Source organism: Labrus bergylta, chromosome 5 (assembly GCF_963930695.1).
Source record: "Labrus bergylta chromosome 5, fLabBer1.1, whole genome shotgun sequence".
In the NCBI taxonomy this organism is placed as follows: domain Eukaryota; kingdom Metazoa; phylum Chordata; class Actinopteri; order Labriformes; family Labridae; genus Labrus; species Labrus bergylta.
This window is the reverse complement of record NC_089199.1, coordinates 15136994-15258889: the sequence shown is the minus strand read 5'-3', so window position 1 is coordinate 15258889 and position 121896 is coordinate 15136994. Positions and strand designations below refer to the sequence as shown.

General features: G+C 39.7%; 12 protein-coding genes across 15 annotated transcripts in view; 2 read left to right on the top strand and 10 right to left on the bottom strand.

Moving 5' to 3' along the window:
* Positions 1 to 9061: 9061 nt before the first annotated feature.
* eefsec (eukaryotic elongation factor, selenocysteine-tRNA-specific) lies at positions 9062 to 18775 on the bottom strand. Its single transcript, XM_020646849.3, has 7 exons — positions 17969 to 18775; positions 16254 to 16461; positions 15923 to 16019; positions 14734 to 14898; positions 13134 to 13766; positions 11496 to 11652; positions 9062 to 9614 (listed from the first exon to the last, which is right to left on the bottom strand). Exons 1-7 carry the CDS (start codon positions 18270 to 18272, stop codon positions 9433 to 9435), a joined length of 1746 nt encoding a protein of 581 aa, XP_020502505.2. The 5' UTR covers positions 18273 to 18775; the 3' UTR covers positions 9062 to 9432.
* Positions 18776 to 18930: 155 nt separating this feature from the next.
* Positions 18931 to 24466, top strand: ruvbl1 (RuvB-like AAA ATPase 1). The gene is made up of 11 exons (XM_020646855.3): positions 18931 to 19230; positions 19847 to 19933; positions 20060 to 20192; positions 20996 to 21147; positions 21426 to 21515; positions 22273 to 22422; positions 22538 to 22601; positions 23298 to 23496; positions 23616 to 23718; positions 23806 to 23897; positions 24106 to 24466. The coding sequence occupies exons 1-11, from the start codon at positions 19090 to 19092 to the stop codon at positions 24263 to 24265; spliced, it is 1371 nt and encodes a 456-aa protein (XP_020502511.1). The 5' UTR covers positions 18931 to 19089; the 3' UTR covers positions 24266 to 24466.
* Positions 24467 to 24790: 324 nt separating this feature from the next.
* mustn1a (musculoskeletal, embryonic nuclear protein 1a) lies at positions 24791 to 25926 on the bottom strand. The gene is made up of 3 exons (XM_020646856.3): positions 25650 to 25926; positions 25429 to 25555; positions 24791 to 25130 (listed from the first exon to the last, which is right to left on the bottom strand). The coding sequence occupies exons 1-3, from the start codon at positions 25656 to 25658 to the stop codon at positions 25033 to 25035; spliced, it is 234 nt and encodes a 77-aa protein (XP_020502512.1). The 5' UTR covers positions 25659 to 25926; the 3' UTR covers positions 24791 to 25032.
* Positions 25927 to 27182: 1256 nt separating this feature from the next.
* Positions 27183 to 30651, bottom strand: rft1 (RFT1 homolog). The gene is made up of 10 exons (XM_020646846.3): positions 30358 to 30651; positions 30181 to 30266; positions 29933 to 30055; positions 29553 to 29844; positions 29328 to 29462; positions 28563 to 28823; positions 28333 to 28477; positions 28127 to 28232; positions 27798 to 28047; positions 27183 to 27647 (listed from the first exon to the last, which is right to left on the bottom strand). The coding sequence occupies exons 1-10, from the start codon at positions 30418 to 30420 to the stop codon at positions 27483 to 27485; spliced, it is 1626 nt and encodes a 541-aa protein (XP_020502502.2). The 5' UTR covers positions 30421 to 30651; the 3' UTR covers positions 27183 to 27482.
* A 776-nt stretch (positions 30652 to 31427) lies between these two features.
* Positions 31428 to 45180, bottom strand: prkcda (protein kinase C, delta a). The gene is made up of 18 exons (XM_020646828.3): positions 44950 to 45180; positions 41559 to 41688; positions 41213 to 41412; positions 41050 to 41116; positions 39748 to 39904; positions 39232 to 39263; positions 39015 to 39100; positions 38342 to 38471; positions 38132 to 38232; positions 36410 to 36506; positions 36136 to 36266; positions 35696 to 35869; positions 35501 to 35592; positions 33897 to 33959; positions 33131 to 33269; positions 32801 to 32989; positions 32435 to 32563; positions 31428 to 32314 (listed from the first exon to the last, which is right to left on the bottom strand). The coding sequence occupies exons 2-18, from the start codon at positions 41665 to 41667 to the stop codon at positions 32156 to 32158; spliced, it is 2055 nt and encodes a 684-aa protein (XP_020502484.1). The 5' UTR covers positions 41668 to 41688; positions 44950 to 45180; the 3' UTR covers positions 31428 to 32155.
* Positions 45181 to 50250: 5070 nt separating this feature from the next.
* LOC109993748 (FYVE, RhoGEF and PH domain-containing protein 5-like) lies at positions 50251 to 70378 on the bottom strand. Of its 3 annotated transcripts, none has more exons than XM_029279882.2 (21): positions 70109 to 70378; positions 66803 to 69329; positions 61267 to 61420; positions 60853 to 60911; positions 60732 to 60762; positions 60047 to 60198; positions 59765 to 59921; positions 58136 to 58226; positions 57998 to 58048; positions 57473 to 57531; positions 56644 to 56715; positions 56325 to 56393; positions 54512 to 54595; positions 54181 to 54260; positions 53917 to 54013; positions 53632 to 53769; positions 53373 to 53475; positions 52803 to 52939; positions 52185 to 52283; positions 51820 to 51974; positions 50251 to 51290 (listed from the first exon to the last, which is right to left on the bottom strand). In XM_029279882.2, exons 1-21 carry the CDS (start codon positions 70116 to 70118, stop codon positions 51254 to 51256), a joined length of 4362 nt encoding a protein of 1453 aa, XP_029135715.1. In that variant the 5' UTR covers positions 70119 to 70378; the 3' UTR covers positions 50251 to 51253. The 3 variants fall into 3 exon arrangements, with proteins under 3 accessions (XP_029135715.1, XP_029135714.1, XP_020502468.1); XM_029279881.2 differs by having other exon boundaries at positions 52158 to 52283; positions 70109 to 70377; XM_020646812.3 differs by having other exon boundaries at positions 52158 to 52283; positions 58136 to 58223; positions 70109 to 70377.
* Positions 70379 to 82322: 11944 nt separating this feature from the next.
* On the bottom strand, positions 82323 to 86058 carry ccdc174 (coiled-coil domain containing 174). The gene is given in 12 exon segments (XM_020646844.3): positions 82323 to 82898; positions 82900 to 82991; positions 83367 to 83519; positions 83633 to 83765; positions 84085 to 84179; positions 84292 to 84428; positions 84528 to 84623; positions 85036 to 85186; positions 85275 to 85333; positions 85424 to 85524; positions 85620 to 85727; positions 85914 to 86058. Coding segments are annotated over 12 exon segments (1656 nt in total). The 5' UTR covers positions 85956 to 86058; the 3' UTR covers positions 82323 to 82409.
* A 3171-nt stretch (positions 86059 to 89229) lies between these two features.
* Positions 89230 to 94908, bottom strand: tatdn2 (TatD DNase domain containing 2). Of its 2 annotated transcripts, XM_065954964.1 has the most exons (7): positions 94768 to 94908; positions 94494 to 94599; positions 94231 to 94385; positions 93411 to 94046; positions 92430 to 92557; positions 90941 to 91124; positions 89230 to 89809 (listed from the first exon to the last, which is right to left on the bottom strand). In XM_065954964.1, exons 1-7 carry the CDS (start codon positions 94777 to 94779, stop codon positions 89669 to 89671), a joined length of 1362 nt encoding a protein of 453 aa, XP_065811036.1. In that variant the 5' UTR covers positions 94780 to 94908; the 3' UTR covers positions 89230 to 89668. The 2 variants fall into 2 exon arrangements, with proteins under 2 accessions (XP_065811036.1, XP_029135705.2); XM_029279872.2 differs by having other exon boundaries at positions 94231 to 94599.
* A 4990-nt stretch (positions 94909 to 99898) lies between these two features.
* On the bottom strand, positions 99899 to 102288 carry vhl (von Hippel-Lindau tumor suppressor). The gene is made up of 3 exons (XM_020646806.3): positions 101827 to 102288; positions 101645 to 101758; positions 99899 to 100875 (listed from the first exon to the last, which is right to left on the bottom strand). The coding sequence occupies exons 1-3, from the start codon at positions 102011 to 102013 to the stop codon at positions 100682 to 100684; spliced, it is 495 nt and encodes a 164-aa protein (XP_020502462.1). The 5' UTR covers positions 102014 to 102288; the 3' UTR covers positions 99899 to 100681.
* A 433-nt stretch (positions 102289 to 102721) lies between these two features.
* LOC109993742 (vasopressin V2 receptor) lies at positions 102722 to 105182 on the top strand. The gene is made up of 2 exons (XM_020646805.3): positions 102722 to 103872; positions 104107 to 105182. Exons 1-2 carry the CDS (start codon positions 102936 to 102938, stop codon positions 104313 to 104315), a joined length of 1146 nt encoding a protein of 381 aa, XP_020502461.1. The 5' UTR covers positions 102722 to 102935; the 3' UTR covers positions 104316 to 105182.
* Positions 105183 to 108556: 3374 nt separating this feature from the next.
* crbn (cereblon) lies at positions 108557 to 118905 on the bottom strand. Its single transcript, XM_020646804.3, has 11 exons — positions 118762 to 118905; positions 118364 to 118476; positions 118009 to 118211; positions 117257 to 117406; positions 116120 to 116282; positions 115302 to 115364; positions 115111 to 115195; positions 114856 to 114971; positions 113868 to 113932; positions 111748 to 111879; positions 108557 to 110333 (listed from the first exon to the last, which is right to left on the bottom strand). The coding sequence occupies exons 1-11, from the start codon at positions 118832 to 118834 to the stop codon at positions 110150 to 110152; spliced, it is 1347 nt and encodes a 448-aa protein (XP_020502460.1). The 5' UTR covers positions 118835 to 118905; the 3' UTR covers positions 108557 to 110149.
* Positions 118906 to 120238: 1333 nt separating this feature from the next.
* LOC109993755 (proliferation-associated protein 2G4) overlaps positions 120239 to 121896 on the bottom strand; it is a 9963-nt gene continuing 8305 nt past the window's right edge. The window contains exons 13-15 of the mRNA XM_020646825.3: positions 121747 to 121896; positions 121411 to 121433; positions 120239 to 120547 (exon numbers count right to left, since the gene is read on the bottom strand). The exon at positions 121747 to 121896 is cut by the window's right edge and continues 2203 nt beyond it. The gene's annotated coding sequence lies outside the window, so the exon portion shown is untranslated. The remainder of the gene's footprint in view (positions 120548 to 121410; positions 121434 to 121746) is intronic.

Genomic DNA, 121896 nt, shown 5'->3' with positions numbered 1-121896 from the left:
CACAGGAGTTGTTCCTGTCCCAGTCTTGGGGTTCGTATCTGATGGGCAGCGGGCCACTGTTTTCATAAACACAGTTTTCGGAGAGTTAGCATACAAACATAAACAGCAGCACCACAGGCTGCAGTGTCAGATCTCCTTTAGACCTCAGTCACTCACTCTGCTCCTCTAAAAGCCCCGTCAGGCAGTGTTTGGGTCAGCCTGGCGGTTTTTGGCTTTCAGACGGGTCCCAAACTGAACACGAGCCATGTTGGGGTCCCCATAAAGAAATCTCCTGGCCCGTCAGAACCCTACTGTCCCTGCCTGTCAGGCCAGGATTAACTCTGTATACACACAGGGCCATTACAGTACACACAGCGTAGACCTCAGTGTACAATAAATGTACTTGAATCTGATAATCTGCTGTTTGGAGGTTTTTGGAGGTTTAAAATATGTTAGCATTTTTTTTTATGAGAGCCTCAAACTCTGTAAACAGTTTTTCTCTGTTCATTAAAGAACCATTTGGCGTTTCCTAAAGTCGAGATCCTGAGGTTCTTAAGTATGCCTCTTTTTTCTGTGGCATAAGGATATGTAACTGCTCTTAACCCACATCAGGGGTTTCTCCTCAAAAAAACATGATCATGTTAATTAATTAATTACTTTAGATTAATAAAAACACATTTAACTGAAAATGGCACTTGTAATAATAAACCACATTTAATTATCACTTGACTGTACAGTTCCTAAGCAGCAAATAAAGCCAATGCAGAAGGGAAGAAAAAAATCTGCAGGTCCTCAAGTGTCCACATAAGCAGCAGTGTTACGTTTTACATCACCTTTGCGCTACTGCCAAGAGACGAAAAGGAGATCAGTGCAGGTTTGAACTGTATTTAAAACTTCTAAGTTAAAGAAATGTCTTAAACAAAGGATGAGGGACACATGCTACCAATAGTTTGAGCACTTTACTTTAAATTAAATGAAACTACTGTGGTAGAAAATAACTAAGCATATTTTTATGTATGAACTATCCTACATGGAATTTCTTGTATTTTAAGCTTCTATGTGTTAAAACAATTAAACATTAACTTTGATTCTGTTTATTACCATTTTCTCCGAGAGAATTCTCAATTTTGACACTTTTTTATAATAATCATGACTCTTCAAATAGTATTCTTATAGTTCAGGCTCAGTGGATTGAGAATGTTAACCACACAGAGTGCTCGACTCATAAGGAAAGACTTAGGAAACGTTTCTTTGTTTATGACTGTCATGTTTGGAGACTAATCTAAACATAACATCTACCTCTGGGTCGCAGGGAGCCAAATGGACTCTCCAAGGCTCCCTGAAGACATTTCATTAAATTGTATAACAAGCATGAAAATCCAAGAATAGTTGACATCCCTTTGACATCTTTTACAAGGTTATCCAGAGTGGAAGTGACTTTTCACATGACCCTACGCATCACATGACCCCACCACCAGCAATTTGAGTTGAACTGGACCTCCAGTTTGAAACGCTGCACCCTGCTGCCTGACGTCCCTCAGCAGTAACACAATGCTGGAAAGGGAACAGCTTCAGGCCTTTCCTTCACAATCATTACTTTGTTAGTTTAACAGAATTAGTGGGAATATTTCGGACCTCAAGTCAAGTCAAGACCTCAAATCAATATCGAGAAGTTTAATAAAATGTAAGCCTCTACACACACATAAAAGCTAGAAAGAAAAACAGTCCCAGAGAAAAGTAAGGACAAAACATATTTGTGATTTGCTTAATGACATTTGTGTTAAATATTTGTGTGCCTTCTAATTTGTTGTAATGGATGTTATTTTGGATATTTTAAGGAGGTCAGGAGTGGTAAATAAAATCTTACAATTAACTGCCAACATAATTACATGACATGAAGATGTTTGTACTGAGTAGGACATTTTATATTGTAGTTAAAGAAACGAGTGACACTGTGTCAAAAATGCCAAATCGTTTTTCTGCACTGGAATGTCTTTTAACTTATCAGCCAATGGTAGTAAATCTTTATCAGTCTTTTATGTTCAGCCCTTATAATTAACTATCTTTAACACAAAGGGACCAAAAAAAAAGATTGTCAATTCTAAGTATATATATACATATATATAAAAAAAACTACAGAGAGAATAACTGTGATTTTTAATGTGAAAAGATGGTGAATTACGAAGAGAAACTTGTTTTTCTGTGGCCTCCTTCTTAATGACCTTTTCCTCTGAGTCATGTCTGCTTCTTCGCTGCTTTCCCTTTTCACTTTAAATCACAACTGCAAGAATTTGTGTTTAAACAGTATCTCTGCGTCTCTCTCCCCCCCCCGTCCTCTGTGTGTGAAGGCAAAGAAGAGGATAGGACATCAGCAAAGACCGTCAGAGCTGTCTGACATTTTTCAAGGTGATGCTGCAGGTGACCTCTGACCTGAACAACTGGACTCTGCTGAGCTCAGCTGATCGACTATTTGGTCTATTCTTTGTCCATCAGCTCTCAGCTGCCTTTTCGCTGTCTGTCCCCTCATCCTGAGAGGGTGAGGAGGGAGATGAGGCGGTGACAGTGGCAGTAAAACATTGTGTGTGCGTGTGTGTAGGTGTGTCAGGGTTTGGATGCAGTTCATCAATAGATTGCTTTATTTAGGTGCCAGCACTTATTTGCATGTTTTGTTTTGTTTTGTCTACGTAAATGGGACAGGAATACATATGCAAACAACTCTGAGGTGATGGAGGAACAATGCAGTGGTTCTCAACTGGTGGGTTGGGACCCAAAAATGGGTCGCGGAGCCTTTTTTTAGAGGGTCCAGAAGGTGGGCCTGGAATAAAAATGTGTTAAAAAGTCAAAAAATTGCTTGTTTAATTTTTTTTTAAATGTTTTGTAGTGTCTGAGTGTTAGTCCAAACCACACAATTTTTCATCAAATTAATATTATTGGTTGTAACATCTGAAATGTTTGACAATTTTTCATGGAGTTGGTGGTGGGTCCTAAGGCTAGAGCAGTTGAGAACCACTGGTCTTTAGGAGCCCTCATCCAGGTTGTACTGTTACTCTATGCAACTAGTTTGTGGACACATCCGCTGAGAGAGTCTTTAATATGCAAAGGATGTAGCAGATTTGGTTTTAGGGCATTCTAGCAGAATCTTCAGTCTCTTATAAAAGAAAATGATTGAAAACTTAAACACTCCAAAGTGTCAGCAGTCAGGTTTAAGTGTTTTTCAACAGGTCCTCCATAGCTCAGCCAAGTGATCTTTGACCAGAATCATGAAGATGGATTAACAAACGATATCTAAATGTTTGGAAAATGAAAGAAAGAGGGTGAGACTAAATCATAAGGCACATTCCAGTATGAGGGACATACTGTAAAGACGTAAAGACGCTTAACCACTTACAATCTTTGTTGTTGGAGAACAAAATAAATATGTTCCCTCGATTTTAAATAAGAGTATCGTCTTTGAGATCTTGAAATGCTGCCCTTCTACAAGAATAAGCCTCACTTTTAAACATGGATTCAAATCGCTAAGATCATTTAAACAAAGTTGTAATGCAACAGATAAATCTCATCAACTTTCTAGAGGAGTTGGATTAAGTAGCATCTGGGATGGACCAGGTTCGCTGCACATAACTGTTATATTGAACGCTCTGAGCTATAAAATACAACATACTTATTTATTGTGTGTCCATGTTATTTACAAGCACTAGAAAGATTTAAGTTGGAATGACAACTTTAAAACTCGGGAAAAGGAACCAGGAGAGGGGTAAGTAAGTGCTAAACTAACTCTTCTTGCACTGCCTTGATTTGCAAATAAAACAAGACGTCGAGTCTATATTCAAACCAATCAGTTCACGTTAAAGACATCTGAAAACTATTGATGACAGAGGCTACTTCAACGTTTATATCTTCACCCAAGATTCACAGGAAAGTTAAAGAACAAAAACAACAACCACATAGACTTTCACAGGCTGAAGGGGGGAGCGGAAGATAAGCAGCACCGGAAATGGAGGAGTCATCTGAAAGAGGCTGCGGCGGTATTAATTAAATGATGCCCATTTTCATCCCAGTTAATTATATTGGCAGGCGAGGGTTGAGCGGAGTGAGGGGGCTGAGGGTGATTTTATCTGGGAGTCTGCTCATTAGTGCGGTGAAGCTGTCTCATGCAGCTCCTGACATCCAATAATCAGTAATAAACATCAAAGGAAATCAAAGGAGGTTAATAATGTTTTAAAAAATGATTATATATGTATAAGTCACGTGTAAACACCCACACCGATATCTGAGGGGAGATGTTTGGATCAAAAACAGAGCAAGTGAAAAAAAAAAGAAAAGAAAAGGAAACTGCTTTTGAGCAAAGAAACGCAGTCAGACAAAAGAAACGGGAAATAATAGTAGTGTTAGCCAGGAATATATTTAAGTGCCTCCCCACTGGTTAGAGTGTTAATTAATGATTCAACCATTTATCAGTTAAATGACTGCAAATTAGTTGTTTAAATCTCCTCTGCCTTGAACCACATTTTAAACTATTCTCCTGCCCTCCTCTCCCTCGCCAATAATCCAAAGGGTTCACACACCTCCCTCTGTTTTGTTTTTTCTCTCTGCGTGTTGTCTCTGCTCATCACAGACTGTTTCCCATCTCTAAACATTCAGGAGCTCAGACATTGACCCTGCGACCCCTGGCTGACCTAGGGGTCTTCAGGAAAAAAGGACGAGGGTATTGTGGGGAAATCATCACGGCTGTGTTTATCTCTACGGAGCAAGAGGAGAGATATTGAAAAACAAAAAAAGGAAGGCTGAGGGGGGAATTGTTTAAAAAGAAATTATTAGAAATGGACCAAAATAAAATAAACGCTAGGCTGTGATTACTTGTCAATGTCAGGTGTCTCTCTGTGTGTTATGGCTCAGTAATAGTGTGTGTGTGTGTGTGTGTGTGTGTGTGTGTGTGTGTGTGTGTGTGTGTGTGTGTGTGTGTGTGTGTGTGTGTGTGTGTGTGTGTGTGTGTGTGTGTGTGTGTGTGTGTGTGTGTGTGTGTGCTGAGCTGAGCTGAGGCGTGAACACACTCACAGCTGCAGTCCCATAGCCTGTCTGTCTGTTTCCTCCTGCAACAATCAGCTCTTAAAGCAGATTATTCAGTCCACCCAAAACCTCCTCACCTAAGCTTTGAAAGGGACAGTGTTTTTGTACACACATTAACACACACACACGCACACGCACACACACACAAACAGGATTAGCATGCATGTTAAAACACAGAGGGGAGAAACATGTTGCACCCACACTCCCATGTCTGTATTAATTAAGGAAGATCTATATCAAGACAAGGAGGATGAAAGTAATGATATAAACATTACATGCTTGCATAACAATTCAGTGTTAATAATATTCCAGCATAATTCAGTTGATGTTTTAGATTATAGGACATAATGAGAGAAAATAAATGCTTTCAGCTAATCTGTATATTAGTTGAATTTCTTTTAATCTTTACAAAGGATTAAATAAAAGATAAATGGTACAGAAAAGATGTTAGATATGGATCCAACAGAGTTTCACCTCCAACCCAAACTGACTGTACTGCATCAGTGACTAGAATATGTGCTTTGTCATGGTATCAAATTAGAGGAAATATTAAGGAAGCTAAAAGATGCTTTCCATGACTGATTACTGAGGAGACATCTGAGCAGTAATGAACAGAGAAAAAGATTCTTAATAAAACTCCAATGAGTTCAGTATGAAAGTGTGTGTGTGTGTGTGTGTGTGTGGGGGGGGGGGCAAACAGGAGAAATGGGAGAGACACAGTAGAACAAAGCGACAGATTTGATTTTTTTTTCTTTCCCTGTGTGGTTTTCTGTAAGAGGAACGAGGGGAGATAAGACTAAAAGGACTGTCACTCAGAGGAACAATCCATCCAGTGTGCCCTCCTGCTCCTGCTGCTCCTCCCTCCCTCTCTCATTTCCACAGATTCCTTCTGAGATAGAGTCCCCCGTTCACAGGGACAGTCAGTTTGCTGACATCATCTGCTTCATAGTGAGCGCACTGCACTCTTAGTGCAGCGCTCCACAACACGACTGTGACAGGACAGACACAGACACAGACACACACGCACGCACGCACGCACGCACGCACGCACACAGTCACACACACACACACACACACACACACACACACACACACACACACACACACACACACACACACACACACACAGTCACACACACAGTCACACACACAGTCACACAAAGAGACATGTGCACGTTAATCCTCTGAGGTCATATGAAATAATTAATACACAATCTGTTTAATATTTTCCTTCTTTTCTTTGTGATTTCTTTGTGATTCTTTGTGTCATTTTTCACCCTTTACTCATGTAAACATATCAATGTCAAATTGTGTGGGTTTACAGTTTCATCAAAAAATGATGAACTATTGCTTCTTTAGAAAACAAGATGATATTAGAATATATTTCAAAGTCTGCCTTACTAAGAAATTTGATTCAGTTGTATTTAGTGGCCTCTGATCAGTGTGGCACGGTATCACAGACTTATTAATATAGTGTGGGGTGCATCCTCCCAGGAGTGATCTGTGCAATGTTTCCAACAGACTTTACTATCATTTAAAAAAGAAAAGTGTGTTAATTTACAGTATTTGATCAGGACAATGTCCACTTATTCCATGTCTCTCTCTCTCTCGCTCCCTCTACAGCTTAAGTGCACATGCAGGCAGCTGTCTGTCATATAAACTTTGTCCCTAACCCCTCTATTAATCAAAAACAAGAACCCAGTCAAACGAAATCAAGAAAAACTTCCAAACTGCATCAACATGTGCCACAAAAATAACCACATTCTTCAACGTTGAAATGGTGATCAGAACTCTTAAAAGAAAAGTCCACACAGACGTTCATGTTTGAATAAAAACTCAAAAGATATTTGAAAGAAGGCCTCCATCATAATCATGAAATGGAGCAGAAAAGACAAATTCAGGGGAAAAGTTAATAAAGACTCATTGAAGTAAATAACTGTTTGAGGCTAAGAATATCTGGGGGAGACCCCAGAGCCCATACCTCATTGCTCCAACTATTAAACAGCAACATAATTATGTAATGGCATTAACCAAGGCACCAAGCTGAACTTTCCTTTTTAGTCACTATTTTGTATTTTGGATGTTTAGTCACTTCTTTTGGATGTGGTTTTTGAATGTACATGTTTATTATATTCATTTAATTGTATTATTCTTGTGCATTATTTATTTTGTTTGATCCTTTTTATGTTACATTTCATGTTTGCAATAATGTACGCTTTGTTTTGTCATTTAAAAATAAAAACTAAATGAAGCTCTGGAGAAGAGAAAATAGCTTTCTAGACATCGAATGAAATAAAAATATTTCCTTTATAATATTGAGCAAAATAAAAATTCAGTCACTCTGGTTACTCAGCATCCGTAAGATGATGAGATATGGATATTTTTCATCTTGTATTGATGATACGTTTTGTATCTAGGTCAGATTTAGTTGAATTACAGACGCTCGTAGTTATGTTCAGAGCAAGAAGCAGAGGATTACCAAAGAATGTGCAAAAGAGGTTTCTAGTTCACAAGATGAAGAACATTGGAGAGATTTGAATCATCAGTTTGTAGGACAACTTTAATACAGATGTTTATTTCTATTGTTGGAATCAAACTGCGGACTTCTTTAAGTAATGATGTAAAGAGCTGTGTGTATATAGGTCAGTGTAAGAAAAAGAACAAGGAGAGAATTTAGACTTTATAAAACTGGAAGCTATTGTGTTTATGTGGAAGTGAAGTCAAAGACTGAATTTTTGAAAGACAGATTTTTGTTGATGTTGCTGCGGTATTGGTTGCCGAGGGATTACAATTGGACAGACCATCTAGATGTCTCGTTTTCTCTTTGAGTGAGGGGCAGTGAGGGCCTGCTCCTTCCCGAACATACATTGGGATAAAATGGCGAATCGTTTTCTGTGAACGTTATGTGTTTTGATTATTTACAGTCCATGGTTTTGACATGTGTGGAACGAATCAAAATGAAATGAAATCTATATATTATGACAACACTGATCTGTCACTAGACCTCTAACTGAAAGAGAATAAATCAAACATGTGTGTTAAAATCTGGACTTGTGTTTACAGAAATATCATATGCAGATTGTTTTGTGGTTACACATAGTAGATCATTTCCAACTCTAGATACTACACAAAAAGTTCCAAATACATTAGAGATTTTTTTTTTTTTTTTCCAGAGTCACACTCCAAGTTTTGATTGTGCTTCTACTGACTTTTGTGATATGATTCAGTGGGCGGTTTCAAACTGTAGCCACAGCAGTAGGTACACCAGTGACGGATGTTAGTTACAGCTGTGATTGTGAATGTATCAAATTGGTTCAGGAGAGAGTGTGACATCACGAAACATAAGGAGGAAACTCTCAGGCTAAATGTGCCCAGTGTGCGCTGTAGAAGTGGAAGCAGGGGGGAAAAAAACACCACAGACAAACACAGATTGGTCACACCTACACGCTTAGGATGCAGTGAATATTCAGTGTGAAGAAAATGTAATTAGATATGTGGACACAGTTTCCCTTTTACTATTTCATACCAAGCAGTTTGACCTCCACATACAAACTGCAGCGAGCCATTAGATTGTTCATATTGATGAAGACAGCTTGTTTGGGACAAAACTGTTGCTTCCATCACTATTACATGAATGTGTGCATCAACTTTATTGACAAAGATCCCACAAATCCCAAGAAAAGACACCGGTCAGAAAAAGAGTTTCAGCAGAGGTTTTTTTTTATTTCACTTTGTGAAAAATTAAAAATTAACTTCACTCAAGCACCCTTGGGTGTAACTGCTGTCCTAGATAACACCGAGCTCTGCTAACTGTCATTAAAGTAAATACAAGTGCAATGACAGAAGATGGAATGAAAGAACTCTAAAATCACACAGTCGATGAGTCTACACCAAAAAATGACTCGACCTTATTACCAGCTCAAGAGAACGATGCAGAAAGCAAGAACAAAAAAATCAGAGCTCAGTATGATGGCTAATATGTCATGCTGAATTAAAAACAAAGAGAAATCAAAACTGCCAAGCATGTCAAAGGAATTTATTCAGATTGAAGGGGGAGAACAAAATTACTGATTTTTTAAAGACAACTCCAATGAGGAAGAGAAAAGCAGCTTGTGACGGAACAAACTGGATTTAGTTTATCTCCATAAAAGAAGACAAAACAATCATTGTTACATATGCGTTCAGCATTCCTCAATCAGCGCATTTCAGCAGACTGTCTCCATCCCCAGAAGAAGAGGCTGATGGAAAAAAAAGCAATCACCGCCGTGATACAGAGGCCTGCTTTCCCCCTTTTTTTTTTTTTTTTTGTTACCTCCACAGGACCTCTGACTCTGCCTGTCTCAAACACTGCTACACAGCTTCAGGCTGAAGTGTGAGCAACAAAGGTCAGGACTGAACCATCTTTTTGTGGGGATCGTAGACGTACCGCTTAAAATGCAAGTGAATGCTAACAGGCTGAAAATCCATTTTGGGCTCCTCTTCGTTTTCGTTTTCGCCTTTGCCTCCACCCTTCCCTTTCTTCTTAGAGGTGGAGGACAACAACTGCTTGGTGTCTGGTAAAAGACCCTCTAAGGAAGAGATAAACAGTCAGGTCAAATACAAGGGCTTATGTAAAAATAACATGTAAGAAATGGGTCCCCTTATGTCACCAATCTAGATCATACTGTTCTGCTCTATCCTGTGCTCAGTGCTGAGGTCAACCTTATCGTGTCACTGTAGGTATATCTGATGCCTGATACAGATCTTTACTTCCCTGTTATGTTTGAACTAGGTGCTGGGCAGAGGTCTGTTCAGTGTGCTAACCTTAAGATCAACTGCTGCCTGCATCCTCCTGATGTAACGAAAATGTGCAGAGAACCAGATGTCAGTGGCTCCTCACACTTCTGCATCGTGTCTCCTACATCTTCTGAGATGCACACTTGTCACTCTCCCTTCCCTTGGGCCTGGTTTGCAGCCCTCAGTGAGAAGTCATTGAGCTACTACATGCTCTAAAAAAGTTCTTCTATGCCTTCAAATCCAGCCTCTGGTCTTACTGCATGCAAAATATGTTTTGCTGATAGCACATGTTTGCTGCTTGCAAGGTAAGAAAATGTTCTGGGTTCACTGCTTTTCACGCAGGCCGTCTGACCACGTGTGCAAAGCGGCGCCAGCATTCTTCTTGTTATCGTTATGCCAATGTGAGGGTTATTATGGTTGCAGCGCAGCCAGAAATCTCAACTTGTTATCTATGATCGGCTGAGAATGTCTGTTTACTGGCACAAAACTCATCCAAACCTAAAGGATATAAGTTCACATTCAACTGACAATTTGTTAGTGCAGTTTTACATGTTTGCCCTCAAATACATTTCAAAGTATTAATTTGTAGAAAATATAAAATATTTACTGGAGAAGATGGACGGCTGTAAAGGACAGGAAACCAAAAAGAAAGCCTACTGTAAGTATTAGACCTGTGTCATTACACAGAGTTGATCAGACAGGTGCCAAAATGATCACTCAATAAACACCAAAGTTAGGTTTAAATTGGCTTTGATTAGTATAAAAGATATATAGGTAAAGTAGATGTTGATTAATATGTTCAGTAGCTAAGTTGGCAGCATATTTCATCCCCCATTACATGTATGAATTTCCCATCAAACCTTTACAAAGAGGAAACAATGCTGCAGTCACTGCATTGTGAAGTCATTTCAGTTGTTTTTCTTGCACATGATTAGCTCAAAGCACCTTCAGTGTTTTGCACAGAGCAGCAACATCATGCAAATGTAAAGCTTTTTAAAGACTGAGCGGTCCCAAGTTTAAGGAAAATTAACGTTTAAATGTCAGCGCTGAAGAATAGATTCACCTAAACTCCCCATGACATTTACACAAGTGTATGATTAGAGTTGAAAAAAGGGCCTGTTTGTATGTATATCGTGGTATCCGTTATTTGACCTGCACCTTATCAGCAGAATAGCACAATCTTCACTCCTGTGCCTGCAGGGAGTCTCACATGACCACCGCAGTATGTCTGCTTCATGCTCATGCATGAAAATGTATATGTTAGCGTGTCTGAGACATTTTTGGGGTATGCGCGTGTGCGGCAGTGAAGAGGATGTAGGTGAGGTTCTCTTTCTAAATGTTTTCTGTTTTTTCCTCCCTCCCGGTGTGCAGCAGTGGGTTCGGAGCAACAGAAGGTAAAATAAACACGGAGCAGACTTCCCCCGGAACACAGGCGATCCCCCAGAGGAATTATGGGAATGTGGATCAGGATGTCGAGTCCACCGCTCTTACTGCATCCTAAGAAGTGTTATAGGAGCCCCGAACCCCCCCCCCCCAAAGACATATGAAGCGCTCTGGTTGTGTGCGTTGATGAAGAAGACTTGGATGTTACTCAGCCTCAATGAAGCAGTCTGTGGTTTTAGTGTTTGTGTGACTGGTGTGATAGAGACATCCTCACCTCAGGTTATCCTTACCTCGTATCCGAATCTTGAACTTCCCACTCTGTCCAAACCCACCCTCGATAACGCCGGTCTCGCCAGTCGACAGTGTGACCTTTAACCCCACAAAGAGCTGGAGGTTGGTCTCCTTTTTGAAGAGGTTGCGCCCGATCACGGTGTAATCGTCGGTCACCTGAGCACAAGTATGGAAAAGAGCCTCATGAGCACAGCATAGATGTGACAACGTGACACATTTGTGCTTTTGCAAGTCATGTGGTGGAGACAAAATAACCGGGCCGTCATGATTTCAGTTGGTCTTTGTAGCAGGGCGAGGAGGAAGAAGAGACGATAGTTTGCTCTGAGCCCTCAGCTACACCACAAAACTCTTTAAAGCTTCCTCGCTTTCATCCCCCTGCACATTTTATGTTATATTTGTTTGTATTTCTTTCTTATCATCCATCGCTAAGTTGAGCTAATCTGATCATAGGAGGGCACCGCTCTGTCTCCAACCCCCCCCCCCCCCCCCCCCCCCCGCCCCCCCCTCCACCGTCGGCTCTTCGTCTCTTGTTCCGCCTCACCCTCATTCATTCTTGAACATTTGACCTCAACGTCACTCAAGCATGACTGATGCATTGATTAAAGAAAAAAAAAAGTTGCTGTACACGTCCAGCAGACCGTAAGAACTGTGACTCGACGAGGCCGTCATATCTCAAAAATTTCAGTTATGTGTTCTGTTGCAGAAAAATAATTTTTGAAGCCTTCAAACATGACAGTTTTTTCTCTGTGAGACATATGAGCGACAAACGTTAACGTCACATGACCACTGTCTGACCCTGTCGCACACACGCTGGTCTACTCCTGAGTCAGTCACTGAGCTGTCAACAGGCTGAGGTGTTAACAGCAGGAAACTTAGTTCACACACACTTGACCCCTGACCTGAGTCTGACCCTGCAGGAAGGGTGCAGAAAGACAAACGTAACTTTACGACGCAGAATGACAAGAGGAATAAAAAAAACATCTTCAGACTGATGGTGTTGACTGTTTGTAAAAATTGTCAAATGACATGTTGAGGACTGAAAACTCAATAAGATGAGATTCAGATCAGTAAGATTTGTATCTGAGGATTAAGGACAGAATGTAAGAGCAATCACACCAGAACTACAATCTAAACAACGTGTTTTAGAGAGAGAGGGAGAGAGAGAGAGAGAGAGAGAGAGAGAGATATGAGCCGGAGAGGAGCGATGTAAGAGTCAGGTGAACTCCTGCAGTCATGTGGGTATTCCTTTGCCACTCATGTGTGTCCAAACAGTGCCAGCGTCTAACAGCTAGACAGGGTAAGTGGCGTCAGACGGCCACCCACGCACACCTCCGTGTCACAGCACATGCTAAGGCATGCATACCCAGCTATGCCTCACTCATGCCTCCCCAGGGCCGCACATGCATGCTTGTTTGTGCGTACGTGTCTGTTTACGAATTTACAATAGGGGCTCTGTCTGAAGGCCATGCTCCAGTGCCAGCAGCAATGAGAAACATCCAAAGATGAAGCAGAGCCAGGAGGAGCACACGGTCATAGTGAGGGCAGAGGAGCAAAGAGAACACTCAAGGTAAAACACAAAGCACAGCAGACGGGACACAAAGACAACTTTAAGTTAACACTGTTAGGTGTCCACTCACCCTTTCCACCTGTCCCTCCTTGTGTTTGGTTTTGTAGATGCGCAGGGAAGGCAGGACCGTCTCAGCATAGCCTTTATCTTCAAACCCCTGTAGCAGACAGCCCTGGAAAGCTAACCGGCATGCATTGGCGTGAATGTCTGTGTCCAGCTTGGAACCAATCACCAGGCAGAGTGAGGGGCATGTGACTGGCCGCTCAAACTCCAACAAGGCCCACTGCTCAGGGTCCGGTCCTGAACTCCCCTCTCCCTGGCTGCTTACATACTCCTCCTGGTAGAAGTAGTCCCTGTCGAGGGTGAACGCTGTTTCCAGTGAGCAGGGCTCAGATGGGGTTGGTTTAGTGTCTGAGGCACCCAGAGGTGGCAGGCCGAAGAAAGTAACCCTCGCCATGACTGTCTCGTGACCCACTGTGATGTGGAACTTGGCACGGGTGGCAAGAGAGCCCTTGAAGTAGCCTATTTTCCTCACAGAGATGACAGCAGCATAGAGGGTGCGCAGGGACCCTGGGGTGCAAACCACACCACGCTCTAACAGTTTAGGGTCGAACTGTGTCACACACACACCCACGCGGTCCCCCTGCATGGCCCCCGACACCGGCTTCCGAAACATCTGTACCGACTTTATCTTCTTGGTGACCTGCGAAGAAATACAAGAAATAACAGATTTCCAACAATGGAATTATGTGTTTGCAATTTTTCTTTCAAAGGAAAAGATTTTGGAACACAACAAATAAAGTAATATGCATGTGTTTAAAATCACATTGCTTCTGTGAGCACGTTCAAATAAATGTTAAAACTTTTGGTTTTGTTCATTGAGCAATTTTACAAACATTAGAGCCAACTTAGAATCTACTTACAACACAAAGAAATAAAGAAATAAAAACTGTGGCTCTTACATCAACAGTAGAGGTAGAAATCATAACAAATGGCTTTGTTGTCAATATAATGTGCACATACATCTGTAAACAGATCAACAAATTAACACGTGTTTTCTGAAGGGCCTTCTGGATTTAAAAGATAAGAGATCTTAATCAAAGTTTTCATTTTGCACATTGGATCGTCTTTAAATTCATGATAATGACCCTACTGATGACCATGGGATTTAATCACAAGTAGACAAATGATATGTGTTTTTGAGAACCTGTCTGCATCGACTCATTAATGATTGCGAGATCTTTCATACAACTGTGTGTCTACGTATTCCTGTCTTTGCACATTAACCAAATCAACCGTTTAGGTACAGATCACGCTTCTGTAAAAATGACTGTTAATTTAGCCATTTGCTGCCACCAAGAGGTGAACAGGGTAACTGCAGACAAAATCTGCTGAGTCTGGCTGGAATCATGCATCTGGTCTAAATTAAACAATTCCTGTGCTGCCAGCCTCCCTCCCCCCCCCCCCCCCCTTCATCCGTCCCTCACATTTAAAACCGACACATCCTCTGAACCCGTTCGGCCATCACTCCCTCTGTCTGCCCACTTCCAGTCAACTTCTGAACCTCCTCCACTCTGCGGTTTCTCCGAAAGAATTTCCTGCACTCTGAGATGTTTCTGGCTTGTAAATATCAAAGATTCATAACTCATGCCTGTTCTTTTGGAACATACCTTCAGCGCTGGGATTTCTACGGTGTCATTGATGGCCAACGAGCCCTGCAAAATGGTTCCAGTCATGACTGTCCCCTGACCACGTATGGAGAAGCAATGGTCCACTGCCATCAGAAGGTCACCAGCAGGGTCTCTCTTAGGGAGGTACGTCTGTTTCTTCAGTAGCTGAGACAGACGACCAGAAGCATGAGAAGAATGACACATTTATTTACAAATGAAAGATAATTGGGGTGATATTTGTGCAAGGTCACAGTTGACAAATATAAAACCAGATAAAAGGGGAGACAGGCAGTTTGTAGAATTTGAGTACGGCATGAACAATTCATCAGCCAGGCTCATGTTGGATAATTGCAGATACATTGTTATCAGCCTTTATGATAATAGAAAAGAAAGAATTAGAAGTGCAGAAATGTTTGAAGTAATTTATCAGGCGAATAGTTTGTCTGCTCATCGTAAGTCCATCAGAGAAGCCTCTCAGTATATATCTAGATTAAAATTAACCAAAAGAAAATGTAAGATATATTATTATCCATTTATGTCGTCGTCAAATTATAGTCCAAGACGAACTAAGTATATACTTTATCAACTGAGAAAAGAAAGTATCAGATCCTTCGTTTCAAATGTGCATTAAAGTCATTGAAGAATCAACTAATCTCCAAATCTAGTCTAAAACTTTGCATAAACTTCCACCCTTTCTCCCAAGAATTTTAAGGAACCACTCATGTTAGCATCAATGTGTAAACTCGACAACGTGTGTGTGTGTGTGTGTGTGTGTGTGTGTGTGTGTGTGTGTGTGTGTGTGTGTGTGTGTGTGTGTGTGTGTGTGTGTGTGTGTGTGTGTGTGTGTGTGTGTGTGTGTGTGTGTGTGTGTGTGTGTGTGTGTGTGTGTGTGTGTATGCATGACTGGTTGATTTGTGTTTTACTGTTGCCATCATCTGCCCAAGGACAACAGATGGAAATGAGCTAGTTAGCCAAATCTGGTACAAAGCATAATTTCCCTTCAGAGACTAATTTATTTTTTATAGACTGTCCCTGATTTAAATAACCTCATAAACTAAAAATAAAAAACAGTTGAGAAACAACTCAACAGTTCCATCTGACTTGCAGTACTTGGTCAAAAGTGAGACATGTGTTCTTTTGAGTTGAATTAGTACTAATAGAAGGACACTAATGTGTTTCTGGACTTTACCTCTATTAACTCAGGCACTCCTTGTGGCTCCTCGGCGTCAGAGGCCTCAGGGCCCCCAGGCTTCGCTGCCACAGAAATCACAGGACAATTCTTGAACCTGGTTGAGGAAAAAAAACAACATAAAATTAAAATGACCTCATTTTTTTGCTGAAATAGAAATCAAGAGGGTCATAAAGATGGACCTCTAGGTAGCAAAGAGAGAGGCAGAGAGAGTATTAACAAAGGAAGCTTGACTGTACATCCAATCCTGGAAGTACACATGTGATGCCCTGACCCACTATGCTGCGAGGGCCTTCGCTTAACAGCCAATCCTTCTCTATACAATGCAGACCTGGTGCTCTCCAGTGTTTTGTGCAGTCTCTTGGTCATCTTCTCAATAGCACTCTGTCTCTTGTTGGGTGGCAGCAAGTCAGTTTTGTTCAGGACGACCACCATGCGAGGGCAGGTCAGCTCCCCTATCAGCAGACACTCCGCAGTCTGGGTCTGCAGCCCCTTCACCACATCCACCACCAGCATCATCAGGTCGATGATTTGGGCACCTAGAGAATGAAGAAAATACAAAGAATATCAAGAAGATGCCAGATCTGACTGATACAGAGGAAAAGCAGCAACCTTACGCAGATCACACAGCAATTAGCTGGTAAAGAAACTAAAGATTTCCAGCTAGGCATCAAAAGAAGGATGTTAATACTGTGAGTGGAGGCTATGAAGCTGACAACAGCAATACAAACAGGAACGGACCCAGACACCCAAAAATAACATTGGAACAAGAAAAGAAATTAGGGGAGGGGTGCACAAAAGCATAGAGCGAAAAAAGGCTTGAGGCTTGAAACTAAATCTGCAGCTCACTTGGTTGTCTTTCCTTTACCTCTTCTCTTTTTCTAACTTTGGTAGTCTCTCTTTCCTGTGTTCCCCTCTTTTCTCTCCTTATATTTGGCTTCCTCTCTTTCCTGTGCTCACCCCACTTGGGACAAGAGGGGAAGTTTAATACATATCCCCGATCCCACTACTTTCCTCCCTCCCTAATCTACAGCATATGCCACCCCTGCTTCACGGGTTTCATTTAGTATGTTGTTACATGACAACAGCGTTCAGTGTTTGAGTGCCTCTCGTCTTACTAACAATACGTTTACCAAATTCTTCTCCTGACACACTTGGTTTAAAAAACGTGGATCTTGCTTGTTAATAGTGTGACGAACGTGCAAAGAGAAAGTCGTTACATCCCTGGACAGCCACACATCTGTATTTATTTCTCCTCACACTCTCAACTAGCCAAGTAACTCTAACAAGATCTATTCGGCTGCTTGTGGAGATTGGGCGCCATCTGCAGGGTAGTTCTAATTTGTGCACAAAAACAGAGGATGAGGTGAAGGCAGCATCCTATTTGGCCATGGCTGCAGCAGTCAGACCGACAGTGTTTTGTCAAAAACACAGGTCGGGTTCGATCTTTATATCCTTACTGAGGTCTTTTGATAATTATAGCAAGGTAGTAGTAGTAGTTCTACCCCTGACATGTCACAACTTCAGTACTTGTTAAGAACAGGCTTTACCTTTAATAAATCAAACATGACATTTCCGCCTATGCTGCCTGTTGTGGGACATTTAACACAAACTAAGCAAGCTGAAACACTTTGTGTGCACGCTTCTACAGAAGTCGACATTCATCAGGACAATCTGCAGGTTAGGTAGTAGGTCCATTTGAAGTCCTGCAAAAAAAGCTCAATGTCCACTTTATAATATAGACATGGATAATAGCATCATATGCATTTAAAGTATGAGCAGTAGATACATTAATAGAATGAGTAAATGGTGGATGAATACCTAAGTTTATATATATTGTGACATTTAGGCTCCAACAAACAGCATATGAGATGATCAATGTTTGATTAGTCTGGTCTGCCCTTTACAATACTGATCGGATGATTGCAAATGTATTGTGCGGTTGCTGGAGGCCCGGTGCAGTTTCATCCTGTGTGTTTCCCGTGCACTGTCATATCACAGAGAGATAGGTGGACTCAAACCTGCGAAGAATTCAAAGAAGCTCACCTCCAATGATAGTCCGAATAAGAGAGGCGTGGCCCGGACAATCCACCAAAGTGAACTGCAGGCTGTCGTAGGGCTGCTTGCCTCCAGCGTCCCGCAGGTGGTCGGGAAGACCCACCGTGAAGGAGGAGAAGCCGAGGTCCAGCGTGATGCCTCTCTCACGGGACTGCGGGTTCTTGTCGAAGGCGGCCGTGGAGGCGGTGCTGCTCAGCGCCCGGGCCAGAGAAGTCTTCCCGCTGTCCACATGTCCAAGCACGCCGACGTTGAAGTTTAAAGTTCGGACGCGACTGTCGGCAGACTCTGCCATTATGACAAAAAACCAGTCTGAGTTGTTTACGTTAACGGGAGTTTTGATTACTTTTACTCTGGCACGGACCTTGAACTCAGCTTTGACGTAAAGATGAAACGCTCTTACGTCCGTCCATAATCTTTTTGTCCGCCGACACCCACTAATTCAAGTTGATACACATTCGTTAACAAGTTATTATACTTTGGCCTCAAAAAAAAAAAAAAAAGAAGCTGTAAATAAGACTTGAGCGTTACTTCGGCGTGCAAACAGTGGAGTCTTCCCTGGTGTCAGGAAACTTAATCCTCAGGACAACATGCCAAAGCGGAAGCGTTCCCAGTTGCAAAAAAAATAAATAAAACTACATTTAAATGACCCACAAGAATAGTTACTTGATTAACTCAACTTTTAAAACGTCGATTTGGGGTATTTCAAATCCTGTGTCCGTTCAGCTTTGGATATTTTTGCGACTCTCATTTACACTTTGACAAGTTTCTTGCAGTTTCTACAACGACAGGACAAAGTGAAACACAAAACGGAAGTGAACACTCATGGGCGGGGTTTGGTGGTAATGACTGACAAGACCGTTTGGCAAATCAAAGATGTTGTGTCAGTCAGAAAGGTCCAATAGATTTCAACGTTGACCAAGTGGGCGTGACCACAGGTATCACTTCCGTTGATTTTCCCTAGTAACCCACATGGAAACCGATCCGACTTGTGTTTTGAGTTTCGGCGCCGATTGAGGCGGTGAAAGAAATCCTAGAAAATATAGGGCATATTGTTACACATAGATCTGCTTTACAATTTTACACTCATACATTTGTAAGTAAGATCAACCATGAAGATCGAGGAGGTAAAGAGTACCACGAAAACTCAGCGAATCGCATCACACAGTCATGTGAAAGGACTCGGGCTGGACGAGGCCGGGAATGCTAAACAGTCAGCATGTGGGCTCGTCGGCCAGGAGGCTGCCAGAGAGGTAGTGTTGCTGTTTCACCACCAACAACTTATTTATATATATATATGCTTTGATGCAATGGCTTTGGTAGGCTTGGTATTTGTTTGGTAGAAACATTTAGGTTCCAGGTGCTAAGGTGCATCGTAGAGCTAAATGATATCCGCTATGTGGTGTCGCTGTTTCACACTCGGGTCATGGAGAAAGTCCAATCACTTTCATTCATATTACTTATTACGTTAAATGATGGATTTGCTTCTTATACAGTAATAGTATAGTAATAGAACAAATAAATTTGATGAGTATAGAAAAATGGAATCAAAACAACAATACACATTGTCATATACAAGAGGGAAAGGCGCCACAGATTGACAGTAAAGTAAGACATGTAGGTTTGTCTGCATGTTGTTAGGGAAACTTCATGTGTAACATTCATAGGACATGCCATTGAAAGTGTGCCATCTAACAAATGTGAAGTGTTTTAAACAAGGCAGACTAGATTAAGGTTTCTTTAGTATAATATGGACAGATTGAGAAAGGCGCATTATTATTATTCTCATTCAACTCATTATGCTTTACCTGTGTATCACTTTCTTGACATCTTACTACTGTATGTTCATACATCTTCTTCACTCTGCAGGCCTGTGGCATCATTGTTGAACTGATCCGTTCAAAGAAGATGGCAGGAAGGGCAGTGTTACTGGCAGGGCCGCCTGGTACAGGAAAAGTAAGTGTGTAGCGCTCATGCACTTGAAAATCAGTTGTGCAACTTAAAACTATATATATATATATATATAGCTCATGCTGTTGCAGAATATATTTTAACATATGATTTTCCATCTCCTCTCTTTAGACTGCCCTTGCCTTGGCCTTAGCACAGGAGTTGGGAAACAAGGTGCCTTTCTGCCCCATGGTTGGCAGCGAAGTCTACTCATCAGAGATTAAAAAAACAGAAGTACTTATGGAGAATTTCAGGAGAGCCATCGGTGAGTGTCATCTACATCTTATTGCGTTTGATTTGGCCGATTAAAAGAAATACTTGAGTCATTACACACAAGCTACAGGTGACAATGTGACAATTACAGTTAGAGCAAAAGAAAGAAAATGCTAGAATGAAGGAAACATGCAGGTTTCAAACAATTAAGCAAGAACAATTTTTATGACTACATACCCCTAGGTCTAGATAAGATTTGTAGCTTAACTTCTTCATCTCTTGGTGTAAAAGCACCTGATATGTTCAGTTTAGTCCCGGGGGTGGGGGGGGATCATTAGGCAGGTAGAATAAGGAGGACTGTGAGCTCCATTGTCATGAGCTGAAAGGCTACACTCCACAGTGGATTTATGAGAATGTTTGTTGAGAAGGACGGAAGACTGGGTACCTACTGCTGACGGTACCTGTCGCAGGGCAGGAAATGGAGCACACACAGAGAGGAGAGGTGGTCTTCAGCACCTTTGCTCCTCCCCTAAAGAAAATCCACTGCATTTTGAATTGTCAACACTATCTTGATAAGAATGCTGTGACAGACAGTCCCCTGCCTTAAGCTTTGCTTTTTGACCCTCACCGCAGCGGATCAGCCACCTGTGGGCTGGACGCTGCATGAAAGGGGAACAAGAGTGAGATCAAGTTACACAAGATGCTGCCAACACATTTCATGTGCACACGCATGCTCGCTTTGTAATAAAAACAAAAAATAGATTGTTCAATAGACTGAAGGAGACAAGGGAAATAGTTGATACAGCAATATAAAGGCGTGATTGAGCTCTCAGTACTCTCTCTGCCCACATACAGGACTGCGTATCAAAGAAACAAAGGAGGTGTATGAAGGAGAGGTGACGGAGCTGACCCCCTGTGAGACGGAGAATCCCATGGGTGGCTACGGAAAAACTATCAGCCATGTCATCATCGGTCTGAAGACGGGCAAAGGCACAAAGCAGCTGAAGGTCAGACTCAGAGCTTTGTTTCCCCCATCCTCTGTCATTTGTCCTACATGTAACACACTGAGCTGTAATTGTAATGATGATGGAAACTGTATCAAGAAAAAGCTAATAAGTGCACCTCGTTTTTTTTTATAATGCATTTCATTTTATTTCCATCTGCATCCTGATTGTGTCAAGATGCAAACCTGCAAAAAAATATATATTTTAAGTTGAATGTGCTCCAACAAAACTGATAGAAAAGGACCAATGTCCTTCTTATACATGTCTTCTCTTTTTCTCAGCTGGACCCCAGTATTTATGAGAGTCTTCAGAAAGAGCGTGTGGAAGTGGGAGATGTCATCTACATTGAGGCCAACAGTGGAGCGGTCAAGGTGAAGCTAATTAGTTTCATGGACTATAAAAAATGTTTCAGATTCTTTTCACCCAAACAGAGTTTGATAAGACATATTAAGAAGACATTAACTGAGCTTATTTCCTACACAAGCTCAAAAAGAAATGTTTATAAAAGGGTAAATTATTAGGTCACTCCAAAGTTGAGTGTTTTGTGGCTTGCTGCATGCCCTCCTTAGTCCTTCATGGTGGCGTTCTTTCATCGTCTTTAGTTCTGCATGAAAGCTCTTCTGCATTTCTACTGTACTCTGGAATGAGCCTCTGTCATTACCACAGCTCTTTATGCTCCCTCTATCTCTCCATCTCCCACAATGCTTCTTTTCCAGCAGCAGGTCTTGTGGTCTGTGTTGATAGGCAAAGATGACAGTTCCTTTAATCAGTGCAGGTGGGCCAGAGGCTGAGGGTAGGCCAGAGTCAGAGGGCTGGACGACACATTTGTTACTGTTGACAGCTGTATCATGAGCTGCCTTCTGAAACTCTTTCATCCCTCAGCAACTTGCCCTCCTCTCTGTGCTGGGCTGGCTCCGGGTTCAGACACACACACACACACACACACACACACACACACACACACACACACACACACACGCACGCACACCTGCTCACCTGCTCATCCATCCTGTTGCTTTTATCTTTACAACTGCCTTTACTGTTGGGAGAAGCAACGTGAGACATTCACTTTCCAGAAGATTTTTCAGTTAATATTAAACCAACGTTGGTGTTATTCTGTTTTTGCAGAGACAAGGTCGCTGTGACACATTTGCTACAGAGTTTGACCTGGAGGCAGAGGAGTATGTTCCCCTGCCCAAAGGGGATGTCCACAAAAAGAAGGAGATAGTCCAAGATGTCACACTGCACGATCTGGATGTTGCAAATGCAAGACCTCAGGTATGTAACACACTCCTGTTTGTTGATATCAGGGCAGTGACTTCCATCTTAGAAAACAGATTGCCAGACTACGAAGGTAAATATATTTTAATATAATATCTACATTTGCTCTCAGGGAGGCCAGGACATCCTCTCCATGATGGGACAACTGATGAAGCCCAAAAAGACAGAAATTACAGGTAGATAAAGCACCTTCAACACACAATGGCTGCAACATTAGTTAACCTGGTTCATTCACCACTTTCATACAGCAGCTCATTTTCCTCCATATCACGTCCAGGAGGAGGAAGCCAAATGCTGTAGTCAAAATCATATTAGATAGAATAGAACATCTTTATTGTCATTTATACAATTGTACAACAAAATGATTAAGCTTTACCTTAAAGTGCACACACATACAGGCATCCATAGCTAAAAAAAACAACAACAAAAACTCTCATTCAGGTAAGATGCGGCAATGTATGGTAGAAGTATTTACTACATGTAGTTTTAAAAAAGTATTTTATATATTGCTGTGTGCTGGATAGCAAATACTATCAACATAAGGAATTTCTTTTTAAATTGTGTCCTGCATCTTCTTAAAAGTCTTAAATAAATATTGTCAAGCTAAGTCTTGAATTTGGTTTGATTGGTCTTTATTTTCTTCCAGGCTTGCATGGGCTTACATTTAAACTGTTACATTAAAAAAAAAAGGTGTTAAATGTATCGAGTGTGATGTGGATTAACCCTGCTCTGTTTCTGGTTTGTGCATGTCTAGTCTGGTGTTGGTGACACGACTTCATGTCCCAGCACACCATCATAGCAGTGCTAATAAAGCTGTACCGTTGAATATGATGATACGTTGATTATTCATGAGCATGTCTCTCCTGTTTTAGATAAACTGCGTACCGAGATCAACAAGGTGGTGAACCGCTACATTGACCAAGGCGTAGCTGAGCTCGTACCGGGTGTGTTGTTTGTGGACGAGGTGCACATGCTGGACATCGAGTGCTTCACTTACCTCCATCGAGCACTCGAGAGCACCATTGCCCCCATCGTTGTGTTCGCCTCAAACAGAGGAAACTGTTTAGTCAGGTTGGATGACTAACATATCTTTGTTTATGAGCGAGATGATCTTTAAAGATTTACTAAAGAGAAGTGTTTTTTTTTTCTTGCTAAGATGTACGATTTGTGGTGTATTTAATGTCCTGTAGGGGGACAGAAGACATCAGCTCTCCACATGGGATTCCTCTGGACCTGCTGGATAGAGTCATGATCATCCGCACCATGTTGTACACACCACAGGAGATGAAGCAGGTGAGCCTGAACATCTGAACATCCGCATGGTGGACGTATTCATCTGTGCGTGTGTCGCTTATAATTACAACAAAATGTGGTTTGTAGATCATCAAGATTCGTGCTCAGACTGAGGGGATTACTATCAGCGAGGAAGCTCTCGCACATCTGGCGGAAATCGGCACAAAGACCACCCTCAGGTACAGATACAGCTGTTTATCACTTCTCTGTGAGAAATGAGCCTTATATTACATGTCAGTGGATTAAGTGCACTTTGTTAACAGACCGAAAAGTGGAAAAAAACATGAAAGGGTAATACAAGACTATTATTCTTAAAGGATTACAATCAGGGTCCTCTCACTCTTCCCTCCGTGTTAAACTGTATTTGTGTCTTCTATTTCCCTCCAGGTACGCTGTGCAGCTGCTAACACCAGCCAGTCTACTAGGCCGTGTTCAGGGCAAAGAGTCGGTGGAGAGGGAGCAGGTAGAGGAAATCAACGAGCTGTTCTACGATGCCAAGTCTTCTGCTAAAATCCTGCAAGATCAACATAACAAATTTATGAAATAAAGTTGGCTTTCTATGTCGGGCCTGGGTTCTCAGCCACTTGTTACATGGTTCACGTTGATTCTTTTTTTCTCCATCTCTACTCTCTCTAATGCGGCCCATTCAAGTTTCTCTGCATCACTTACTGTTAGTTTTGTTCTAATAAATTTTACGTTTTATTTGTTCAGCTTGTGAATTAAATCTTTTGAATAAAAAAAAAAAAAAGACTCTTTTTTTTTTGCAAAGTTGTTTTTATTTTCCATCCATCCATTTTCTTTAAATAGCGGTTGGCGGGGGCAGCATGTCAAGCAAGTTAGTGTTCTTGAAGAAATGACTTTCCTCACTTAAACAAAAATGGACGCATCCCATATATGGACTTTTTTGTTGATTATGAAAATTGGGTAGGGTCTTCTTTTTTATATTCAAAAATATACAAGATAGTTAAATGCTGCTTTTTTTCTCCCCCAATTATTTTACTATTGCTGTAAAACTGGCAGAAAGTTTTCCAAAAAGGAATCTCTTGTAAAAATTATAAAAATTTCTATGAAAAAAGATTGTCTGATTTTTATTTTTTTAAATGTAACCAGGAAAACCTCATTGAGATTAACAATCACATTTACAATTGACCATTCAATACAATACAAAAATTCTGTATTAAAATAGTGAAATACCAGCCGTGTATTCTTCAATTACTAAAACTCAAATATTTCTTCATGGACTGGAGAACAGCTGGAACACAACACACCCCTAATGAGGAAAAGGTGTTATCTCACACAGCCAAAGGTCAGCTTCTACTTCTTGGTTGGTTTAGCCGAGCGAGTGTTCAAAGCTGTCTCCGCCCCTGACTTTCCTCGACTGAACACTGAGGGAGCAGCTTTACCCATTTTCTCTGTGAAATAAGAAAAACAACAATGACTCTTTTGTGAGGCAGTGAGGAAATGTATGTAATGATAGTCTCTGTAAACACACACGGCTTGAGGAAAAACACTGACATGCATCTCCCATCACTTAAACCCTTCCTTCCTGTGTATATGGAGTGGAAACTTGTGCATCATGGGAAACGCCCCTCACTCAAACTCACTGCCATAACATGACTGCAGCTTTACCCTATACTGAAAGGCTGTTTCCTTTCAGTTTCCTCTGTAAGACTGGTGTCAAATCAGGTTTCTATGTGTGTGTGAACTCACCGCAGTCCTCCATCACTTCAAACGTCTTGCTCTTCGCAGGCCCACTCAACCCTAGTTTGTTCTTTCCTTCAGTAAGGTCCTCTTCTCTCATCTCAGGACGCTGCATTGGCTCATCTTCTTGACCCAGCTGGAGGGTAGTAAAAAGTTAGACAAAACTCTTATGATCTCTTGTTTTTCATGTTTGCATCCAATAACACAAACTCTTCTTTAAACAGACTTACTTGAGACATGTTTGGTCAGCAGTGGGAGGTTTTCTGTATAAAAAAAAAAATGTCTCCTCTCTGTAGAGCTAGCTTTCTTTGCTTTAATAGGTCTACACTCAGAAACAGACACAGCCAAGCGGTGATTCACCAGTGGACAATAAATCTGATTCCTCAGAGTTATAAACGACGCAATGGCAGTTCAGGCTCCTCCTCGTTTCTGCCTCTGGTTTCTCTCAGGGTCTGCTGTCTTCTCTGCTGCTTCATTAGAACACTTTCAGATTGCTGCATACTTGCAAACACCTTCGAAGGTTTATCATGAATGTGTTTCATGTATCATTTTGTTTCCTCTTATATTCATACCAATATTTCCCAACAGCACTCTTCAGAAATCAAGGCAAATTGGTCTCAAAGTTCAAAAGATATGATTCAAAATACAAGCAGATGTCTGTTTAAGACATCGAACGTGCCAACAAACTTTACACCATGCCTGAGTCTCGTACAATTATATGTAAGAAAAGGAACAAAGAGGGAACAAACATTTTCCCAGTCTTTTGAAGCTATCCCCACCCCTTCCGTCTGCTTTTCTATAAAAACATCATTTAGCCCCCAAGGGACCCTAAACAATGTGGTTACTTTCCCAGACTAAACAACAAGAAGCAAATCCAGGATTTGCATAAACATGTTAAATACCCACTAAAGATAAACCTTAGCTCCCATTAAGGACATTTTGACATAAAGCTTATCATTCAGAGCTGAGTGTGAAAGCTCTAATCTGGACAGTGCAGACTTTCTGAGAGTATACATTTGTTATTATAAGAATATTGGAAACATTTCAGACTGTGAGTAACATAACTGAAAAACTTAAAAGTCAGGATGTACCAACAAAGAATTCAGCTGTTTCTCAACCGTACCTAAAACAAACGTTATATATAAGACAACAATATTTGGCGTTCTTCCGGGCACATCTAACTTGGAGGAGACCTCAGGGTAGACCCAGAGCTTGCTGGCTTGAGAACACGAGAATCTCCCAGGAGGAGCTAGAAAATGTTGATGGGGAGAGGGCCGTCTGCAACTTGCTTAGCCTGCTGCCAACGCGACAAGGGCCTGGATAAGTGGAAGAAAACGGATGGATGGACATCAAACATTGACAAATATGAACCGATCATATTCATTCATATTTGGCACAGGAAACAATCAAATTGGTATTTGTAAGTTAAAGTCATGTTAAAAAAAGATGATTTGGGCGGCATCAGCTCAGTCTGCAGGGACTTGGGTTGGGAACTGGAGGGTAGCCGATTCAAGTCCAGGTGCTGACCAAATCTGGAAGTTGGTCTGGTAGCTGGAGAGGTGCCAGTTCACCTCCTGAGCACAGCTGAGGTGCCCTTGAGCAAGGCACCGAACCCCCTCCCACCAGCTCAGGAGCACTTGCTGTGGGCTGTCACAGGATTAATAAAGTGTATAATCTTCTTCTTCTCCAAATGATATTTTTTAGTGCTGGTGTGTTGCATTATGTTAAACATTCATACATTTATTCCATAAATATAGAAATCCCACATTTTAAAAAAGCATCCTTGTTTTATTGTAAGAAAATTATTCCTCTAACAAGTTCAACTGTTTTCTTCATATTTTTTATGAACACATTCATATTTTTTCATAATTAATATCACAAAAAGGCACAAGTACACTCACGCTACGCACACATACTCGAACACACCCATCCAAGAAAAGACCAATCTTTTTTAAACTTGTTCCCTCGTTGCTTTGGTATTGTCAGTAACGGTCAATCATGGCTCCTGTTTGTGGTGAAACAGAAGCTTTCTTCCAGTCCAGTTAACACACTCCAAGTCTAATTTAAGTGTGTTTTTTCCTGTATCGGGGCAAGAGCTGAGTCCTCACAAACTGAATGAGCTGAGTCTCTGTGAGAACAACAGTGACAAACACAATGAGGAGACACACTGCTCCTACACTGATGTGCACCAGCCTCAGCAACCAGCCACCGTCACAGCAGAACACACCCTGAAACCAGAGATAAGAGAAGCTCCTGTTACCACCACTGCTTTGCATGAGATTAAACCTAGATTAAAGAGTGTAAATGTAGTAAAAACATTCATCTGAATAGTGAGATAACACATGAATGGAGAACACTGATTAGTAATTATTTTGTACCTCAGACAGCGCTGTTACAACAGTGCTGACAGCGAGTGCCAGCAGGAGGAGTGGGGAGGGCAAAAGGCCACACAGAGGTTTCCACTGCGTGGGCAGAAAGTAGTGATGTATGTAAAGAACACTGTGCATGATGCGGAGGCCCATGTTGAGGCAGTTTGCCAGTATGAAGCCCACCGAGCCAGCCCACCACGTCAGCATGTAGGAGAGGAACAGGAAGGACACAGACAGAGCCAGCATCACCAAGTTATACCTTAGGACAAAACACATTGTCAACATACATGGTGTGTTACAACTGAAGTATTGTACATTGTGTACATTTTCACTCTTACTTGTCGACCTCTTCTTGGCTCATGGCAGCAAATACAAAGCACTCCGTGACACCGTTTACAGCCAGAAGGAGAACATAGCAGCTGTAGCATCGCAGCAAGGTGGGACCTTAAACAAATAAAAAGGAGCTGTGACTAAAAAGAAAAAAACACTGAATATATATAGCCAAATTTACCAAATACAAACAAGTAAGTTCTGGCTCACTTACCTGCCCCGCTGCTCAGCAGAGAGCCGCCGTATATATCCAGAGCCAAGTGAGAGAAGGCGTAGCCAAACACAGTGATAATCAGTCCAACCACCAGCACCAGTTTCAGCAGACGCTCCAGGACTTCTGCTGCAATGGCAACCTCTTCCTGTAGACAAAGCAAGAAGTCAAGCCAGCACTGATTCCTTTTTCGAGAAATCCTCCATGTTCGTGTTTACATCCACGACTCACACCTGTTTCTGGCTCCTGACATCACGTCCTCGCTCCAGAACTTTGGCAAAGAAGACGTAGAAGCTTTCCTCGATAGGCAGGAAGATGAAGCGAGCCACCATTGAGCCCAGATTATTGACGATATCATAAACTCCCTGATCGCCGAAGCTGAGGACGTTCAGGAAGGTCATAACGTAGCGCTCCCCCTCAGTGAGGATCTGCTTCAGGAAGGACTGCTTGAAGAAGCTCCATGTGAGCCGGGCCAGAGTCCAATCAATCAGCGGCTATGAACAGAGAAATAGTAGAGAATCGTTATTATTGTATATCAGCAGATTGTTTTTTATAAAGATAAATCACTGTTAATCATAATTTGATCATTTTACTCTAGTTTATTTTAGTCAACTACCTTTTTGTTTTTCAGTATCATATTTTCGTATCACTTTGATCTGACTGTATTATCTGTTTGTGTTTTATCATCTTATCTATTTCCTCAATTTTTTTCTTTTTCTTGAATTTTAATATTTTAATTCTACCCCATGTTTCCTCAGTACAAATTCTTGATAGCTTTTCCTCAGTTTTTCAGTTCCTAGTGTTATTGAGTCTTTTATTTTTTAACGTTTTAAACTTGTGCATGAATAGGGGGGCGGGTGTTGCTTACTGCTTTTATAAATTGACTATGTCTGTAAAACACTAAGTGAAACATTTTGTTGAGTAAAAAGTTCTTTAAAATTAGAGTCTGATTGGTATTCTGATTGAATGCCTAAGAATATATCATCCTGATTTATTACCTCTCCTTTAGCTCTAGAGGGCAACAGATCTCCAACACATTTCAGAGGAAACCCCTTCTTGGCCGCCTCTTGAGAGCCCAAGAAACGGATGAAGTAAACAGCATAGCACAGCACCAGAAATCCTGTGTACACCAGCTAGGATAGAAAAGAAAAAAAAGCTTAAGATAATTTCATACAGAGGCAGTAAATACAGACATAATGATGAGGACATCAGCTCTTTCTTACATGAGCAGCAGAGAAGATGTAAAGGCCCCATTCATGGGCAAACACCACCAGCACCACAGTTACGCTGCACTTAGCGATCATTGCTAAGCTCTCAGCAACCACTTTCAGTCGCACAAACATGTGAGCTTGAGCCAGGACCCAGAGGGGCTCAGCCAGGAGCTCCTGCACTCCTGACAGGGCAAACAGGACCACTGCAGAGCCGTAGTAAGGAATAGTTTGTTGGTTGGGGAGCTCCAGGAACCACAGCCACACACAGACCAGCAGGGCTGCCCATAACACACCCAGGGGCAACCTGAGAGGGGGGGGAAAAGGTAAAACAATTATGTGCATCCCCAAGCTTCAAACACACGCTCTGTACTTCAATCATCAAGTCAACTCACGTTAGCCACAGCAGGTTGATAACTTGTCTCCAGCTGTAGTTAGTCCCAGATACTCCACTCAGACAGGCTCTCCGAAACGCTTCTCTGGATAGAAATACTAATGTGGAGTATAGCAGGGTAAGCCTGAATGATAAAGATAGACATACACATTCACATAGCAGCAAAAATGTGCAGTGAAAAGTTCTAGTGTAATGCTCTTTTTCTATTTTTGGTTAGTGGCACACCTCTGCAATCTCAGTCATCTTTACCTGACATTTACAACTCCAATCAGCTCTTTGGACACAAACCGCAGAGTGAATGCATTCAGCAAGAATGTGAGTACACGAAACATCACCTGAAAAAACAAAACAGAATCAGCATTTTAGTGAATTTTTAAAACACTGTGTTATTAAGGTCTCATGGTTAAACTGTATGTGTTCGTGTACCTGTAGCAACACATTATATGAAGCCAATGTGGACGCATTCTTCAGTACATCCTGAGAACTCATTTTCGACTTCCTCTCACTCGCCGGTACACAAAAGATAGTTTAACACTCTATCTGCCTTCTTTTTTTTTTAATAAAAAGCAACACCATTGTACTGTGGTGCTGTGAAAGGTGCTACTGTGGCTTCCACAAAAGCAGTAGAAATGTGCGTCTTAATCCATATGAACAAGTGTGGAATCACGTTAGCTTCAGGGGAGATACAAGTTGCAGTATAACACTTCCGTACACAATGCACGAACCACGTTACGCGGTGACGTCAAAGAGAGTTGTCTACACTGCTGCGTCGCTAGAGGGCGACAACATCACCACTGTTTATTTTAAGTCATTTTATGCATCACTCTCATGTTAACGAACTGGCAGCTGCTGGTAAAGTTATAGACTGCGGGTTCAACACTGTTTATTTTCCCTTTCATTGTAAATAATCAGTTTATCTCCATTATTATGTAATGGCTCAATATTATATACGTACAAATAATTTATAATATTCAAAAAATACGTTTGTAAATTTTTACCGTTATTATTCGTCACAATTTAAAAAATGTTAAGAGCAAACTCACCAATTTCATAAATTTTGGGTGGTTTTTTCCCAACTTATTATACATAAATTATATTTACTATGTCACTATTTCCTTTTTAACATGCCTATGTCGTCCTGAAACGTGTCATACAATTTTTAAGCATAATAAAACTTTTAAAGTTGATTTTACTGATCTAAAGTGAACCAATATATGGAAGTATCTTTTGGAATAAACATAAGGTACTTGTGTTAAATTGTTTACCTTAATAATTCATTTGAGCCACATATCACTGTTATTACAAGGAAAAGTTAAGGTTTTCTTTCTACCAAGTCATACAAATATGACACCCTTCATTGTTATCTGACACCTTGCACTAAAGTTAATTTCTAATATGAGTAAATGTTTTAAAAGTTCCTCTTATTTTTGATGTTATCGGTATCGGTATAAGGAAGTAAAAAACAACAGTTGTTTAAAAATGAGCACATCAAAATGGGGAGTTGATTGTTTTTAATCAGATGTAAAAGATGGACGCGGTAAAAAAAATACATCCTCAGCAAACAAATATACACGTTACAACAGTTTACATATACATTTCCTATATACAACACAACAGTGACTGCACTCTGCCAAAACTTTACATCTCGTTTACATTTGTCCTTTATATGGTCACAAGTCAGTCACATAATTACAAGTTTCTCTTTGTCAGCTAGACATCATTTATCCAAAAGTAAAAATTCAAATGTTTCAAAGACAGTTAAAACTCTTTAACCTATATTTAAACATGATAGAATTGGGTCTGAGGTCTCTATACATGCAGTCTCCTCATTCTCACAAACGATCTACACTAAAGTAACATTAAAGTTGAGTTCTTTTGGGTTTCTTTTCCTCTTCATAGTTTTTATTCTCCTAAGAGTCAAAAAGTATTTTACCAAAAAGAGACACAAAACTGCTGCAGATGGAAGCAGTGACGTCAAGTGGAATGGAAGTAGTTTCAACCTCCCGCCCTTATATTATTAGTCATAAGGCCTAGAGAAATAATAAGCATGCCCACATACACAGTAACATCAATATATACATTAAAACGGTGTGTTTCTATTCTTATTATTTCTACACGTACCCCAGGACATTAGATTGTGCTTAAAAGTTCAATAAGGTGACAGAATAAGGGAGCTGTGTCTTAGCGGTAGGGATGTATCCCCACCTGTCTGTCATGACAACTGTTACTTCTCTAAAAGGTGCTCCATCTTAGGGTTGATGAATGAAAAGCCAGAGAATGCTGCCTGATCCATGGAGTCTATGAAGTTCTTATCGCTGTAGGAGAGACGAGGCTTCTCACTGAGGAACTCCCGGTCGAAGTTGCTGCAATCATTCGGTGCTTTCTGTTAATGACAACAAATAAACAGAGGTGATGAAAACTAATTACAGTCTTACATTGGCACAGCATAATGATCCATATTTCTTCACAACTAAAGCTTCAATGTGTCGTGTGTGAGCCATACCACTTTGGGTTTGAAGGGGGGCTCAACCTCTCTCATCTCCAAGGCCTGCCAGTTGATAGACTTGAAGAAGGGATGTAAACAGATATTACCCACAACTCCTAGCCTGCGAGTGGGGTCCCTCTCAAACAACTGCAGGAAAACAAAGCCAGTAAGGGTAAGACCTGTGCTTCTTTACAAATGTATTTGAAGCATTTGATTACATTTCTACAATCCAAAAAGCTGTAGATTTCTATCATCCTGTACATCCTGTATACAAGAACTTTACATTTAAAACATGAAACAATCAAACACAGAATTAAGAGATTACCCACAGGTAGAAATGGGGTCCTATGACAGAAGTTTTTCATAATAATGTATGGCACAAACCCGTTCAAGTAGGTCCTTGGCTTCCTTGTTGATCCAGCGAGGATAGTGGGGAGTATCCATGCGGATGGACTCAAACAACTCATCCTCATCATCTCCATGGAAAGGCGACTGACCAACCAGCATTTCATACAACAATACCCCAAATGACCACCAGTCAACAGAGAAGGAGTATTTCTGTCCCAGCAGGATCTGAGTTTAAACACAATATAAATTAAAAAAATTAATTAAAAAGAAACATGCACTGTTTTTTATGCAGACTGATAAAATCAAATCATTGGCAGATTGTACAATTCTAAAAATCACAGAATCTCAAAGTATGAAACACTTTACCTCTGGAGCGATATAGTCAGGGGTGCCGCAGAAAGTTGTGGCCCGATTCTCCCCAAACACATTCTCCTTGCACATGCCGAAGTCAGCGATCTTTATGTGTCCCTCATGATCCAGCATCACATTGTCTAACTTAAGATCCCTGGGAACAAAAAAATCACAGCAGGATGGGAAATTAACACAAGTTTGAAATTACCGGTATACTTAAGTCAGAATTAACACTAACATGTTTGAAACATGGTTTGTATGTATGAATGTGTAATAAAGGTCAGCTGGAATGTGAATCCTTCATTGCTTACTGCTCTAGAGCATTGCTTAAGCCACAAAACAGCCAATACTTAAAATGCTTCTAAGAACATTACACATGACTATATACATTATTATTAACTGTAATTACTGAAAGCTTGATTTCCTTATTGATTCACCTAGCATACCTTAAAGGTGATTTTTTTCATGTTAACTATTGCTTCCAGTTAATTTGACATCTTAAAAATCCAAAACTTGCAGAGATCTGAAAGATTGTAGTGTGTGCACTATTACCACACAATAATGATGAAACTTTTAGAAAAAAACTTGTGAGAATGCGTGGGATTACCTAATGAGGTTTATTTCACATTGCGTAATTGAGGGAAACAATCCAAAACAGTTTGCCGATAGGTTTAAAGTGTAGCATTTTAGGGAAATTTTGTAAAAACCATCAAGGTTTAACAGAATGGTATTTAATGAACTGTCCATTAAGATGTGGTGTCTAGGTTTTTTTTACTCTGACCTGTAGATGATCCCTTTGGTATGAAGGAACTGAAGACCCAAAATGATCTCGGCAGAGTAGAACCTGAAGGACAAACATGGCAGAGATAGACAGATATCATTGACTCATCTGTGAGGAGACGCTGCAGGCGGGAGCTGTAGCTGTTGAGAGCTGGACACTGGTGTCACTGCAGACTACTTTCAGGGTAGAGCTGAATTACTGAAGAGGACATTTGTATGGAGTAGTAGACAGGTGAGTAACGCTCTCATAAAGTGAAACCTGAGAGCAGCTGTGAGCCAAAAGATTAGACTGTCTCTGACCTGCATCTCTAGTCATCCGTGTCTGCTGAAACAACTGTGACTTAAGAAGGGATAGAGTATTCTTCATACTAACCCACTAATTCAACATTCACTGTAAATGAACAACTGACAAGGACTGAATAGGTTATTATCTATTGATTATCACTCACTACAAACCCTCACTTCTACTAGAATACATTTCAGAGTGCCGATGCGTGCACATGCATGTCATTGTAAAACTGCTCTGCAGACACATACAGTATAATGTACAGTTTAGTCTGTGAAGGAAAGTTTGACTCAGCTATGTGAGGATGATTGAGGCATTGGGCTAGACTCTCTGCAGCTCCCAGCCAGCAGGTTAGCAGTAGCCAATAGGAGAAAAGGACCTTAGTGCTGTAAAGAGGTCACTGGAAACTCTACAGTTATTTATCTGCCTGAGGAAAAATCTTGCATAACCAAATACAGGAGAAAGTTTCCATTCCACTGTGACAATTTGTGCAGCAGCACACTAGCATATATATATATATATATTTTTTTTTCCATTCAAACCGTTTCCTGTATGAAATTGATGTGAGAAAATGAAACAGCACACTCTCTTCCCCTCACTTAAGATAGAAAATTATCCATCCAGGCTGAAAACAGTCACTGAGAGAGAGAAGGATTTCAGAGGATGCCAACACAAGATCAGGTGTCTGTGCTTGTACAAAGATTCCTCCTGTCATCTCACAGTCCCAGGACGCACCCAGCAACTAACTACATGGAATTTGTAAAACCGCTTCAAAGCACAACTTTTGTTTGTATCATGAGAATTAGCTTTCTATTGCCTAAAAGCTTAATTTTGAAACCAACAACAGCTCCAAGGAAATGTGAGTCTTTTCAAAACTTTAGTTGGCAGTGGTGTAGGTGCTACCAAGCTTTAGAATCAATAACACATTTTTAACAGTGTGTCTTTGTTTCTTTCTGGAGGGGTTCCCATAGAGTGATGAGAAGAGATGTGGGTGGGAATAACAGAAAATTCCCAATACAAACATATACAGACACAAAGGGCTGTTCACTCCCTTACAAGGCGAGGTTTCTAGGGAGCATCGGCTAATGGATACCAGAGTCCCATCAGGGTTCAGTATATCATGTGAAAGAAAAAAACATAATGGGAGGTTGACAAAGAAAGTGACATAGGGAGAGCAAATATTGGCTATTCTTAAGGAGTTTCTGCTTTCCATCAACATGTTGATACGGTATGTGTCAATTTATGCATAGCCACAGGAGCACAACAGAACTGGTAGTGTGTTTGTATGTTATTATGTCAGTGTGATGGTTGGGACTCACGTGGACCTGTAGAGTTCAAAGCGCCCTTTCTCCTGAATATGAAACATCAAGTCTCCTCCGTTCAGATACTCCATCACAAAGAAGAGATGTTCCTGTTGGCACAGGTCACTTTGATAGTTGAATACAAAAATTGAACTATTGATGTAAATTAGGAAAATAAATGATGAAGACACATTGGAACTGGAAGAGGACTACCTTGGTCTGAAAGGTGGAGTAGAGGTGTGTGAGGAAGGGGTTATCCCAGGCTAAAGCCAAGACTCTCTTCTCTATCATCGTGCACTCCACATCGTCATCCATCAGCACGACATCTTTCTTCAGAGCCTTCACTGCAAAGTACTCTCCATGACCCTTCAGCTCTGCCAGCAGTACCTGGGGGGAGGGTCATATTGGCAATTAAACTGTTTTAAAACTTATATTTTTAATAACTTTATGTTTGATTGAAGACCTACATAGAAGAGAGTATTACTTAAAACGGCCTGAAAATGCCAGAAAGCATTGTGCAGACATCCTTAAGTCTGGACAATGCTCCAGACATTCCTATATTGAAGTGCTGTCAGATCACTCATGAATACATTTGAGTTGCATTTTCTAAAGACTCTCACGGTATAATTTAAATAGACAAATTTGATTTGTACCTTGCCAAAGCTGCCTTTTCCCAAGACCTTATGGAAGATGAAGTTGTCAACGTTGATGCGTGTCAGATGTGTCAAACGAGACTGAGGTCGCGGGCTGGACCCCTCCCACAGTCTTCCATAGGCAGATCCATCTTTTGGACAAACATAGAAATGACCCATTCACAGATTTGTTATAAATACTAAACAACTCTACATATTATTATTTATGCACTATTATCCATACTGAGTACTGCTTACATGAGTATATTTGTGTTATTAAAAATAATATTATTACCATTGATATCCAGTGCAGCAAGCTTGCTAACTTCATCATAAATTCCTATATCAGGCAGGTCGGTCAGGTTTGGGTCTGAATGGCGAATGGATGATTTCTGATGCAAAATCAAATGCAATATTAAAATTAGGCATGAAACAGTCTAGCAGTGATAGAAACAATTTGCAGGTGTTTCCTCTGACTCTTCCCAAAACTATATACATTGAGAGGCCTGTGACAAAGAAATAAAACAAGGGTCATCACAACAGGCCAGTCCTTAAACAACATATCAGATCGTTACGCTCAGGTTCCCATTGGAGTCATTTGTCACTCAACAATTGGTGGAGACGTACAGGGATTTAGTACTTTACATTCAGGTGACGCTCAGTTTGAAGGTTTGTAATCAACCAACATTGAAGGGATGATGTGTAAGTGACAAAATCATAGTGTCAAGTGGGACTCCACTGTGTCTGGCTTCAGACTGGTTTTATTGTTAGGATAAATGCTGTATAGTTTGGTCTTTGGCAACAAATGAGGTCAACGTTACAGCAACAACAGGTTTCCTGTTAAATTCATGTTTAGGTTAAAATATAAACCCTTTTCTTAAGGTGCCTGGAAGACCTCATCACATATTTGTTCAGAAAAGTACAACTGATTACTGATGATGTGAATGGGGTGTGGAATCCAGCTGGCGGTATTGCTCATAACGGTTTGCTAACGTCTTTTATCTGAATCAGAATCAGAAATACTTTATTAATCCCAGGGGGAAATTCTGTAATTTTAAACAAAATACACAAAGTAGAAGCGTAATATACAGTATAAGAATAACATGACAGAGCTAGAGGCTCTGTCTGCATCTTTACTGTACATTAGTTTTGTGGAGAAACTTCAGGTTCTCAGTACGATGTCATTGGACACAAGGTGAACATGCTAATGAATACTAGATGGCATCATCCAGAGGTGCTAATCACCTCATCTAAGCTAGGCAAAGGCAAAAAGACAGGAACAGTAATAGAGCATGAACAACCGCTGCACCCGCTGTTCACCAACAACTATGAGACTGCACACTTCATAAATCATAAGTACAATGCCCTGCTTCTAAAGGCACATATCTTTTATTTAACATTGTGTTTATTTTCAAATCAGGAGATGTGGTTCACTTCTGCTTGGTTTTTTATTTTGAATCATTTAGTTGATTTTCTCTCTTTTTTTGGTAAATGTTTAATACACCAGTGTCACAGCCGGTAGTTCTAAATAACACTTCACGACTTTCACAACTGTCAGCTCAAATTAAATGTAAACGTAGTGTTGTATTAAACGTAGAAATATGCATTGGGGACTTTATGTTGCTTTTTTCCTTTTGGACCAAAACGGTACCAAACTGTGATTCCAAAACTGAGGTTAAAACCAAACCATGACCTCTGTAAACTGTTACACCACTAGTTCAAATGCATATACATTTTCATGTAGGGTGGACATAACAATGGATTGAGTGCTTGTCTTTATTTGTAGTTCTAATCTCATTAGCACATTCACACAAACCTTGTATTTTTTAAATCCATTTCAAAATTTGTAATATTTTAATAGGTATGTGAGAAATAATGTAATCAGATACCGTAACTGCTATGGCTGAATGAGCAATGTTATAACTTAATTATGCGTAATGGTACTTTGAGTAAGATGTATCTTTCAGTTTCATTAGACAGTGACTTCAGCGTTGAATGACAGTGTCCATGAACTCACCTGGCTGACTTGTGTCAGAGCCTCAGCCAGTAGTTTCTGGTTGATACCACAAAGGTTGGCTACTTTATCTTGACACTTGTGATGGACATTCATGGTGCAGTCTACAAAAAAGAACAAATAAATCTGTTAAAGAGAAAAGTAGAGTTATTCTTGAGGTGCATACAAAAGTAGATACACCTCAATAATTACTCAATCATGTCAGCGCTGTACCTTCACACTTGAGTCCTTGTTTGACTATACCCCACAGCAGACTTCCACAGTGGTCACAGAAGGTGGGACTCATGTAGTTGTTGGTCTTGAAACGATGTGGCATGTCAATCTTAAAGCGCTCCTTCTGGAACTGAGGGGACAAACGGGATCCATTATCTCCATGAATGACGTGCGCCCTGTAATATCTTGCAAGCCTGCGCTCCTGCCTCATCTTTTTCTTTTTACTTTGTCTTCGGCTTCCCTCTCTGTGCCTGTTCTGTAAGAGCGGTGACTGCACTGATTGATAAACATTTCTTGTATCTCTCCTGGTCTACTGTGAGACCTCCCCCCTCCCCAGTTTTTATTGAACCCATGAGTGGGTGGGTGTGCTTGATCATTCCCATGATACCATTATCTCGGCCAGTTTGTCTCTGATAGGCTTTATCTACCATTATTGATGATCATTGAAAACAGCCTGTTTTTGGATGTGGACCCTGACTGTTGTGTGTTTTTGCTTTAAACTCTGACTTTGCAAAACCTGCCAGTTCAACAATGAAACATTGTTGTTTGTGCTTTAAGATGAGAGGCACATATACTAAATCAAAAATCAAGACAGTGAAACACACACTGATATTTTTAGGATATGGACAACTCTCACGGTACACTGTGTGCTGCATAAGTATGTGATACTTACCACAGTATCCCGACTGTTGGCAGCAGTACCAGTACATCTCCCAATGATTTTGTCTATACATTTCTTGTGGATTGCTGCATTACATTCTGATAATAAAACAAAGGTAAGAGACATTGAACACAAAAATTAAAAAAAGTATTTGTAGTTTATACATCCTTATATTTGGCTGCTGTTCCAAATAGTGTTCAAACCAGATCTTGAATTATTGTCCACTTACGTCTGCATTTATAACCTTGCTTGTTGAGTCCCCTGTGGGAGAAAAGGTAAATCAATAGGTCAGTTTGAGTTACTTTTTCATCATGTGAATGTCAATCGCTTGCTTATTTATCACTTGGTGGTCATAATAAACAGCAAACGTACAACCATGTCGATCTTTTTTTTAACTAACTTTCTCTCTAGTAAGACTAAAATAAGCTTAAAAGCAGATTACTGAAGATCTGTGGCCATCAGAGCATGAAACAGTATCAGTGCATCAAACAGATGTTGCATCTTAAAAGGAATATTGTCCTTGTTGGTTTCTTCTATTACATTACAAGCAAAAAGGTCATCTAATTCTATCTGACAAAATCCATAAACTCTGGCATGATCAATTGCACCCAAATATCAGAGTCCCTTTGCACTCTCTTTTAGTCTTCCTGTCTGGGGTTTGAGTATATTTGATCTTTGGTTTGAGAGTTCCCCTTCAGCTGACTTGACGGTTTGTTGATAGGGCTGGAGTGTAAGGCAGACTAACCAGACAAATTCTCTGCACACAGAGCAGAAAGTGGGCTGTCGGAAGAAGGTGGCGATGAACTCGTGGTTTTTTATGAAGTGGATCTTGGCCTGCTTAATGGCTCCTCGTCTACGGTGCAGGGTAGGAGCCTCTTCCTCCTTGGCAGCCTGTTTACTTACTTTACAGATGCACAGAGAAACACAGTCAGTCAAAAGGCTAGCTACGCTTTGCTCAAGTTTGTGTCTGTTTCAATTATTTTTCAATCGAATTTAAGAGAATCCTTGATGTTGGTTCCTTGAAGATCTTTTGGCTGATGCCCAGAAATAATTGAATAATAAACTGGTGTATCCTTCAAAGTTAAACTAGGTTGACCTTTATTCTTTTTACGCCTTGAAACAGTCAGTCAAACATTTTTGGTATTGGTCACCTATTGATAGCCATAGTGATATGGGACCAATAGGAATTTATCACATACTGACAACTGGCTGGACAGCTTGTGTGGAAATAACACAAACTATTGAATAATACACTGGAGTCCCATTCAAAGCTAAACCAGGTTGTTCTTTATTCTTTTTATCAGGTCAGGTCCATCCATCAAGTCTCATCAAACAACAGACATTCAGTGCTGATGAGATCAAGAGTTTAAACTATTTTTCTAATTTACAGATGGTCTTAATTAGGGCTGGGCAATATGGCCTAAAAATAAACTCTGATTTATTAACAATATTGATCTTTCTTTTTCTTCTTAAAAAACTATAAATGTGAAAGAAATGACTAAAAACAAGATTTGCTTTTATTTAATCAATACAATTGAATACATGCAAACTGAAATTCGCTTCAAAGGTTAATTAAGTAACATCATTTTCTCTTTTTGGGTTAAATTGCAAGCTGTAAACTTGTCTTTAAAGTGCACGATGCAGTTTCAAAGTACAGCAAAAGTACAGATGAAACATCACAACTTCAGCAAGCTTCTTGTGGTTGGGGCGCCTAGCCACACTGTAGGAAGTAACCGAGAAGGGAGGATGTGAACTACAAGAGCCCAAGGGGAGCGGTCGAGTAAGTTAAAGAAAAAAAAATTCTCTTTTGAAAATCCTCCCAGAAAACAATTACGATTTATTGATAAAGTCGATCGCCCGGCACTATCTCAAATCATGATAATTATTGATAAAGAGAAATTAACATGGACTTTTGGAAAAACAAAACGAATCTTAATCCAATAAAATCACAGCACCCACATCAACTGTGAAAATATATATAAAGTTTACAGAAAAAAGGGTTTGCAACAGAGGAAAGCTCACAATGTTTATTTTGATTTGTATTTACCTGTATCTCCTCCCTCCAGAAAATACTGCACTGCCATCATCACTTTCCCAGAAGGATGCAGATCCACCTGAACGTACATACACACAGTTAGATACAGAGTGAAACACACAAACAGTAATGGTTATTGCCCTACAGGAAAAGAAGATTGTCTTTTAAGCCCTACCCAGAATTCAGCGCGCCCATTGGCTTTCTTGCAGCGCTCAGCAAGGACAGAAACTCCAACAGTGACCTCAGCCAGCGGCTCCTCCGCTGTCTTCATCAGTAAAACTTCCAGCACACGACCCTCATAAATGTGCGCATCAAAACAGGCCTTCCAGGCCGGGTACATTGTGGGTTTCCTCTGAACCAGGGTCTTACCTCGTTCTAGCAAAAGCAAGGACAGGGAGGGAAATTGGGAAAAAAATCTATATTTTCAAGTGCAGGACATAAGAAGAAAGTAACTTGTATTTTTAACAATGGTATCTACTTCTGTAAACAACACTGTAGTGTAGACAATAAGTGTTTCTCACCAGTTGTCAAAGCCTCCTTCATCTTGATTGCACAGAAAGGCGGGTCGGCCAGGGGAGGCAGGACCCCCAAGTCATAGGAGTTGAAGGCAATCCTCAAAAAAGGAGCCATGGTGATGAGTACCAGGGTCACCTGCTCACAGAGATTGACAAACACAGAGTTACCCAAGAGATATTTATCTATAATGACATCTTAGTAACACAAAATGCTAGTTTCAAATCATATTGAAATATGATAATGCATAAAGTTGTATAATCGTGTGCAATAGTACTGCTTGCTCACAGTGAAGCATTAAAAAAGTGGTCTTTTGTTTTTAAATGCACAATCTTGTTTTTGACTTTACATAAACTCTTTCACTACTTTTTTGACTTTGAGACATTTTAAATGACAGAGATATACTTAAAATCTTTACAATTCTCTCTGTAGCACCAGTCTATTCTCTAGAGGACAGACCTCTGCAGGTTTTTTGTATCAATTTTAAAAGCTCATTGTTGGAGGTAAAAGTTGAATGAAACCAAAAGCTTGTATGACTTAAGGATTTAATGTATTTTCAGATGTTGACAGACAAATCATTGCAATATGAACCTTGGCATTAAATCTTTTTCAAAACTGCCTGAACTGCAAGTAAGTATAAACCACTACTTTACCATGCCCCATGCCCCATGCAACTTTTTCAGATTATTTGGTTACTATTTGGTGAAGACTGCTCAATTAGGTAGAATTACAGGTAAGAAAGGATATAGTAAGTGGAAGAAAATAAGGATTTAAAGGACCTTTAGGTGATAAAGAACCTATAGAGCTAATATTCCCACTTCAGTGTTTGTATGATCATCATCACAGTATTGATCAATATTACTACATATTGCAGACTTGAAAGTTTTCAAAACTGACTTTCACATATTTTTTGATTTTCTCACTGCTGGTTTTAAAAAATGTAAACATTATTTGGGCTCTTGTGATGGGCATTTGTCATCTTTTGTACATCTTAGAGATCCAAAAATTGAAAAAAATAAAACAACACATTGGAATATTATTAACACTAGTTACAACCACTTATTAGAAGTGAAATACATGCTCATTGTGACATAATGGTGAGGGATCAATACCACCCTATATGCTTGGTGTTCATGCATAATACTGCTTGCGTAAGTTTACATGTGCTACAGATGGAGCCACAGCTTGTCCTGTTACGGTCTATGCATCTCTGTTTTCTTCTGTTCAGTCATTTCAGTCACAGCAATGCTAACCTACATGCCTATTCTATTTATTCAACAACTTTGTATGTAATATACAACCACTATGTTACATGTGCAGGCATCATGAGTGCATCTCTGCCCCTCGGTTCCCTGTCGTTGTGTTGTCTTGGGTATGTAGTTTGCAGCTGCAATAGTGGGGGTGTTTGACTGTGCTACAGCGGAAGAGCGAGCCTCAACATGTCGTTAATCCAAATACAAGCATGCAGTGCACCACAGAAGTCCTTGCTGGTATTTGCAATCCTAAACCCATAACCGCCCACACTGAGACCAGAAAAATAAGACAGCAAAAATACAGGGCAGAAAAAGTGTTAACTAACAGGGAGGTTGATAACCATGTTCGCTTATTCGCGCACTGCTGCTGTGAGCTGTCATGTCAGGGGTTTTTGGAGATCAATAACAAGCACACTGTGTGATTGAGGGCAGCAGAGATTGATTACCTAGCAAACTGTACATGTGCAGTTTCGATTTGTCCCATCTGTTAAATTAAGTAGTTATGTCCTTGCAAATGCCACATGCAGGAACTTTAATATTCATTTACCATAGTACTTCCTGATACAAAACAAAAACATGTGTTTATTGGATTGACTGGTATTTTTACTGTACTATAACATCAAGTGTCTGGCCCTATGGAAACGTAATCATATCAAAGAACTTGTAAAAATACATAAATAAACGACTTTGTGTTGGGGCATGTAAGCTTGCATTTGAACACCGTGCTTAAATAAAAAAATACCTACAATACAGATATTGAAGGCAGAGTAGGTAACACTATAGGCTATGTGGTGGTAATAAAGTAGCATCCATGCCACGCCTGAGTTCTAGAGTTTAAGAAACTGTGTTATCATTTCTATATGAGTATATGAGTGAGGAAGAAAAGTAATGTATATAGGAATCTCATCATTGTACAACTGTGACAAGGAAAAGGTGAGTTTATTATAGAAAAAAAAATAGGCAGTTTGTACAGTGGCTTTCCTGCAGCAATGCAATTACCATTTCAGACGACAGTGTATTCAATGTAGTAACAATGTAAGCAAAAAAAAACAAGTAGTCTGTCTGCAAAAAAACTTAAGTTCTCACAGGTGATGAAACATATCCTCGCATATGTCTCTCTGAGTCACATGTAGGCCTACAGGTGTAACATATTTGACCATAGTTTTGAAATCTGTGCTTAATGTTCAAACACTATACTGTGGTCCATTATACTCTGAAAGCTACAAAAAGGGCAGAAGTTAAGTGATTTAAAATACAAGCCTGGGCATGCAGTCATCAAGAGAAAAGTCACTTCTTCTCACATTTGCGTCAGAAGGATGTGGTTGACGTTCAGTTGGCGGAGCACAGATGTCACACTGTGTCTTACTAAGAAAACTGTTTCCATTCAAGGTTCTCTATATGACAATCAAGGTGTCAGTATATTAACAAACACCCTAATGATGCTTTGTTGTACAGACCTGCCCACATTCCTCCTCACCGCCCGGTGTTACAACGCATTATGTGACCCATGTGTTTCTCTGACCTGGACTGGAATTCCAAAATGCCACAACAGCCACTCCTAAACTAACCGAGCTCACTGTGTTATAGTGTTTGAAGTGACCCAATTGAATTAAGAAACACACATTTGATAGCTGAAAGTAGTGAACACCCCGCTTGCAGGGCAGCAATGCCTCACCTGTCCATGACTGACAAACCAAGGTAACTTTTACTTGCATAATTGACCCAATAGCGTCACAAAGTCAGACAGGTTTTTTTTATTTTTATATTATATATTATTATATATTATATATATTTTTAGTTTTTATACACATAGAACAAGCCAAAACCTTTAGGGGAAAAAAGTTTTCAGTTATGTAATGAGCACTGCGACTTAAGTGGTGAATACAATGTTTTGTATGGCCACGGACAACGCGTTTAAACCGTGTAAACTTTAAACCTGTAAATAAACAGAAGTTACGGTATCAACCAGACTGTAAAGACATAAAGCTAGCCAGCGTTAGCACCCACGGATACGGAGGACTAGTTAACGCCACAGCTTGTTTCCCAAAAGATGAAAGGAGAAACGGCACGACTTTTTCCTCTTTAAGCCACTATTCCACACTCAAAACTTAAAGAACCATAAATACAGAAAAGACGACAGCCTCACCTCGCCCTGCAAACGCGGTGCTGGCTCTTTCTCAGTGCGGCACGATGAAAGTTGTCCTTTCTTCTTTTCAGTCTGTGTTTCTTTTCGTATTTTTTTCGTTCTGTGATTCCGTCGATTGAGGAAGTGTGTCGCGCGCTCGTAAAGCCTTTCTCTGCAAACTGTGACGTTTACCTGCTACACACACACACACTCACACACACACACACTCACACACACACACACAAACAATCTCTGTTCCTGCCTGCCTGACACACACAAACACACGCACACAGCGGTCCCGGTTGGGGCAAAGCACCCAGTTGCCCTATTTTGAGTTTTTTCACACTTTACATTAGGCTACTTGATTTCTCACACATATTTCCAAGACACACAGGTTATTTTTCATTTACTCCCCTGGATGCTTTGAAAATATCCTTGCATAGATAGGCTTTAGGCTACATGGAGATCTGCATTGCTGCTGGGTTGGCGCTAGATCAAGCCACCGCATATTGTCTTGTTTTTAGTTTTTCATTTTTCATCTTAAAGCGTGTTTGTTGCAGGCATGGGGTCACGTGGCTTGAACTGTGTGCTGCGGGGGTGGTTTTGAGGACTGAGATGGTTTTTCTGGTGAAGAGGAAATTTGGCTCCCTTGCAGCTAAATGATCTTTTCTTGTTCTTCACGAATTCCAAATGATCTGCAGTCTTTATTTAGCCTATTTCATACTAGACATTTACACACTCACACAAACACACGCACGCACGCACACACACACACACACACACTCTCACACACACACACACACACACACACACACACACACACCAAATATAGGCTAACATACGTGTTAGGAAACTAACAGCTATTCAGTTCTCATCTAATGATACACATGAAATATTGAAATATTGGTTAAGCAGAAAACCAAAATACAGACACAGCCTTCAACATGAATATGTCATAAGTGCATGCTTAGGTGAAGTTAATAATAATTAAATATATATGTGCAGCTGCAGCACAAAGTAAACTCTTCCAGGAACAGCAAACTAAAAGGGCACAGGTGTGTCAGTGTTCCCCTCTCTCCTCTGAGCTTTATGTGTGCACTAAAGACTTCATTGTCGGTCTGCTCCTCTCTGATGCTGACAAATGTTTAAAGATTAAGGAACACCTATTTTTCTGTTCTTTCTCCAGAAAACACAGCCTGACATAGCCATACACACTGGCCTACACATAGGCTGAGGATCAGGCTGCGTAATTATGGCATGCAGAGCTTACAGTTAGCCAATGAAGCAGTCAGCAGTTTAATCCCTTTGATATTGCCAAACAGCAAATACTGTGTAATTCACAGATTATTTAAATGTTACCATATTGTGTTTGATCAAGATATGTCCTTTACCTCTCACATCAGGCAAATTTCAAGAACAGCCTATTTTCACCTTCGTAATATATCCAAGATCAGGAATATCCTGTCGCAAAATGATGCAGAAAAACTAGTTCATGCATTTGTTACCTCCAGATTGGATTATTGTAATTCTCTTTTGTCAGGGTGCTCTGGTAAGTCTCTAAAGACTCTTCAACTAGTCCAGAACGCTGCAGCTCGTGTACTGACTAGAACTAGGAAAAGGGACCACATTACTCCTGTGTTGGCTTCTCTGCACTGGCTCCCTATACAGTCTAGAATAGAATTCAAGATCCTTCTTCTCACTTACAAAGCTCTAAATGGCCTGGCACCATCTTATTTTAAGGAGCTACTAGTGCCGTACTGCCCCTCGAGAACATTATGGTCCTTTAAGTGTACTATGGGAGGTAAAGCCTTCAGTTATCGGGCTCCTCTCCTCTGGAATCATCTTCCAGCTGCTGTTCTGTATTTTTAAGAATAGACTTAAAACTTTCCTTTTTGATAAATCTTATAGTTAGGGCTGGTGCTGGTGTAGACCAGCTCTTAGTTATGCTGCTATAGGCTTAGACTACCGGGGGAACTGGCCCCTTGAGCTCCTCTCTCTCTCTCTGTGCATATACAGTACATCATATTACTGCATGTATCTATCTGTAAATCTCAGTCACTAACCACCTACTTTCCTGGGAGCTCTTGAACTCTCTTAGGCTCCTCGGGATCGTTGGTGGATGGTTGGTTGATGGCCTGCCAGAACAACGCCCCCCACCGGATCGTTGATGGACGGCTTGCCTGAACAACAACCCCCCCCTGTTCCCTATCCCTCTTCCTGCATTTTATCCCATCTGTCCCCCTATCTCCTTCCAAGCCCGGAGCAGTCTAGGCCTGTGAAGGCTGTTTCATCATGAGCCGGGGATCCAGCTGAAGATTTCTGCCTTTTAATAAAGCAGTTATGACGGTAACTTGTCCTGCTTTGCTAAAGTGCTCATGATGGATAGGCCAGGTCTTTGTAATATAACAATAAGTAAGGTCTTTTACCTGCTTTTTGAAAAGTGTCTTTGAAATGTAAATGTAAAAATTGATTGAATTGATTGATTGATGTCTGTAAGTAGTGTACTGCCTTGTGGGACGGCTGTGGCTCAATTGGTAGAGTCATTGCCTCTCAACTGAAAGGTCAAGGATTCAATCCCCAGCTGAACAGCATGTCCAATGTGTCCTTGGGCAAGACCCTGCATTTCTCCCACTGCTTCAGTGAATGGCTGTTGTATTTAATCTCTGATGTACGTCGCTTTGGAGCATCTGCTAAGTGAATTGTAACATTGTGATAAACTAATTTTCTCTCTTCAGAGTTATATGCTAAGACTGATGCTACTCTTACAGTAAAGGCCATGTGTCTGTTAAATATGAAGGTGGGGAATAGTTTGAAATAAAGACTGGGAATCAGCTTGCCTGGGTCTCTCCATAGACAATAAATCAATGTGAAGCTCTTAATAATCTATCTGGATTTTAATTAATTGAATACAATTATGAAAACAATTAATACTAAAACAAAACAACCATGGGAATTGCACAAAACATTGTCATTTTTATTAGTGCTGTGTGCCAGACTATTTCTTAAAATTGACTTCCTGGAGTCTGCTGTTTGCCTACCAGCTGCTCCTAGCCAAGAAATGGTCTGACAAACATAACCCCCAATAAAACACAACTTGTCCGATTAAAACAGAGCAGAGTTAGCAGTGCTGCTAGTTCTCCTGTCTTCTTGCTAGTTGAAGCTAAACAGCTAGTGCTAGCTTCATATTAACAAGAAAGGCCTGACAGGCAGAAAAGAGGTATCAATCTTCTCATCTTATTCTCGGTGAGCAAGTCATTTAGGATATTTTCCCCAAATATTGAAACTCAAACATAAAAGAAGAAACAAAACACTCTGACTTCTCTTTTCTAGGTTAAAGACTCTGGACAGATTAAACATCTCAAAGTGACAGCTGCCGGCCCCACATTTGTTTATACTATACTTTCTCTGCTAGCTTTCTAGCTGCTGGTGACAGAATGGTCACTGAAGAATGAAAAACACGATGCAGCCTCTATGTTTAGGCAACAGGGATAATAAATGTTCAGTCAGAGGTGAGGAGTGTGCTGAAGGCTGTGTTTTTCTCTGTTTGTCCTGTTGAGGGAGAGGCTATTTAAAGCTAGGGGGAGGTGGAATAGGTGTAACATTGACTTGGCAGTGTGGGCTGCAAAGAGTTTGCAAAGTGGGACATATGAGTGCGTCTCTATTCTCCCAGCCTTTCTCACACTTCCCCCAGCCCCTCCCTCTTGCCATCGAGAAACACAAGACATGGTGTAAACCCAAAAATGTCAAGCCAATGTCAAGTGGAAACAGCTATATTCTCCCATATGTCCTATTTCGAAGTGTTTTTGTTTAAATCTGTGCCTATTATGTGATCAAATATTTTCTTTCCCCCCTGAGGAGCCGTTGCCCACACAACTCTGTGAAAGATAAGAAAGCATGCTGTTTTAACTCACAAAATGAACACAAACATTGCACTGAGTACTCAGACTAAAATGAAAAATGTAAGTTTCTCAGTGAGTTTGCCATGAAGAAATGTTTTTCACAACTCTTCTGCCACAGCAACATAAATGAAGACCATGCCGCAGATTAAGAGAAATATTTAACTTTATCTGGCTTTATTCTTTTTCTTTGAAATTCCTGAGGCCCAGCACGTATGAAAGAGCTGAAAGCGTCCGACCTTATTGAGTAGGCTGTGTGTGTATGATTGATTATTTGCTCCTCTCTGCATAGCTCCTGCCTGCAGCGATATGGACGTAAACTCGGATTATGACACTGTTGCAGCCTCGCCATAATGAAAAAAAATCTCTCTCACCATCTGGTGACAGAAAGCTTTCATCATTTGATTTTCATTTCTTCAAATAATCACATGCAGGAGAGTGACTGTTTATTGCAGTTTTAGCATGAACCCTTATACACGCTCAAATGAACGATTTCCTGTTCCAGCTGCTGTGGTGTGACATGATAAACATAAGCAGAAGTATGTTAAAAACAAAAACATGAAGGCTCTGTTTTAGGTAGCTGTTGACTGACACCACCTCTCAGTTCAGTTTAAAAAAGTATTTTAACAGATTCTTTCTTGAGTCAGTTTTAGGGTCGTATGAGGATAAAATCTGGTACATCTTTTCATGCAGCATTCACAAAGAGCGCTGAACAACAGCCAATTAAAAGAAGTTAGGCCAGCAGCAGGATTTAGTGTGAAGAAACAGGTGCAGGCAATGTGGGATGATAAGCTATTATAAAAACTGTTATTTGTAAGGAGTTTATGTAGTGTGTCATAACCAACAGCAACAAAGGGAAGACAACTCTGAAGAGTTTAGAACATAAAAAAAGGGGGAAATGACAGAGAGAGAGGAGAGAACAGAAATAGGACTAGATAGGGAGAGCAAAGTGATGAATGATCTGTCCTCTATATAGGACGAGGTATGAGCAACTTTTCAGCAGCCCCAGAAAGCAAACTTTCTGCCTGAAATTATTCAGGTCAAGAATTCTCAGGGGAGGACAAGAAGCAGAGCAGGCCTGGCCTTTCTTTGGCCGCACTGCACACTGGCCTACGTGTCACTCAGTCAGTCTCCCAAGCAGCATAAAGTGAGATCTGAGCCACACAGCCAGCTTGGCTTTTCATGAAAACAGACCACACATGGTCTACATGTCAGAACTGACGAGACATGCTCATAAATAGTGTGTTTAACTGGAGTGAAAACTGTTGGGTATAGCATGGAGGCTAACGTCCAGCCTTAATGTATTTACAGAGCTCCATTAGCAAGGCCACAATGACAGAAAGTCAATGACAGCCTGCTGAAAGTTTCGCCCACTTGCCCTCTAGAGGGCAGCAAGAAGGCAAATAGAAAACACAAAGACCGTCTCTGTCGTTTCAGCCTCATTACTTCATTTTAAAATAATATTGTCAGACATTTAAACAACTCAACATCAAGTACAGTACAGTTGAATCCAGAGTTGATCTGTGCATTTCTGGATATTGAGTCTTAATACAAAAAAGAATGTACATTCTTCTTTTTGAAAGTATTTGAAACAATAAAGCATGATAAAAAGCACTTTAAGTAAATTAGGTTAAGTACAGTAACTGAAGTTATTCGGCCTAAGTGATTAAGGTAAACTAATTTAATTAATTCCTTTTAATATCAGTCTAGAAAATATCATAATTATGCATTAACTGGCATGACAATCTCCTATAATACAGTACATGGAAAAGCAACACACTTTTCTATAAGATCTAAATTACTCACTCTTTGACGTCACAGCCTGTGCGTTAATATATGAGTCATTTAATCCAGTGAAAGAACTCATGTAGAAGTGAAGGTATAACTACATTATTCATCAGGCCATGTCAGATTTTGGTATTTTTGAGTGGCGGTGAAATAAATTACAGTTTTTTTCAGCCTCCCTGGAAGCAACAGTACAATGACTGATAATATGTCCAGATTTTGTATGGTTTCTCATGTGGTTTTAAAATATTAGATATGTGCAAAAATAATTAAAATCGTAGAATGTCTTTCCCCCCAATAGTTTTCTCCTTGATCTGGAGGAATGTCTCTGATCAGCTTCTGGGAGGAAATACAGGTCACACCATGTAACGTTTTACTCTGGCAGGTATCTGGGCCAACGCCTGTCGAGGCTCTCAGCATCACACCTGCTGCAGCAGCAGGCGGGGGACACAGGAGGTTGACAAAGTAGGTAATCATGTCCCCTCTCAAAGAACATCGCGTCTTATTTTTATTCAGTCCAGCAAGGCAAGTTTCAACTTGCAGACATTATCAGATAATCTTCCCATTTTGGTTTCACAGTCGGTTTGTAGCAGAAGAAAGACATCAGACTTCTATTTCCAGCCAACTACCCAGAACAGCTGATCCTATAAAACTGTGGCTTCCTCCATGGCATTTACCCACCTGTAAGAAGAGAGGATTATAAAATGAGAAACAAAACTATGTGACATGCAGTTGTGTTTAAAGATAACTTTTTTTCTGCGCCTGTTCTGCATGACAGACATTATTAGCGGAGGTCATATTGAACTGTGCTTCTGAATGAACATAAAAGAAGTAAGTTTCACAAATTTTTCTTGTTCATTAAACTCAGTCTGTACTTCTGCCCAGAGAAACATCAAAACTCCAAACTGGATTATGTGCATTTCCAACTTGTTGTGATGCCTACAATCTGTCAAGAATTATTCGTACACTTTGTCAATGAGGCAATGTTAAATGCCTGTCCCAAACCAAAGTTATTAAGAAGACACATTCATGCTTGTGTTTCTTTCCAAATACTAAAAACAGATCAGTAGAAACCCAGGCATGGTGAGTCTTTTAGCCTTTAACAGCAAACCAGACATCATTACTATAGTTGGAGGTAATAGTAAGACTTACAATTTTTCATGCTAAGTCTTCAAACATTTTGAAGTTATTATATGTCTATTTATCTCACCTCTGGGCTGTGTAGTTGTCTGTGGCTCTAAAGGTGTAATACAAGGTTTTTTTGTGGTAAAGCTGGAAGATGTTTGCCTCCTCCTCTCCCTGCAGTCTGTCAGGTAGCTTCACTGTGAATCCCAGCAGAGGTAAACTCTCAGATGCTACTTTTTCCTGCAGACAGAGAATATATCAGGGAAACAGAAATGGATTAAAGATACAGATATATAACTTATGGCATTTCAGCACTTTTAGTAATCAAACAACAAAACCTGACAGCTTTGGACCTCACTGTCTCACTGTGTGAGTGTGAATATATGCTGTTTAGGTTAAAGGGGAGTGCATATTTCCCCTCACCTCTTGAGCTCTGTAGGTGTAAAGCACCTTGTCTTTTAGGAGGAACCACAGTCTCTTCCAGCTCCTCTTGCTCTTCTTGCTGCAATGCAGACTGCCGCTGATAGAACCCTCCTCTGACACTGTCACCTGTACAGCATGGAAGCAGGAAGGGGATGGTAATGTTTCTTATGGCATTTACATATTGCCAGTTCAAGACAGGATATTTACGCCCCTGGTCATTTCGTCTGCAAATTGTAACATGTGTACCACATTGTGGGGCAAAGTCATTCTGCCCCTGATCTGCCATCGGAGGTAGTAACAGAATAGCAGAGGCCTAATAGTGTGGTGATGGTAGTACTGTGTAATGTTGGAGGAAGTAGGGCAGAGCAGTGCCGTGTGTGTGCGTGCATGTCTGAATTTGTGTGAAGTTCCTGGTGTGAGTTTACACACCCTGCTTTTCACACTTTTGCAACCCTACTGCAACACTTCAACGCAATGTAAAATCACACACTGATAAGCCTTCTGTGGATGCAATGTGTAAGTACAATGTCATAGTGAGAGCAGAACTTTGTTATGGCCCTGTGCAGAATCTCAATGTGTAAACGGCTTTAGATGGCATTACAGAGCCCTTTTCTGAGAAGAGAACATTTAGAAGGTGTAGTGTACCTGGGTGAAGGAGGCGGTTCCTTTGCGATGTCTCCAGATGTTTGGAGGATGAATGTTTTGGAACACAGAAGAGAGGGGACGACTGGAGCGGTTTGGACGAGGGCTACAGTCACCTAACAGCAAGGACACATCTCCTCCTAAAGAAATACACAATTTCACTACAGCAGAGGACAAGGACAAAGACTGTCACACCCGCACTACCAGAGCTACACAGAAGGTTAACTGTAAGTCTTCGTGTATGACAAAAACAACACAGCACAGGCAATATGCTTCTTTGGTGAATCATATTGAGGATAAGCATGAGTAACAATTAAAGAACACAAAAGTTGTTGTTGTTTGTCTGCAAATGTGAGTTATTTTAATTGAAATGTTTTTTCTAAATGAACCTCAGGCTTAGCTTTAGAGATTTAATTTAGACATGTTCCATACATTTTACATCCTCATCCAGAGTCCTTTGAACAAAAGATTACTGTTTCAAGGATGACTTGCTCCTTTATTTACTGCTTTCTAGATTTTGAGTTAGCTGGAAATAGATGTCTGATGTCTTTCCGTAGATATTGTAGTAGTCACCTCTCTTCTTAAGCTCGCTGTAACAGTGATCACAGACTTTGGCCAGGCGGTTGTTCATGTACTTCAGTGGATATCGGTTCCTTGAGCAACTCCGACAAACAATCTGTGTCAAATGAAATAAAGGCTTGTCAGGAACAATAAAAATATGGCGAAAGAATGAGTGCATTCATGTCAAAAACACTTTGGCAGAATCTGTCGCATCCTGTCTAACGGATAGAAAACCATTATAGAGCACAATGTTTATTTGTGTGTGACTCACTCTCCCACAGCCATGGCAGTGATGTTTGCGCAGAGTGAGGCTGAAGTCTGAGGTGCAGTTCATGCACATCATCACCTGTGAGACTGGAACAAGTGTAGGAGCTTTTTCTCCGAGAGCCAGGCGCAGACAGTCTCTTGCCTGGAACAAACAAACAGAAACACAAAAACCCTATCAAACTGTGGTGATTGGCATTTGCATGAGACACTCTAGTTGCATGACGCAAACTGACTCAATCTCATGGTGACTAAAAGAGCAAGTGAAAAAGATACATTATTGTTTGTTCACCTCTCCTGAGCAGCTGTTAAATGATGAAGAACCCCTGGTATGTTCAGTCACAGTGTGGCTCAGAGTGTAAAACCAGTCTTCTCTTTCAATGAAGGAACTGCAAATAATCAACACACAATCACAATACTATTACAATAACGCAATTATTAACACCAAGCTGCAGCACAAAACATTTTATACCCACTAGGGTTCAAAAGGTTTCAACCTTTAATCGCTGCCATTATTCAACACTATCCATTATTCAAACAGTACCATGTGTCCTACCTTGCAGACAGCGTGATGGAGATGTCTGTTCCTTCAATCCTCAGGGCATTTTGGGCATTTTCTATGATGGGTTTACTGACCTGGGACATTAATAAAATGATAAATTAAATACCAGAAAGACAGAGTGAATGGAAAAAGTCCCAGTCTGACAGTATGGGAGCAAACACTTTCCTATCCAAATAAAGGCAAAAAGCCCAAAAATAAATCTTACTTATTATTTCATGTTTTATCAGCTGAGAAGTTTTGTGTTGGGAAAAATACTTTCAGATGTAATTTCATTAAAACGTCTGTCTATTTGAAAAGTAGAAAATGGTCCATGGAGGACTCTGACCTTCAGCCCAGTGAGGGGCAGAGTATTCTTCAGTCTGTATTTCCCATCTTGCTGAGGATACGTGTACAGCAGCACATCATTCATCTGACAACAGACAGAGATAACACTCATTAGTCACAGTTATGAAATTATTTAAATGGGAGCAAAGGAAAGCCTTTAGTGGTTATATGCACCCCAAGTATAGAGGCTATAGTCCTTGAAGTGGGCGGCTTGGTTTCAACTCCAACCCCAGCATGTCATTCCACACACTCTCATCCCTGTGTTTCCTGCTCTATCCACTGTCCTCTCTACATTAACTGGGCAAAAAGCTCAACAAAAAGCCTAATGCACAATAAAAAGAGACTTTGTTGTTCATGTATGTGCAGCATTTCTCCACTAGGTGGCACTCTAGACTTATACAGAACTTGGCTATGCATTCACATATTTGATTCATAAATTGTTAAATATGTGAACCAAACTCTTTGCATTCATTCATATTCATTTAAGGGTTCCGCACATTTACAAAGTTCCAGTGACACCCCCATTTACTCCCCATTTACTCTCCACCTAAAGGAAACTAGTCCCTCTCTACTACTTCCAACTTTGTCTTCTCCAAATACAACATATCTCCACTGGTTAATCTATACCTAAAATATGAAGCACAAGACCTCAATTTAAGACCCCTCTTCAGGATGAAATGTGCTAATTGTTACTTTATTTTAATTGGTGAGCTTCACATTGCTGATTGATGCATGAGCAGGGTTTGACAGCTGTTTTCACACAATTTTCTGGGGGAACATACAAACATGAATTTGTGATGTCACAACTAGTCAGGAAGACACTCATGGTCCGGTCGAGGAAACAATGTACAAATCTGAAGCTTTAAGTGCATCAAACTGAGAATTAACATTTAGGTAACATTTTACAATGAGTATATAACGTTGTAGTTTTATCAGTTAGATATATTTTAATCAGGAGGAGGGAGTAGAACGTATTTTAACACTTTCAAATTATTGTTTGAAGATGGAGGCCTTTAGCGTCTTCAAAATGTCTTTTTTGATCTTTAATGTAACAATTATTATGATCATAAACAAATAACAAAAGTGCATTAAATAGATAAAGTTGATGTCAAGGTGCATCATTCCCTCCTGTATTATTTTCTATTGAGTCATTTTATTCACTGTCTCTGTGTATTCTAGTAATAAGTTTTAAGTGTTGAACCACACATTTCAAAACATACTAGGAGGGACAAGCAGCAAATGATGATAATGCTCTATGGATAATTTGCAAAAGGTTTCATTTTTTAATGTATCTTGATTTAATCGTTTCCCGTAGTACAGGGGGTAATCTTCGACTCTTTCATAATGTATGACTAGTGTAAACCTGGTTGAGACAGGTGGTAAGAAACGGCATTGTTTATATTTTTAACCATATCATCATTCATTTAGCATTATCATAGTCAGCTGAGAGCACTTAAAATATTTACTGTATATATTGGACCATTATTTAGACCACACAATCAGAGTCCTAGAGTTCACAGGTGTACCAGGAGCCTTCAGTATAAGAAACTGACATTGTCCTTCCCTGTGCTGTCAGGAGAGAACTGGCTCAGGAAGTCAGTATTCAGAAACATCCTGTCAGGAAACCTGCTCTTAATAGCTCAGTCTGGACACAGAAACTGACCAGGCAGAAGCTGAGCAACTCTACAAAGACATGTTTTTAGATCTTAGTGTATTTACATAATTAAAATCACATCTTACTTTTAAAATACTATCAAATTAAGAAAAATGGGATTTGTGTCTATAAGACTATTCAAAAGCAAGACAATGTTTACCAAAAACAGATGGCGGGGCTGTCTACTCTTCCTGCTGACCTTCATCAGGGTGCCCTCCTTCACAAAGACCTGATTTGAAAAAGCACATACACAGGATCAAATCAAACTGACATGATCATTAATGCAAAATGATATATGAGAATGACAAGTTACGGGTTTACATATATAAAAAAAAAGCCGTTTTAAAAAATAAATGAAAACTGTCCGGCTGGGGATTCCCAGCTGTTTGATTGTGTAAAGGGCAGCGCGGGGGTGGTGCAGGGCAGACAGGGTGGGCTGGCAGTTCAAAACAGAAACAATGTTGTTATCAGAGTCGTACCCTGCCAGGCTGCAGCAGGTCCCTCTGGCCGAGTACGCTGTACTCTATGTTGACCAGACGCAACAAGTTCTCCTGAGGCACAAAGACAGAAAAAAGCCAGAAAGAGAGAATGAGACGCTGAAATTAGAGAAACCATGAAAGAGCATTATCAGTCTCATTCCTCTGAACTATAACTTTATCAATGACTCACTTTTAGGGCAAAGTTAACCTGGATCAGGCAGGTAAGACATAAATGGTTCTCTTTAAAAAGGTGGAGTCAGACTATTTACAATTTCATGATACCAAAACTAGATTATCTGTGATCCCGTAAAGTCTACAGCCAAGTATGAGGCTCAGAGACTGCTACGTCATGGTCCCAATCTCATCTGAGTGTTGGCATGCTAAAGTTTGCCAATTAGAACTCTAGTTAAAAGCTGACTTGTACTATGGTATACGGGATAAGTGTTTAGGTCAAAAGTAAAATCAACAATTTTTGACAACTGATGATTTTTCCTCAATGAAGATAAAGGGATTCACAAGACCTTCATGGTCACTTTTGTAGAAATTGTTCTACGGGCATCTTTGTGTTAATCTATTGAGCTGAAATTGCTCTCATATTATTTCCTGTGAAAACATTTGGTCAAACCTGTAATGTAAAAAGTGACACTACATTTGCACTGGAAGCACGTAACTTTCCTTCTTTAACAATCTGTTCAGTGCCCTGTTGCACCAGCTAAGTGTAAATTCTGTCTTAAATTATGGTGTAAAGTTTTTTTTAATCCATGCATTCAGTGCATATTGTGTTTTAGCCTACAGATTTACATACTGTATGTAGACACATGAAACTTACCCCCTGTTTTAAGCTGTCATTTGCCTGGTCTGCAAAGTCAGATACCACGGCCACAGCAGCTGTTAAAGACAAACACAGTGACGAAGCACAGAATCAGAGACAACACTATAAGAACGCTTCCACAATGAGTATTTATAATGTATAATGAAGTGTCTCTTTGTTTTTTGTGTGTAGAAAAGTCATAAAAACATCAAAGTGATGAGTCAGAGGCCCGGCTGCATCTGCTGGCTGGGAGTAAGGTGACTCCCTTATCGAACATAAGAGAGAGTGTTGCTGCAACTTGTCTTCTCATGAATTACACATCACAGTCATCACATAAGAAGAGCTGAAATGACTGCTTGGTGGGTTACCACTGCAAACAAAAAAAGATCTAAATTGGCTCTCCCATGGCCATTTCTCCATGCCAAATGAGTGCAAATAAATTCAGTGTAAACACAGAGCCACAAACACAGGCCAGTACAGCTCCCCTGTGAGTAACAGTGAGCAGCCTCTGTCCACACTGCCTCTGCTCTTTGTTTACTATACCCTGGGTGTCTTCATATTCCTGGGAATCAGGGGAGAGGTTGTTCAGGTAATCTGTAAGAGAAGAGAGAACAAATGAATGCAACAAATAAGAGTGAAGTATAGTTTCATTCAGAAAAGAAACCTGAACAAAAGACTGACCAGTGAGGAGCATGCGGTACTGAGCTACACGCACGATGACTTGCAGGAGCTGATGTTTCAGAGACACTTTATCCCCTGCTGGACTCTGCTGCTGATGTGAATGAAACAGATAAAACATTTTGATGGTATCGTTCCTGCTCATAATGTCCAAATATACTGCAGACATCCACATGAACTTTAACAAAACAATCAAACAGGCAGGAGATCCCACTGAATGTGAGTATGTTTCTATTAAGTGTGAATAAGACTCTTTGTATCAACACCTTGTTTCTCAATACAAAGACACACACACACACACACACACACACACACACACACACACACACACACACACACACACACACACACACACACACACACACACACGCACACACACACAAACACAGATTGACACATTCAAATGTATATTTATCGTAGAGATTCTGTTTCTTTTGTCGTACTGTACTTTATTTTGTCAGCTGTTTCCAATTTTAAACTCAAAATTATGAACTGATAATCGTCGGAACTCATAATGATTATAAGCAAACAGATAAATGAGCCTCCTGCACTAACATTAATACACAGGGTGCTTCGGAAAATCTGCAGACTTTAAATCAGAAAAAACAAAACTGCGCAGGTCTGCAAAGACATCCTGCCAACCCCTCTCCTCTGTGGTCTATAAAATGATGAGAAAATACTGTAAAAGTCCTTGGTCCGTGGCTGAATAAAATCTAATTTTGAATTTAATATTGGATAGTAAACAGCTGCTACAGTCTCCCTGTTGAATTGTCAAGCATACAGTTTTATGTGTTTCATATCTTAAATTTATCAACTTAATAGCTTCTCTGGCTGACTGGTTTAGAAAACGCTGTCTTGTGTCTGTTCTTTAATTGAGGCTAATTATAACTCCTCAATAAAAGTGTACTGTTGTGGAGCTTAAAGAAGCAGGTGGGATGTGCAACCGACATAAATTTTAAGTAGCCTTAAGACGTCAGCATTTAACTGTTGTTCTGAGTGGCTCTTAACAAACATATCTGTTCTTAAGTCTAACCATGAGGCCATTATTTTTCCTTAGGGTGTCAGGGCAGTTTCCTTTAACTGTAAAAATATTTGTGTAGCTGTTGCTTTAAATTAATTATTGCTTTCATTTAGCCTTCCTCCTTTTGTTTAAACCTTAAAGGATTTGCATCTTTGAATGTTGAATGTTAGTCACAAGGGTGCCTTTCTGTAATACGCAGTCCAGTACAAAACTTTTCTCACCACCTCTATTTCAATAAAACATGAACTTTATCTTTGTCACTGCATGTAACACACACACACACACACACACACACACACACACACACACACACACACACACACACACACACACACACACACACACACACATACACACACACACACACAAACACACACACACACACACACACACACACACACACACACACACACACACACACACACATACACATCCAGACACACACTGAACTCTGCTCACAAGAGATGTAAGGCAGAGATAAGTGAGGCAGCAGAAGTAACAGATACATGAGACTGAAACCAAAGATTCACTCTTATTTGCAATGAAAACAATTTAGATGCTTTACAGAACACATTTTGTATGTAAAGTTTGAGATGCCCTGTAGGTCTTACCTCAAACTGGTGAACAATGGCTGCAAAGGCAGGTGATGTTTGGCAGCTATCGTCAAGCAGGCTCATACTTCTATCATAGTGGCCAATGTAAGTGGTGAAAACCAAAAACTCTGCTTTTCTGGACAGAAAGATGTCTGCGATCCTCTGGCTCTCTTCCCTGAGTGATGCAAGAAGTCCTTAGGTCACATTTCACACTCTATTAGCTGCATTAATGTTTTCACTGAAGAGGGACGAGTGCATTTCAGGTTGCGTTAACAGCATGGGACAGTGTTAGAGCCTCACCAATGTCGAATTCGATTCTCCAGCTCGTTGAGGATTCTGCGGTGCAAGATGTAAACATCAGGCAGCTCATTGAGAATTTCTCTAAGTCTCTCTTCATCCAGCACAGGGTCCCCCTCATCCCCGACTGCTGCCCCAACTGCTTCCCGAAAGTCCTGGAACACAAATAAATGTTAAGGAACGTTTTTTTCTTACTAAGTTTCTTCTAAAGTCTGCCTTTCTCTGTTTGTTTTTTCTTCTACTCTTCTTCAATATTATTAAAAGATGCTATCTGAACACAGGGAGCCCATGAGATATCACATCAACATGCCCTATCATTGATAAGACCACTGATGCAGTGGTTATCAAGGCAGCACTAGTTCCTCCATCATTGTCACTTCTGGGATGCCCTCGAGCGGGACACAAAGTCCTATTTGTTCACATATCATTAATCCTGTTTAATGAAAGTTCATTTATATAGACTTATGGAAAGCAAACACAGAATGCTGCTAAAAACACATCTGAAATGTTGACATCTGCAGGGAATGAGGAGGTCAACCTGAGCTTTAGAACATGGATTGCCTTTCATTAACAATAACTCTGCAACTTTAATTCAAGTTCAGACTCTATCTTATGGTACGACATAGAAAAGAATATCTGGATAGCTACATGAGCATAACATTGCAATAGAACTGAGTATATTCCTTACGTCCTGGAGAAGCTTGAGGGCTTTCACGTGTCTGTAAACATAAAAAGAAAGAATGAATCAAGGGGGTGAAGGGAACCTGACCATTTGATGGCCAATAAGGAAACGTTTGCATGTGACTTACAATCTCTCTGTATCCACCAGCTCTTTTGCGACGTAAAAGGCTCTGGATCGGCCATCAGGCTGTGAACAATCATGTTATTTTTTGTTTAAAACCAGAGTTTAAAAAAACAAACAAAAGCATTTTGTGCACCACTTAAACAATTATCCCTGACTTTCCTCTCCTCATTGTCTCTGAGCAGCAATCACGTTTTAAATAATGAGGATAGCCTTGTAGCGGCCTATTAACCTCCATTAACCCGCATTGAATGCCTGACTTTTGACTGCAGTTGCCCAAAATGAAAGCAGTTCACTTTGATTTATTTTGTTCCATTTTGTCCTTTAAATAAGTAATCATTTCAGCCTTTTGATTGGAAATGTTTTCACATGAAATTAGAATTCATTAATTTTTTGAAGGAGAAGATTTGTCAGAACTTACCTGTCTGTCATAACTGTTGGCTGAACCTGCGTCTTCCTCATCAGAAGTTCGTCCCTGGTCTTCCTCACAAGCCGTCTCTTTAAGGAGATCACCCACTGAAGTGTTCTGTGGAGCAAGAGCCACTGAGCACACGTTGTAGGCTTCTGTATATGCACTGATGAGCGATAAAGAAAGAAAGAGTTATGGTGAATAGACCAAAATGTATATGCACACAATAAATGATGTGTATACAGCAGATATACATTGATAAGCAATGATATTTTTTGCTGCACATAAAGAAGACAGAAAAATTAGGGATAAAGGTGATGATAATTCAGGAGTGAGCACAAGTGCTGGATTTTAAATAAACCTCTTAAAATAAAGACACTTCCTCTTATGACGGTAAGTTAAGGCCTCTGCATGAGGATCTTTGATGAGTTTGATTCAACCCAACAGAGATACTTCTCCTGTGATTGTTTTATTTTAAAGGCACATTATGACATGTTTAAGAATTTTTTATAGAAAAAAAACCCATCATGACTTCATGGAAAGTCTAGGCCTGCTCTTTCTGTAAATTGTCCTGGGAAGACATTTGTTATGAATTGGCGCTACACAAATAGAGATTGATTGAAGCTACCGTCAACAGACAAATTTCCTTGCTCAGCATGTAGGCTGGAGACAGACAAACAGCTTGCATGGCTCTGTCCAAATGCAACAAAATTCTCCTGTATTCACATCTGAACCTAGTTCACAAACATGTTAGACTTCAATACACTTGTGTGGAAAGGTTAAAAAGAATAGGGTATTTTAGTTTTTTTGTGCTTCCCTCAATTTCCAGTATTTATGCTAAACTAAGCTAAAAATCTGCTGGTTTTAGCCTCTTCATTCAAACATATGGCAAAGGAACTAATATGTGTATTCTCTTAAATGCTAAAGAAGTTCAGTATCAATATACATTTTTGTAAAAACAAACAAACAAATGAAAAGCTTTTATCCTTTAAAAATATTGCAGCTCCATCTTGCTTACCCTACCCCCTGCCTACCCCTGGATTAAAACTTGGTCTTGTCTGAAAAGTATCATTTCAGTTTTGAACAGTGTAAAAAAAAAAAAAAGTATCCACAAATCCGACTTATTGGTTTTACCATATAAACTGTGTTCTGCCCTACAGCTTTTATTCATGAAGAATAAATCCAATGAATTTCATTTAAGCAACCAGGCTATCTTTATGCTCCTTTTTGGTTGTCTACTTTGAAATATTACTATAATAAACATATTCAGTGTTGGAAGCAAACGTGAATAGATAAAACATTGCAGATACCAAGAATTCAATAAACTAAACCTCAAAGGCCTGCAGTGACTTCTGTACCCAACTAGGGATGCATGTCGGTATTTTACGCTATGAAAATCTCTTCTGCAGGGAGCCTAAATGAATATGCTAATGACTGCAGTTCGATAGGGGGTGTAAACTATGCAAATAAAAACACATCCTTAAGTTACAGTAGCTCTGCAATCATCTCCTATGTGACCAAACTCCTTGCAAGTGTTGCCATGTTTTACTCCAAGCACCAGTGGATTTTACCCCACTGAGATGCAAATTAGCTGCGTATGAACAACATATGTGAGCAGTTCAGGTCTCAGCGTTGCACACATTAGAGCGGCACGGTCCATTACTGCTGAAGGGATCAAACTTTGGATGAGATATCTGGGGGGGCTTGAACCACACAGCACATGCACAGAGCTATATTAGGCTTTTATAACACTTTGAATCATACAGCCCTCATTACTTCTCCTGCCATGTTGTAGGAAGGCTGGAGGGGAAATATATGGAGAAAGATTACAGGAGAAGATAAGAAATAGTCATTTTCTTTATGCCTCAGGTTTGTTACAAGATTTCCAGTGATGAGGGATTGACTCCAACAATCTCCAAAGTACAATCTGCTAATATTGCTCCTTCAGGCTACTGTAAAACTAACAGCCTTAACTGAGTCTGCTGCCCAACTAAATATTGCTTTGATATAATTACAGAACCTCGTGCGTAAGTGTTAAGAAGTTTGTTTTTTGATTTATATTGAAGTTTTCTATGGCTGCAGAGTATGGAGTGCAAAAAAGGATCAAATACAGTCACAAAACAAAAATGAATGGAGGCATAACTTCAACAAAAGCAGAACACTCTTCAAGGAATCACGTGTACATGCGTACAGATTGGTTTGACTGACTGGGCTAAGGATATTATTTTAATATAAGGTTCGTTTAAAAGGATATTTTGCATATTTTTAAATGCAAATTAAAAAATGTTTGATCATAATTGTTGCAGTGTTTTTCTGTAAATCAACTAAGCATTGAAAAAAATTATAGAAACTACAAAAAAATATTTGCCCTATACTCCTCAGTTCTATATCAGTATTAAAACATGCATATGTGATATTGTTGGGATCTGTCTCAAACAATGTTGTCTTACATCTAAAAAACGAGATTTGTAGGCAAGGGGCAGCACAACAAAGTACGGTAAATACTTTACAGTACATGTTTCATCCTTAATGTTAACTGATGCCCAAAACAAAAGGATGTTTAAACTAACTCATAAAAAAGGTTAACAGGGCACTTGTTAGTCATGCTGTTGTGAGTAAAGACAGGATGGAGGAGCCGGCACAGTGGAGCAGAAAATGGAATGAAGAATGCGTTTTAATCAGTCAGTTCCTTTATCATATGTACTACATTAAGTTTTATATGTAACACCAAAGTTTTGACCTCCATATAACCAAATACTGTTTTCGAGGCTTTGTTGTACAGTTGATCTTGCACATGATGACCACAGTGATGAGAGGGAAGTACTGCAGTGAACAACTGCTGACTACAGAAGATACTGAGATTGTATCTTAGCCTGTTGTTCTGGTCTGCTTAGAGAAGAGCAATGACTCCACAATGCTCAGACTATTAATCTTCCTGAGCGGCCTGTATGATATGGGCATGGCTAACAGGAATGCAGGGGGGGATGGGTTAATGTTTATACTGTGTGGCTGATCACACCAACAAATAACACCAGCGCAGGAATTCCAGGGGTTTCATTTTAAGCAAGAGGCTATGCACCTAAATTCAATTCATGAATAAAACGAGCCTGTTTTCACTTACATCTGAGGAGACTGCCTTTGTCACGACCATCATCTCTAGCGCTTCCCTCTATACCACCCACCCAGCATGCCCCAACAACACACAGGCACACACTACCTACATCTCATAGCTTGAGGGTACAGTAGCTTATTGTCCTCCGTGCCTACTTTGAGCTCAGCATCAGGGGATTCAACATAATAAATAGTTATAAATCCTCCTCCCCAGGGGCATGGTTATACTCTCAGTGTCCGAGCAGTAATAAAAAAGGCTTGCGATGTAAAGTGTAAAGGATGGCAGAGATCACTTATATTGTGTCCCGGCAGCATCAAGCTGCACAAAATCAAGCACAAACACCCACACACACAGTGGCTGCATAGCTCTATGGATGGGAATCTCCTCTGGTCAGTCCATCATTTTGGTTCAAACTGTTATATCACTACAAGTACAAGATATTTTGTGCAGACATTCATGTTCTAAAAGAGAAATATTCTACTGACTTTGGAGGTCAGGGTTCATTGACATTTTTGCCAGTGCATTTTAATGAGTTTTCCATGACTTTGAGGGAAAGTTTCATGACCATACATTCTCTGAAACAAATCAAATTTCATGTAAAGTATTATCTCAGTATAAAACTGACAGATAAGACGCGTATTTGGTGAAAATATCATTGATTTAGAATGTTGACAGCCCACCACTAACACTTTATTCCCAGTGATGTTGTTAATGAAAATCAAAATATACATTTTATAATTGTTTCCATATTTAAATATCTATTTTTGGCTTGTCAGTGTCTTGTCCTCTAATATTAATGCAAAAGCAGATGCAAAAGTCCAAAACGAATACAACCACTGAAACAAGCTGCAAATAAAAGAAACATGCTGCACAAAGTCTAACAACTGCATCAACGCACTGCAAATACAAAAATGATACATGATGAAAGATATTAATTCATTAAATAATGGCATATAGACCAATGCTGCAAATCCAGTCTTCAATAGAAGAGCTTGTAGGGTTGTTCTGTTAACAGTTTAACAGGATTTATTATTTAGATGAGAAAGCTGCATAGTTGGACGACAGAGAGTATCGTCAAAATTACTGCAACAATGAAATTGAAAGCTAGCCCGACCTGGACTTGGAACAGCGGGGATGAGACAGCTGAGTGGGGGTTGTGTTGGGCCTAGCATGGAGCTAGCACTAGCTGCAGGGCTATCTGAGCTCCATTGCTAATCTTTCCCCTTTACTCAACAGGAGGTAGGAATTATAAGGCCCAAAGGGGGGCATGCAATGTTTTGGTACCCCTGAGGCCAAATGAATCAACTTTGACTTTGGATAAGACAGTAGCATGGTGGTTTCGGCAGGATTGGCTCAAGTGATCCCAGGGCTGCTCTCACCAAGCCTCTTGCTCAGGTCTCTGAAGACAGACATAACTATACGCAGGAGGGGCAAGGTAAAAGGAATTTATTATCAGACCACATAACATAACCGCCACCAGAGCAGAGTGTCCAGTATGCTAAGCCACAACACAACTCTATGACATGTACAGTAACCCACACAGCTTTGGGAAATTTGGGAGTATTACAACATGCTTATGGGATATTTGTTGGGATAAGACTTTATCCAGCAATCCCACTCGCAAAATTACAGAGTGAAGTCGAGGTGAGCTCATATGTGAATAGGTAAGAGTATAGAACATTCACAGAGATTGAGTAGGCAATGTGTTGTCGTTCAAGTTGAATCGAGTTTCAACTGGTTTTGCTCCCTGCCCCAGTTGTCAGTATATTGTTTTCTAAAGTTGTGTTTGTCTTGTGGAACTATCCTTATACATGTTGTAGTGATATTACCACAGAAACTGTCATAACTATGGAAGACTCTTCTTCCTGCACGTAGCATGAACTACCCAGCTGCCCCGAAACCAAACGAAGTATTTAGAATCGTAAGAGTGACACAGACAATCTCCCCCTGTGAGGTTCATGTCTGAAAGGCAGTCCTTGAAAATTTCAAAGCCTGAATGTCCTGAAATTATCTAGAAAATGTCAGGAGTTCATGTGTGAAAGGGGCTCAAATCAGAGGATTACAGACCACACCATATGGAGCCAAACATAACAGTGTCCAAGCCATCCAACGTAAAGCCCAACCAATTTATACTACTGACGATCAAATTATCAAAGACATCCCCAGAAGCACAGGCTGGACTTTGATGATAGCTACACCTCCTCTCTAGCGCCATCACCAGGTCAAATTTTTGACCACTGTTGTTTATAATATACCATACTTCTAAGCTAAAACATTCAATGAGTATCCAGTTGTGTTTAGAGGAATTTAGACTATGCTTGCATGCAAACATGCTAAATTGAGAAAGTAAATGTGGGTAACACAAAGTTGCTAAACATCAGCAGGTTAGTATAAAGCTCAGTTTCAACCTCAAAGAGCTTAGCCTTGTTTACGTACCTTTCTGCTTCCTGTTCGGATGACGGAGTTTTATTCCTGAACCCAGGGAGGCTGCTCATGTCCACATATCCATCAGTCTCATTGGCAGAGGACATCACCCTACCGGGACGGTCGAAGAAGTCTGTAAAGGGGGCTTGTCGGACAGGCCTTCGCTGGGGGACCTGAAGGTTCTCGTAGTCCGAGCTGATGGCAGGTACATTCTCGTAGTCTGAGGTATCTGTGTTGGGGAAGGAAATGGATCGAGGCTTAGTCATTGGAAGAGATGTTGAAGTCACACGAGAGCGTTCCTCAAAGGACTCCACGCGAACAACGCTGCGATTGAGAAAGGCCACAGAGTTCCCTTTTCTTTTGCTGTCCTTGTAGAATAAGAAAGTTGAATCCGGCTCAGCCAAAAATTTAGATTTACTAGCAGAGCGTGAGTTGAGCAGTGGAGAGCTACTTGTACTGTGTCTATCAAGATCCAGCAGTCTGCTGGGCATGTGGTGGGTGAACTCCACAGAGGTCTTAAAGGAGGGTGCACTAACATCCACCACAGGCTTGCTCTCTGTTTTCCGCCTAAATTTCAGCATCAGGAAGCGCTTGATGGAGGATTTCTTTTTCCTGTTTTTCTCTGACAAGTCTCCCTCAATAAAAAGCGAAGGGGAACTCTTAGTGATGGGCCTCTTGGTGATGTAGGCCAGGTCAAATGGAGGAGGGATGTCTGACACTGATGTTGGAGTGGACAAGCCACTCGAAGACAGAGGTGAGCACCGGGAGAAGCTTCCAGATGAACAAATAGCACCTCCTTGTCTTGGGGATCCTTCCCTGTAACTGCAGGCACCAAGAGGCATGTCCTGACCCTCCATCGAGAGGGAGCGGGGGTAGAGGGACAAATAATGCGGTTTGTTGTAGCCTTTGTGTAGCACTGAGCTTAGCATGGGACTGCTGCTCATTGCAGGTTGTCCGAATCCACTCATGTAGGGCTTGTGAACGAACTGCACCCCCATTTCAGACATATTTTTATTAATGTGGTGTGACATTGAGCCAGAGCACAACTCGCTTGTCCTCCTATTAAAAGGAAAAACATTTTCACCCTCTGAACAGTTCCCAGGTTCTTCATAGACATGATCCTCACTGATATCCTGCTCCGTGTCAGTGGAGTCACCCAGAAAAGGTACTATGTGACCCTCTAGGTCTTCCTCATCCCTGAAGACATCCGAGTCATTCAGGGAGAGCAACTGGCTCTCTGATAGAAAAGATGATAGGGAGCTGTCTGTGTTTGTTGGCACTGAGATGGATACCAGCCTGAACCTCGGTTCACAGTCCAAATGATTCAGCGAGATGTCAGTTTTACTTTTCTGATAAGCTCCTAACAAGTGTTCATCACCATTTTTGCTGATGTAGCCATTTTGACCAAGCTCCATGTAATCTTCAGCGTTCATACATTTCGTTTGTCGATCTTTAGCACTTTCCTCACATTTCTCAGACAATACTCCTCTGTTACCAACAGACAACAGATAATTTCCCCGTAGTTTGGTATTCTTGGGCTTTATCTCTTCTTGAATAATGTCCTCTGAAGAGACATAATAAGGTTCATGAGTTGGATCCTCCTCCACTTCCACATTTCTCTTTGCATCAGAGACCTCTTTATAAAATGAACTGGTCTGCTGATTTTCGCCCTTTTCCTTTGTTTTAAGCCCACATCCAAACTTCAGGATTTTACATGAGATGCCACAGTCAGTAGCAAGTTCTTCTTCTTTCTCCTCTCTGTCTGTCAGAAAGACTTTTGTATCAGCATCATTGACAAGAAGATCAGGTTCGTCTGTGAGGGACTCAGTCAGATCATCTGCTGTACAGTCACCTGTTTCAATCTCGTTGATTTGTACCCTTTCCTGCTTCTCTCTCATGTGTTGATTTTCAGCAGCATAGCATCCTGCCTCCTCATCAATGCTATTTACTAAAATGCATTCCACCGAGAGGCCACCTGGGTCAGCTAGTGCCTCTCCTGCATCGAAACCTTCTGCGTTCATGTCCTCCGTCATGTCTGTGTCAACCATCTCCACCACCCCCTCAGAGTCAGCCATGAGTCCAGCATCACTGACCCAAAGTGTTTCCAGGGAGTCCACCTCCTCTGTTAGAGCGCTGTCTGTTAACCTCCAGTCCTCGTCCATCTGCTGAATCACGTCTTCTTCCTCTTCCCTTTCCACCCCTGTTGGCTCTCCATCCTCCGCCCCCCATGATTCCCTCTCTGAATCTTCTTGTCGTTCTAGGATGTAGGCTTTATGTTTTTTCTCCGTTAGCAACCTGTCTGAAACAGCATTGTTTAGACTATTCTCAGTCTCGTGCTCTTCGTCTACTTCGCCTTCGGTTGTTAGCAAGCTTCCATTAACACATCTTGCCTGGTTTCCATTCAGCTCCAGTGTGACTTTAGGTTTTGGGGCTATAGAGGGTTTGGAACCCCTGGCTGCAGACATGAGAGGGGAGGGCCACTTCAGGCTGGCGTGACAAACAAACCTTGGCTTTGGAGCAACAGAAGGCTTGGCGCACTCTGAGAGAACAACAGGAAAAGGAAACTGTAAGATTATGTGCTTTAAAATAGCTTACAGGTCAATAGTATTGTGTCCCTGTGACCTAAAACTGCTAAAAATTGTAGATACTTGTGGTTGCAGTTTGATCATTTTCTTTGTTAAACATGTACAATATTTGCTCAAGAAGTAATTTGGCAACATATCAAACGTCATCTGCCTATACAATGCTGAAAGAGCTAACCAAACTAAAACTAATGGCGATAAAAGAATACAATAAATGCCCTTAAATGAGTAATACTCCACTTTACGTCCTCTGAAAAAGTTTTTTTAAACCAAGGGATTTTCCTGACTCACTTCCTGTGATTGAAGTAAGAGGACCCCTTTTTAAACTGTCTTTACTACTTTGAGAGAAAATAACTTTAAATGCAGCAAATTAAAGTGAGACAAATCATTCACATAGCTTCCAAAATGAGCAACATGGGTGCCAAATCAAATATATATTTTTTAATTACTTTTCACACGGGTATTGGCATGCAGTGAATTAGTTAGCAGTATTGCATTGTCCTCTGCTCTAACATCGAAAATCAGGACTTTGCACACACTTTACTTTGCTCCATATCCTGTCTCTACCGCCGGAATGTAGCTATCCATGGGAATGTAAGAAAAAAGTCGAGAATGTGAATATGTGAGCTCAATTTTACCCCCCTGGCAAATCCTCTCTCGCTCAAAATATGGTAAAAGGGCGAAAACCGACCCACCGTTTAAAACCAGCACCATCCTGTAAAATAAATCATCTCACCTGTGTTCATTTTTGCTGAGCGACCCTCTCCAACATCTCGTCAACGAAAACAGCGTCGATATATACGCAGTTTAAAATAAAATGTTAAAACGAAGAAAAACTCATATTAATCGCCCAAACAGAGCGTAAAAGAGTAAGTGTATGTGAACACAGCTCTTTCTATCTTCCTCTATGAGGGACACGCAGCTCAGCAGATCGTTTGTGCGTCCAGGAGCGCGCGCAGGACGAGACTGGAAACCAAATGGAGAGAGAAGCTCGAGCTGCACTCTGCCATACAATAGACTGCAGCAGCTACAGGTCCACTTTGAAAATGTGATGTACACTCTGACTCACTATATTATAGTAAAAGTAATCAAAAACAGCGGAAATGACAAGACTGCAGGATGCATGAGGGGTTTTGACGGCTATAAAGAACATTATTAACTTAATTCTTACACCACACATTTAAATTTCAAACATCTTTGGTGATGCAAAGATTGATTTTTATTTATTAAGAGCTTAAAAAAAATCATTATTTATATTTATGGCAGTGGAATCATAGAGATTAGTAATAATTTATGGGTTGGTAGATTGATGAGCACATTTAATTTAATGAAAACATTGAAAAGCTATTAAATCTTTGACACATAAAAAACATTTAAACATTTAATAAGCAACTAGTTCCATAATTACAATTTCCCCAGCTTTAAAAGAGACCAATTAGTTCAATTAAACCAAAGGTTTCCTTTATGTTTTCAGTCTGAAATGTGATTGGTTCTGTGAAGTCTATCTGTATTGAGGCTGATCATATAAAAACAACACATTGTCATATACCATGTGTACTTCATATGACGATTGATTTATCATTCATTCTCATTTGTCTCGGTATAAACTAGCCTTGTTTCTCTGAACAGCCTCTGTCTGTCTGTCTAATTGGTACACAACATGCTCTTTTCTACATAACAGGAAACTTCTCTCCCTGTTTCCTGCTCAACCCAACCTCACATCCTTCACAGCTTATGGACATCATGCTCAGCCTCAGCGAATGAACTGCTTGTGAAGTAAGAGGGGCTATTTTTATTCATGAATAGTGGTCAGCTGGTGAAGATTTATTATGCTGTATATCATGGGTACAGTAACATCAAACCCAACATGCTACCAAATTGCATTAATAAAGGAACCCTTGTCCACAGAATTACCCATTTTGAGCCATAACACATAAGCATGATAAGATGTTATCAGGGTAACATAGGGATCTCTGGGAGGTTAATCTCAGAGTTGTAGAGTTCTCTTGGTGAAATGTTCAACAAATAATAAACTAGATATCTTCATATTTTCAGGCATTACACTTTGGTTAAAAAAAATCCATCCTTAGTTACGAAGTTTAGCACTACTGGCGTATCACAGTAAATATTTCATCTGTGGATTAACTGTACTGGTTTAAAAAATGGATGATAATGTATGAATGTAAATGAATGATGTAAACCCTCACACAATGCTAGAAATACTATAAGCATAACACTCTTAATAAATAATTTAAACAGTAACATACCAGAATACTTATACCGAGCTTGAGAACATAAACAGTACTGTCAATAATAAAGTGTTTGGCTCATTAAAAAAAACATTATTTGCTGCACTTTTGACCGCCTTTGTGTTGATGCAATAATAGTATTTTCATATTGAGTCAATAAATGTGGAGGAAGGTGAGCTCTGCAATCTGCAGGGCAAGAAAATAGTGACAGACCTCTGGAATAAATAATTGACATGGGGACATGTTTTAGGATTAGGGGTGAAGTTTAAAAAAATAACGCTAGAAATGTTGATATCGTCAAGAAGTGTGTTAAGAGCAGTACAGAGAATGCCCTTTTTTTCACCACAATTCTTTGTGACTACCACTGCCTGTCTGTGGTCCTATGGTGCATTAGCTGTTACTGATCATGCTAATCTTTAATCAATCATCACAAAGATATACTTTTATTTCCAAAAACGTGCAGGCACTGTTGTTTTTAAGTTGTTTTGTTGTGGACTGTTTTCAGATAGATTAACACATAATTATTCTCTGAAGTGCCAAAGGACTAAAATAAATGAGTAAAGTTATACATATGTATAAAGAAGTGTGGCTCACTTTTATTATTCAATTTTGAATAACAGAGCTCTATGGGACAGAGCTATCATAGATTTTTTTGCAACACAATTTATAAGGATGGATTTATTGTTGGTTTTGGTATACATCAAGACTTATCCTCAAAATTTTGAGAAATTACTCAATAAAATTCTTTAAATGACTGTTTTGGGAGAAAAAGTATGAGCTTTCCTTCAACATGCTTCAATATAAAGTGAAGTATTATGTCCCTCTTCAAATCTAATTGAATGGTTTTTTAAACATTTAGTAGTTCCATACCCAATTCAAATTTGACCCCCAGTGTCTGTTTATGTGGATTTCTCTATTTATGGTATTTATGATGTATGAGATCAGGTCATCTGCAGGTATGACATATGCAGTACCTTTAAAACACAATGATAAAGTTTAGAAAAACAATTGTAGCCAAACCCTGAGGTCCATCCCTGGCTGTGTGTCTCCTGTTTGCGTCAGGCGAGGAAAGAGTGCGTCTCCTCCTCTCTCCTGCGCTGCGGTGAAACAATGAGACGGGGGCTTAAAAAAGGAACTCCATCTTGATATACTCTTTCCTGTGACTGTTTTCAAGTCTTTCAGAAAAAAAAAAACTAGAGCACAGAGGGCGTAGTCACCAAACATAAAGGATAACTCCAGTTATTTTCAACCTGGGCCTCATTGTCCACTATTTCACGTCATCACTGGTCTGGGTTTCAAAAATTGCTGTGAATGTCACCAATACATCTCCAGTTGACTGGAATCCCTCAAACTTCACTGACTGAAAATGTTTTTTTTTGTTGTTGTTGTTCTTTTACTAATTTAATTGTTACTTACTCTTAATTGGAAGACTTTGAGTCCATTAACATCAGATGTTCTTATAAGTCACTTAGATTTTCAAATGTGTTTTTTTAATCTACATTTTCTTTAATGTGGCTCGATCGTTATCTACCCTCTAAATTTTGCGCTCTATCAGTAATGTGTGCTATATTTCTCAAAAAGAACTCAAACTTTTCTTTGGTTTTATCAAGAAGAAATTCAAGCAATACATTAAAATGAGCTGTCCACACTATTCCTCCTTCACAAATCTTATCTTCTGTTTCTAACAAACAGAAAACAGAGCTTACACAGATCATCATGTTTTATCTTAAAATGAATGGCTCTCTAATTTAAGTTTCTTTTTACATTGTGACTACAAAGAAAACAGCTGGAAGGTTGTTTTTGTTTGTCTGGGAGAACTTTCTGACTCAATTGCACAATGGGAAAAGTTCTGACAAAGAAAAGCTTTAAAAGCCTGATGCTGGTGGTCAATAAATGCCAGGTGTTGCTTAGTAAGTGCCTAGTGGTGACACAAATACAATGTAGTGCTTCAACGCATAGTCACACCACAAACTTCTGGTGGAATTGTAAAAAATGCCAGGAGATGATAATCATCAGAATCACCTAACCTAACAGGAAGTGCATGTGACATTATAAATAAAAGATCGAGGCAATGTATTTCTGGCCAATTCCAGGGGTTGAACTTATAGGTTAATATGATCTACTTAAAACTTGGTCCAAGTATAGAAAAGACCTTAAGGGGGAAAATTCTAAAATTCTATTCCTGTACAAAAATCATAGGGCGTGGCCGCTACATTAGGGGTGTGAATCTTTCCTTTTGAGGCGATCGAATTTGAAGTTATGACTGGGAAAAGTGTTTAAAGTTCAGGTCTGCTTGTCCTGCAGCATACTTATGGGAGCATCTTAGCAAAACAACCAAGTAAGATTTGTCGTCCTGCAGTTGTACTTTATCCCTTTTCTCCAAAGCGTACAGATGGGCAGACTTCTTTTACATTAATCCACATGACTTAATTTCTGAGGTGGAGCACTGTAAATTGCTTCAGCAATTTCAGACATCATTTATTCCTTATAGGCCACCTCCTGCTAACTAGCTACTGCTATACTTGTGGAAAGGTAAAAGGTCAACGTAAGAGTCTTAAGAGATTGAATACAGTGAGCACAGTATGCAGAACAAGCTACGAGAACTATAGTAGCAAAGCCTCAGTAGGCCGGTTTATAACAAATGGGGCCAGTTCGTGTCACATTTTAACCAATAGAGGGCTCCATGGACCAATGCATTTGGATCTTTGACTTTAAGATCGCTTACCAATTTTGGATCTGTTTAGCTTTACACGCCTAATTAGCAGGCTTAGAGCTGTCAGAGTCTCTGTACTACACTTGGGCCACGATATAGGTGAGTGTGGTAAGGATGGAACACACCAACACACACAATTGTTCATACAAGGCATCAGCATGGGAGCATGCAAGAGACATGGTTAAAGAAACAACAGATCCAGAACAACATAAGCACTCAGTTGATGCCAAGGAACCAATAGGTGGGATTCCACCATCAGGTGGTGATTGGCCAGATGGTATAGGTGTGTATATAAAGTGACATATGTGGCAACACAGCGAAAGTCTTTGAACCACTGGAATCCACAGGAAGCTAAACAGGTAAACTCACTCTGTGGAGTCGTCGCAGGGAAAAGCGAAACAGCCAAGGGGAAGGTGAACAGAAACCAAGGATACCAAGGACTCGTGGTCACGTACTGCAGCAAGCCAGGCAGGTCAGAGGCAGGCAGAGGGGGCAACAGCAACTCAGTCTGAGCGAGAGCGCTGTGAAAGACTTGCACAGTAAGGCAAAAGAACAATCTGGCAATTAGTGAGTGAAAGTGAAAGGCTTAAATACTGGCTTTCAATACTTGGCATTAGGAAACAGGTAAGTTGAGGAATCTTGATTAGGTGGCCAGAAAGCAGAGCAGAGGAAATGGGAAAAGAAAACGACTGAGTAGGGGGAGGTGAGCAGAGGAGCAGAACTCTGGCAATACTGGATTTTTTATCGTCAAAAAAACTATTTGTATTTTGTCTGTGCTACTTCCTTTTCACTTTTAAAAGGACCGGGTTAAAATAACCATACAAAGTGTTTACATCCTTATTCTCTGGTCAAAAAGACAGAAGATGTTAGAAGGTGTGCTTTAGAGGTGCTGGTGGGTTTTTTTTTTTTGCCTAAGGAATAGAGCAAGGCTAGCTGTCCAAACTGTCAGTCTTTAACACAATTTAAGTTAACTGCCAGCTTTTTTAGATTCTACATTACTGTATATGAATGAGAAAGGTACGGAAATGTTCCTTTAACGATAACATTTACAACGACAAGCTTTTTGTTTCCATAAATATTCTATATATTATTTTCTACTTTTAAAAGTGTTTCTGTGTCAGAGCTGATGTTTAAAAAAGATCTGATGTTTACTTTGCCAATTGAGTTTCATTAATAATGAAGGGAATTAAAGGGACGATGGTGTCTCCTTTTTTTAGAGGCAACATTGATCTTTCACTAAAGGACACATTGAGATGCAAGCGGTCCCTTAATAGCCCCTGGATCTAACAGTCAATACCGGCCATGTGATACTGGAGCGAGCAAGAGTGACATCTGTGCTTCCAAGAAACATTTCCTCCTCTATTTAAACCTTTTTATCTGGACAGATTCACTGGCAGTCTAAACATCAGATTTACCTCATTGACCTGACCCTACACTGAGCAGTTTTTCACTCTTATAATTCAGCTGCTGCCTCTTGATGTATGGGTCACACAAGACTCCTTTATGTAAATTTTGTAGTTGTTTTTTTGGATCCAGGAAAGATGTACTCGAGTTACAGAGGCAGGGATCCTTGGCTGAATTTGTCTGTAAATATCTAATTTCTCACCTATTATTAAAGTAACTGCTTTAAAACACATGCAACCTGCCTTTTTTCATATAATCTTTTTTAAATTTGACCTTTTTATGTATTTTTAAAATACTTTCATCACTGGGTTGGGTCTTTTTGTGATTAGGTCTTTCTAAAAATGAGCAACTTTTCAACATATACTGTATAGTAGCAGTTAATGGGTTAACTGCAGGTAGGGAACATTGTGGGTGGTTTGAAGCAGGCAGAGAGTGAGAGTGGATTGCAAATGAGACCATAGACTAGTTTCTTTGCTTTTTCACACCCCTTTTCCCTTTCACATGAGCAGAATTTATGAGGCCATTACGAGTGTGCATGCAGTGTCAACAGTGGCCAGCTAATATCTTTATCTGGCGCGGTGAGGTGGCGGGGGGCCTGTCAGACAACACACAACACCCAGAAGACAAACTGAACAAACACGTGAACACTGAAGACATTTAACATGCTTCTCCAGCAACTTGTATTACAAGCCTTCTCTAATGTGCACCAATCTGTGCATTAATGGAGAAAACATTGGATACCAAGAGGATTAAAATCATCAGCACACAAACATAAATAAATATGTTATAGTAACTAATTCTGTGGGATTTAGGTACCAACTAAAATGTGGCCATTGCGGAGTGTTATAATGTCAAGTATGGTTTAAGAGAAACTTCGGTTTGAGATGCATATTGTCTTCAATATTTAACCAAAAAACCTAGTTAATTCATATTCAGACAGTCCAATAATACCAGTCACTGGACATTCTCAGAATCACATTCAGAAATACTTTATTCATCCAACAGGGAAATTCTGAGTATTTTAACATTTAGCCATACTTTTAAATAAGCAGAACTTTTATGGGTTATATAGAACTTAAACAACAATGTATTGTTTTTTTTTTTTTTATCACAGTGAAGGATATGAATACCAGTAGTGTCAGCTGGTGCAACAAAGTGGGTCACAATGTATTTTAATTTTTTGGCCAACAATGGAAGTCAAAGAAGAACTTTGACTAAACAGATAAATAATAACATTTATATTCCTTAAAGTAACATTTCTTTATGAAGACCGAAATTCTGGTATTGTATAAACACCACAGTTGAATCCTTTGACATGATACACAAACCTAAATGTTAACACCATGTGGTCAACAGAGAGCAAAGGTGTTAATTACAACATAAATTCAGTCGCCCCATGTTGAGATTTAAACCGTAGCCGAATGCTGTCATTAGAGACTCTGCAGGGCCTTTGTCCCTCTTTCTAGAGCCATCTGCTGCTGGGGGGGAGACGCTGCATCCTGCCTGCCATCAAGCTCACTGGCAACAGTCTGTTTTACATGTGGCTGTTTGACACAACACAGCAGGAGCAGCTTCATGGCCTGGTGGCAGGAGAGGCTCAATAGCTGTGGCAGCAGTAGCTCTCATTAAGCACACACCAAGTCATTACAGCTCACCGTGGGGTGATGCTGACAGAGGGCCTCCACCTGAAGCAGGGCATGTTACAGTGTTGAGGTGGCAGCACACACCAGTGGAACACCCTGATGGACCATTAAAAGAAGCCTGCAGCAGCAGCAGAGTGGGATGTTGAGATAATAATGTGTTTGAACTGTATGCTGTGTGGACACTAATCTGATTCAAAAGCGTCATGCCAAATAACAATATCAATTTACCTTTTCTCTTAATTCTCAAGCAAATTTCTGTTGAGTATGAGCAGACCCTCCTCCCCCATCCAAATTCTGAAAAATGTGTTTCAAAACAACGTATTTTAAGCAGAAGATATAAGTTCACAATATTCATTGTATGAAGTTGACGAGAATTAGTTTTTACCAGGACTTCTTTTAATGATAATTAATGAATATTTGAGATAGTAATAGTGGACTGACTGCCATTCTTCTCTGCCTTTATTTTTTACACTCCCCCACTGTGTTTCATTTAGTTTATTTCTTTGAGGACTTTGACAACAAGTAAAACTCCTGCAGCGCTCCACAGCTGAGTCAAGCACACAGAAGAACCACTTGCATCCCAAAGCGAGAATCACGAGTGTTGAGGTAGATGAAACCGACCAGCGGACCATCTCAGGAGGTACAGAACAAAAGGTGAAATTAATTAAGATAGATAAACCTGCTTACGTATCAGAAATGAAATGTAATAAGCTCTAATTAATGTTTCAATCTCCACTTGTCTGCCTTTAAGTCAGGCTGGACCTCACCAAAAGCCCCCCTATTGTTTTGTGACTCCCTTAAAAATCATTTCAAACTAACTTAAGGGCTTGTCCAGCAGTTTTCTTTTGAAGCTTCACAAGTCATAAACTCAATAGGAAATCCAAAATATGTTTATTCAGATGTATACTATAAAGCTATCAAAACCCTTAATCCATTCAAAAATCTACACAATCATCACTCTCAATGTATTTGGATGTAAGTGACTGTATTATGTCAGTGTACTGCCCTCCCAAGGACCAGTCAGTTGTCATACTGGTCCAAGCTTGACCGTCATTTCAAAATATAAATATCTGACTCGCTCATCAAATCTAAACTATTCTATTCTATTCTTGAAGGGAGATGTCCACAGAAAAACATGAGAGCGATGTTACACTATAGTGAGATTTTTTTTTTGGTGGTTGAAAACGCAAAACATACTCTTTAATGGATATCAAAACATTTTAACAGAAAATTGCAGGCTCCCCTTAACTGTTTTTCTGTGTGTGCTCATTTTCTATAAACCTCTCATTATCCTGTGGAAGATTTCTAAATTTGTTTGCTGGCTTAATATGCTTGATTTTACTGATGGAGTCCTAATGGCCTATTATCCTTAATGGTGCCAGTAATATTCACTCTGTTCCCTTCACTTGTTTTTTAACGTTAATGTCAGTCATTTAAAAAACAATCCCAAAGGCTCAAAATCCAGTCTCTTTGAGCTATTTTAGTCTCTTTGTTTGTTGCAGCTTACATTGTGCTGCTCTTTTGGTGAGAAAGCCCTTTTCAATTTCAAGGATTCACTGAGCTCAGTGAGATGTGGCCTGGGATTGATAATTTACGAGTTTGATTCCCTCTCCCAGTTTGTGAGTTCTGTCCCCAGTTGGGTCATTGAAACTCCCGAACATAAAACTTTCTCAGAGAATTAAAACCTCTTACAGGTACACAAGCAGTAAACTGTGAGTAGATTCTGAAGACGTGTGTACAATGGTAGCAGAGGAAAGAGGCTCCAGCATGTCACTGCTTACTGCCAGCTAGGAATAGTCAAACACAAAGTTGTTGTTTTAACACTCGGGATATTGTGCAGATTATGTCAATGAGAACTATTGCTTGTTAATAAGTGAGCTTTACGGTGTTGATATCAGGAACATCCTGTTTACATTTGCCATGGATGGTGATGACCAGTTCATACATTTTTTTCAAAACAATATCATCTTGTTTGGTGAAGTGGATGGTTTATTATTTGAAAGCGGACAGGGAGAGAGAGAGAGAGAGATGGACAAGCTACATTGACTCTAAATGAAAGAGTCTGTTTATGAGTTTACGTCAACACAAAGTTTGTACTTTCAAGAAAATCAGACCAGACAGGAACAATCAGCACCACCTCCTGTCTTTCTTGGTCTCTTGTTCAGTCTCAAATGGAAATGCTTTTATAGATATAAAATTACATTTAAATCTCTAACCAGAACCAGTGGATGAGATTCATGAAGGAAAGATGGTCATACATCCTTGTGAAGTTGACCGACTTTTACCTGAGTGAAAGTTGAGTCCATGTTGGACATGTAAACATGTAGCCCCTCTGTCCAATAGATGCATCTGCTGTTGAGCAAAGTATCTGTGCACTGCCAGTATGTAGGCATTTTAGACTTCCTGAGAAACCGTCATGATTTGTATCTGAATGTGTAGCCAACAAAAATATACCTCAAAAGATCCAGACTAATACAACAAAAAAATCAGCACAAATCCTGAGACACAAATGAGACTCCTTAATCTTCTAACAAAATATAAATTAACATCTATCAGGTCTGTGTAGATGATCTTTGTTCTTACCATGTCTGAAGTTACAGTTTGGTAGTAGAGGACGTTAACATGGCAGCTTTTAGTCCTGGCAAGTCATTTGTTTCCTTTTATCTCATGATGCAGTAAAACTACATTATCAAGGGTCCGGGCCTGCCCCTTCCTCCCCCAGTCTTTAGATGTAGGACCTACAGTGCCAAAATGACAACATCAACAGGGGAACAAGTGTAAGAGAACATTTCCCCTCATAACCTCCCTCTAGCTGCTGTACAACAGCAGCTTTATAACTGTACTGTTTGAAATATCAACAAAAACTGACCCATAGGCTTCCTTTAAACAGTATGACTGCTGGTTAGACAATAATACTTTGCAAAACATAGTAATACATTTTAACATAAATAAGCATTTTATCCAAAACATATTTACACATTTACGGTAGGCTTTTTTTTTTTTATATATTTAGAAAACAGCAGGTTGCTATTTCTCACAGGCTCAGCAGGATTAAACTGCCACATCTTAATGCTTGGGTCATTTCTCAGTGAAGATGTTGCCTGAGAGGAGGGCAGATCCGTCAATAAAACACACCTTCCTGTCCCTTAGACGTGATTAGACTCATCAAAGTGCTGAGTCAGCAAGTTAAACAAAACAGAGTAGGTGCATAGTTGTCTTATGTTTCTTATAACTGTTTTTTCTTCACAAAAGATACTTCAAGATGCTTCATGCTGTCATGTTGCAAGGTTAAAAAAAATGCTTACTGCTGTTAAAATAAAGTCTACAGCCATGCATGTAACTCTGCATAGCTTTGAGCGAAATGCTAACATAATGATGTTTAGGATGTGTAATGTCAACAATATTTTAGTTTTAAGCAGGAACACAGCTGAATTCCTGCTTCCTGGAGAAGTTGCTTATCCTTTTCATATTTTATTAGTTGTCGTGTCCTGCCTGGTTGGAGATAAGATACAAATGGAATACCTTTGCTTCAGCAGAAGAGTGTAAAGTCATGTTAGCAGCTCTGTGAGGCTGTACAAAGTCAGGCTTTGAGCTTAGTGCTAACACAAGGAAGCTTACACGCTCATATGGCAACACTAATGTGCTAATGTTTAGCACCTATAATTCCTACCACATTCACATCTTTATTGAGTGTTTTAGCATGCTACCACTTGTTAATTAGAAAAAAAGCACTGCAGCCGAGGTGGGGATGTTACTCGTTAAGAAAGTGTACGAGCAGAAACAAGTTCAATGGCCAAATTACAATTTAGACCCATCAGGGCACCAGGGGAAATTAGATGTTGCTCAGACATTTAATTCAGAACCAAATAAAAGTATACAAGCAAAAAGGTCAACATCATGATTGTAATGAAGGGTGGGGGGGGGGGGGGGGGGGGGGGGGGGAATCACTGAGGTCCTCTAGGTTTATCTGTGCTTTTAACAATGTTTTATCACCATTTTCATAACTTTTCTCTGTTGTTGTGAGAACTGCAGTCTTTACTGTATTATGTTGCAGCAGCAATTATAGTCAGTTGGGGCACAAGGCAAAAATAACAGGGGCCCCTCCAATGGTGATTTTGGTGATGGATGCCTTTTCAACTCAGTTACAGATAGCGGAACACACAGAGACACTTTTCTCACACTGCTAGAAGTAAAGTAATGTTAAATGTCAAAGAACAAATATGCCATTGCTAGTATAAGTTTTGCTTTTCAGGTGTCTCTCCACTGTTGTAGTTTAAAGTTAGTCAGCCCTCAGCCAGTCAGTGGCCCCAAGCAAATGCCTGCCCTGCCTGACAAGCAGCCCATCTGAATGTGTGAAAGTAAGAGAATATGAAAATCCTTATATGACCAACACTGAACACAATGGGGAGTAGCTAATAAAAAAAAAGGCGCTCCTCTGTAGTATTACAAGACAACTCTGACTACCCTGTGAAGAAGGATTTTAAATATTTAAAATGCATGTAATACTTACCTTTTAATGATCAAAAATGATTTAGATCAGTTATTCACCAGAAATAGAAAAACTTTCCCTCCACTGTCTAAGATATTCTGCTCGTCTGTCTCTTGTGTCACACCGTGACACGTCATCTTAGATTCTAGAAATCTTTGGACATTTTGCAATAATCTATGATCTTCAAAAGACAGAATAATGAACCACTTAATGGAGAGAAAAGTTAGTTAGTTCCTTTAAAAATGAAGAGAAATCACTTTGGTCACTTGCATGTTTCTTCAGCATGCAGGGGCACAGCGACACCTGGAGGATATTTTTTTTTTACTGCAAGTTAATACTCTGTCCAGACTTATGATTTTACAACTGTAATCTTCATAAGGTGGAGGCTCAATATGTCTTAGATATCAACAGTATTTTTCACAATAGGAAAAAAAAGATATGTGAGAACAGTATCACGTTAAATGCCTGATATTTATTAAAGGGGGGGAATTAAAAATAGTTGAGAAAACAACGAAATGGCATACATGAGATTTTAGAGATCAGAAAGAGTTTCTGTAGAAGGACAACATGTCGTCCAGACTCTGCCCAGGCTGCTTGGCCTGACTGAGATCTGCAGGCTGGGGGGGCTGCTGAGGCTGAGACTGGTTCTGCTGCTGGGGCAAATACTGGTTTGGGTACTGAGGGGGAACTGGGGGAAGCAGGGGAGGTGGTCCAGTGAACTGGGGAGAAAAGGGAGGATAAAACATAGGAGGGGGATAATGGGGAATGAAAGCAGGAGCAGACACAGGAGCTGAACCTGCTGGCTGATCTGAAAGTGGTGCCTGCCATGAGGTCTGTGGCTGTGCAGAATATTGAGGATTTTGTTGTGGCTGAGGAGGAGGAGGAGGAGGAGGAGGAGGAGGGGGGGGAGCAGTTTGAGGCTGAGACTGTGGCTCTCCTTTGTTGTCAGAGACTCCTCCTGGGCCTTTGGTCCACTTGAAAGACATCTGAGCTTTATTCTTGTAAGATGTATTCCTCTCGGGTTTTTTTTCTCATCTGCTCCGTATTGTACGCAGAGGGAGGTGCAAATTCTGAGTCCCGCTCTTCACGGAGGCGTGTTTTCCACTCACTGAACATAAACTCTGGAAGGAAAAAAAAAAAAAAAAAAAAGGCTACTGTTTACTAAAGTACATTATTTGACAAAAGAGTAGGAGTAACCTTAATCTTGGAAACCCCTTCATACTGACTGGTCGAAAACCTGTGAAATTCCTACCAAATTAAGTCGTATTCTTTCACTATAAAAGTCTCAAAACATTTCCATAAAACGGTTTACAATAAGGGAAGATAGATATTAAGATGTGCACTAATAAACATATAACCCTCAAATTAACTTGCCACCTGCAGATTTAGAAGACGAGGTCTTGCCAAAAGATGATGCCCCTAAATTTACTGCAAAGAAAATTGCAGGGAGCCCTAACAGTACGACAGCTATAGTAGTGCATGCTCCAGGTCCATACCTTTTCCTCTGTCCCACTCTCTCACGTGAGGAATTCCTGGTTTAGTGTCCTTCCTTTCCTGGATCTCCACTTCCACTTTCTTCAATATGCTGACCTCCGGAGGGTCCTCTGGCGGTGGAGAGGGTCCTATCAGTTCATCTTCCCTCTCCTCTTCTGAGAAAACAAATCAATAAAAACCTTTATTAACAACACGTCACGGACTGTATGCACTTACAGCTCGAGCTTTTAGAATAACAGACAGAGCACATTTGATGTGAGGTTCTAACCTTGATTCTCCTCCTCAGTGCCATCCAGCTTGGTCTTCTTTATCTTCCTCTGCCGCACCTTGGCCAGTCGGGCCTGTAGGATGCTCTGCCTCTTGTTTTTCAGCTGTTCCCTCTTATTGCGCTGCTCTGTTGTCTGAAAGATGGAACAGTTGTAGAAGAGAGACAAAAAAAGAACATTAAAAGGGCTGTTGATCATCTGTTGAGACTGAAACCGATATTCATCAAAGAAAACAAGTAAAGAACGAAACATACAGTAGATGCAGCGAAGACTTAACAAACGTGTTAACATCTGTCAATCCAATCGATTGATGATATGCTGTTTGTGGTGTGTGCTTAAAGGAGAAAGTCTGCTTGTAGTTTGGGCCGGTTGAATACCAAGGCGAGGTGACAAAGTTTAGTGCCCACACTCAGAATTAATATTTGTGTCGGTCAAGGGACCAGTGTCCAGTCACCTGGTCTCTGAGCATGTCCAGAGTCTCTCTCTGCTTCCTGCGATGCTCTTCATCCTGAGCGAATGCAAAGTAACCGACACCAAGCTCTCGAGCCTCTGAGGGGAAAAAAAAAAGGATAAAGTTTTCTCCAGCACACTTTTTTTTCAAAGTAAAACCACTTTCTTCAAATATGTGCAAACATGTTTTACAAACACTTGGTACAGATACCTTGTCCTCGCATATCCTCATAGTGGATGGGTCCAATAGGCCTCTTCATAGCCTCCTCTTCCTCCCTCTCCCACTCCTGCCTCTGCAGCTCTCGACGCATGTCCTCTGAGAGTAACGTCTTGTCGGTTGAGGCTTTTCTATAAGGAAGTGTCATTTTCAGAAGAGTTAGCATAATCACCAAAACCCTGGAACCATCGACCAGAACTTTTAAGATTTCAAATAAATTGGTGTCTTACCCTTTTCCTGTAAGGTCTTGGTCCATCTTTTTAAAACCCGGCAGGTCTTTCTTCATGCATCTTCGAGATCTGCCCAGAGCATCCACATAATCCACCCTATACAAAAGCAACACAGCGGCTTGATAAACAGGTCAGAAAATACATTTCATACTTTATAATATTATAATAACTTCATACATTCATTTTATTTTTACCAATTTTTAGACTAAAGAGTTATATTTAGAAAACTGAGTCTACCAGTTTTGGTAATATTTGTAGAAAAACCTTTTAACCACTCTGTGTTTTCCTAATCAATCGGATTAACACACTCATTTTTTATCAACTTTAAAATGACCTATTCATGTGGACATGTCACTTTAGTTAATTATCCAATATGTGGCTAAACAGCTGTAGGTATTGACACCATTTTACAAAAATTAAACCAAACATAATCTACTGAACAACAAACAAGCTGCAGAACACATGAACAAACGTCTAAAAAAAAGAAGAAGAATGAAACAGATGTTACCATTCCTCATCTGGGGTTTGAGGAGGAGGGATAAGAGACAACAAGTGTCTTTCCTCATCTCGCTCTGTCTCCCTTTTAGCGAGCGTTTCTCTCTCTTTGTCGATTATCTTCTGGGTGAAATCCACCAGGAACAGTCCCTCTGTCTCTTCATCTGTATTAAAGGCACATATGATCCCAAAATGATATACGTTATAACACAAAAATACATATCAGGAAGGTACAATTTCTACTCTACCAACCAGGAAAGTCTCCTTTTGTCATTTGTTCATAGAGTTTGGCCTTCTCCTCCAGCTTCTGTCTGTAACAAGAGGATAAACATGGAATTGAAGATGTTGGTCACCATGATTGAAAGACAGTAAATGTCTTGTATAACTCAGTCCTGACTCACCTTGATGTCTCCAGGCTGTTCTGCTCCTCAGCCAGCTGCTCAGCATCTTTCTCAGCTCTTGCTGAAACACCAGCATTTTGTTTGCTCCAGATATTAGATTTCTACACAGAAGCATTAAGACAGCACATCCTGGTGATCTCAATCTATAGTATTACAAGCAGGTCAGAGTGTGTCCTGACATGAATACATACTGTACCTTGTCTTTGGATTTTGTTGGGCATCCAGCAGCAGAAGATTCCTGTCCAAGTTTTTCCTGTTTAAATTGTTCCTGCTTTCTGTAAAGTTCAGCTTTGAGATCCACGAGCTGTGGGACACAAATATATCAGCGAAATGTGGGCACAGTATAAAACTGTAAACTGATTTTAACTCTCTGTATTTGCCATTAATGTGGCGTCAAAGCAAATTCACCGTTTGATATCACTAGCTGTGTTTGTCACAAAATGAAGAAATAATCAGTTCTGTTTATATCTCTGCTTCTCGAGGGACTCACAGATGAAGCAGTCACGTGAAATGGTTTCTTCTTTTTATCCATCTTTAAGATTCTCTGCAACTAGATGATCTCCTAGCTAATGTCGCTGTGTGCTATCGGCTGTATTTCTTCTTTGTCATTTCAAATGCGGCTGGTCAACTATGAAAAGCCGCAGCACCGCCCCCTAGTGTGTGATTCAAAGTTTCACCAATATTATTTATGGGTTTGACACATATTTGAGTTGTTTTTTTTCGTACCGAATTTCTACTTTTTAATCCCAAAATAAATGTGACAAGCATGCGCTAATAGAGAATAGCTGTATTTTTTTAAATAAAATAAATATCCTATTATTGGGATTCATTTCAATAAAGCAGGAGAAAAAAACACTCATAAGAAGAGTAGATATTTTTTCTATTTTCAAGCTGAAAAAGCAAAGAAAAAAAGCTAAAATATGTTGTTTGAATAATGCTCTTCAACCAAATCCGACAGTGATACAAAACTCAGCATAAAGGGGAGAAATGCAAGATTTCATAGCTGTTGAAACCTGGGCTGCCACTTGGTGGTGGTAGAAGGCAATTTCACAAATATTAAAACTCTGTTTTTTCAGACAAGGGCTCCCTTTGAGATCACCAACAGATTTCTTCACCAACCCCTGGTTAGCTTCCCCCTGAGAAATAAGTTAATGTTGTAACCTTCGATCGACCAGAATGCCCTTACTTTATTTCAGAATAAAAGCAGTGTTAAATTCAAAAAGCAATGAAAGTTCTCTCAGCTTTAGACAGTAGGCTTACAGACATTCAAAATAAAAGCCAAACATTTTTTGTGTTTAAAGGGCAAATAATGGAACTCAAAAATTGAATTAAAAATGCTATTAATCACGTTTAACACTTGAAATTCTGCAATTACTCATTAAAAATGTGAATCGTTTGACAATTGCATTACTGTGTAGCTTCCAAGGATATCACACCAGTATGGATCAGCTTATTGAATTGTACTTGGACAATCAAGTTTACTGATATTGGCTGAAATTACTATTGTAAAGGAAATATGTGATTAAAGAAAGCAAACTTTCAAAAACTTGAGTAAAGAAGTCTCTCCAGAAGAAAGCAGCATGGTAATCAGCAGGATGCTTCGATCATCCTTGAGCAGTGACTGTACTGAGAACAACCATTCTGATACAAATGAATCAAGTCCGAGAGGTTTGTTTGTTTTTTCCTCACCCTTGACTTTACTTTCCTGTTTAAAGGCTGTGTGTTGTTATGAGGCGTACCTTTATTTTAGTGTTTGATGTCTGTTTGCTTACTTGCCACAGAAATATTAAGTTTTTGCAAGCTGCACCAACTGGTGGGAATTGCATGATCCTGGCAGTGTAAATAATTAATAAAAGATGTTCTGAAAAAGAAAGAACCATATATTGGGCATGCTTTTAGTCAATATGTTCTATATTAGACTTCATCTCTTCACAATATTTACGGATGTTGACTACATTGTTCACTACGCTCTGCCAATGAAGGCACCTACTCCTTTAACAACATGGTCCTAAGTGTCTCGTAAAGACTCTTTTCTATGTAGTCCACAGACAGTGGATTAAATAACTAAACTCCATTTGATCTGCAGTCTTTTTCCTTCATTAGGAAACAACTAAACCCACCACTTCCATGAACACCTACACACCTAATGCTACTGATACTGACATTGATGATGGAATTGAGCATGGTGTTGATGAGAATATTCAAGGAGATGAAATTGACAATGAAGCTGTTGATGTTGACAAAAATAATAATCTATTCTAAACAACCTGGGGTTCTCAGTTAGACTTGGTGCACGCGGTGTGAAGTCAGTCATATCCAAGTCAGACACAATGGGGACAAATGGAAAAGTTGCGTACACTAAAAATAACATTTCTCCACATTTTACTCTAAAACATTTCTATCAATATTTGTGAAATTTGTCACATTTACTTTTCCATGAAAATAAATAAAAAAGATAATTTCATTAGCAAATATAAATGGTATATGTTTTATCTTCTATCTTAATGTTAAGAGTACCTCACAATTCTAAATATTTAGCTATGATCCTAAGTAGAGAATCCTAGTTAAATATTCTATTAACAATTCACAATTCTAACTATTTAGAATTTGAGCTAATTAGATTTTTTGTATACATTTAGCTGTCTAAATATAGAGAATCTCAGCTAGTATTGAGAATCTTAGCTTAACATTTTAATTAAGATTCTAAATATTTGGATGTCGCTTTGGTAAAAAGCATCTGTTTAAATTAAATTCTAAAATCTTTCTCAATAACAAGCAGCCTTATGAAACACTGGCTTTACAGATCATGTTTATGTCTTTGGAATAAACTAAAAAGTTCCTTATGGCCTCTCTGTCAACAGATGAGTCACTCTTATTTAAAGGTGAGTAATGTTCTGATGTTATTCCGCATGTAAGCATGTAGCCTACAGGTTTAACAGCATAATATTTTCTGAACAAGCTGTTTATATATTTGTACTGTAACACACGCACCTGTAAAAACAGTTCCAATTATAATTTCATATTTGTCTGAAGATAAGTTTCTGGGCAGAGTTTGATAAAAAAAAAAAGAAAAAAAAAAGTGGCACTTTATAGTCTTTGCATTTGTCCACAAGATTGATGAACAGACGGCATGTTTATATTGAAATTACAATCACGCCGTCCTCAAGGATCGAGTACTGGTTTAAAAGCTTTACATCACAGGCCTAATATTTGTGATTTAATCATTGGAGCGAAACCCAAATCACTAATTCATACAGCAAGTTTGCAAAACTTTTTGTTCAAATCTCAAGAACTTGGTCAAACACAGCCTAGGATGCACTACCCTACACTTTGTTTTCTTAAAGCACATAGTGCTCTGACCCAACATTCTGGAGAGGCTCTGAAACTCAAGGCTTTCATTTGGAACATAAAAAAAGGAGAAGATATGCATTTTCTCAAAATCCAAACCGTCAGAGAGGATGTACAAATGACACATAAACCATTGATGTAGTCCTCTAATGGCATAGTCCATCAACCAGAAACTGCCACATGCAGTAGAGGCTAATCATTCTCAAAATAAAAAGCACTCAAGCCAAATGTGTGCACCTGACACAGTGGAATCAAAACAAGCTAATGGAGTCTTCTCATCCACTTCCTGGCTTCAGAAAGAAAAAAAAGCTTTACTCATGGAAAACACCACACGAGTCTGTATCAGTGCATTAAACACGATACTTTACTCGCTTCAAAACAACAACAGCTGCTCTTTATGTGCATGAAAGAGAAATTGTACAAATCATATCTGCAGAATAAAGAAAACAAGATCTCTTTCAACAAAGTATTTTAATACGTCCAATTTATCACGCTTTACCAGACGTAACAGCTTCAGCAAAACACAAACATCCAAATTAGAACAAGGACAGGGATGTTACATTACAACACAGCAAGAACAGCAACTCACAATACAGAATGCTAAGGAATCAAATAAGTGATGAACAATAACACAAAATATATCAGAGAAACAATGACATATACAAATAGTATAATCAAAAGATATTTTTGTTTCAGTCTTGTTTCCCCCACTTTCCTTCTGTACAAGTTAAATGAACAACTCTTCCTGGTTCTTCTAAATAAGACATGTCCTCCACATTCTGACAACTCGATGTGGAGGTGGTAAATCTTGAACAAAAAGTCACATGACGTGTCTGCTCCAAGCACACCGATTCTGTCTGATCAATGTTGCTTGCTAACATCCATTATCCATGGAGTTCATATGCCGTAGACATGAGTGGTGTTGTCTCGGATGGTGGCGATGACTGTTGACATGTCTTCCTGCTTCAGTAGGCTCAGCTCTTGCAGAGTATGGATGCCCATTCCAGGATGTGAGAACGGACAGACACCTTTACTAACCTGTTTAGAGCACAACACATTAGCATGTACTGTGTCCCATTTACAGCATGATCATTGAAAAGGCATTGAGACGAGGGAGAGAGTCAAATATGATCAGACACACTCTGGAAATTTACTGTGAGCCGATTGAAATGTTTTGTTTTAGGCAATAAGCCCTGTTTGAAGTAAAGTGCTCTCCTCTCAGCTACAGCATGCGTCAGACAGAAACGCAGCGCTGTCCCTGCCCTGCAGGTGCTGATGGCACTTTATAACAATTTTTCTATCTCAATATGTAATATTGTTATGTATGTAATACATAACCAACAATTTAAAGAAAACTACGACACAGGCCATCATTAGTAGCCTAAAGACAATTGGTGGGGTGCTCATTTGTGATTGACTGAAATTAAAGATAGCGGAGCAGAGTGACATTAGCAGCGTTTCAAAACACAATGGGGAGATATGAGTTATGTTCATCGGACAACTGCCTGTTGGGTTTAAGAAGCGTTTCCTTGGTTCCACAGAGCCTACTGAGGAACTTCATCCACCTTCAAAACACTAAGCAGGATATCTATTTAAAATGACAAATTCCTGATATCCAATGCAATGACAGAGCTCATACGTAATTGTTGTCCAGTGAGAACGTTAAAGTACTTAAAGCATGGAATTGTGTTTCATGCCAACCCTCGTTGCTCTGTGAATGTTCACATGGCTACGACCTTTCTCAGTTAGACTCAGTTAGAGTGCACTCGGTGTAAATTTAAGTCATGAAGTCGGTCGTATTCAAGTCAGACATAAGAGGTACGACCTACTTTTTTACACACAGCTGGTGCACTCAGCTCCTTTAGTCTGAGCTAGACTTTACACAAGAGTCACTGAACTTCCATAACCGTACAGTAAGTGTCTGCTTCAAAAGAAACCAGAATCTGTTCTGGGAGGAGCTGTTTGGTAAGAGTTCTAATAGGAGCTGACCTTAGCATCACAGTCACTTTCACTATACAATTGAACTATACACATTTCATTATGTCTTCAACAGCTACAATTACAATTCACATTAAGCTGCTTCAATGAGTAATTTGTATTCATTCACAGTAATAGAAAACATGAAGTTGCAAATCAGCAATGTTTTGGTATTTCTGGGCTTAAACTTACCCCCCTGGGCAGGAAATATGGTGCGTCTGTCTCCAACAAAATGCGGTTCAGAGGTATCTGGCGGACAGCCTCACGGGCCTCCTTGGCATTGGCGTAGGTGATCAGGGCTGTGAAGCCCACATACAGGTTGGGGAACTCTGTCAGGAAGGGCTCAATCACTGGATAACTGTTTGTGAAACAGTGCCTGGAAACCATACAGGAGTCAAGAAAGAATATTCACAGATTGATAAAAAGATATGACATTTTAGTCGTGTTTGATTGGGTGAATGCAGGAAAAAATAAACTGACCCTCTTGTCAATTTTAAAAAATTTCGTGAAAGAGTAACTAATCCCCGAGGATTCGACTAAAGTGCATCTACCCTGGAATTTAAATAAATACAATTTGAACATCAATGTATCAAGATGGACAGGGCAGGGAGTTGGGAAGGGAGAAGACATGCCCACTCACCCATTCATGCCGTTACCATCAGCCCAAACATCTTACGGTCTATGTCACACACACACACACACACACACGCACACGCACGCACGCACTTGAACCACTAACACAGGAAGCTGAACAAAACAAATACAGACAACTATCGCTTTTAATGTCAATGCAGCAACAATATATTGTGCTCGCATTTATGTCCCAAGCGCAAATACGCTCAGAGCGTGCTCAGTGCACTCAACCACAGGTGCTGAGATGACATTTATTAACTTAATTGGCTTAATTATATTTTTACAGCAGAAATCAACATATTTGCAGCCTGGTTCAAGAAAGGAAATTGGTCTGATTAGCTCATGTTTCTTTTGTCACACACTGTACAAGGGGTGAATTTCTTGATAACTCATTTTGATTTTATGGAGGATAAGCGTTATTCACAATAAGGCGCGTAGCTACTAGCTGACCTCATTGACAGGTGGTTGCGATGTAACGGTTTGTCAAGAGGCTCACAAACAGCCTCGGCTCTAAGCCTGTTGTCAGGTTGACTGAAAGTTAGGTTGAGACAGCATTATCAGCATGGCGACTGCCAAGGGTGGGACTCCAAAAAGTGGTCTGGGGGTTTAGTTACTCTTTATCGTATATTAACGGTCAGTGTTTACCTCTGTTACAAATACATGTATCCTGTTACTTTTCATCTATAGACGTCTTCAAAGAAACAGTACAATGCTGCATTATTTCCTATCAATTCACAAGGTAAGCAATCTGATTACAGCACAATGATAGTAACTTTACCACTATCCATGTCAACTGCAACATACAGAGACAATTACTGAATGTAAGTACCAAAGAAAAATACTGCAGAAAAAATGACAACCATAACAACCATCAAAGGCACCGATTTAAACATCACACATATTAAACATCTTAAGGATAATAACTAAGAGAGAATTAAAAGAGAGTAACTGACATTTTTCATGTTGATAAAATGTCATGAAATAATTAGAAAATGTAATTACAAAATAAAGAAATAACTGTGTGGTTATTTTTCCTTTGTTCATGTACCTGTGTATTTTATAATCCCTTGGGACACATTTCTTCATGATTTCCAGCAGGTCATCATCCGCGTCCCTACAGTGGATCACCAGAGGCTTCTGCATGGCCACAGCTAAATGCAGTTGACGTTCAAACACCTTCACAACAGGGAAAAGACACAAAACATGAAACTACCACATTAATTATTTAGCATTGGCCCAAATATAAGAGGACAAAAATACAAAAAATAAAACCCCCGAGTGTACTGCTCATGACTGAGGCCAGCTGTCAATCACATCTGCAGTGTCTAAGTAATTCTTAACTAGTTGATGATCTGCACACACTCTCCACCCTGTGGATTCTGCAGGTGTAAGTAATACCATTATTATGTGGGAAATACTGAAATGTGGCAGTTTAATCTAAAAGATATCAAAAACATGACTTATGATGTTCAAAACAACCGCTGACCTTTCATTCAATGTGTTTATATTACTTTTTTTTCAAAATAAAATTGTATAAAATAAAATTAAAATCTTTGTCAAAAAATAATTTTCTTTTCAAAATGTATTTCCTCTTCTTCAAAATGTAAGTCTTGAAAAGGGGGATGCTTATAATCAGGGCTGTCTTATATGTGGGTATTTATTTCATAATCATCTTCTTTTTTTTTTTTTTTTTTTTTTTTAAAGATTTATTTTGGGCTTTTTCGTGCCTTTAATTCAGAGGGAGGACAGTGGATAGAGTCGGAAACCAGGGAGGAAGAGCGGGGACTGACATGCGGAAAGGGGCCATGGGTGGAAGCGAGCCCGGGCCTACCGCTCGAGACGAGAGTCTCAACACATGGGACGCGCGCCCTGACACTGCGCCACCAGCGCACCCCCATAATCATCATTTTTAGCCCACAAATATATGTGACCTCTTCATATTGATAGAAGTCTGTCGAGTTTCAGAAAGTTTGATGAATACTGGCCTGTTAAGTTTCATTCAATTTGACCTGATACTATATGATCTTACCTCTTTTTGCCTGGAGCAATGAGTGGAGTTTTTGTGGGAGTAGTCAAGACCCATTTCACCAAATGCCACTGCTTTCGGGTGCCGCATCGCCATCAATATATTGCGTTCATGGACACTCGAGTAATATTTGGCAAAGTGGGGGTGGCATCCAAATGCCCCCCATATCTTGTCTTCAGCCAGCAAACCTTCCCACAGGGCCTGCTTCACCATGATCCCTGGGTTGCAGAAATTAGCAATACAGCCCTTAAACTCTGGAGGAAAGCTGGTGTGATACAGCCTTCGAAATCTGCTGAATGTCCCAGAGAAGCCAAGTTTTCCATAAAGCATGTCTATGTGGCAGTGAGTGTCTATAAAACCAACCTGATCGTCCAGGTAGGGGTGGCTAGGTTCTGCCCCCAAGGATAATCTTCTGGGGGTATCCCCATGAGTAAGGGAGTTAGTGGGGTTACGCGTGTAAGTGCCATAATCTGACTGCCTGCGTTTGGATGGGTTAGTCTTCAAGTAAGTGTTCAATGATCTCCTATTTGAGTAGATTGACAGAGCACAGGGGATTTCATCTTGAGATGTTGTCTCTCCGAACACAGAACCCAAAGCAACAGGTGTCCTGGGTGAATCTTCTTCTTTCAGCATGAAGTTCTAAAAACATGAAGAAAAAAACTTAATGGCTTAATGACTACACCATATGGTCACTTATTATTTTCAAAAAAATTTAATATAGCTGATAAACAAAAATTAAATATCAGAGATGAAAAATAACAGACTATTTGCGATTATATATATGTGAAAAAAAAAATAGACTCCCAGCTTCAAGATGACTTACTCTTGTGGCTGTTTTAGGCTCTGAGCTGTCATCTTGGGCTCCTCTACCCTCACGCCCTCCACGGAAATACCACTGACCTCCCTGGAGAGCACGCTTGTCCTCATATCTATCATCAGATTTGATTGGGGAACAGTCAACAGTCTCCTCAGTCGTCTCTGGTGAAGATTCAAATGGCAAAGACAGGCTCTTAGTGTCAGTCCTGGGGATATTTGTAGTGCTGTGTCTTGTCATTGTGCTGCCAATGTCTGCAATCAATGCGTTACTGTATATAGCCTTTGATCCCTCCTCAGGTGTCCTCTCTTTTTTTTTCAAGATGAAAGAATGTGGTGCGGATTCCAGCTGCTCAGATGAGTTGTCCATTGGATTTTCCTGATATTAGTAACAGTAAACAGTAATAAATAATTAAGCAATTGCTAATAAGAATTGAACATAATGCAAAATAAATCACATGAGACTTTGTGATATGAAAAAAAAAAAAAACACATTGTAGATGTACTAACAGAAGATGGACAGAGTAATTTTCACATTGAGATTTACCGATGAGGTCATGGAAGTTTTCAAAATTTCTCCTGGAAAGCTTCCTCAGCTTAACTTTGCCAATGGAGGGCTCGCTGTCAGTGAGGTCCCTGGCTTTTCTCTTTGGGGTGTACAAACTCAGTTCTCCAACTCTGTCAGGTCCTGGAGAATCATTGAGGGGCAAAGTTTTAGAATCTTCAATTGGTGACATATTACAGCCAGAGGGTGTGACTGGGCCAGCATCTCTCCCTTGAAGGTGTGCTGGTGAGGTGACTGCTTTTCGTAGCCACTTCACTGACAACTTCTTTCTGTTGCTGTTCATGTCTGTAAGAAAAAAAAAAGGTGACTAACAAAACACATTGGTATGACCATTGAACACAATGGTTCCCAACCTTTTTCCTTGGAGCCCCCCCCACCTACTTGTATCAAAGCTGAGCCCCTTCAGGACATGCAAGGAAAAAGAGATATATATTGCTTTCAAATATTAACATACATTTCAATAGTTTTCATTGATAAAATCAACACACTTTTTCTTACCAAAATACATTTGTACACATTTACCAGCATTGTTTTAACATAATTTAATTAAATGTGTGCAAATCCAATTTTGACAACCTCAGAGCAGACAGAGCCTTGGCTATCCCTGAGACCTTAGGTGCCCCCCATAGGACCCCAGGCTGGGAAACAATATAACACATGATGCAGGCAAACTGGGTTAATAAAATAATCTTTCAGCAGGTCTTATGTCTAGATTGATTACAGATCACAATCTACACCACCACTTCTATACTTTAAAAATAAATCTTGGTTTATCTTATACTGTGTGTTATTCACTTTATTCTGTTTATCTGCTTATGTTTTAGCTGTTAAATCTTTATTGAGTGTCTTATGTTCATCCTTGGAAAAAATTTTAACCAAGTGAATATGTTCAGTTCAAATCACGTAATAATTGATTTTATATTAGGTGTATTATTTTAATGATGCTGACAGAGGTGGTTCAAAGACCAAAAGCAGGTCCACTGTGTCCACCATTCAATATGCTGCAATTTTTGTCATTATGACTTTGTTTGGGAACTAGACTAGTTTTCAGATCAACATCATCCATTAAAAAATGGACTTCAGGAGAAGTTGACATAGGAACAGGTTCAAAGCAGGCAGGCTGTTGTATTGTGCATTTTACATCAGTTTATAGTTATGGCGAAATGAGAGGAAGAATAACATATTGCGCAACAAATAAACGTAACTAAAGGTACATCTAGGTAGACATGTAAACTATACATTGTTCAGCTATAAAATTAAATTAAAAGTAAAACTATGCTTGAAGAGAAGTATGGTCGTATGATTGAATATTTCGGGGGTTTGTGTTGAAACACAGTCGGACCTGGTCTCAGGTCAACTTTACCGCCTGAGACTGTTAGCCTCATCACTTTAGCTTTGATGCTAACATCAGCTGAATGTTCTTGCAACAGAAACGCAATTTATAGGAAATATATTATGAGTTTACACTAATTTATCAAAAACAAAGCCAGTTAGCTCCTTTAATCCAGCAAAAAATAATTTTGAAGAGTTGTTAAATTACCTTCTTGGACTTTGAGCACTTGATGGAAGAACTGCGTCACAAGTCCACACACAGATAAACTTTAACTGCGCTTCTTCAGTCGGCTTTGACAGCTCAGTGGCTTCTCAATGAAACAACGCGTACCAACATAATTTTGAATGGCACGTTTAATATTTAATTGATTAATAAAGTATTTGTTTCGAATTAACTGCTAGATGGTGGTAAAGTCCTGGTTCGCGCCAAATGTACATCTCGCGAGATCAGATCTCAACGAGATTTGGCTTAACAGCGGCAGCAGACTCACTCTCTAACAGGGTATATTAAGTCGAAATTTTGCATTGATAGGCGCAAGAAAGGAGATATGGCGACTAAAAAAAAAAGATAAACAACATAAAAAATTCAGTAGAGAATGTAGAACTCCAATTTTGGAGTATTGGTGTTGTTTTTGTTTCTCTGTGGACTCTTTAAAACTTCCTTGGGAGACCTATTCAGTCATGGCTCCATTGCTTATTGAGTCTGACATGGTGGTCTGCAGTACAGGGGCCCCGCAGGGGACAGTTCTCTCCCCTTTTCTCTTCACCCTGTACAACTCAGACTTCAGTTACAACTCTGGGAGCTGCCACCTGCAGAAATTCTCAGATGACACAGTCATCGTGGGGTGTGTGTCTAAGGGGAGCGAACAGGAGTACAGGCAGGTCATCATGGACTTTGTCGACTGGAGTGAGCTCAACCACCTTCAGCTCAACGCCAGCAAGACAAAGGAGATGGTGATTGACTTCCGCAGGACTCACCCCAGACTGCACCGGTGAACATCCAGGGCTTGGACATTGAGATGGTGGAGACATACAAATACCTGGGTGTTCACCTCAACAATAAACTGGACTGGTCACACAACACAGACGTCCTGTCCAAGAAAGGCCAAAGTCGACTTCACCTGCTGAGGCGACTGAGGTCCTTTTGCACAGAGAGAGACAGGAAGAGACTGAACAGACTGGTCAGGAGGGCCAGTTCTGTCTTGGACTGTCCTCTGGACTCTGTAGAGGAGGTGGGTGAGAGGAGGATGTTAGTGAAGCTGACATCCATCATGGACAACCCCTCTCACTCCCTAATTATATTCCTGTTTCTTGAGAGTTGTGACAAACAAATGTCCCCCATGGGGGATCAATAAACTTTATCTTTATCTAACACTTATGCTAGCTAATTTACTGCCTACAGATTCTACTCAAGAAAGAGAAACAATAATTTCCTTTCATAAATACATCGTAAACTGTTTACATTAAATAATATTTGGTTCTTGCTCAGAAAAGAGGAACATACAGTTCACAAAAGCTCAGTTGATGTTTTATATTTTAGGTTTTTTTTAATTAAATGGGTCAGCTGTGTTATTTTACACATTATCCAAACGATCACATTGCTGTTTTTAATGCCCAAGGACTATATTTCAACACACGTTTCCATTAAGAAATGTAAACTGTCTTAACCACTTCTTAATGTGGACACACTCTGGTAAATTTCAGATTAGTTAACATCATCTTTAAAATTATTTAATTAAAAGTGATTTTAACAAATGGGGGCAGAGGGCTTAGAATCATCACACTTTTTCTTAGACTTTTGGTAATCCAAGACAGGTCTTGTAGGCACCAAAGCTGTATCCTCTACCTGTAAGGAAGAAATTAAGCTTCATCAGTGATGTGATCATTGTGTAGACCAACGAGGATGCAAATAATCAGTTATTTTAAATCTCAAGACATGTTGTTTCCACTCTTAAACACTGATCATTACTTGAAGTAGTGTTTCTATTTATTTTATGAAATAGAGATGAGGATGATTTTCCTTACAGATAGAAAGGCGGAGAAATTTTAACCTAATAACCAATAGACTTGATAATATCGTTTGCATTATTGCAGTATGCTGTTTCAATGTTGTTTGAAACAATACACCAAAGTCAGTTATTAGGACAAAGCAGGGAGGGGTCACTGTTAACTCTGCAAACCTCAAAGCTTCAAAGGCTGAGCAGCAAGAACAGCAATGCAAGACATTGATATATAATGGATCTTACACCTCCTTGCCACTATTGAGTGTGAAAACCACACCATACTAGTAGTTACTGCATGCATGATATTTGAATGCACTCAGAGCTTGAATTAGTACTCACATGTCAAGCCCTTCTTCTCAATGAGCCAGTAGCAGAAGTTCCTCCGGGCATGGTCATTGTACACATTCCTGTACTGTGGCATGTTTCGGGGTGAGGTGCTTGGTGCATTTTGATGCATGCCTACAGAAATACATCTATTAATGAAACTATAGGAAAGCAAATAATCAATTAAAAATCGTATTTCTTTGGTACGTACCAGCTCTTTGCACCATGCCGGTAACTTGATTATTAACTGCATTTTCACCCCAAGTAAGAGGCGGCAACATGTGGTGCAGAGCTCCTTCTTGTGAGTCATACACTATAAGGCATGCAAGAAAGCCACATTAGTGACACATATTCCTCTGTACAAAGCTCTCCTTACCACCTCCTTTTATAAATATATTAGGGTATTTGGGTCACTCTTACAAACCTCTGTCTTTCATCAAGGCAGCAGGAAGTGATGCAAGATAAACTGGAACCTAAGTGGGAATAACTGTGTATATTATCTCAGAAATGAAACATAGTTTATGTGTGTGAATTTTTCAGATGAAAGTTAGTTTATAAATGATGTTTGTTTTTTTCTCACACCTTTGTTTTCATTTTGCTCCAGTGGTCTGTCTGCAGATGTGGAAACATTACTGGGTGACTCCTTTTCCAATATGTCAAGCTGGTGAAGAAAAAGAAAAAACTCATGAGTTCTAACACTGGATCTCAACTGCAAAACAAATACTGCACATGTATGTGAAAGAAAGCTCTTTGCAGAGACAGAGTACCTACTTCTCTGGCCTGAAACGCCTCGAGTCCCATGTTTTGCTCCTCTCCCCTGCCTGCATATTCCTGCTATTGCTGCTCACTGCTCACTTCAATTCACACACAAACAAAGATGGGTTGTGTTACTTTGTTGCTAAGCAACAGCTTGGAAAAGACACCCTGCTGCAATACCCTGGACAAGGTAATAATTTCAGACTTCGACACATCCCCTGGGATTGACATCTTTACATTTGTCTGTGAACATAAACAGCAGGCTTTAACAATTATTAATTACATGAAGACTCATTTTTAACTGTCACATAATACATTACATGCAAAACTTTACACATTTTATTAGTTAGAAATAATGATTACCCTTTATTTTTAATAATGTACTTTTATTTCATATATTTTAGTCTGCATGACTGCTTAACAACACTAAATATGAAAAGCTAAATAATAAAATAAAACATTGGGTCAAATTTGTTTTACCTAAAATAGGTTATGTATGATCAAACAGAAACTGTGTATTGTGATCATTTTGTGTGAGCACATTATAATAGCTTGTTTTTTGTTTCATAACCTCTCCATGTTATAATAAATCATTTGTTGTTGTGATCTTGTATTTATGGTTACATGGGTAGTTATTAATCCCTGTATGTGTATAGGTTAGGCAAACCACTATAATAAAAACTCCTCAGAGACGTCCAACCAATAAGAAATATATCTTTTTATTTTTAAAACAAGTATTCATTGGAACGAAATAGCAATGTATGAAAAATATCAACAAGGCAAATAATTGCTGGGTAGAAAAAAATCTCAAAGTTCGAAAAAGCGATTCCTGTTGAAACAGTACGGAGAGGTTTATTGTTTTTTTCTTTTCGGAAATCAGCTCCAAATTTCCACATATTGAGTGATCTTTTATCTGCTGATGATTTCTGAACAATTCAATGGAATTGTAACATTATTTATTTTCGTTTTTAAATTAATGACCAATGTGACTGCAAATATTTCTTATTATAGGATATTTCAGTTTTTTACATTTAGAGCAAAAGACATTAAAATACAGCATCCATTCTTCTAAAATAAGAAGAAAAGCCCATGTCAGAAATTATCATATGTGAGACATCAAAGGGTCTCTTCCTGTAGTGGGCTGTCATGAACAAACAGTACAATTCTTGAAAAACATTATACAGTTTAAAAATAAAATTCATTTAAATTGCTGTTATTATAATAAAATATAAAAAATACTCTTACAAAGGTCCCAGCTACATATGGGTATTTTTTCTGCTAAGGGTAATGTTTTATAAGGTAGCAGATCAAATTTTGCAGCACATGTAATATTTCCCCAAGACATATTTACAGCGTCTTACTCCCCCTGATACTGACTTTAACTTTTTTTTCGCTCTCAATTTTTGCACTTTTGCTTTCTAATGGTATGAAATTAGATATTGCTCTGAATAAGTGACTGCTAAACCATCCAGTTTCATGCCTCATTCTTCCTGGCCTTGGATCCTTTCTTGTAAATGTTGCTCCACGCGCTGATTCACACGACGCAGATCTTTCGAGACACTGGGCTGATCCTCCAGCTCCTCTTGGAGACTTCTTGCTATTTCCAAACTCCTGTAGTCTTCCTTTCGTACCAGGCTCCTAATGACCTGAAGAGCACGATCCTTCAGACTGTAAACTATATAAAGTGAACAAATAGATGTTAGAGAAATGTTATGAAATGCTGAGACTACTTTCTTTGTAGTCTTTCTCAGGACAAACTAAAACATGGAAACAAATTGGATACTGCACTGCAACTGTTGACTATGCCATGTTTGATTTGTACTGAAAGACCAAATTCAATGACATAATTAAAGAACTATCTTTAATAATGAATGTTTGTGAACTGATACTGCTGCATTTGCATATATTTCTCATTTCTCACCTTTTTTTAATTACTCTGCAACACTTGTGTCTTTATGTAAAAGATGATTTGTGTAATTTGGGGTGCTTTGAGTACCACAAGCCAACTCAAGGGGAAAGTGCAAAACTACAAGTACAATATTTTAGTCAAGACAGTAGGGCTTATTGCACTGTCTAGAAAAAAAGAGGGAATTATACGCACATCACATAGGTTCAGGGCAGTGCAAAAACAGCAGACTGAAGAAGAAGATAGGCATTTGAGCAGGTGTGTGGGCCGATATTCTTCCTTATTGCACTGTTTATTGTGGTTTTATTGACTAGGAGTCATCATGAGTTCCCAACGTAGCTTTTATTCACATGAATGTTAGCGTGCCAGATGAACATACTCAGGCCATCATAACAATAAAGTCCTGTTCATTCTTACCAAGTATAACTGTACAACTGTCTACATATATCATACAATTACTTTTCAGATTATGTTTTAGTGTGAATTAATCACATACCATTTTAATGCCTAACATGTTGAGTTATTTGTTCAATCTTACCTGGTAATGTGATATTGGCAAACGCACCCTCTGCTGGTTTAGGGAGATACAGTTCTTTGCTGTTTACCTTCAGCAGCTCATCTGTCTCTGCATCCCTGAACATCCATGGATGACCTTGAAACACACGCAAATCTCAGAGAAGGTTGCACCACATGCTCCAACATACTTTGCAGATGCCTTACCGATGAAGGTGTTCATTTCCCGCCCTGTTCCTGGCCGTAAGTCCGGGTATGCCTTAGGTTCCCCGCGGAAGTCTATCCACAGCGGTCGTACGACTCCATGGGTGCGGTTACAAAACATAACCTTAATGGGTATAAGACTGTTCAGGGACCTCACCAGGGGGAGAGACTGCTCTCCTTCTTGCGGCATTACTGCTAGCTGCTCAATAACGACAAACCTACACAACTATCACAGCGAGACTGTTATGCTAACTTTAGCCTGAAGCTAACCGGCAAAGTATGTAGGAAGTCTTTTGACGACACGCTAAGATCCTCGAGACAATAACAAGTGTGTCACTCGATCTCTCAAAAAGTTTACATCGTTATAAAAACAATCTTAAGCACTTATTTCCGCGACACCACAGCGGGAGAACTCCTTGGTCTTCATCTCCACTGTTTTGTTTACAAACACTTCCTGTTGAAATTCCTGGGACGTCAAACCATTCTGAGTTGTGATTGGTCAAGAGGACATGACGTCATCAGTGAGCTTCAGAAGCTGCGCTTCAGCAGAAGAGGAAGGACAAGCAATTACAATGACGTCTCGAAATAAATCACTGAAGGAGTGGGATCAATAATTTTTTTTTACCGATTGTTATTTTTAGCCAACTCTGGCTTTAATCAAGGTTGTGGTGAAATATTAGGACTACTTAAGACAAAGCTACTGAAAAAAAACAATGTATGATACTCAGCATCTATTTAGGCCAGTTAAGTAAAAATATAAATTATTATCAGACATTAAGTAAAGGAGTAACAAGTTTTATTTTTTCACATATTAAGAAAATCAAAACTTATTTGTCTCGCACTTAAGGAAGGTAATAAGCTCCACCCAGTTTTGTCCTCACATAAAACATGGGCGCAGATGAGGGGACCCTGACGTGCAAGACGTCTCTAGACATCATTCCAACTTTAACACTTTAGCTTGAGATATAATAAGCATTTAAGATAAAACATTTTAGGGTCTTTTAAAATGTACAAAACTTTTCTTGGGGGGAAAAAAGGGGATTTGAATATATTTAACAGATTCGGTTAATACCATATCATTTAGTAAAATAAAAACGTTATCACAACAATATATGTTTTTTAAATATTTTTTATTATTGTTATCTTCAAGTCTCTTTTCGGCTAGCTTCGGCTTTCGGTCAAGTCTGAACTCTTTCACCACGATAATGCGTCCTGGAAACGCCAGTAAATTAGTGGATGCGGAGGACGTGGCGAGAGATGACCTTCTTGCCCGGGTGGAGATAGCGCTGCTCAGTGTCATCTTCGTCAGTGCCTCCATCCTCAACACCGGCCTGCTTCTCGTCCTGTGGAGACAGCGCAAACAGATGACCAGGATGCGCGTCTTCGTCTTCCACTTGTGCTTGGCGGACCTTGTGGTCGCTTTCTTCCAGGTGTGCCCGCAGCTCATGTGGGACATCACAGACAGATTCGTCGGACCAGACCTGGTGTGCCGCCTGGTGAAGTACCTGCAAGTACTCGGGATGTTTTCATCGACTTACATGATTGTGGTGATGACTGTCGACAGATATCAAGCTGTCTGCAACCCCATGGTGAAGTTTCAGCGGACGCGCACGAGACTGAACATCCCTGTGATCATCGCGTGGGGGATTTCGCTGCTGGGCAGTCTGCCTCAGATTTTTATCTTCTCACGGGTCGAGGTTGCACCCGGTGTGTTTGACTGCTGGGCTAAATTCATCCAGCCATGGGGGCTTCAGACTTATATAACCTGGACCACGCTAGTCATTTTTATTTTACCTGTTGTTACAGTCCTTGTTTGCCAAGTGCGCATCTGCCGAGCCATCCATATTAACCTATACCAAAAGATTACACAGCAGGGCAGCGTGAATCTCCCACTGCCCCCCAGAGCCAGCGGTGTGGCCGGCATGTCAAAGGCCAGAGTGAAGACACTGAAAATGACGGTCGTTATCGTGCTGGTTTATATTGTCTGCTGGGCTCCATTCTTCACTGTCCAGCTCTGGTCCGCCTGGGACTCAGATGCGCCAAAAGAAAGTAAGTTTCGAAGTATTTCCGACTGCTCAGTCTTATGTGGATATATATGTACAAGTTTATTAGGTGTTTTTTAAGAGATTGTTTTTAAAAGATCAGTAATTCCAAAATATCATCTCCGCGCTACCCGAGGAATGCGTATTTACGCACAAAGCCAAAAAGGTATTTAACAGGTGGGGAAGTGACACTTCTTTGCAAACGCATAACGATTGAATGCATTTTTTTCTCTCATTACAGCTGCGACTTTCACCATCCTGATGCTGCTGGCCAGTCTGAACAGCTGCGCAAATCCCTGCATTTACATGCTTTTCAGTGGACAGTTTCCCCAGAGGCTGCTCACGCTCCTTTGCCAGAGACATACGGGGGGTAAGGATTCAATGCATGACGATGCGACGCTGGTCAGCACGTTATACATGAGCTTTAGGAATGTCTCTGATTCTAAATAACGTTAACGCGTTTACTGTAAAAAAATAAATAATAATATATATATATATCTATAGATAGATAGATATAGATATAGATAAATAAATAAAGCGGACTGTAAATACAAATGGCCTCTCTGCGTGGGGAAGCTGCTTTTGAACGACTGTTCTTCTGAACAGGATATAATAGACAAGACAAATTGTGTCTATGTTTCTCTGGCATATGAAAACATGACATGTCTTAGAAGCTTTCACTCAATAAAAGCATGTGACTGGGAGTGAGAACTGCTCTTCAGATGCTGAAAAGTGATCTTCGTCAAGTTCTGTTGGATTGTAGCACCTGTGCTCTTCGAGAAAGCAAATAATCTGTTCAGACTCTGTAAACAATCATCATATAGTAGGCTAATGACTACGACAGTTTGGATGTGAAATAAGACATTTATTATATTTAACAGAAGCCTGATTTGGACTTTAGTAAAACTGCTGATAAATAGGACCTTAGCAATTCAATTGAAATGTTATGTTGTGTTTGGTATCATTGCTGTTTTTGTTGATCAAATTCAACCACCGGCTTTTAAGTTGAGGTCAGAGACTGTAACAGAAGTTTAGCTGTGTCTGTAGCTTGTAGTTTTTCTTGCTTAACACTTTAACTAAGTGATAAACCAAGAAAAACTGTGTCACATGGGAAAAACAAAATGTTTAAAGCATAAAATGCAAATAAGGGGCCAGAGCCAAAACAGGAACCAGCACATTCAAAGTTGTTGTAACATACCTGCACTATGAAATACATTTTGACTTCTATAAATATTACCTGTTGTGTTTTCTGTGTTCAAATCACACAATCAGTGACTGTATGTGATAAACAATAAATAAAGTCATGTTGTAACAGAGGCTTTGTGTTTTATTTAATGTGTTATTTTGTAAATCCACTGGCTATGAAGCAACACCATTGTGTTCATAGTATTCACTATTAAATGTGTAAATTAAATGTGTTTGAACTGAATGCATTAGGTGTACTTGTATCACAGGATCACATTGTGCACCTTTGCATTTTCCATGTATGTAACAGTTGGAAGCATGTAAGATACTAGCAAGGTTTAAACCTGCTGTATGTCTGGTATGTGCAGGATCTGATTAGTCAAAAGAGAGACTCAGGAAGAAGGATTTTCATTTTTAAGGAGCAGCATACCAAAGGCAGCCTGAAAAGTATTACACATGCACACAGCATACAGGGAATGTAGTCATTTTTATTTCCATCTGCACATTGACTTGGGTCAAAGATGAAATTCATCCATTGATCGGAAATAGATGGTAGTTTTATAAAAGGTTATATAGAACTTTTCTAGACTTCTGACCACCCAGTGTAAAAGCGCTTTTACTCTACATGTCACATTCCCCCCTTTACACAAACACATTCATACACTTGTGGCAGAGGATGCTATGACATGTCCAGTAGTATTAACTCATCCCATCTGTATACATTCATACATTCAATAAATGATGTCTTTGAAAGTCGTATGAACTTAACATATTTAACCTTTTAACCTTAAAAAATTGCAGGATCTAAATATGGAAAGCTATCATTATTAGTCCACTAACTATGTTACATAAGGCTAAAATAATCATATCAAGCTAGATTTAGAGTAATGATGCCTGGTTCAGTGTGTGCATGCATCACTTAAACAGCCACGCTCACACGGATGTAGAGACAGACCTCTTACAGCACATGTAAATAATAAGCACATTATAGCCCAAAGATATGTGGTGGTGACGTTACAATTTCCACTTAAGCTCCTCATTTGCTCTAACTCCATCACACCGTCTTCATCACGAGACAGTGTTTGCTCTGAACCAAACTTTCCATTATTCTGAGTCCTTTACTTTTTTCTTTTCTTTTACTGAAATTTCATTTTGGCAGTTGACTGGGCAAAGACAAAGAGCAATTCAGCTGAGGAGAAAGATTCATGGAAATCGAATAGCAAGGAAGTATGAAGGGACTCAGCAGGGGGAAGAATCAGGGTTTCAGATTATTTAGGAAATGTATTTAAATCCCCCCCCCAAAAAAAACCTTCTAGTGAGTATATCTAGATTAATCACTGATTGATAAAATTAACAAGCTGTTTCAATATAGAATAACTTGAAATTAAAGTGTGATGGATGATGTTTTTGTGATTATATTGTTGATTCAAAGAAGATGGTAGAATGCATATTAAAATAAATGACTTAATTAATTAACATATTTGACAAATTATTAATTTTTCATATAAATAATCAAGCAGAAATGAATAGAAGACTTGTTGATTCGATGAAACGGCTTACTTTCTGGAAATCATTTGACATTTTACACACTACATCATTTGAAAAATTTGAAATAGTTCACCTTATCATGAATGACATTAACGCCCTTAATCAAAAAGATTTGACCATGAAACACCTTTCAATAAGTGCAAATGCAATAAAGAATCAATTAAACAGAGAGTGTGCCACAGACAACAACAAAAACACTTAACAAAAGACGAATGAGGCGAATAACTTTACTAGAGAGAAGCAGAGAGACACAAACACTGCCAAAGCCACAAAACAAGCCTGGTGTATTATGAGTATACAGTTGAAGTGGAGAGCAATGAGAAGTCACACCTTGCATGCCCAAAATCCTGTCAACATCATTACTATTAATGCTTTTCTCCGAGGGACCCTCGCATGGTCTTCGAGGCACCATTCCTACTCAAAGAGACTCATTAGGCCCTCACTGTGCTCTGCATCCAAATGATCCTCTGTCCCTGTGTATCTGCACACAACACTGATGAACTGCGAACTCAGGAGTGTTGTGCAGACACGTGAAAGCACACAAACAAAATGACGGCGCATGTTGATTAGTCTGTAGCTGGAAATATTTAGATACTTGTGAGGACGCTTATTTACATAAACAAGCCTTTAAAGATCAGTCTCAAAGGAAGAACCAAGCACCTCACTCCCAAAACATTAAGACTCACATTGACCCTCAAAAGGCTGATGTACAAGTGTACAATTGGGTAACTGCGTGTTTATGTACTCTGTGGTGCAATGAAGGTCAAAGGTTAAAACAATCAAACATGCTTTCTTTAGATAGAGAATACCAGGCACATGATTTTGCAGTGAATATCATCAAAAGTTAAGTAACACATGATTTAGATTATTCTCATGGAGAAATTATTTGTTGCAATTGCCACTTAATAAGTCTCAATGTCCTGTATAGTTTTTAGTATTTAGTTAAGATTTTAATTGGTGTGTAGTTTACTTAATTCTTGCTTATAATAGTTGTAAACACATAGTACCTTAATCTTTATTTCAATTTGATTAAAATATTCTTATTGTATTTGTACTCATATGCATGATCTTCTTCTTGTCTTTTACTGCTGCAGCACTTTAATTTCTCCGCTGGGCATCAATAAAGTATTGTCTTATCTTATCTTAAATGTTTCTAAAAATGTAAGTAATATAAATATGTGATCTAAGCTCAAATCTTCTGATCATTTAAGAGAAACTGCACCAAGTTCATATTTAAAAGCCTGTTATCAGTTTCTTGGGGAAAACTTTTGAAGAAAAGTTGTAGATAACCTGTAGTGGATTCTGAAGTCTAAAAGTCTTAACGGTGTCACTTGAGGTAGTGTGTGTTGGGTTTTATGTAAAAGAAATGATACAAAGTCGAATGAACAAAATCTGTGATTTTTGAGTTACAAAGAAGTTAGCTTTTTGTAAAGATTATTTTTGGGGCCTTTATTTGACAGGAAAGCTAAATAGAGACAGGAAATGTAGGGAGAGAGTGTGGGGTATACATTTACCAAACAGCATCAGGACCATGAATGAATCATTCATCCACAGCGAAGAGGACACTAGCCTCTGTACACGTGGTGCCTGCTCTACAAACCGTTAATCCAGCACCCAAGAAAAAAAAAGTAGACCTCTGAGGCTCATTACCCATCTCTACCTGAGGCTCATGGTTTTAAGGACATTGAAGTGGGGTGGGGGAAATGTGGTCAAATTGCATCGTGGGTAATGTAGGAGTTAGTTTTGGCAAAGGAAAGCATTTGACAAAATGTAGAATATCTGTGATTTTGATCTTTTTTTTAACTGTACATTGAGTGTCTGAGATTGTTGAAGAAGAGCAGCCTTATAATACTAGATTATAGTCTAATAGTGAAAGGACAGGAATAGGAAGACGGATCAAAAACTAGACACAACTCATAACTGTACAACCGCACAACACCATGCTCAGGCTTTAAGAATAACATGTAAACATCTTTATTTCCCCTATTTAAAGACTAGTTGTGAGATCTTAACGATTAAGATAATTAGCTTTAATGCCATACATGGTGTGAAACACCACTCTAATATCTGTAGGATCATTTAAACTGCTAGCTTTCTTCTACCAGGTCCCTTAGATCTCACTAACTTACAGGATGTATCTTAATTGTTCAATGAGAACAAAAACGGTATTTAAAAACTATGTTTCCTATGTAATGAAAAAAAACTGTTCCACAAGAAAAAAAAAAAGGAGAACATTCAAAAAGAAAATTGAAATGTATAAATTATTTTCTAACAATACTCTGAGACACAAGGAGATATGTGAAATAAGAGTCGGACTCTTTTAACAGTAAAAACACCAGTTATATTACAGAACAAATGCTTGAACTGCCTCTTATTTACACTCACATTTGAATAAAGAGAGCCAGCGACTTGCAACAAAGTGCAAGCAATCAAATCCTGAAAACTGTGGGACCATAAAACAAAGACAATCAGAAAAAATGTGATATATATTTTAAATCTTTCCATCACTTTTATCGTTTACAATCTTTCATTCAAGTCTGGGGTTCACTGATTCATCGACCTTATCAAAAGACACTGATATGTGGTGGAGACACACCATTGTAACGTGCCACACAGAATGAAACTCAAATGAAGACAGGGAAATGCTCCTCTCGCTCTCTGCGTTGATAAGCTCTTTTAAAAAAATAAAAGTCTGCCATCAAGGCATCAAACTCCTCTCATTTTCACATGTGCAACCAGGGATAAAGCTTGTTTCCCCAGAGCGTACTGTCTGATTGGACAATGAGCCTACCTTGAATACAAAACAGACACAGATTACATCAAGTATATTACACTCAAAGCACACCTGGATAAGTATGTTAAATTACTTCTTCAATCTTCTTGCATATAAAAATACATCCTATTTAATTCCAAGATTCAAAATATCTCCTCTAGTGACAGAACTACACGTACAGAAGTTCACTTTAGCTCCAACAGTTTCCTCTACAGACCTACAACAGCTCAAATGACATCAGAAAACACACGTGGGCAATAAAGGATCTCAAAGTGAATATGGATAAACTGGTTGATTTCATTACTGATTATAGTGGCTAACTCTGCCTGCTAAAGATATCCTCATCTCAGTTGCATGCATTCACACTCTTTACCATACAGAGGAAAGAAGATGAAAGAAAAGAATGCACTGAGCACAGATGAGTGTCTTTATGTATGCAGTCGGCAAGAAATCAGCTGGACAGAGGTGCATGCTGGGATGTAACCATGTCATTTGTTCTATCTGCTACCCTCCATTTCCTCCTCACTTCATCAGAATCAGTAAGTTCTCTTATCGTGTCTCTGCATTACAAAAACATCAAATCACTGGCTGCTTCCTGTTTGAATTCAGTTTCAGAGTGCCTCTCAAAAGCCAAATAAGCCATCCGCCATATGATGGATCTTATGCCAGGGGCAGTTGATAATTAAATGTAATTTCAGCAAGTGTATTTTAAGATCCAGGTTTGAGGGGGTTAGCAGGTTTTTTTTAGCTGTTTTTTTTAAATACATATAGTCCAACATCACAGACAGAAGAGACGAGAGCCATCTCTCCCCTCTTCCCCCTCGCCCTGGGGGATACGGGGCAGCATGGCCGAGCGTGTCAGACCCCAGAAACGAGGAGGAGACAAGTCCTTCTTTGCGGCTGTGAACTTCCAACCCATGTGAGAACCGCAGGTTCGGCACTGAGCAATTGTCCAGGCGTACCTGAGAGCAAAAAGAAAAAAAAGGATGACAACAAGATCCCTTTAGGACATATATGAAGAGAAAAAATCTAGTGTTTTTTTCCACACAAGAGATAAATCATAATAAGATGCATACTGGATCAGCATACTCTGCTGTCTAGTGACAAACAGTTCTATAGTATCGTTCTGTTCTGTGAAGTTTAACCATCAATGTAAAAGAAGCTGAACACATTTCAGAATGGAGGAGGGCTATTAAAGGAAAGGTTTCCATCCTTAAAGGGTTAAACACTTAACAGAAGTCTATATATTTCAGCTTTAAATGCTCAGCAACTGTAGAATTGTGATGTGGCTCGGTAGAGAGACATGTTTCTTCATTGAGGATGTCGGCTGTATTTAGCCACAGCTTGACATGGAAATCTGTCTTAGTAATGTAGTTTAAAAACGACTGAGTGCTGGAACATAGTGAACACACAGTTCTGCAGACGAGTGGGGAGGTATGCTGCAGACATGGTTCGAGAAGTTTCTACGTGACATTTTGCTTTTATCTGGAGTCATCCGAGACAGCTGTGACTGAAGTGCTGTGTATCGAAGGATCTGTTCAGACACATAATTCTGTTTAGTTTTTTTGTCAGAATCGGTGGCTGACTTAAGTTGCATTTTTCCGTTTTAGAATGGATGAAATCGGTTTATTCTGATGGACACATTTAGTACACTGAAATGCATCACTAAAGTCTGTCTGGAGCAGGATTGAGAAAGTAAACACAAGAAGATCTGCTGATAGTCCAGCTCAGACCTCATCTGAAATCCTCCCAAACATGCTCCTGGCTAAGTAAGCTGCTCATCTTATCAAATCTCACAGCACATTTTATAGACGAGTCAGATCACAGTTGGATTGGCTTTAAGCTAACTTCAGCCACCGAAGTGAAAGAATGAAAAATGTAAACTTTTAAGAGTCGCTGTACAAGCTTGGAGGCAGTGATTATTGAAACAGGTTTTTAGTGGACTCATCATTTAAAAAAAAAAAAGTTCACACTGGGACAAGTGCATTGTGTAGTACTCAATCAAATTTGATGACAATTATTTTATATTTGATACCCAGAGCCAGGGAAAGGTCTCCCTCCTCTGGGGCTGGCTACAGAAGCCCAATGCCAAACAGGGACTTCATAAATTTCTGAACGGAAGCCCTATTAATTTGTCTTTTTTGAAATAGCGTTACTGATTTTGATGGAAGGACAGCACTACAATGGAAAACTGCTCTGGAGAACAGCATAATAGCATATCAAAGACGCACGCTACAGTGTTTCAGACCAATGTCTCTGAAAGGTACAGTTAGGGGTCCGAGTCAATCTATATTCAATGCATGAGTGTTATTTCTTGTGTTATAGAATAGTCTGAAAAAGAGAGAGTGAGCTAAATGCCACAAATTGAGCTGTTACCCTGGAAACCAGCTGTGCAGTGTGGATGGCCTGCCGACCAGGTTAAGGTTGTTGGCTTTGTAGACAGTCAGAGTTTCATGGACGTAACCGTGAGGGTTGACGTATGCCGCCATGGGCCCGTACAGAGAAAGGCTGCAAAAAGACAACAGGGAGGGAGATTATGTCGTCAGCGGTTCATCACTCTCCAAACAAGTCGACAGTGTTCTTTGTAAGAAAGAATAAAGCAGAGTGATTAGAGACTCCGTAAAAAGAGACCTAAATTGTAGATTCAAATGCTGCAGCCTCTGTGAACCCAGCAGCGAGTTTACTCAACAAACACGTTAAATCAAACCATTTCAATTCTGGTGACACAGCCACGTTTCTAAAGACTCCATAATTTAGTGTCCAGGTGGATTTATTATATAAAATATCAAATATTCTAACAGTTCAGAGATGACCAATAAGGAGTCAAATATTCACAATTAAGCTTTCTGAGTTTTAGAAAAGGATACAGAACATATTTTAAATCAGCATCCATTCTGGGAAGGTTTTTGAAAGTTGAAGCTGATATAACACTTTTTTTTTTAAATCATATATTTAATTGATTTAATAGTTATGAATAATGTCAAAGGGGTTGCTCATAGAAATACACATAAAGATAATTATTTCATAACAGCAGATCAGTTCTAGGCTCAGTTCAGAGTCAATGTTTTGATGTGATAACCCACAGGGCTACTTCTTTGGGGGAACTTTCTTGGCTGTTGCTCAAGGTGAAAAAGAAAATACATTTCATTAATGCTAAATGTAATGCAAAAAAACAACAGGTAAGCTAAGTTAGCAACTTCCTTGGTGAACAAAGAGGAGCCTTTGGTAGCTGAAGAGTCAGACTTTTATTTCTCGAGTTAGTTTCATTTCGCTCATATTTTCTCTATTGTCTCTATAGTCTTCTATTGTTCATGTCATTTGTTTCTATTTTTTATTCTACATCTTCTATAATTTTTAAGTTCTGTTTTAACACCTATTGTCATGACAGTTTAATGGGATGCCTCTAAGTGGCCAGAATTGTTGACATAGATGTAAACAACTGCAGCTAAAACTGAAGGAAAGAATGAACGAATCATAGACCTGATCTACTATGAAGGATACGATTTTGTAAGATTATTTTTCTGGTATGGATTGTGATTGCTGGATGTTTACTGTCTTACAATGAATAAAAACAACTAGTTCCCATTAGTTTCAGACCCAGACCTTCTTCCTTATCTCTTCTCTTTTAGTTTTATGTTTTGTTTTTCAGAAGAAGAGTGCCTGAAAATTGAATCCTGAATGTTTAACACACGAATCATAATAAACACACAATCACTTATTCACTCAGACTATCTGGATGTCCTCAGACTTAACAGCTTATGTAATTGTCCTAGCAGCGTCAGAGCCTGCACAGCTTCAGTGCTGTCACCGGTTTGGTGTGTGAACAAACGAACCATCACACATCATCTGCAGTTAAAACGTTACATTACCTAACAGTATACATACATGTGTGTGTGTGTGTGCGCACTCTGACTGTGGAGGTGCAGTACACGTGGTAATAATTACAGTGATTACTGTGATATAATTTTCCCTCTGGTTGGGTACCATTGTCAAACCGTCTAAATGTCTTTTTGTATCCCTTATTGCTCATGTTCATGTATCTTTGTATAACACAGAGAAGTTCAGTTTATGGATGCTATTCATGTTTAAAGTGGCAAGAAATCCAAACGTCTCAGACTTTCAAATGTAAAACCTTCATTTCGTTTTTAGATCTGAATACTGACGGAGTCGACCTCCTGTGATGTCAAATAGTTTTTGGTGCTGCTGATTGGACCTAACAGTAAAAGGCTTTCAGGTGTATCGAGCTCCATGTTTTAGCTTCCTGTCACGCGTGGGCAGGAAAGGATAACTTCAAGTGTAATATTCACAGAAATGAATTATCCCTTTAAACAAAATGCTAAGTTTCTTCAAGTCTGTATTCAAACTTTGCTAAAAACATTTGCTTTAATCAAGCTACAAAATGCAAGGTACTGATGATATTTTCCTTGAAATAAAAGACACTGCTACAAAATAAAAATAAGGACACACCTTGTACACAGACATAAAAAAGTCCTCACCTGAAGATCTCGTTTTTTGTGGTGATCTCTGTGTCCTGACACTGCTTACAGCACAGTGATGTGCACTGAGGACGAGAGGTAACAGGAAGTTAAAAGGTTTTGTAAATGACCCATGTTCTTAACAAACATTTTCCTTATTGGTGAGGTTAAATGAGGAACCTATATGACAGAATAACATGTCCTTCATGACAAGAGCCACTAGCTTTTTGTAGCCAAGTGCTGCTGGATCAGTGCATAATATATAGCTCAGTCTGTAGGGACTTGGGAACCGGAGGGTCGTTGGTTCAAGTCCCGGTGTGGATTACCAAATATGGAAGTTGTACGAGTCTGGCATCTCTCCATTGCATGTCCATAGGATCCTGTTTGTGCATGTGCATCTTAAATCTTAAATAAGGTATAAAAACTGGCCTTTATAAAGGAGGTACTACAGTAACCTGGGCCATTACTGCTTCATTAACTTAAACATTAAATTCATGAAGAGCGCCAGCTTCCTGCAACTTTAAGACACATTTTGTTCAGCAGCAGCCTAGGGAGGGTTTAATAGGAACATCAAGAAGTTTTCCCTTGTCATTATCATTATTTACAGAAAAAAATGATATCCAGCAGAGTTTTTCATTATACCCGTTTTCTGTATTTTCAGCGGTCTTGACAATATCTTTCATGTAATATTCCCTGTATTATTTTGTAGTTATGCATGAGGTGTTAAATAATATGAGAAATGTCCAGTGAGTACAGCATTTTGTTACAGATTCATTCCAGGGTTAAGACCCAGCAGTTATCTCTGCTTACACTAAATGATTACTAAACACTTGGTCTGAAATATTACAGCAGCCCCTCATCTGTCAGCCCTGTTCAAATCGTTAGATATACCAAAGAACAGACACAGTGTGCACAGTACAACAGAACACCAGATCTTATCACACCATGAGGGAAACAATGGCGGAGTTGGCTGTTCATGGAGGAGGGGTCAACTGTGACCTTTACTTACCCGGTCCATGATGTCCAGCTCACAGCGAAGTCTCTGGATGGCGCTGCCGATCTTCAGCAGCTGAAGCCGCAGAGCGTCGTCTATGGGCAGACAGGCCGCCACTCGGTAGGAGAAGTCTGACAGAAACCAGACCGGCGGGAAAAAAGAGGGATGAAAAAAGAAGGGAGGGAAGAAAGCACAAAAGAAACACAGCAGAATGTGCACGTGTGTGTATGCTTCTGCAATCCATTTGTGATATACTGAACAGAGGCTGACCTACGGCGTTCGTAGGGAGGGAGTCATCCTTCAGATTCTCATCCCATTCATGGAGCTGTTTCTTCACTCTGTTCATTAGCGACTCCTACGACGTGAAAGGCAAGTAGCAGATAGGTTGGTTTACAATCATTCCTATGATGTTTACATATGGTGGAAAATTCTGAACAATGCTTATGGCCCTCAGCACTCACAGAGTCGTAGAGAGCGTAGACCCAGGGTGGCCATGGTGTCAGACGGGCACAGTGAAACTTCCTCTGTGAAGCACAACAGACACACCATAAAAAAAATAAAATCAACAACCAACGATGACTGAAGTATCCTAACATTCTCTTTCCCTTCTCTATTTCTGACTGACACAAGAGGAACACAAGCTATTTAAAGCAGACACTCTACGCCCATCTCCCCTGTGCATTAAGTCATATATTCAAATAAGAAAGGGTCTCTCCTTTACATAATTACAAGTTGTAGCGTATGGATTCCTATGAATTGTAATTAAGAGCTCTGACTGAAACAGTGAGAAAAACAGTCCACATATTAAACATCATTATTAACAGAATTTAATGTAATGTGGACAAGTTTTAATATTTGTGTTTTTCAATATCAATCACTCCTTTATTGTAGTATCAGAGGTTTTAACAAAATCTTAGGATGAAATGTATGCTCTGTGTTTTACTTCTGACCCAAACAATGACTTAATGGACATTGAACTGCATCCAAAAGATTAATTAACTAATTGTCTAAGCTCTCTCTGCTCTATATTCTTTATGTGTATGCAGACAGAACAGACGGTTCAAGTATTAAAAAACCCTCTAAGCAAGGCATTTGAAAATATACAAGGACAAATACCAGACCTGCACAATTTTTTTTTTTTGAGCCTTCATCCAAGTATTTGATTAGAGCTGTAGCAATTAGCTGTTCAACAAATCAGTCAATCTACATGCGAATCCCTTCAAACTTTAATGTTCATGTGATGGACAATCACATATTCCTTGTATCTTGAGTGTCTGACCTGCTGGTAGTTATTCCACCAGTGCTGGGTTTGTTTACAGCTCTGAGTCGGAGGTTTGGATGAAGGATGCATGTGGAGCCTAGATAGGGGAGTGAGCTGCACCGCGGAGAGGGGATCTGGAAGGATTCGTTCTGGAAGTATCTGTACTTTGGCTTGTCTGATCCTGAGGCGAAAAACAAAGGGAGACAATGACACTGGTAGAGAAACAAAAGACAGGCGAGGAGGGAAGTGTGCAAGAGAGCAAAGGAGTGAAACAGAGCAGATGAATAACAGATTAAACAAATGGTGAGCTGGCTGACTGTCATCGGGTGTATGGCAGGATGTTTCTAAATCTGAGAGGATCATAAAAAGAAGCTCTCTGTATATTGTACACAGCAGCAAGAAGAAATATTCCTCCAGCTCCTTAACAACGACACACTCAATGAACTTCCTTGGGCAAGTCACACTAAACATTCACAGTGTAACAACACATGAGCTATAAAACACATTCAGCTGTTGCTAAACGAACATTACGCAGTATGTAAATCATATCCACTGAATGCTCAAATTGCTAAATTCATGCAATAACACGATGGCATTGTGGCTTTGGATTTCTAAACGTTATGTGATCTAAATTTCCTGATTGGGCATTTAGAAATTTTACAGAGCGGAAGATCAATCTCTGATAAGAGGAGGCCCAAAGAACGGACTTTTCATTTTCTTATTAAGACTGAACTTCCTGAAATCCACTCAAGAGGGTGAGAGTAGGAGTAGAGAAAATCTCTAACACCACCATTTCATGTCATTTAAAAGACCAAGTCACAATCAATTACACTCGTGCGAAAACCATAAAGGCTATGTATATGGTGTGAAAACCTGCACTACACAGCTACAACCAGTTCTGGTTTTATTTGAGCTTCTTAAAATGCCTGTGGATTATGTTCGTCTGCCCTCTAGCTGTGAACTATGAGAGCACTACTTTAAAAAATATTCGGTCACTGTTGTGACAGGTGGCATGTGGCTGGTCAAAAAATGGATAGATTACATGCTGTACATCACACTGGATGTGAGAAGCAAGCTTCATTGTGTAATATCAAATGAGCACCTACATGTAATCCTAACCTTTGGTTTAAGGATTTAAGGAGTGTTTAAACTCACCCGTCAGCTTGAGTTCTGATTTCATGGACCTTGAATCTCTGCCTACCGATAGCTTTCACTTTGACGGTTTCGATGCCATATTCCTGCTCTTCTCGGTATGCATAGATTTCAGCTGTTGTCCCAAACTCGGCCTGCGGCTCACCTGCATCGCTGAAGAGAAACATATCAAGTTAAAACATTTAAATCAAAACTCCATTTGTACATATTTAAGGTTGAGGGAAAAGACATGCTGACTACTGATCTATCAAATCAATTAAAATCCATGAACACGGGACAGAACATCCATACAAAAATCTGCTATCATCTTTTATGGTAACAAAGCGTTTGTTTTGAAGTCTGGTAAAATGTCCAGATCTTTTTATGTGCAAGCGCCCTGTTTATGGCAAATCACTGATTTTGTTATTTCAAGTCTCAAAATTAGTCCAATTTAAACTCCATAATATCATCAGGATTATTTGGTCAGAGTAAACTATAAAGCTCATTTACATATGTGGCCCCTCGGTAGGACGATCTAAAAAAAACAAAAAACATTACAATACAAACAATAAAATAAATTAACAACAATTAGGAACAATACAACAATAAATCGTATGAAAATGATATATTACAAAACTACATTGCATGTAGGTGGATTATTAAGGTCTAAATCAGGGATCACATGATTGGTTTTACCTGGAGCCATGATTTAAGTTAAACTTTAAAAACACTGAAGCTCTTTTATGATTACAGTTAGACTCAGAGTAAGTTTGTACCTATTTGCGAGCACGGCGAAGGTGCGGTCTTTCTGGATGATGCTCCGCATCATGCTGACCTCCTGTGGCCTGAACAGCTGTAGAGGCAGCGTCTGGCCTGGCACCAGCATCACAGAAGTGTGTGGCAGCACAGGGATGGTCTGACAGCTGTCGTCATCATGAACTGTGCGGCCATGAAACTCCTCCATGTCTGAGCCCAGGTACTGTCAACACATCACAGCATGACAACAACAGCTGCAGAAAACTAACTTTATAACTCCTGTGACAGCTACACAAACACACTGTGAAGTTAATGAGTTAATGAATGTAGGATAACTTGAATCATCTTAAGAGAGACAGCCATGGCCTCACTCACAGCATGTGATGTGGGAAGACTAGGGTCGAAGGTGATGAGGTTTGGTTTCTCTGCGTCTTCATTGTCTCGGTCTTCAGTCTCCATGTCATCCTCCTCCTCCTCTGCCTCATGGTCTGTCAGGGGAAAATAACACTCACAGTAAGGCAAGCTCTTGTAGTGTCTCCTAACAGCTGCAACTTAAGCGTCTTAATTCACTTAAGGTTAATTCACTGACGGCAAACACACAAAAAAATAAAAGAAACCGAAAGCTATGGTTCATAAAATGTCTCAGCCAGGATGTGAGTGGCCTGTTGTGAAGAATTGTTAGCTAGCTAGCTGCTAGCAGCCAGAAGAGGAAATGGCTCTTATAGTGAAACACCGAGCAGTCTTATCTGTCATTCAAGAAGTTTAATTCTTACCTGGTAAAAGCTGTAACTGGTTCCCCATGTTGTCGTTTATGTTGTCCTCACCTCCACCCCTCTCGTCAGCCATATCCCTGTGTTTACAATACTTACACTTCTTCTGTGGTGTCTGCAGTGTGCAGCATTAAGACGGATCTGCAGCGCCCCCTCTTGGCTGGAAAAATAGATCGAAATGTAATTTGTTTTTTGGATATTTGCCTTACTGCAATCAGAATTACAAAATGTACAAATTAAACTCTAGGTTTATATTAAAACAAAAATAGAAATAATGTTATACAGTCCACCATATTCCAGCTGTATTGTATACCTCTTATTCTATTTGTTTGTATCTTTTATTTTACCTACTAGCTACTTGTCTTTGTGTTGCAATGCTTGAATTCTCCCTCTGTGCATCATTAGAGTATAATCCACTATTATATTATTGTGGCTTCCTCTTGAGCAAGACATATGTTATAAGATGTGGGTATCAGGGACAGAATCTTGTCAAACTGAGTCCTTCCACAATTTCCCAGTTTGGGATCAATAAAGTAATTCTATTCTATTGATGTGATGCAATTTGATAACCACTAAGGGCTTCAGGAATAAAGGAGCCTATCAGAAAGATGTAAAGAATCAGAATACTTCTTACAACTCGGATTAGAAGTAGCTAACTGTTGAAATGTGTTGCAATATAAATACATAAATTCTAGTTTTTGGACATAAAAACCCATAAATATCAAACAATACTGCAAGATCACATGAAGGTAAAGAAGTTTCTGCCTAATTATAATTAAAGGACTATAATTATTTGCATGTCTCTTGATTTCAATATTTTCCTCTTTAAACAAGTACAAGTAGACCTACATTTTGGGAAAAGTAGTTACTAAATCACTTTTACTGACAATACTACATAAGCTTCATTTAGCCTACACGTGTATATTTTTAATTCAATTTATATTTAAACAGCTGCATTTCTCAGATAAGGTAAAAGCAGATCACAAATGTTGTATTTATTTTTAACACCAGGCAACAAAAACAAGCTGTTTAATATCACCTCAATAAATTCAAATGCAGAAATATAGTAAAAAGGTTTACAAGAACATAAATGACATTTCAGCCTACCATGAGATGCTTTACGCCGACCTGAATGTTAATTATTTTATCTCGTGGGCTGTTATAGGAGTGGCTGATTTGTTTCAGTATTGACCAGACCTCATCAAGTAGAGGCTCATGCGCTGAATGTTGAGCAGAAATATTACATTTTGCCAATGAGAACATGTGCTTGACGAGTTACTCTATCCTAATTTAATGTAATAATCTTGAGCCATTTAGTTATTGAATAAGCATTTTGTACACTATTACAGGGTTCCCACTCTTCTCCATAGATAATTTTCAGCGATGATTGCGCTGCTATAACAGTTCGTGATCGTGCTTGCAGACAAGTTCATTTTCAAACTACTCCTAAAATGTGAAATTAAGAGGCTGAAACCTGAGATTAAGTTTTAACAGTGTTCATTTATTGTTCAATACACCACATGAAGGTCAAGAGATCGTATTCTGGTCCATGAACAAAGCAGCTGCAGTTCTGATGGTGAGAGATCCGTCCAGTGTCATCCATCTTCCAGTCAGATGTCCACAGCGTGCTCAGTTAGAGGCTCTGTTGTCAGACATCGGGGTGGAGGATTTCAATCCACTGAAGGAGGGGGGGGGTCAAGTCATCTGGCGAGGCTTTGACAGGATCACAGCTGATGCAATGAGGGCTTACTTTGACCTCTGCCTCATCTTTCTCCTTTTACGCTTCAGCCTGTTGGGAACCAAACACCACTTTAAGCATGACCAAAATACTTCACACCCTGGGTTTTAGACCAGATCATATAAGCTACCAAAAAACAAAAAAAGGTTAAAATCTTTCATTAATAATTAGTGTGGACATGAGAGCTGGAAAACCTGACAACATGTAAACCTACAAGCTCTTTATAATGAATCAGTTCCAAGTCAGGCATGGTGAATAATGTCAAGTAAATGCATGTTTTTCAGCTTTCCCCACATGAGATTTAACTCAAGTCTGCATTTGGGATTGGACTACTCCTCATGAACAAAGATTTAACACAGATTACCTTTAAATTGAGGAATACTTGAATTCCAGTTTCATGTAATGGAAAATGGGCTTTGGTATTCAGGCCTACAAGATGTTTTCTTGTTTAAATAAACCTACATCATATTTCAGAAATATTTGAAGTTAGTTAATGTGGCCATTAAGCTCCAGGGGAAACAACCCTGTTTTAACAGAGACAGGTTTTAGTACCAGAATGACTAGGAAACTGGGGTGTATTTTTTGTTTAACTGTAATCAACTAAACCTTCAAAGCATGTTATTAAACTCCATAAGTTTAATTACTACATCAGAAACACTGCAGCTGAAGGTACTCTTGAGAGCAAGGTTTGGAACATTACTTCATGTCATCAGCAAAAATTGAGAAACTGAAATTTATTTTAGCAAGTATTAACTCATAATTGTGGACAAGTTTAATTTGAAGGTGTAAAACGTACACCTCCAGTTGTAGTCATGTCAGAAAACTTCCACTTTAGTCACTTTTAACAGGAGCGCATGTAAAATATGTGTGGAAAATAAAACGTGCTGAAGTGTGAACAATTCATGAATGCTTACCTGCGCATACGCTTCTTCCTCCACTAGAAGACAAGAGGACACACAGGAGTTAATGCAGTTGTTTATGCCATGTGTTCCCTCCCATTTAATGACCGAAAACATCATGCACCAACACTGCCGCCTTTACCCCGCAATGAAAACATGCTTACTATACTACAAATTTTACGTCTCAATACGGTGATATGCTTTAAAGGACTTATAGAGAGAACTTTGAGCTGGAAAATCTAAAAGGACAACACAAAGCAGCCAATGAGCTAAAATTCAGTAGCTAGCTAGCAAGCAGCATCGTCTGAAACAGGAAGAGTTAAATAATTGCTTGATAGTTCGTTTCCTTACCTTTGCTCTCATCGTGTGGAGAAGTTTCTGTAAATAAGCACAATACAAGATATTAATGACCGTGGATGACTTAAAACAAGAGCAGATTCAATTGGATTTAGTTGGCGGTCATGCAGGTTTCCTTACCTCAAAGTGAGAACAGCAACGGAA

What these genes read in the sequence shown, in the direction of transcription:
- vhl (XM_020646806.3), bottom strand. Translation starts at nt 102,013, where the DNA reads ATGCCGCAAGAAGGAGAGCAGTCTCTCCCCCTGGTGAGGTCCCTGAAC. An exon ending in GGAAATGAACACCTTCATCG is followed by an intron (nt 101,759 to 101,826) that starts GTAAGGCATCTG and finishes GTGTGTTTCAAG; the next exon opens with GTCATCCATGGATGTTCAGG. An exon ending in TGCCAATATCACATTACCAG is followed by an intron (nt 100,876 to 101,644) that starts GTAAGATTGAAC and finishes CACTTTATATAG; the next exon opens with TTTACAGTCTGAAGGATCGT.
- prkcda (XM_020646828.3), bottom strand. Translation starts at nt 41,667, where the DNA reads ATGGCTCCTTTTTTGAGGATTGCCTTCAACTCCTATGACTTGGGGGTC. An exon ending in TCTGGAGGGAGGAGATACAG is followed by an intron (nt 39,905 to 41,049) that starts GTAAATACAAAT and finishes GCATCTGTAAAG; the next exon opens with TAAGTAAACAGGCTGCCAAG. An exon ending in ACAAGGACTCAAGTGTGAAG is followed by an intron (nt 38,233 to 38,341) that starts GTACAGCGCTGA and finishes TCTTTTTTGTAG; the next exon opens with ACTGCACCATGAATGTCCAT.
- crbn (XM_020646804.3), bottom strand. Translation starts at nt 118,834, where the DNA reads ATGGCTGACGAGAGGGGTGGAGGTGAGGACAACATAAACGACAACATG. An exon ending in AGCTGGACATCATGGACCGG is followed by an intron (nt 113,933 to 114,855) that starts GTAAGTAAAGGT and finishes TCTCGTCCTCAG; the next exon opens with TGCACATCACTGTGCTGTAA. An exon ending in ACAAAAAACGAGATCTTCAG is followed by an intron (nt 111,880 to 113,867) that starts GTGAGGACTTTT and finishes GTCTTTTTGCAG; the next exon opens with CCTTTCTCTGTACGGGCCCA.
- ruvbl1 (XM_020646855.3), top strand. Translation starts at nt 19,090, where the DNA reads ATGAAGATCGAGGAGGTAAAGAGTACCACGAAAACTCAGCGAATCGCA. An exon ending in TTGCAAATGCAAGACCTCAG is followed by an intron (nt 22,423 to 22,537) that starts GTATGTAACACA and finishes ATTTGCTCTCAG; the next exon opens with GGAGGCCAGGACATCCTCTC. An exon ending in CACCACAGGAGATGAAGCAG is followed by an intron (nt 23,719 to 23,805) that starts GTGAGCCTGAAC and finishes TGTGGTTTGTAG; the next exon opens with ATCATCAAGATTCGTGCTCA.
- rft1 (XM_020646846.3), bottom strand. Translation starts at nt 30,420, where the DNA reads ATGAGTTCTCAGGATGTACTGAAGAATGCGTCCACATTGGCTTCATAT. An exon ending in ATTGGAGTTGTAAATGTCAG is followed by an intron (nt 30,056 to 30,180) that starts GTAAAGATGACT and finishes TTTATCATTCAG; the next exon opens with GCTTACCCTGCTATACTCCA. An exon ending in ATGTCAGGAGCCAGAAACAG is followed by an intron (nt 28,478 to 28,562) that starts GTGTGAGTCGTG and finishes CTTTGTCTACAG; the next exon opens with GAAGAGGTTGCCATTGCAGC.
- eefsec (XM_020646849.3), bottom strand. Translation starts at nt 18,272, where the DNA reads ATGGCAGAGTCTGCCGACAGTCGCGTCCGAACTTTAAACTTCAACGTC. An exon ending in TATTCGGACTATCATTGGAG is followed by an intron (nt 16,462 to 17,968) that starts GTGAGCTTCTTT and finishes TTCATTCTCTAG; the next exon opens with GTGCCCAAATCATCGACCTG. An exon ending in AAAACACTGGAGAGCACCAG is followed by an intron (nt 16,020 to 16,253) that starts GTCTGCATTGTA and finishes TTCCTCAACCAG; the next exon opens with GTTCAAGAATTGTCCTGTGA.
- tatdn2 (XM_029279872.2), bottom strand. An exon ending in ATTGCTCCAGGCAAAAAGAG is followed by an intron (nt 92,558 to 93,410) that starts GTAAGATCATAT and finishes CCTGTTGTGAAG; the next exon opens with GTGTTTGAACGTCAACTGCA. An exon ending in CATATTTCCTGCCCAGGGGG is followed by an intron (nt 89,810 to 90,940) that starts GTAAGTTTAAGC and finishes TGCTCTAAACAG; the next exon opens with GTTAGTAAAGGTGTCTGTCC.
- LOC109993748 (XM_029279881.2), bottom strand. An exon ending in AGCCCCGCCATCTGTTTTTG is followed by an intron (nt 54,596 to 56,324) that starts GTAAACATTGTC and finishes GTCTGTTGTCAG; the next exon opens with ATGAATGATGTGCTGCTGTA. An exon ending in TCCATCACGCTGTCTGCAAG is followed by an intron (nt 54,014 to 54,180) that starts GTAGGACACATG and finishes GATTATTTGCAG; the next exon opens with TTCCTTCATTGAAAGAGAAG.
- LOC109993742 (XM_020646805.3), top strand. Translation starts at nt 102,936, where the DNA reads ATGTTTTTTAAATATTTTTTATTATTGTTATCTTCAAGTCTCTTTTCG. An exon ending in CTCAGATGCGCCAAAAGAAA is followed by an intron (nt 103,873 to 104,106) that starts GTAAGTTTCGAA and finishes CTCTCATTACAG; the next exon opens with CTGCGACTTTCACCATCCTG.
- mustn1a (XM_020646856.3), bottom strand. An exon ending in TGAAGTGATGGAGGACTGCG is followed by an intron (nt 25,131 to 25,428) that starts GTGAGTTCACAC and finishes CTTATTTCACAG; the next exon opens with AGAAAATGGGTAAAGCTGCT.